A 136,668-nucleotide genomic window follows, 5' to 3' on the forward strand; every position below is an offset into this window, starting at 1 on the left:
AATGCAGTCGCACACGGTATCGAACGCATCACGGCGCTCCATAGCTTGGCCGTTGGCAGCGGGAAGATTCTAGTAGTGAAAGTTTTCTTGATACTTCAACTTCCTCATCAACGGGGTTGGCTGTGGCTCAATGTTTCCGTTTGACACACCCGACCGACCCGACCTCACCGAGGGCACGACAAAACGCGTTACTTCGCTTCAAAGTTCCCCAAGCCGGTTCAATATGATTCACGGAGCTCATGCATTATTTATATCTGCATCAGTCAGGTGCAGCACAGAAAAAAGGTCCTCAATGAGAAACGGAGTGAAAGCGTGGGGAGGAAACGTCCTTGACTTTCACGGTGATTCTTGTGTTGTTAACGTATCGTTTGGAGCTTTGCTTTCAAATGACGCATTACAATAATATGTTGTGGATGAGATTTACAGTCAGCTTGTTCGAAACAATTTATTTCTATTCATTTTATTGTATTGATGTTTCTGGTTTTGTATGAAATGTATGCTAACAATTTGATAGCAATACCCGAAATCATCAAATTACACCTATCAGAATTAAATCAACGTTAAAAGTCGCGCATTTGTTCAATGTTTGAGTGCTAATTGGGGTAATCGTCTTGGGGTTTCTTTACATCATTTATCAGTCGATCTGTTAGTTTTCGATTTGTTTGAAGGGGAAAATACAAATCGATATTAAGTCCTAACTAGTAATTTCCAAAACAAGCTGTGGAAAAACCTGTGTAAATGACTTTCGTCATTGGTGGCAACTATAACAACTATTGTAGTATAAAGTATTATAATTTAATGCAACAAAAATGTGAGAATCTGACAGTATTTGACACAGCGTGATCGACGTATGTAATAGTATATTTAAGGATTTTTTTATATTATACTTTCTTTTGAAAATGTTGCCTTATGTTTGAGGGAATTTTTCTAGTACAAATTTTCAGTTTTTCTCTTTAAAATAAACTCCCTTAAACTTTTGTTATTTTTTTGATTTGTAATCTCCAACGTAACTGCTTTTTATAGTACTCCTATGCTGCTAAAACAGTTATTGCTACGGCTTTTGTTATTTATTTATTTGGTGTACCCATTACATTTTCTTCTTTATCGGCACATCAAACCTCAAGAGGCCATTTCTGGTTTTCTGTGATTTGTTTTACCCAAAGCTAGATATTCAATGCTCCGGATGCTCCGGATGGAATGTTGGAACCTCCATCTTGAACTGGATGAGCAAGTATTTATTCATTTCCTATGAGGTTTATTTAGTCGATGATTATTGCTATTATCCTTGACCATCGCACACAACTAATGTTTCTGATTTATATAACTGAACATAACTTGTGGAGTGAAATTCTTTTCGTTGCTTATAACGAATACTTACAACTTGCTTGTTTTATCTGCCACAAAACAAAAAAATTAGAAGAAATTTCAGTTTCTTTACTAAATTATACTACCGCAACATCATTTGATCAAAGGTTAATGAAATGAGCGTTGTTCTCGCAACTAACTGGTACGGTTAATATTTCTAGCCTAACGTCTTGAGTGCTTCTCGTGGTACACCTGATGTGCTTACGCTCTCCGATCACGTGCGACCGGCCGGCGCCGTTTAATCAGGATAATAAATTTCCCACCACACTGGAAGGAAAATGTTTTCTGACCACTGGCTTGCTTGTGAGTTACGTTCTCGGGTAGCGCCACCTAACACCTGTTCACCGTCACGCACCGGGCAGCACCAACTCGTAGTTAACACTTACAAACTGATACCGCTTTCCGTCGGGGCGCATTCGGGGATGACGCATTGGTGGGCCGGGTTTCAGAACCAAACTCAATTACAATTCAATTATCATCTTACTGCCCACACTGGTTGGCGAAACTGTGTGTGTGTGTATACAAATTCTGGTCCGGTAGCGGGAATGTCACAACTTGTACCAGCAGCACTCCTTTACTCTACCCAACCTACTAGGATCTGGATTTCAGCGGAATGTATGATGTGTAGGCCAAGAAACGCCTGGCAGTGGAAGGCGAATGACATGGTTTTGAGCTAGCGTGGAAAGTTAAGGTGAACAAAAATAGAAGCAAGAGTGCATGTACTGAAGCAATGGGAAATATACAGGAAGCAACTTGGCAGGAGCAAGTTTTGCCGGTGTGAAAAAGTTTTCCTCCAACGCCACCGACACACGCACTTGGGTCGGTGTTCTTCATTGGAGTGCCCTTGGCTAAAACGGAGTTTTGCAGGAACTGGTAACGCTGCGTCTGACAGCAGAGCGAACGTGCGAGACACCAGCATTCTTACTTGCGCGCTGTGATACCGCACGTCCACGATCCACGGTTCTGCTGCTGAAAGGATTGGCTGCTGTTGGTGTTTCTTGTGTAAAATTGGGCACAGTGGGCAAAGAAGGAAAAATTAGTTCCCATGTTCGATGAACGGCATAGATTTTGCATGAATTTGTAGCTTTTTGAAGCGAACGTAGGACCTGCACATGATTGCCGAAAATGGAAAACCATTCACATATGTTTAGCGAGTTTTAAAATAAGTTTTTGGACCTGAATGTTTTGAATGGAAATGGCAGAAGCATCGAAAGAATTGGAATGATTTGTAGCTGAATACTGCTGAAGGGCATCGAGATACAAACGTGAGGATAGTGACATATTTACCAGCGTGATTTTCCATCGAATAGCTTGTAGTGGTAATGAAGGTATAGATGGTCCTATATTGGATGTCGAGTTCTGGAAAAATATCTGTTGAGTTACTAGCCAACTGTCTATTATCAATATAGCAACCAAGCAATTTATTTAGATTATTCTCGAAATTGTAAGAAAATGGAAGCATGCATTATCGGATGTAATGAATATAGCCAACGTAATTCCAAGATTCCAATAATAGTTTTGTTCCTTGCTGATTTTCCTCGGTCCGTACAAACTGATTGAATTTACAATCGAACGATAAAGCCCCGCAATACCGATGCTCTGTTTAATTGAATTAAGAAGAAAGACAATACCTTGCCCAAGGATGCTACACTAATGCGTTGCAAGAATTGCATGAATAGCAAGAATGTACTGGCACTATTTCATCCCCGCTTACGTTTCCGTTGGTTCCATTAAAGAAATGTAACTTTATTTTAACATTTTCATTCCCTTAATGTGCTGGCCGTAATGTAGGAATTATTAATAGTACCAGCACACGCCACGAACATGCCTTATGCTTCTTGTATGTCTTAAGTACGCTACACACAAGGAGCATCTTCATCACTGAACACGCCCGTTAGTACAAGCAGCTATTTGAAAATCCTTTCGACGGAAAGGATGTAAAACGCAAAGGCAGTACCATCCAGTAGTTGGGCGAAAATGATGTAGAGTTCGCGTACTTGAGTGTCGCCGAATAATGAGGGCAAGTGTGACGGTGCACTTTGTTCCCTTTTTACGTGGAGCATGCTTAGTTTTGAGAAGCAAAAAAAAAAAAAACACACCCGAAGCATCATTAGTTGGGATGTTACCTATGCCAGCACGTGTCAGTCAGTGAGTCACATCGTACGGGGGGTACGGTTTCATCCGCCAGCATCTGCCACGACGAAAGGCACTACTTTTAATGACACTCATGAAGCCACTTGCCATTAAGACATCGTTGTGACATGTCCCTGTCCACGGATGGTTCGCTTGGTTGGCGGGTTTGTGAAGAAAATCTGCAAAACAAAGCAGCGAATAATGTGTTTGTTCTTATTTCTGATACTTTACAACGAAGCCTGTCCGTGGATCCGCCTAAAGGTAAAGGTAAGAGCATCTTTTTCTAGATGCTCATAGCCCATCATCATCAGCATCATTTCGGGCGAGGCAACATGATGTTGTTTCTATGGTTGTGAATAGTTTCGTTCGCTACTTTGACAGTATTTGTGATCTGGAGCTTTTGGTTGAGATGGCACCAGCCACGGGTTGGTCTGCTGTCGTGAAGCAATAACCATCAGCAGACATCAGCATTTTTCGGGACGACAGAACGCTTCCCCGCCACAGCTGACACCAGGACGGATCTGTGGGTTCGGGGGGTTCTCGACAATCTCTCCGGGCCAGCGGGCCCAGAAACGAGCAACGGCACAAACATTTCGCCGGTGAGCAGAGAAATTAATTATCTGATTTTGAGACGAAGGAAATGACACTCATTAAAAATTGTAACTGCGTAAATGGTGTCGGTGGGGACAAGACGGCCTGTTCTGGGAAGCTGGGTTTTGTTACCATGGCACTTTCTAAGAACCTTTTGCGTAACCGTGTGGCTGGCGCTGATAGCCATCCTCTTCCCGGTGTTTGGGCGCATGGAGTGGAGCGCGGCTTAGCTGCCCTGTTGTCATGCTCAACCTGGAATTGCAAATGGGACAGCAGTACGGGGGGTATGATTTTGAAGGTTTGTGCGCGTCGGAAGAATGTCCGAATGGCCGTGCGTACGAGCAGCGGTGATGAAGGTAAGCTTCCAGAACATCCACAACGTCCCCACCCAGACCGCACATGAAGCTGATTGGGATTGATGGTGCTGCGTGCGTTGCTTGGCGCTGGTTTGAAGCAGGTACACGCTTTGTGGAGGGGGGAGGAGGGGGGGGGGGGCGACCTTAATTAAACAAGAAAATTGGTCGCTTTTTACGATGCCGCAAGGGCTGTTCCTGACCATAGCAACGGATCCGGTTCGGCGCCGGAACGGATGGTTAGGCGAACCAGCAGAACGGTGCACACCGTTTGCGAACGAAGCATCAACCGGCGGTGTGATATTATGGCGCATCTCTCCCTTGTTTAGGTTTGTGTTTATGGCGGCGAAATGAGAATCAAAAATTAGTTAGCATGAGACCATGCGAACAGTGGGGGCGCTTCAACGCTTGGCAGCAGATCATTAGTAACCCGCTTGATGGAATGACTAATGTTTTTGAAACTAATGATTTTGGGACCGGCATTATCCTTTGATGATTCTGTGCGAAGTTTTGCGATGCGTATCGGATGACCCTTTTGCCCGGGTGCTCATTTTTGTGGAAGCTCATTTGGGGTGCATGGGGTGAACAGCATCCGAAATGGAGGATTATTCCCGGTACAGAGGATGGTGATTTAATTTAAAGCGAAGATAAAGTTTACCGAGAAGAATCGTTTCCACCATCAGATTTGCAATAGATAGAATCAACATCTTTGAACATCATGATGCGCAGGTGGGAATAATAATCGCAACCCTACCGGATGGATTGTATTAATTTCGCAAAATTCTATTCATCAGACGTAGGCTTTTGAGGCTATTATATTGGCCTGTTATTCGCTATAAACAAATTCAAAGAGCTTGATAGAGTGATGATTATAAACGATGAATTGCTGTGCAAATTCTACTGTAAGTTGAGTTCACAATGAGTTTACGACTTAATTTTGCTTCCAAATCACAATTGTAATGTTGTATAAGATTTATTTGCTGCTCAAAGGAGATGCCAAAATTTTATTTTTTCCTGTAGAGATTCCAGCATATTTCCGATCAATTTTCAAAAGCATTACGCGGTTCTATCAGCAATTTTCAACGCTCTTTCCAGAGCCCTTTGCCAGGCATTTTGAACAGATTTTCAGTGAATGTTAGCAGCTATTTTTGACGAATTTTTCAGTAACGGACTGAAGGGTTTCCAGTAGCACAAAAATGTCAATCAATCAGACTGCTTATACTCATAAATTTTGTCGTCTTTCCAGCAGTTGAAAAGTTGAAGAGCAGGGAATTTTGTTTTTTAAGGATATTCATTGTCACATGTCCGTTTTTATGACGTCCGCCTATTAAAATGGCAGTATTTACACATATTTCACCTACATGAGTCTGTTAAAGCTGGTAGCGGCATCGGTCTACACGTTCCTCCGTAACAAGGACAGACTATCTGGCCACTTAATAAAATAAGTATAGTGAGCCAGAAATGGCAGCCATGACCTAGTAGCTTGTTACGCCAAGAGGTAGTAAACATGACGTTATTTATCATTCAGCTTCAAATTCTCTAATAGATTTTAAAAAACAGAAGATACGATTCCGCGAAGAGCTCATCGACAGTATCTATTGTTTTACATCCCTTGTTACCTCCTTTCGGGAAGAATGGCACCGAGTATATTGAAGGCCTTTTAAGTGGATTCAGCTGTTACAAAAAAGGACCCTACTCTCGACGGAGATGGGAAAATAGTTTGCTTTTTTATTCATAAGAAATGGACCGACTGTACGGCTGACGCAAAACGTGCTGGTATGGCAATAGAGTACGGTTTGGCGAACCGCAGGTACGCCATTGACAGGTCGTGCATGGTATACAGTTTTACCAGGGACGCATGAAACTTTGGATTAGCACATACAACCGCCGTGAATATCGTCGCGATCGTCGTGAAATTTTGCATACAGTCCCTGGGATAAGTTTTCGTTTATTAAACATTAAATATGAATCATCATCGTAAAGGCAAACCCTTAACGAAAGCCGAGCTGCACTTTCGCTCCCATGCAATACGTATGCGAATGTGTATGTGTATGTGTGTGCGAATGAGGGACAGCATTCGCTCCATCCTTGGTGGTATGGTGCGATGGCTGCGAGCAGGTTAACTAGCAGCCTGGCAGAGCCTGGCAAACTTTGTGCGAGGAAGATCCACTTTACGGCTGCATTAACCGACGGAGCGCGCTGTTGAAGCTGAAGATATACTTCTTTATCGCTTTTCCTCGAGCAGAAGAGCAAAAATACACATAAACACACTTCCATACTGAAAACGGTCTGCATCTCGGTATGGAACCGACCGTAGTCGACGTTGGCGGGAGGTAGCGTTCGTGCGAAGAAAACCAACGAAGAAAGGAAGTGGAAATTAATATTTAATGCTCTACCAGTTTCCAGCGGCTGTCTATTTCCAGTGTCCCTCTGGTGAATGCATCAGCGTTAAGTGGCTTAGTTTGAAATGGGAAAGTTACGGATGGAGCAAGATGTGCTCTGTGCGGGGCAGCCGAAACCGAAACAGCCGAAAGCTTTCAAGTAATGTGTTTGCCAAGGACTGCGAATGAACAAATAGCTGGCAAGTGGCACTCGAGAATGCGAGTAAGTTAATCTGCAGAAGTGCAGATTTTAGTGAGCGATGCGAGATCATATCGCGCTGCCCGGGTTGAGTTTAACTTGCGCCATCCAGTGCTGAAGCGTGTTGACACGGGCAAGCTAATCTTACTTGCTTCGCAGGTTTGTGTTGCGAGGCAGTGATTTTGCGATGTTAGCAAGATATCATCGCTGACAGAAGAAATATTATATAATAAGTGTAGTCGTTAATGCGAGGCGTGGTTTCGTTTGTTCCGGCTGGATACAGTAGCAGCACAATGGTTGGAGGGTGGTTTTGAACAGTGGAGGCGCCTATTTATTGTGATTAAAACATTTCCTCTGATTTACAGCGGGCATGATAAATTCGAGCAATATTAAATTTACGCAAAACGTGATACATAAATGTGTGAAAATGATAGTGAATGAGTCGGAATATATTATTTTTATTATATTAACTAACAATTTAAAGATCATACGGCCCTTGGCCGTCATAATGGAACAATAAAAAAAATAAAAACTAACAATTTAATATTATTATTATTATTATTATTATTGTACAATGGTAAAAAAATACATCTAAAGTAACCCTAAACTAAACCCTAAAACGAAAAGAAGAAATTAAGAAAACTGCAGGAACAACAAGCGAGTACAACTAAACCGGTCAAACAAACAGAAAGGAAACAAATAGAAGAGGAAATGGACAAGTCACAAAACAAAGTAAATAGAGCGAAAAGAAAAGGTGAAAGAGAATAGAAAACAGAAGATAGCTAATTAGAAACAGAGGATAACATGCGAGAGCGAAATGAAATTATTGATACTACCAAGTGATTGTTGTGACATTTAAACGCTTGTGATTAAAAAACGTAACTCTCTTTTAAGGCCTTAAGAGGTACCAAACGTTCGCAATATTCAACTAGTTCGATCAATTGCAAACGACAAGATTCTAATTAAACAAACTGTTCTTGCATTTCTTTCCAGCAACAATCTTGGAAAAGCAGTAATATTTACTGGTAAGTAAAACAATCTAACTACGTCTCTTGCGGGAAATGCTTCATACAACTTTGCCTCCCGGATGTAACCGGACTTCCTGGCTGGGGAGAATTGTGTGTGGACATTATACCAGTAACCAAATGGTTTCGAGATTCGGCTTAGGATTTGTATTGTTCGAACATTCGAGAGGAAAGTTATGCCGTACTATGGTGAGCGTGCGAAGAACCTTGGCTGGTCGTAAGGTATGGGACGGACTAAAAGTTTTATTGCAGCATGTTCTGCTTCGTTGTGCATAGCTATGTGCGTCACACACTTTCACACACTGGTTTTGTGTATGTGTACTCAGATTTAGGCATTATCTCACCCATTAGTACCGAACGAGCGTTTGCCAGTATGGATTCAAGGATGCGAGATTTTAGCAGCAACGAAGATGGAATAAATTAGCAGTGAGGTTATCATCTTCCCACACCGTGCGGAATTCCGAGGCTGGCCCTGGTCACATTGCGCCCGGTGACAATCCTCCCATGTGTGCTTTGTGCGCCGTGGTTAGCCGGCTTTTATCCGGGAGCTTTAGCGTATGTGGAGGAAATCGTTGAGTGGAAAAAGGAAATACTTCATAAAATCTGACTATGATGTGGCATGTCCTTCGCATTTAGTTCGTGCCGTTGGTAGCACCCAGCAGCAGCATGCTCCCGTGCACAATTACTGATGGCTCGCTATCGGGTGGGGGGACTCGCAGCATTCATTTGTCTGGGCAAAGTGTGAACATTTTTACCCAGCAGCTGTCATGCGGTGCAAGCCTGAGAAGTGACAATCGGAACGACGGCCGAGTTGGAGTGTGCAGGGTGGTGCTGCAGGAAACGGGAACGAACGGACGCATGTGTCTAACGTCCGGATGGTGTGAGATGCCTGTGCAGGAGTTGCCCGCTCGGTACGGGGCCAACAGTTCAGTGTCATTCACAGGACTACCGCAGCTCGTGGTCGATGAGATATGTGATGTCACGTTCAAGTGCCCTCGGTTGAATCATTAGCTAGGATCTAAGAACGGGCAAGAGCTCTTGGCTTAAGAACTGCACTGGTTCCTGAGACCCGAGGTTGGAAACGTGCCTCATGCTTGCCCCAATCGTGCTGCGAAGGTATGTGGCCGATTGTTCGTAAGGGCCTACATAGCTGGGTCTCGCCAGTAAACGGAACGGGGCGAATTAGCTTCAACATTTCTGTTGAGTGTTTGAGGTAAAGTCACCTAGGCGCAGCTAGACAGACGCACGGCGAAATCACTGACTGGTCCTGAAGAGTTTGGTGGAAAGTTTGCCCGGGTATGACACTACCAGCCCCGGTGCCAGTGCTTCGTTATCACGGCCGGGGGAGTGGTTCCACAAATTCAAACACCTTAAAATCATGGCCCCACACTGATGGCGGCGAGTGGCTCGATGAAAGGATTGAAATCATTTGCAGTCAATTTAGCAGAGAATGTGAAAACTGCCAACGGTATGCTTACGGACCAACGACCGATCCCGTCCATTATCATCCGGGCCTGTCCCGAGCGGCTCGCATCAAAGGCAGGTAGCCGGTTTGGTGAAACACAATTTTCCTTGCAAACCATTCGCCGGTGTAAGGGGTTTTTCTCGAGCCGCAGCTGGGAGGAAAACTGAGACGCGTGTTGGGCGCCTCAAAACGCAGGCTTTGCGGCTTTGTTCGAAAGTGATGATCTTCTTGTTTTATTTTCATACCCTAGTTCTCGTAACACGGTACCAGCTACATACTGCTGAAAAGGAAGGTGCATATAGATAGGCTTTACAGCCCGCCCGGTCTGCTGATGTCCGTCGAGAGCCCGTCTAGTGGCAAGCAAGTGATGTGATGCTTTTTTTTTGGGTATCCTTCACACAGCTGAAAGTTGGTTCTGGTTTGGTTGGTGAAGCGAATAGTTTTTCGAAGCGTCGATTGAGCGGGGTAACTTAATTAATAAACTTTTGTAAAACCGGTCGGTGGCAAAACGGTGGTCCGTACTCCTCCTTCCGCTCGGAAGTTGTTTAGTGTGATGCAGCAGGTGATGAGAATGGGAACGGTTCTGGGCCAAATTGATCAGACTATCTGACCGGTCGGAAAGTTTACCCCTTTTTTCACGGATGGATGCGTCCAATCGTTATTTCGGAGCATGGTGTGAAAAACACATTTTCAACACCTACGATGTTTGATGTTTCGGTGATTTACTGGCAGATGTTGGGAATTGCAAATATTTCACTAAGAGTTTTGGCTTTTGAACAAATATTTTGAATATTTCGATTAGGGAAACGTATTGCAGGAAGCTACACATGTCTTGATAGAACAATTTTAATAACAAAGTTCCAACAACTTGAAACCAGCTTTTGCAGACTTTATCACATTTTACATGTGCTTTATGTCCCGATGAAGATAAAAGGGTATATCAAATTTTATTAACTCATTAATAAGACAGACTGATATTTATAACACTTTTGTGCTTCGAATAAAAGCTTCATGATTGAATTGATACTGAAACAAATAATCAATGCGTACATGACAAAGCCTGATTGATATACGGCTCATTTGGCTGTTGGCATGGAAATAAACACTTTTCACATTTTTTCCGAAAATTTCCGAATCAAATGGTACGTGTATTAAAACGTTAATTGCTTCTTTTTTATTAACGTCTATCATTTCCACTGCATAAAGATCGTATCAATTTATTGTGCCATTTTTACGACTCATTATTTTCACTTGTGAAGGCAGCACAAAAATGAATTTGTTTGTTCCGTGTAATCGTTCGCCATTCGCATTTACATCCCACCTCGCAACGGAACGTTTACAAGTGTGCATACATGTGTTTCCGGGTGCGTTATGAGAATGAGCATGTGCTTGCAAATGGCACGATAAGTGACATTGCAATTCGTCGGAATTATGACGGGGAAACAGCGTGAACGATATTGTATTCGCTGCCGCTGTATGACCGCATTCGTATTCGATTCGTTGCTGTGGCAGTGCAGTGGTACCACTCCGCATGGAATGGTTTGATAGATGCTTGAATGGATGAGATGTTTTCGTTCTTATCCATTGGGAGGCTTAAAATTTAATGATCAAAATTTGTCTGCATATACTATTGCACTGCCGCTTTGATAGAGAAGGGCCAGAAAGTCGCGCGATAGTGTATAATTAATCCCCAATGAATTTGACTGCATGTAAAAATGCATTCATGTCTCATTAAGGTGATTGTGGGCGTAGGTAACAAGCAATTTGCAGCATAAAAAGGACGTTAATTGTTCTGTAAATCCATACCCAGCGCAGGTTGCTTTAAAGTTGAGTTGTGCTGTTTACCGGTAAATAGTGCTTAGAAGACACATGAAATTGATTTATATATGCAGTCCAACCCGAACGATTACCTTTTTAGTAAGTTTTTCGCATAATAAGCAAATTCAAAAGCTGCAAACTTTTTAGCAATCAAAATCACGTTGTACAAGTATATGGGTTACTTGAACAATTTGTTTTCCTTACCGTCGAAGTCAAAATCTGTGACGATAGCCAATTGTAACCTGAACAGTACCTGAAAAACTCATTCCCTGTAGAGCCTGAGATAAATGACACTGGTATGAATATTGAATATTGGTATGAGTGATTGGCAGTTTTCCTAAGTTTTTCCTAATCATCTTGACGTTGCGGTGGCATTACGAGACAAAGACCTGTTTAACATAAATACTATTTCTAATTTTGAGTCAATTTTGCATTAACGATAAAACAAATGTCCATTTGAGCTCGGTGAAACTAATTTTGTTTCATCGATCAAGAATCAAGTATGTTGGTGATAACCTCAACATTTTGTAAGGTTAATAAACAAATTCACTTTCAACGAGCAGTCTCTCTCCGTGGGACAGTACAAATTATAAAGAAAATTGTTTTCAACAACTTGTTTACTGTTTGTAGAAATAGTAAAGCACTTAAATATTGGTCAGCTGTACTGAATTGATAATTTTTATATATCGGTTATCTATTGCTACTGAGTAGAATATAGAGCCTTTGCCCATAAAAAGAACACAAAGCTTACGGTTGTGCGGATGTAGAAAACAACACGGCAGCTGTTACGGCATGATACGTGCAGCAGTTCGTTGGGTGATCGTTGAAACGTGAACATTTAACCCGATTTCTTTAAAAGCATCTTGCTTAGTGCAATGTCGTTCATGCAACATGCATCGACAATGAATCGTTCGTATCAGATCACCGCCCCACTGTTCAAAGCGGCTCTCGGCAATCGGTTTTGGTAGACAGCGTTGCGCTCAATTCCAATCGGCCCATCCACCACGTTTCCATCGATTGGAGCAAAGCGAATGCAAAACGGTTTGGTCTATCGGTGCATTGAATGCACTTTCTTTCTCGATCCCGTTAAGGCTTCACCGATAACGTCGATAACATCGAAAGGGTTGGTCCGTCAGATTGGCCAGGGATTCGTTTTGCACTGGATGCATATGAAACGGGCGAAACAAGTACGAACGGATGGGTGTCGGTACGTCATGAAACACAGCACGTACTAGAATATCTTCTTTTGCCTCTCAATGTACATCCGGCTTCCCGGAAGCACTCGGGCCGGTGAAACGTTTACTAGCATTTGCAGCATTTGTTACGCGCTTTAGCAATGTCTGTTTTATCAGTAAACAGTTTAAAGAAAATCCCGCTCTATCCTACCAAAGCAAAGGAACCCTTAAATACGACCGATCCCATTCGCAAACACACTTCCACTGCATCGTCCTGGCCCGCTTTGTACAAATCGTGAAAACAAAAGCATCAGTACCGCAACCCCGGGGCCGTTGAAAGCGGACGGTTTTGTGTAAAAAACCCAAAGAAAGATATATGGTGCTTGTTCACAACTTTACAGCTCTCCTTTTGTGCGCTAATGTTTTCTTTCTTTGCCACATTCTGTTCCCCGGTGGAATCGGTAATGCTGCGCGTTTGCTACCACTTTTGTTTGTTTTCGTGTGGTTTTTGTGCATTTGTTTCACTACCGGAAGCCGGGCATTACAATGTATTTGCGCTGGCAATCAATTGATCCGTTCTGTGGGAAGTGGATGTGGCTTTTCCCGTTCATCGTGCTTTGGGTGGGTTCTTTTTTTAAGTGGCTTAACTGCACCCCAAGATATTGTGGAAAAAGTGAAGAAATTAGTCAGGTCTGGTTGTTAATGATACACTTATGTATAATTACCATGATCAACACAATCTTAGAGATGCGTAAGTTAGTGTTTTTGATTTTTAAAACTTATCATAATTCACACTCAATGCTAATACTGCAACCTGTTTATGTCTTCATGTACAACCATTAAAAGGCAAAGAAAAACTACATTTCTCCTGTAGATTATAACTACGGACCGTAAAGCAGAAACTTTATGACTACTGTATTACCGTAGCCGAGGGAAAGGCAAACTTTTGCATGTTAACTTTTTCCATTCTGCATTGTAGCGACAGTCGGCCAATGTGACAATGCAGGTTTGCAGTGCTGTAAACGGCAGGAAAACCAATGTTCTCCGTGTGCCAAAAAAAAATCGGTAACATTCCCATAGCGCTGTTGCAGTGTAAATAGTTTCCAAATTTGAAAATAATGTAGCTCAAAAAGAAAGAACGAAATTTTTAATCTACATGGTACAAGAGCAAGACTAAACTTTGGACGCTGGATGGCAATTTTGGGGCCGCTAACATGAGTGCAGGGCTTTTGTTTTCTTACTGTTTGCTGCCATTCCCATATGCTGAATAATTCTGTCCTGTAACGTGAAAACAAACATGGCTCCAGATGTACCAATTGAACATGTAAAAAGGGCTTATCGATTATGCATGCTACATGAAGGAAATCCATACGCCGGCATGTTACGCTCGCATGGCAATGGAAGATGCTGCGTCGGTTGTTATGAGCTGAGAAGTCGGGCCGATTCGACAAGGGTTAGATCGGTTCAAAACATCCATTAAGAACATCGGTCGAAGGGTAGAGCAATTCGATAGCAATCCCCACCCCTGGTATGTTTGATATCCACAAAAATACGTATGTTAATTTGTTGTTCCCGCACAGCGTACTACATGCACACAGGTATCACTTTATCTACCACAATCGGTGCGCAGTAGGTAGAGATTTTTCACCATTTAACCTAACAATGGTATGTCTTTTTCATGGTGAAAATTTAATTTTTCATGCAACCAAACAGGGCGTGTTTGTTTCGCAAGGAATGTCGGGTTTTAAAGTGTGTTTGTTTGTACGGTATGTTGGTAGTGTGTTTCGTGACTGTTAATTAAGCTCGGTCTGTCAGTATTTCAGGAATGTTGCGAAAAAGATCGTGTTGCCATTGGTTCAAATTTTCGTGCTCAGTCTTAACCAGCAAGAGCTTCTAATCTGAACCGTTTCCATCTAGACTGCGTGGTAGGCTGGGTGGTATAGGTAGGTGAACGTGCGTAGATTTTTGCGTTTTTAACTATGCACGACGAACCGAGAGTGTGTTTAAAGCTTTTATTTCTCTTTCAATGCGTGTGGAGTAGGGTTTTTCACTGCGTAAACCCGTTCCGGTGCGGAAAGAGCACTGTATAATCCTCTTTGTAACCGAATCGAATTAGGGGTGCATTCGTTACAACATTGCCCTGATGCTGGCAGTTGAACATAAGTGAGAGAGCCGTTTGATAGCAGTACAGGAAAAGTAAAAATGAAAATTCATTAGCGCAATGGAGGTTTTGGCACGAATGCAAGAACGTGTAATTTGCTACGTTTCGCTTGTGTAGCAGGCCAAATGATGGTGGTGGTGGTGGTGGTGGGCTTTGTGTCAAAATGAATCATACGCTATGATCGTTTTTTGTTGCTTCGAATACTTTCATAACATTTTGCTTGTTTTGTTTGGTTAGGGTAGTGATGCAGGTATTCACTATACTTTTCTATGAATTTCAGTTGTTTTCATTTGTCACAATAGCTTGCTTTCAAGCATTGAAGCACCTATTTTCAACAAGTGATGAACCATATGAAGCTCGTTCATGCTCGTTAAAGAAAAATAAATAAATGGTAGATGTTGTCCCAAGAAAAAAAAATGTAGAACTGATTGCAAAATCCATCAAATTACCGGAGGCAGTCCTGTTTGCTTCCATTACTCGCCAATCAACTGCTGTGAACTTTTATAGCACAATTTCGTTGCTGTGAAGTGTTTCCTGCAATTATTGGTTCGATAATATTACTTATCGTCTCAAAATGATCGTTACTATGTAATTTTGAATTAGCTGGAAGCATCCGACGGATGTATCAATAGGCTATTAATGAGATCTACACAATACTGTGTTATTTTATGCTAGGGAAATCATTGTTGATTGTTGATCATTCTTACAAAATGCTTTTGCAAAAACAACTTTATAACATTCTTTAGTAATTGTGCAATTCCTGGAAGCGTATCGTATCGAGGATAAATACGAGATAATGAAGGCATCCAGAGCAGTTCTGTTCGGAGAAAACTTCCTTCAAGATACATTTGATTTTGAAAATTCCCTCATGGTAGTTGCGGACATAAAGTCGCTGTTATTGTTGTATCACTTCAACAAAATACAAATCAATTTTATTAATATAGAAAAACTAATTTCTCGTGGGTTTGAGTATACTTAAAATTTGAAGTAATGTGGTCACAAGTATGCCTACTAATAACTATGATCACAGCTCGATTGTTGATTAAATCTTAAGCATGCTAGCTGTTCTAGCATATACAATGTGCCAAAGCATCCTGAAATGATTTAAAAATAGCTTTATGCATGAAAATCTTTTCAAATTGATATCACATTTTAAAAATTCTTGAGGGAAAGGATTCCTCTTTCACTTTATCAATATTTTTTCATTACTTGATTGATTTTGATTTTTTGATTGAATGTCACTTGTTTTTAATACGTTTTGAAGGAAGTAGTATTCTAGCTCAAGAATAGGTACGGCAACAAAAATGTGTCGGAGTGTATAAGTGAAACAAATGGCTATTTACTACTCACATAATTTACTTACCTTTAATGAGACCAGCTCAATTCCATGAACGTTCACCTACGTGGACATAAGGCTTGTTTTGATTTTGTTCCTTTTTTTGTCGTATCAGTTTGCTTCCATTATTCGTCTACAGATCGTTCCTATACGCTTTGTTGTTAGTCGCCTGTACCGCCGATGTAATAAAATACTTCACGAAGAGGTACCATTATTCATTGATGTGAGGTAACTGTTATACCCTTACCATACTCCCAAATATTTCATTCTGTTCTACATGCACACGGTAGCCAAAGTCCGCCATGGAAAAGAAAATTCTCCAACCCTCTCTCGTTTTCGTTCTTGCTCTCTCTCTTTCTCTCTCTTCACCGAATCACTTGACAGGATCATTTATCATGTTGACTGGGTGGCTAGCTGGAATCCTTGTACCTGTCCGAGCTGGTCGCATAAAAAAATCCGAGACAGTTTGGTTGTGTCTCGGGTTCTGACCAGTACGTCTGTCTTGTGTTCCATGCGTACCGGTATGGGAGCGGAAAGTGAAACCCTTATCAAAATATTCGTCCCTGTGCCCGTGCCCCTCATCATTTTCGTGTTGTTGGTTGGGGGTTTTAAAGTGTGCCAGTGTGTTTGGCTGCTGCTGCTGCTGCTGCTGCAAAGTACAGGATGCCCAAGAATCAGATATGCAAGACCTTCTCCTCATCTCACCGGTCCACTCGTACTCGTGCCGCATCCAGGTCGATTTTGAACGGAACCCGAACCAGAATGCCGTCGTGTAAATCCCTTAGAACAATAGTAACAAATTCACCCCTCGGCTCACACGTACAAACAATGAAATGGATCCCGTCATCCTTGAAGGAGGCATACGGGCGTACCAAATTGTTGTCCGCCTTTTCGCGGGGTACTTTTTTAACCACGATTTTCCCAGGTCTCCCGATGGCAGGGTGGTTTGCCGGCAGCACAATGCGCTCCCATCGTCATCTCCTCCGGCTGCTCCACCTCTTGGCCCCGGCAGACGCTAATCTGCTTCTTGATGGTCCAATTGCAAGAAGGCATGAGAGAAGGTGCCGCGGTACGTGGGTCGGCAGGAAAACGGTGGCCGAAAAAGGGAACGATTCCCACGTTTTCACCGTTCATTTCGATGGAAATGGCGATGCCGGTGTTTGTGTGCATGTTTTGTGCCTTGCTCACGCTGTGACAGTGCTGTCCTGCTGTCGGCTTCTTCGTCCACTGTTTTAGCGTTAGGCTCCGGTTAGTCTGTTGCTTAGAGGACCCATCTTGCCGGTTTGCTTCGGAAGAAGCAGATCAGCGTGCAAATGGAAAGATGCAAAAGCGTTCCACCCGACGTCTTTGTTGGTGACTTGAAGTCCTGCACAGCGCCCTCCAAAACCTCGATAAGCGATTGGTGCCTTGGGAAGAGGAAAAAAAGAAAATTCCACCACGAAAAATTTTCCGGCCGGCCAGCCAGTTCCTGCCAAGTGGGGGGGGGGGGGGGGGGAGGTGGTGAATTGTATTGTACGTTTGCGTTCTGCTGGTCTGCTTTGCCGCTGTGTGTGGCAATATGAAATGTTATAAACGCCACGGCCTTACCAGCAGCACAAGTGACACAGTTGCTAAGTCTACGCCGGTGGCAAAACGATGGAAACGCAATGGCGGAAATATGAAGGAGCATAATTCGTAATCCGATAATCTTCACACTGGGTGCGGGTGGATTAGTGAATATTGAATGTGACCGGAGAACCGTGGAGAAGACGCTCCGGTTTCAGCATCAGCTTCACCATTTCGCTTTCCATGGCAGTTCGGTTGGTTGAGCGTAGAAAATTGCTGCTGGCATTTCTCCACTCCCTTCGCCGAGATCGATTTCAGACCCGGGGCCGGGGTGGTTGATCTAGATGGCTTTATCATGGGATTTGCTATTCGCTTTTCCGCTGCAAAACGATGTTTGCAGAAAGAAACCGATCTCGCGCCACGGTACGTACGGTGGTATGCGATTAGAATGGAGGATTTTAAAATATCCATCGTTTTGCTCTATTGATTCTAGGTTTTCAACCGGGTCCGGGGAATACGATTGTTTGTGGCTGGAAGTTTGCTAGTTAAATAAACGTTGCCGTGTGATGCTTGGGAGTTACCGCGACGGGTAAAGTGGAAAAGTGATATTTTGAGTGAGAATAATTGAATTTCTTGTGCGCTGGTGTAACAAGAGCATGGATGGAAATCACAAAACAGCAGCAGATTAAAAGCGCACAGCTAACCACTGTCGGGAGATAAATCACGTATCTTTGGTCTAAATTATCTACTGATTACGCCAGTGATCGAAACGCTAGCCGAAAGATATTATCCACCATCACTACAATCCGGCGATGTAAGTTGAATATATTACCCGTCATTCGCAACCGGCGAACGATCGGCATAGTTAGGTTCCGGATATCGGAAACTATGCACCCAAAGCTGACCATTTGTAACACGGTGCTGGGAATGGATGGTACGATCGAGGATAAAAATCTTTCTCCCAAAACACCCGTAACTTCGATTCCTTCCCGTAATGGCGTCGGGTGGGAAGAAATTAATGTGTTATTCCTGAGCGGGCTCACTATCGGGTCTGGTTCTGGATCGACTGATGCCTGATCGGGGAGCCCGATAGTGTGATACACACGGTTGGGTTTTTGTGATGTCCAGCTTATCCCGGAACCGGACACAGGACGCACCTCACTGACCTTTAGCTGTGTAACACACGCACACAGAAACGCCCTTTCTCTGTGTTTGTGTGTGGCGAGAAATGAACAGTACATTCGGGATGGCGTTTTTTTCCCTTCTTCCTGCAACAATGGCCAACATAGGGTAAGGTAAGGTACGTACGCCTACGTTGAAATGCACAAAGCACAGCAAAATCTCATTAACAAGCAAATAGCTTCGCCAGCACTGCTTTCCGAAACTTGGCTGGCGGTGTGTGGAGTATTTGCCGCGTATCGTCTTACAACAAACGATAGTACGCCATTACCAGTGTGTGTGTGTGTGTGTGTGTGTGCCGTATCGTTTGCGCTCCATCGTTCTGTATGCGATGCCAATTTGGCACGAAATGAAGTCGGGTCACGGGATCGACGTTAGTCTTCGATACATATCAATTTTCCCGCCCCACGAGTACCGCAACATCCCCGCAACGATCGATCGGTTTCACGTGTATCAGGGATCAGGAACCGTGGCGAAAAACGTCGCTCCAGTTTGGGGTTTTGGTAAGTGTGTGAGTGTGTGTGTCTGTCTATTTCTCCGCGTACATAGGAGAAGTAGTTTGAGTGAGAAATAAGTGAGTTGAAGTGCAGTTGATGATAGTAATTTATTTCATTAATTAAGATTTCATCGACCGTTCAGTGGTGGTTCGCCCGAAACACGGATCGACACTGGGATGAGCAGACGGAGAGAGCAGAGAGAGAGAGAGGGAAAGAAAGCGAGGTAACATGCGGGGCAAGAATATTGGAATGCTGATATCCAACGATGGTGTATCATTCTAATCGGAATCGTTCCTTCAGTTGCCCTTGGTGGTCGATAAAGTACAGGAATAGAATTACGAGTACGAAAAAGATAGGGACGCCATCTTTTCCGCTCAAGGTGGCGTAGTAGTGTTGATGAAAAATGTTCACCAAAAGGCACCCGGACACCAGAATGCCGTGCTTGGTGTCGCGCAGAGCAGCAGTACCACGGCGAAGAACTTGCCTGGCGTACTATTATAAAGTTAATTGGAAAATGATACCACTTCGATCGGAATGTGCTCCGGAACGAAGCTGGTTTCAATTGACACCGATTGGATGCGGAGAAGAAACGTAAAATCATCCACTTTAAGCAGTGTTTGTGTTCCCAGCCGCCGAACTGGAGTTGGTGTATGCGGTAGGGGCCAAATGTTTCAGCCAGAAGAAGAAAGCAACCGAACAAATCCAGAAGTGCCTTTAAATTGTGCCATTGCACAAGCTGATGCTAATCCCACTCCGCTTCCACGCTACATTATTCATGAGAGCATGGAAAGTTAATTATGTTCCAGCTTTTTCACAGTACCGTGCGCACTCACCAGTTGTATCGATAAGTCAAAAAGCGTAAACATCGTCCCGGTGTTGTGCTCGTGCTCGCAAAGCACTAGTGACCGGTATGAATAATTCAGCACAGAAGCTCCATCTTGCTTCCGTTTCGTTTACTCATTTCAGCCCCCGGTTTGCTATTCGGTTTGCGCGAAAAACGTTATGCTGTGGTGATAAACAAGTTCAAACGGTTCTGGCAATGAGCGTGTAACTCATTTTAAACAGTACCATTTCAATTACAAAGGAATGTTTGTAGTGTGATTAGAAAAAGTGGGCAATTTACCTGACCCAGTTGTTATGGAATTTCGCTATTTTAGGTGAAGTACTGCAGTAAGGGTCTGGCAGGCAAATTGCAGGCAGTTAGGAATAAAATCGCCTGCTCGCATAGTGTTGATAGTTGTAAATAATTTCACATTTATTCTCATTTCGTGTTAATTACCACACGATCGTAATTGATTTTATTGGACAGATAATAATAATTTTTTTTCGAAAATCATTTCCATTTCCTGTTCGATTCAAGTGCGGTGAGTGCTTCCGCACTGCCAAAAGCACAATTCCCAATGGGGGGGTAACATTACATTGAAAGACCTCACCTATCGGTTCGATCGGAACCATATGCTGGGAAAGAACGGAAAGCAAATTCATACCCCTGCTGGGAACCATTTCCGAGTGCGAAAACAAATAGCAGCAAAAAAAAAGGAAGTCAACACATACGAGGAAAACCATTTATTCGCACATCTCACAGCTCCCGTTTGTTTTTTAGCTCACCCATCGGCGGGAAAGCTCGTAAGCAGGAACCAGCAAACATCTATCGCACGCGAAAAGAAAAACAATTCTTCTGCCCGTGTCTGTCCTCCCGGTCGGAAAGCTGATTGGTCGGAAATCGGTTTTTGCGACTCGCGCGATAACCGTCCCGTTTTTCGGTGTGTCTTGTAAAAGTTCGGGACAAAGGAAAACTTTTCCCTTCCAAATCACTTTTACCACACACAGGACACACAAAACGGCTGGTGTGAGACCGAACGCCGGTGGCAGTGGGAAAACTTACCCCTGAGCGCTAGCTTAGCGGCCGTATCGCGCTGGTACCATCGCACGGTTTGATGTTTTGGTTCGTGGCTAGTGATTGTTTCCGGGCGTACCGGGTATTGGTGGGTAGTGTGTTTGGAAAACGGTAACCCACAAACAAAAGCAATGTGTGTTTACCGGGAGTATGTTAGTGTTTTTTCAGCTTAAAATCACAAAAATGTAACCCGTTGTATGGTAAGGGATGTAAAGTTCCGGCCACGAAATGATAAAACATCATTTCTTGCGAGCAAGTTTCACTAACACTTCTGTTGTGCGGTGTTTTAAAGAATTTGAAATATTTCACTGTGAAGTTTGTGCAGTGCATTGACATTGTTGCGATTAGATTAGTGCCATTAAGTGTAATTTGATAAAGATCAGACACCTCCTCCATCGTCACGATTGGCCATCAGGTACGATTATATACGAAGTATATTTCCAATATTGCGAACTTGTAAAAGTACTCAAATCTAATTATATACAATCTAATAATAATAAAGATATTATAATTTTAATTTTAATTTATATTATACTTTCTATAGTTTGGTATCAAAAACTTTTAGAGTTAAATGCACCATGAACTTTAGATATCCTTTTTTGAACTAATTTCTTTCTTGAAAACTATTTAAATCTTTAGTGATGTGTTAGTGATGTGTTAGTGAGCTGAAGTGAAATGTCTGAGCAAGTGAGAATGTTATATTGCTTGATGGGTTGTATAACTTTATCACTGTTCATGCTTGATCTAAGCAACCAGTTATGCATGGTTCGCAGCTTCATTCCCTATTGCTACCAATACTACTATAACAACAACTACTACTATTATTACTACTACTACTAGTACTACTACTACTACTACTTCTAACAATGCTGATACGTACACATCCCGCCCCAACCAAGGCAAACATGGCCCAACGGCATCAACCGTTTCCTGTGAGAACGTTAACGAGCGGTTGCACCGTTGAATGCCAAAATAAACGTATAAATCATTCGATGGCGCGTAATATTTCCTTATTGCTGCCAGTTCATGTAATAATAAATTTTTAATAAATTTATATGCACGGATGTTTCAGCCTCGCGGTGAGGCGGTGCGCAAACCAGCGATCCTTAGGCACGTGGGTAAACTACATTCTCGATGGCTGCTTTTTCAATGCATCCTTTCGCTATTCTCCGGGTTGGTATGAATTTCCTGCCCTTGCACACGCAACTACACACACAAACACACACACTTACACAGGCTTAAACGCAAAACTTGTACCGTTGTTACCCGTACGCCCTGTGGCACACGGTGGCCCTATGGTTGATTGATGAGTGCCGGAAGCGGAGTGAAAATGATTTACTGCGACAGAATGGAATTTCAATAAAAAGCTCGACTCGATGTGCGGCCCATTCGTTTGGCGCCCATTTTCGTATTTAGTTTTGTTTGCCGTCGTGATTGCTGTCACATTCAATTTCGTTCGAGGGTTGATTTCTTTAATGGGATTTAGCTTGCCGGTTGGATGCCATTTCGTATTTTTCTATGTATACTAAGCGTGAGCAACACACACGCTCGGTTAACAGTTTTGGTGGCCGAGCGGGAAAGAAATGCTCATAAAACAGCATATGAAGTCGCGATACGGAGAAACGACGTGAGACGATTCGTTATCCGCAAACGGGAAAACGTCGACAGGAATCTGGGTTCCCTCTTTTCCCGTGTTCCGGCCGGAACAGGCAATGGCAGCAAGTTTCCATCGTCACTACTCATAAATCTCGTGAGTTGTGCCACCTCATCATATCGTTCAGCGTGGTCACGGAACCGTTTTTTTTTTCTTCCCGATCCCGTTCCGTGGATATCTTTATCCCTTGTTATTCCTTCATTCGATAGTGGAACGCGGTAAGTAGCAACCCTGGAACATAATAACCGCCACTAGCGCTCTATTGGCAAGAACCAGCATGCACGCAGTGATGGAACAGCGCTGAAGCAATATGGCGAGCAAAGCAGTAATAAAAAAACGGGAAAATGGGTACGTGGGCGAAACTCAACAAAATATGTTCCTGTCCGAGGGGGAAGTGGGAAAGAAAAACAAAAAAGAAAACTCTGTCCTGTTCGTGGTAGTCCTTTTTTCCTTGCTTACCAACGGTTTGAAGATTGATATTTTTCCGTTTACCGTTCCCTTTTTTTTCGTCCAGTTCAAGCTCTGACCAGTTATTTCACAATCCATTTCCTCCATTTGGTCAAACGCGGGCACTGAAGAGCGGACAGTACCGAGAGAGAAATCATTTTTTTTTGTGAGTGTCTTGCGAAGCAACTCCGTGGTGTGGGGTTGGTTTAGAGAAGCGGTCAAATCATGGGTCATAAATTATCGAAAAATTTAATAAAATTAAAAAAGTGAAATATGGGCCACCGTGAAAAAAGTGCGAAGGCAAGCAAACGGGACCAGCACAAACAATACACCGGATGGTTGGTTGCTGTTCCGGGAAGTATGTTACTGTTTTGCTTCGCCCAGTTAGTTAGCAGTGGCGATAAATCAATCGATTCTGTGACCTGGAGATAGTATCAAAATATCCGAGCGATAGAACGCTTTCGCCTCGTGCGGTAGTTTATGTGGAATCTTAAAGTAACAGCTCTTATAGCGTCCATTGAAATTATAAGATTTGGACGGTGGGTCTTTTTTGAAGGGTTTATAGTTATCGAGATAATTGACACGATTACAAAGGATCACAATTAGGTTATGCCCAATGTAAGGCCTGCAAGGCATGTGCTTTGTAGCAATCTTGGAAGTTGTTATCTTCCTAAACTAAAGATTAACAAGGATAATACAATGTGTCATCCTTTTGTTTTGCATGTCATCGATAGATGTGGCACAAATAATGCGATCCATTGGAATGTAATTAATTTTCCGCTGTGTTCTGGTGTTCTGGTTATTATTTTTTATTTATCATTCGAGTGCACGAACCATAATTTCCTTCAGCTAATGAGGAAATTGAATATGTTACTAATCTGTCCCACTTTCTCTTCGAAGTGCAAACGTAACTGTGTTTTCTGTGTAATGCGTTTGATATCTGTAGGCGACTGTATATTAATTTTCCGCTGAGTTCATTTTGCTTTAATCCTATAATACATAGAAATAGCATTAGATCGATAGTCCAACTAACTTATCCAGTGCAATTCGGCAGCCTTATCTAATCCGTGAAACATTTCATAAAATGTTACATGCAATATAATTCGAAAATGGAACAAAACGGTTCTTGGCCTACTTGACCAAATGATTTTAATCAATTTGGATGGCTTAAGACTACATTACGGGCCAGAAGTTAGGAACTGACTGGTCTAGATACTTTCCATACCTAATCTAAGAGAAAATTGAAAATAAAGTATTGTGAACATGGCGCACTTATTAATTTTAAGCTCAAGATTGTTCGCAACTGTCTATTATTCTGGTAGCCATCTGCTACATAGCGGAGTCATAAAATATTGGTGTGCAAGACATCTGCACATGCTTGAATTTAGGTTGAATTGAACAAATTACAATTAGCAGATGGCGCTGATTAGGTGGCTACGTTGTAGTGAAGAAAAACAAATCCATCTTTGTGGCCTAGAATTAGGGGGATCTGAAAGGGTCTTGACGAATTTTCATTTAGCATCACTTGTGATGTGGCTGTTATGCGTAAAACAAAAATGATAAAAAATCCTCTAAATGCCACTGAAAAAAAAGAACGGTAACATTTTGATCAAAATTTTTTTATGGTGAGTGAATTTATTCGTTTTATTTCTTTTTTGACGGCCACCCTTCCCGGGGGCTTATCAAACGCTGCCATCGATGATGAATTATTTCCCCGTTTCGAACCGCGCACGAAACACCGGGCGTCTCCATTTCCCGGCCGGCAAAAACCACAGAGAATCAATCGTTTGATCAATTTCACGCGCGGATCGAAATTCATTTTTAATCTCATTTGTCAATATTTACTCGTCTGTTGATGATCAGCTTCTATTTTGCTTTACGCTTGAAGTTTCGCTTGAATATACGACCTCCTCTACGGCAGCTTCCCCCCGGTACGGCAGCTTCAGTCGGATGTGGTTGGTTGTACGCTTGCATTCTATTCACGGCTTGGCAAACGAGTGGCAAGTTTTACCCACCCACCATGGCTGAAACCTTCCTATATGAACTGTTCTGTGGAGAAAAAAAACATAAAAAGAAGCAAGCATGAGACGGGCCACGAAAACAGATCCAGCGACGTGATGCATTGAAATCAATCGACTCATCTTCATCTTTTCCAGCTCGGAAGCACACGGTTTAATGCAAATAAAAAGAAATCCTATTATCATCCATTGCTCCCTTCCCGTTGATTCTGTACGGAGCATAGCGTGCAAGAGCATAAGACTCTGTTTTTTTTGGTGCTATTCCTGCCACCGCCTGCGAAACACTGAACCATCGTCTGTAGTGGAAAAAGTGGCTGCTGCTTGGTTGGCAGCGAAGACGATTGTTTGAAGCGAACGGCAAGTAAACGCAAACTAACCTTGTCCGCTTTGTTGGTTATGTTTCGTTTGGCTTACGTTGGAATCGGTTCCGTGTTTCGGTTCGAAAAATGGAGCTGGCACGTTGGCAGTGGTCGCACTGAAAACGCTTCTGTCAATATGCAAACGAGTACACGAGAAACACTGAAAGTAGGGAAAAAAGTAACAAAAAGGCAGGGAGAGCAACTGCCGGAAATATGAGCCACAGTCAGTATCTTCGTATGGCAAATCCTATCACCAGTGTACAGAGGAGTAGCAATATGATGGCATATGGCGTAACGGCCAGCAGTGCTTTTATTGACCACGTGTGCACGATGCAAAGTATGGAAACCCCAGCATTATTGAAGCGAGGTTTCAATGTGACAATATGCGTATGATATTTTAAACAGACGAGTTATTGATCATCTTCGCAGGCTTCAACCCGGTTCCAGTCGGTTCACGAGGGAAAAGCATACATCGCTAGTAACGGCATTCAATGGCATAAAGAAACTCACTCAGAGCTGCACATGCGGTGACAGTATGATATGACGGGAAAATGTCTGAGCACAGCAAATATGTACCAGATCAGGTTACGTTTTATAACGCATATCTGTATATAAATTCCGTTAGTGAAAAGCCATGCTCCATTACCATGGAAAATGTGGCATGACAATAGAACGATTTGTCACAAATGCTACCTGGCTGAAATTTTCTACACGAGCGGGACCATTAAAAGCAAATCAACATGATTTTATGAATTTTCCAGCATCATTCTTTCCAAATAATAAAATTGGTTTCCTTAGAAAGCATCGTTTCGGCTAGGTTTAAAGTTATGATGCACGTATCTCGAATTGTTCTGGTCTTCTCTTTATTGGCCGTGGTTCAAGATGCTTTGCGAAAGCGATTCAAAGCCTGTAGCTATTGCCATCGGTAGACAGAACGGGGTAGGTTGATTTCCGAAACGCCAGCGAATTCAGTGAACGGATACTCTCTTTCGACAATGACGACAATGGATTTTTGATTTTCCCTTTCAACGATCCCCGGGATTTCCCTGCGTTTGCTACGATCGAGGGTAGTCACGCATACACTTATACACCGATTGGAGCACGGGTTCGATTGGCGGGACGAAATATATGAGCTGTTTTCTATGAAAGATATAAGATTTTCCAGCAATGGTTTTTTTTTCCATTTACGACGCACCATCCTTTGATGGCCAACCCACCGCAGTGCTACCGAAAATGGAGGACCAATTTTCTTTTCGAAGCTTGAGATTTTATTTCCCTGGGCTGACAGTTTTTACACTGCCCCGGAACGGTACGGTGGCGGCTTTGCTTTTATGCCTCTTTTAAGGCATGGTGATGGGTTTCTTTTTGTTCTCTTTCCCTTTGCTACCCGCGCGGTTCCTGTTTGCTTTTCGTTCCACATTTTAAAGGACTGGCGCGAGCGCCATAACCGGTGTTCGGTATGCAACCGAGAAGCACCACTTACTCTCGGGCGAGGGTTTGATCTTTGAGAAGGTCCTCCGTCCGGGTTCCGGCGCTGCGTGATCAATTGATTTGCATACTTTACGGTGTTGATAGAGCCATTGACAGGCTGGTGCAGTTGATTTTTTTTATTGCTTCGTTTTCTACCCACTTTGTGTCCAGCATATTTTCACCACACGTTGAGTATTAAAATTTTCTACCTCATACTGTGAAGTGTTTGAAAAAAAAAAAACACACCGAATGGAACCCTAGCTACACATTTTGCTATAATCGATCGGGAGATTTTACGATTGGAAACGCGCCCTCAGCGTATGGTGGTTTGGTTTTGCTTCTGCAAGCCACAGCGTCGGGTTTGGTAGCATTAACGATATCTGCTGTCCGATATATCCTTGCCCCTGTGCAGTACATTCGATTCGTTACCGATCTTGGGTTAGCACGTGCCCACAATGAACAACCCTTTTTATGGATCGCTTTGCGACCGTTTCGTTTATGGTCGTACACTGCTGCTTTAGCTGCGTGTATGGCCGCACAGGCACCGATCGATTCGCAACGCAGCAGTACTTTGAAGCAATTTCGGTCTCGACCAAGAGCTTATCGCTGCGTTAACTTCGGCAAGAACCTTCTTATTTACCCTCATCAGTTTGGAATGTTCCTTTTTTTTTATTCTCCCAAGTACCAAAAACCATAGATATAGTAATGTCGCAATCGACAAGGATTTGGCTATAAAATTTTGGAACTTAATGTTTGCTGTAGTCCGTGGTGTCTGGTGGATTGAATTTAAGTCTCAATTGTTAGTCTCTTCAGATTGGAAAGGATCTAAATTGCTTCTAGTTGATAATTTTAAAGTTGATTTAAAGCGATTGGTTTTTAAAAAGATGAAAACATTTGATTTTATTATTATTATTTATTATTATTATTTACTAAAAAAAATTGCTCGTCTAATGTGGCTTAGCAAAACAAAAATATTTTAAAATAAACAACAACTACAAATAGTTTCCTTATATAACTATAGGGAAGGGAAGTAAGAGTGTTATAAAAAATGATTATTATTATTTTGTTTTATTTTGAACTTATATTAAGGATTAAAATATTGTATTTTTTTTCGTAGCATTTAAAATAATTTTCAGTTCTTCCAGTGCAAGTGGAATCGTTTTTCATTTCGGGTTCTTGCAAGTTGAGCTAGGTTTGCATTTTTCCCATACTTTCGATTCTGTACCAAAGATTTACGATTAACACAATGAAATTTTCACAACCGTGTTAACAAAGCTTTAGGAATGATAGATGAGAGAGCTTTGAGTAGAGTTGTTTGCTTTGATAGCTTACAGCACTTTGCCTGAGATTACCTAAACTTTTTAGAAACGGGCTTTGATAAGCGATATGATATCGTGAAACTGTTTAAACGCATGATCGGTCGGTTGATATGAAATGGTTATCCAAACTAAGCGTGACTATCCATGACCCGAAAAGGTATACTACAGGAAATAGTGGTGATAGGCCAGTAGGAATTTCACCAAATAGGATATATTTTTACGGTTGTCTATTATCATTTTATTCTTAATTAAAACACTATAGATCTATCATCGAGGATCATTTAAAATGGAAATTTAAAGCACTCTTAAATGATTATCTCGTAGTAAAACAAGTGTTACTTTTCAGTGTGATGCGTAATTTTTTTTAGAAATCAGTTTATTTGCCTTGGAAATTTTCTCGAAATACTCTGAGATTTAATCGGTTAATTTATCTAGCCATGGATGAGAGACGAATTATGGATGAAAAACATGGACATGGACATGGATACGTTGATGGATTTAGCATTAGTTGTTGCACAAAATCCTGTATATTCAGCTTATACTTACAACTTCCAATGATTCGAACAGTATTGGGTAGCTTATGTTGTTTTTTTATAGCTAACTACGATTTCAATACAAACGGCAACAAAGTTTGCCGGTAAAGCTGCATCTCATATTATGGTTCTCTAGCTCACGTGCTACAGTGTTTGCACTGTAATAAAATTAGTATAAATATTGAAAAAGTTTTTCGCTCCCACTCTCCAACCACTTCGGCACCGGCACGGCGGTACTTGAATCGGGTGTCAGGGCAACAAACTTGACGTTATCGACCCAGACGAAAACACACACGGTACCGGTACCGTATATGAGATTTGAGTGGTTCGTGTCCGGATATGTCGGATAAACGTGTGTACATCATTCGTTACAGCCGCTCAAATGTCCGTAGCAGCTCGCCCACGCCACGGCAAGGAATGGGCGAAGTAGGAAAATGGCACTCACCGAACCGTATGAACACATACTAATCCGTTCCGTTTCGTTTCGTTTTCTACACAGGAAATTCCGTCCTATACTGTCCGGTGAACCGGGGCCACACGGGGAACGATGTTACCCCGATGGAAAGTCTTCGTGTCGCTCGTTACGATTGGTCTGCTGCTCGTACCATGTAAGTAATAAATTGGTCCCTATATGTTTTTCTTCCTCCAGTTGCCATCGTTTACATACATTCCTGTGAAGTGACCGTTTGGTTTGGGTCATTTTCTGCTGTCCTGCTGCGTAACCTTCAAGACGTTGGGGCGCTCAAGTTTGGGATGGAGGACAAAACCGTTTGATCAAAGCCGGAGGGAGAGAGAAAAAAAAGCAATTGCTGCACCAATTTCACTTTCCTGACCAATCTAGTCAGGTCGACAGCATGTGTCAAGTAACGAAACCGCCACCGTGGTTAAGCTCATCGTTCGACCACGCCACGCTTGCCACGGTTGAACGTGAAAGGCAACATAGTTGTTGGCAAATAAAGTGACAGGTTTATTATTGCCATTGTTGCATATTGTGAGCCCTGGTTCCTGCCCTGCCCAGGCAAAGATACGTTGCGTATGTTTTCCAGGGCTTAACATTTCGTTGACAAGTGGTGTCGAGCTTGTTGGGACGACGAGAGACAGATCAATCTTTCCCGTGGTGGTGGCAACCGCTGCCGAAAGCGCGACGTGTCAAGTAGACGCAGGCACGCTGGGAAACACCGGAACGCAAGTGACATGGCACGGTGTCCCGGCTCGTGCGGTGCGCTTGGCAACCAGTTCTGGCGGTGGCAATGTTAGTGTTTATTTGTTATGCTTTACGGAAGTCAAACGTCGGTTAGACGACAAGGTGACAGTGGGGCCAACCATGAAATGGGAAGTTATTTCGTTGCGGTTTCATTTCATTCATACGACCACGTCCTTCGTCCGCTTTTCCGGCATCCGCAGCACATAAAGCCCACCGGACAAGGAGTCGTGACCTCGCAAGGTGCTCCGGAATGGGCAATACGGCACCAGACGTACAGTGTCGGTTGCGAGTCTTTCGAGAGACGGCCAGCGGAAAAAAGGTGCATGTCATTCCCGTGCTTGAATTATTTACTTTGGCTTCGGTACCACTTACCCACCGCAAATTCGTGATCGTTTGATTCGGTTTCTTCTTTCTTGCTTCCCCTCCGGGCGGTATGACTTGATGGCACCGATTGTGTGTGTTTGTGCGTTACCTTGTACGCTTTGCACGAGGGACAGACAGTTGTCCTGCGAGTCTGTGAAATGTCACCTCCTAAGGGTGCGCTTGTGGCAAAACGGCTGTAGCAGTGGGTGTACGATGAGTTGTGTGGTGTTGTCGTTGTTGTTTACCCCGGTTGCTCTGGAACCGTCGCCGAGCCGCCCTGCTGCGTCTGTCGAAAAGCGTTTCTTCGTTTCCGTCTTGCTGATCGTTTCGCACAAGTGGGAAGAAATTGAGGTGTACACAATGTGATTAGTTGAAGTGATTTTTCTTTGATTCGTTTTGCGGGCATGATAAAGAGTGTGTAGTATTTTTGGATTTTGACTGGAGGGTTCGATAAGGAATGCCATACCCACCGTCCGGGGTATGGAACCAGCACAATTTATTGCCATTCATGACGATCTAGAGAAATGCGTGGTATACAGCACGGAAGAACAAATCGAAGTGTGAACAACTGCTGCTTCTTAGATAATGTTTATTCTCAAATAATACTTGAAACTTGGTATGTTTGCAGGTTAAAAAAGTAAGTTACGAGAAAAACGATTTCAAACACCATTTTATTATATTCTTTCTGTTATTCAGATGTTTCATCATCAAATTTGGGCTATTTTGACTAGGTATTACCATTGCCTTTTGAATTTAGTTAAAGCTTACAGTGTCAGATCAGTGTGTAGCACATTCGATTTCAACTTGAAATGAATCCAGAAAAAGCTCTAACTTCGCCATTTGACACTCAAAAAAAGCTTGAGACTTGAACAAATATAAATTGTTGTAATTTGAGCCCTACTTTTATGCATTTGTAACACCAATTTATATCGTTACAAAAAAGTGATTTTCTTTAATTTTTTTGTAGCTTTTATTGAATCAAAAAAGGTGTAAAACTATGTACGTAGATGTTAAAAAATACAATCATATTATATTGCAACCTTTATCGCCATAGTTTCTCGGTTTGTGCTTCTCGGCTCGGCCGCAGCATGATGGTAGATAATAAAAGCTTACATAAATTTTCACCTCCAAAAGAATGATTGCGCAAAGGCCTGGGACGGTTCCATCGCTACGGCTAGAGTATTGTACCGTCGCGAATAAAACTTACGTTAAAATACAAACAAAACAAGCGAACGCACCGTTAAAATTGTCGAGTGAGCTGGCGAGTGCTGGGACAAAACGATTTTCCAGGTGTCATAAGATTTGTGTCGCAAAATCGGAAGGTCGCGCTTATTCCTTGCTGTTTCCACCCGTGAAGTCGGCATCGTTTGTCGGCTGCTTGGCAAATCCAATTTGTGGAAAAAGTTCCACCATCGGGGGCCCGGGCAGCAATCCCTTGGAGATGGTGACGGATTACTGGCACGAAGCGAAAGCCACCAGGCGATTCGCTTCTTTTTGTTCTTGGGAATGAAACGAAATCAGCTGACAGTGGAATTGAATGTGTTGTGAAGAGGTTGAGGAGGTGTAAGGTGTAGCGTACAGTGCTATTACCGGTCCTTGACACCGCCATTTCGAGCATCTTCGTGTGCATGAGCCCTCATCTACACGCTTCGAACGATGTTTGAGGGCCCGTCGTTCACCGGTGTCGATGTTTTTTCGTCGAGTGGTGTATTCGGTTTGTTCCGAACCGCACATATTCAACCCTGCCGTCTGATGGATGTCACTTACTAGTGTATGTAGCATAAATTTGATGATTCCGCTTGGGTAGGTCCGTTTCGGTTGGAACAATTTCATATTCAGTAGAAAGTTATGTTCAACTGCAGCCTGGGTTCTGTTTCAATTTTGCAAATTAAATTTACCTTCATTCTTGGAATTAATACACGGCGCAAGAATGGTTTAATTTGCGAAAAATGTATTCCGTGTGAGCGGGAATTCGAATGGGTACGATGAAAAGCCAATCTTTTCTGTCAGCGGTCACTTACAGCTTCTAGCGCAAACTGATTCGTTTACGTTTGATGGAGCATTCTGATGCATGGAATCTTCTTTGATGATACTTTGCTGAATGTTGCCGTACATGTTGATTGAAGCGGAATGAATGTTATTCTTATATCATATGATTGGCTTTGATAGCTGCATGGTAGCAGTTACTAAAGAATTATCCATCTGCTTTACACAAACGCCTTCTGCGGTTATGCAAGCACCAATCGATCTTTGACCACCGTACAGTTAATGATCCGGAATGCTATTTGTAGAATATGTAGGTGCAATAGTATTTTTACACGGAAATCATTGTGTTACATTTTTATTTGTAATCAAACAGTTCGATAGTCTATGTAAGTTTTTTGCTTGTTTCTGTTGATTTTGTGACTTTTGTTTGACCTTTTGAACTATGTGGCTTTTTAAAATACTTCAATAAATCGGATTAGAAGTTATCGCTTCTTTTCAACCATTGTGGTTATTAATGCCTACAACGAGTACAAAGAGACTCCCGAGTGACCTTCGTTTTTAATTACAATTCAGTAGACGGCATGTAGTAGCTTGTGAGTTTATCCCTAGAGGGTCTCTGTAACAGTAGTCTCTGTTACCAGGTCAAGAATTATGTGTTGACTTTTTAAAAAATATTCAAATTACGGATCAGAATTTGTCATTTCTTTTCTCCTACTTGGAGTAACGATTCAGTAGGTTATTTACTGTCTAAGAATTTTGGCGTACTAGATTTGTTTTACCATTCAGCCGAATTGTCAGTTCTGCTACGTGGGATCGGTGTGGATGGAATTTCATCACGATCTCGGACTGTCGCCCTTATCATATACATTTTCAGGTCACCAATTTCTTTCCTGAACATAAAGTAATCTAACTTCATCTGTTGCTGGATTAAGAGGTAGACCTTCCCGATACAGAATTATCATGAAATTAAAAATATAATTTGCTTAAAGTTGCACACGCGATATACATTTTAGTATGGAATTTATAGTTTAAATGGTTTGACTAAACAAAAACTTTATTTTTTGTGACACTACAATGGACATCTGTCCTGGTCTGCTATTGCATTAAATTGCGCCTGTCTATAAGAGTAGACGAAGTTTTGTTTTTGGAGAACCATGTGAACACTAGAATACTAACGATCCATTTAAGGAATCAAATATTGGGTGATTATATTTTATGTAATAATTTCATTCGATTGAACAAAACAAATGTCCTGAAATTGGAGCAGCACTACGTCTTACAAATAGTAATCTTAAACTACGTGCACAAATTATGTGCTTCATTCATTCTTAACTGTAACCGAACAATGTGCTTATTAGATATTTGTAGACACTTTATTTTTATCACGTACAACCATCATCCTATACCATGCATCGTACGCTGATGTTGTTCCTTTTTTTCCATTGTTTGTTTGCCCAAGAGATATCAAGCACCATGGTGAAGCTGCTATAGTTACAGCTACTGCCACGCAACGTCTACCATTTGGCACCGGATCCTGACAGTGTACAACGGATCCAAACAAAAACCATCGTCATGTGGAGTGACGATGAAAATGATGATGACGGTGATAACCACCGTCCATGAGTACAGTGGTCGGGATGGGTCATCAGGGATAGCTTTACTTTTTCTCTCTGTACCTCATCCTACCCGAACGTACCTTACCGTGTAGTGGCGTTTGTTTGCACACATTCTTCATACACGGGTTTACGAGCAGTTGGATGACAGCGACGAGCAACAGTATGGGGACATGTTTCTTTATAAATATGTCGAGATAATTTAGCGCTTCACTCTTAACTGACCGTTCGTACATTACGCATTTGATTGTTGAGACCGTCGCAAATAGTAATTTCCAGCAGTACATTTATGTTTTTCCGCGAAACGATATAAATTAGCATGTTCGTTTAAATTATGTATTCTTTCATTTTGGTTTTTTTAAAAATTGTTTACTGTCTAGTTTTTTATGTGTCAAATGTTATCGTGTTGCGCAATTTGAATGTATGTGTTTATAAAATTAACGCCAGTAACGGTTGAGCAAAGGTATCTCGTCTGGGATTTTAACGCACATTGCCACAGCACAGTTACTCAAATACAAAACGGGAATGTTTATTGTATTTCTGTTTCTTTTTCAACCATCAATTGCGGTTCAACCGTTATGATATGTTGCACACTGTACTCAAGAAAACCCATATGTCACAGCAATGTTTAACTGCTGGAGCCCATGGAGCAGTCACATTTTGGGTGCAGCAAAGCAAACAATAAAACTGACACAAATTGCAGAATTAAATTTAATTAAATCCCACAACTCACCCACCCCTTGCGGCAGATGCACGTCTTCCATCGGCAATACGAGCCAGCTTTATGAACAAACACTACATCATACCGACCGTGACCATCGCATTCGGTGGTTGACGGTGCTGGCACCAAAACGATTTTCCGTAGCCAGATGCACCCCAAAATAATATACTATTCGAAGGCACTGATGCATTTTCCGCACGGAAACGCCCGCTACAGCCCGAGCACTACCGCAACTGCACCTTTCCGCTTTCCGCTTCAGGCGGTGTCTACCCGCTCTAACCGCTGGTGCATGTGGGTACGAGCCTGTAACACTTTAGTTTTTAGCGCCTCGCTTTGGCCAGAAATAACGCCACCCAGGGTGGAATGTCGGTCTGAGTTTGGTAATGAAACGAAATGAAATACTTGACTCACCCCTTGCAGCCACGGTGCACAGCAAGTTGGGGCTTTTCTTTGTTAACGGTCCAGATCAGCGTGACCGCAATAGGCGAACGAAAGTGGCGAAGCATCTGATAGAAAACAGCGTTTTATCATGGCTCCATACTGGTGGCAAAAACGATTCACTACTACCCACCAGCGAAGGACGCGGTTTTCTGGATGAAGTTGCCTGCTTATGAAACAGGCTATTGAGAAGGCTAATGTAATAACATTGCATGTTAAAGACTGTGGTACATATTGTATTTTGTAAGCAACAAACGTCAAATGTTAATTAACCAAAGAATGGAGTAGAAGCACGTCTGAAGAATAGAATGGTTTTGGTTAGATTTCAAATTTGTTTTTTACATCATCACCATCATTAAAAAAGATGGCGCGGTCCGGTGAAGTATTCGTAGTATTCGTAGGTCTTCATACTACAGGACCGAAGTAAAATCCTTTCCGGACCAAAGTCCCGTAGCAAGGACTGACTAACTGGCTGCGTAGTAAAAATAAATCGATGCGGTTCTATCGAAACAAAATAAAAATCATTTAATAAAATATGTTGAAAACTTATTTCCTCGAGGTGAGAAATATGAACGGAGTGTGCTAGCCAGACGATGTTTGAACTCGATACAGTTTTTGAACTTTGAGTAGCCAGCTTCACACTTCATAATATGTGGAATGTAAGCCTGTTTTTAAATTCTAAAAATAGTCAAAATTCAGCTTGTGTAAAGTTTTCTGATGATTCTATCATATCATATCATACTACATCATATATACACGCTTGCTGTATGGACAGGGGCAGATCATCTACTACACAAACTAAGCGGCCACAATGAGCCTCGAATAGTTACTGACTCCAATCACCAGCATTCGCTACTGTATATAGTAGAACTCTATCACGACGTCTGTAAGCGAACAAGATGAACAAAACGTAAATCTGCTTCTGTTGATAGAAATATAATGCAATGTACAAAGTATGACTGGATCTGTATGTTTTAAATGAAAGATTTTAATTCACTTTGGGGTTCGCTTTATATCATTAATCACTAAAACGTTACATATTTCTTTTTAAATCTTATTTTTTCCAAACATAAGCGTTACAATTTGACGGCTAGAAACAGGCTTCACTAGTTCAACAATTATTTGTGAATTTCAATGCAAAATTGATAAAATGTTTGCAGGTTTTCTAATATTAAAATGTTCAATTTATTATAATAATTTGATTTTATGTTGGAATTTATTATTAAATAAATTGTAAATTTATATTGAATAATTTTATTTAATATTGAAACAGTTCTTCCTCCGAAGTTAAACATGGTAAATCGAAGCGTTTGAAACTGTCATTCTTGCCAGCACCTAAGGCTCCTTGATAAACGGTGTTGAATATTACTTAATTTAACTACCTATTTGAAATACCGGTCCTGCCCTATGAAAACTGATGCAATAAAAAATACTTTTCCCAGTTCAGGACGTAAGTGAGATCTTATGTCCATCAACTCAGCATCATGAATTCGTTTCTTTTCCCACACAAAACAATTGCAATAAAATTCGTAAATGCACTTTTCCCGCAAAATAACCTTCCATGACCCCTTGGTTTTTTTTTTGTTTTCAAAGCACATCCAAAATAAAAAAAAGACATCCAACTTTCTGGTGTAGAATATAGTTTCCGCTTCCGGATTGTTTGATACCCGGTTCCAAATGGGCACAACTTTACCCACGATTGGCATTCCGTTCTAGCCGGTGCGTTGAGAATACGCGCTACCCTTGTGCATACAAAAACGGAATCGGTTCGAAACGGTTGAAAGTTGGAATTTTATTTATTTCTCTTTCTTCCTTCCGGTTTCTTGCTCCTTGCTAGTCGTGGATTGGTTAGGAATCGGCCTTACTTCCGCCCGTTGGTGGTGTGTGCATGTGAAAGCTGCAGTGAAGTTTTCGTCCAAGTTGCCGGCCACTGCCATTGCAAATCCCGAGCAGGCGAGAGCAAACAGCAGGCAAATATTCAGATTCTAATTTCCTGCCTTTCCAGCGCAGACACGAAGCATGGTCGCATCTTCGCGATGGAGGAAGACGGATCAATTCTTTGAACTTTGCTTTGCTGTTCATGTACGAGAAAGTTTGCTAGTGAAAGGTATTGATGGTAGCTAGAATGGGTGTGTTGTGTTCTGGATTTTTCGCTTCTTGCGTTCGCTTCTTCTGGCTATGGTGATCTGTGTCGGTAATTTCGACGAGAATATCTTAAGCCAAAGTTGTACGGATAGCATATTTTCTAAAAATTAAATCTTTTAGCCTTTATCTTCCTCTTAGTTTTTTGTGCATAAAATTTGAAATGACTAAAATTGAGCGATGTTTTAGTTGAAGCTTTGCGTAACATATGGGATCTATTTCGGTGAGACAGATACTTCTCATCCTATCAAAATTACGTGTTGTTAACCGGTTATTTACAATTCATAGCTCGCCTAATGTAAGAATCGTTGAAAATCTTCATCAATATTCATTCGATCAGCATCGAATGAATCAAACATTCTTCCCAGCACTGCCTCGGTCGTTCCATGTGGGTGTGCGTGTGTGTTGCCTGTGGACGAATTCAGAAGCAATATCTCATTTCCAGCTATTTCGTTTCGATATATGAATCGATCGGGCCTATTGAACCACGTGATTCCGGTCTCATTAATTCAGTGTATCTCCTTGGCATCTTTCAAAAAATGGGAAAAAACGGAAAAGAACAGCAATGATAAAACGACATGAAAAAGGTTGTCAGACACACATCAATCCCCAATCAGGCGGGTTTTTTCACGCTTCTTTATGCCTGTTGAAGACTTGTTGTTTCTTTTTTATCGGGAAGTTCGTACCAATCGGAGAAATTTGTACAATAGCCCGAAGCAGAAAGTAAAACACATCATTAGCACGATCAAAAGGCAAACAGTGTGTAACGTGCGTCGTCCAAGCGTTGGGTGTATGGATTCTGCGCAGCTTTATTTTGTGCCTTACCGGGGTGCTACCACGTTCTGCTAATGGCTTTGCCCGGACTGTTAAATGGCTCTCACACGCAGTGTCGGAGAGAGCAAACAGTACCCGGGGCTTAGCTGAAACATCGCACGTTTCCACTTGGGGCGGTGTTCGGAATCCTCCAAAACAATAGTTGATCGTGAAGGGGAAAACTCGTCGACACAAGACGTATGAGAAGGTGAAAAACGCACATCATTCAAGTGAATTGGAAAATGTTTTCTCAGTGTTCCAATCAGCGAACGACGCATTGTTGTCACGGGAGGGACTGTGCGTTTTGGGTTGATCTTTGTTGCTGGCTGTTCACGATTCTTTTGCCACCCTCCGGTACCGTACAGGGTGATGGTATATGGGTGGAAGGATGATAAATCCCTCTAAATGGTACAAAAAGAATTGAACCGTGTTAAAGCTTGGTGGAGAATTTTGGCGATTGTTCTTTAGCCATGGTCTGACAGCTGAACGTTTGATTGACTTTCGTGTAGTGGTCCTTGTTTGGTAATAGCATAAGAAGCTGTAGACTATATTTAGTCGATAGAAATGTGAAAGCTCTGACTTTCACTGATGCATTCAACGTCATTGTGATGTTGTTTCAGGGATAAAACGTATTGTTTAACCTGTCCTTACGATGCAATCTGCTGTTCTCTCCATCTTGTAACTGGCAGAATGGGTTTGCACTGTGTGTGCTATCCGTCCGGCGCCAATACTACCAGTCAGAAGTTCAGATTAATCAGCTAAAAGCAGCTCAAGGTGTAACGTTAGTCGATTGAACTTTTCACCTTCCTATCGCTGTCGCGCGGTATCGGTACGGAACGCTGGCACCGCTGGTTCGCATTCAATTATCACCCAAGCCGTAAATTGGTGCGACGTTTTGTTTTTACGACGACTGCGAATGCCACCGGGCGACACAGCGTGGTGCGACACAGCGGAAAGAGCAATAAATTCTGAGCATCCTTTCGGCGCTGTACGGGGACCCGGAACCAGCACCTGTTTTGCTGCTGTTTACCTCTTCACGCACCAGTAGAAACAGCGAGCATACTCCACTTTAGTTTCTGTTCCACATTCCAGCGTTCCAGCGGGATGTGGAAGTGAACCGCCCGAAATGAACCGACAGAATGATTGGTTTTTCAGATCGATGAGCATCCAGCACATGACGGGGTGGGGTTGTGCGAAGTTATGGTCATGATTTCGTGGAGTTTATCCACGAAAAATAATAACACTTCTCCCAAGACGATCGTTGACGTTCGATTTGCGCATCGCTGGAAAAAGGGAGTTAGCCGGGAACGGTGTCATGCTGTTCGTTCGGCTCCCAATTCGTCAGCAGTGAAGGAATCGGAAGGTTCGAAGCCGTGCGCTAATGTCAAATAATGTCACCAGCATGCCCGGCAATCTGTCGCCGATCGCACATGGAACTTTTGGCAGTAAACTTTAGCCATTAAATCGAGCCGGAACCATCGTACTTTTGGAGGGTAACCCGTGAGCGCATCGTCCGTGTGAGTGTTTGGTGGGGGTCGCCTTTTATCTGGCTCACCCATTTCGTTAGTGTCGTAAATTTGTTAACACACAACGAATGGCACAGGTGTCTGAGAGCTTTCATAAACGGATGTTTCCTTTATTAGGGATATTACTGCTAGGGTAATAGTTATTATGGTATCGTCTGCGTTGATCTTGTACGGTGAGCAGCAATATTCGATGCATGTACAAGATGTGATTAAAAAAAACATGGTAATACATATCTTTTTTTGGTTGGGATATTTAGACAGAAGAATGACATTTTTAATTTGTTTATTCTTTGGGTCAAATGTGAATAAAAAAATGTATGTTAGATATTCGGTTTGAATAACCAGGCGTCTCCATTAACGACACACAACGCTTTGTTTAGTTTTGATTTGTTAGACGATGCTGTAATCAGAAATATTGTAATGATTAAAACAGGATAGATAGTCCAAGGAAAATGTTTAATTTACAGGTTAGATAATTTTACATATATTTTTTCTCAGCTAATTAGGAAATTATTATTTTTTTTGCAAACAGGTCGATGACCGAAATAAAAAAAAAACGATTGTTGGCTATGTGGGATGTGGGTGGTATTATGTCTGTAAATCAAAACGATACCAATTTAACAATTTAAACTCTCGTCTTACCACTTGAACAGTATTTGAAACCAATTGGTTTCTAGGTTTTCGCAGAAATTCGTAGCAAAAACTTCCATACCAGTGCTTTGAGTGAAGCGCGTTTGAATTGTGAACATACACGTTTTAGCATTTGTGAGTGATCAATTCTAATTCTAATTAATGTAGTAGAATTTTATTATTTGTTAGTTTATTGGTTTAACGCTTCAAGACGATCGCCTAAATGTGTGACCTGTGATCTTCAAGAAAATGAAATAACTGTTTCTATCATAATTTTTTAAACTGACTGATAATATTTTTCCTAACATCACCAGATCAGTCGATCGGCAAGGTCTTCAATTCTTCAATTCAAGGTCTCAATTCATATTATACCTCGGTGATGATGATGATATCATAATGTTGATCTCATATTTAAATTATTGTGAAGTAATATAACTTTATGATTATTATGTGTGATTATCATCGAAATATGAAAAAGTCCATCGTTTTGTTTGTGTACGAATCTGGGAACCAATTTATGCAAGTTACAGTAGCCATTTTTTTGGAAAAAATGACATAAAGATTAATGATGATTCTTTTTTAGAAATGAAATAACGTTACCAGACCTTAAACTATAGTTTGTTTCTTTCTACGACCGAACACAACCGAAATGTATGATTGTTCACATCAAACAATACAAAAAAAATTTGAACATTCACCTTTCCATCAGATAAGGTCAATTTTCTGGCGCACATCTCAAAACAAGCGGAAAAGGTAACACGAGAAGTTGCCAAAGTTTTTCTCATTAAAACTCTGCCCAGACACGGGCAGTGCCGGGTCGGTAGTAAGGTGGAAAACTTTTCCACGCCTGTTGGTTTCCAAATGCGGTCGAATAGGTGGTTTATTTGACTCCGGGAGGGTAGGCTTAGGACGTTTAGAGTTAAAATACGAGCGAGGCGCAGCACGAGCAAGAAGCGGAAAAACTCCTGCCTCGTTGGCTTTGAACTCGAATATTTGCTTTCGGTGTATCTTGTGTTGTTGTGCTTTTGTGTGTTTGTTGTTGTTGTTGTTGTTCCTTCTAACCGGCCGCACACTGTTTCCGGCTGATTGGCTCACCTTACTTTTCAATGTAAGTTTTGAGTTGGTTGAAGTTTGTGCTGTTTCATCGAACTGCTGAAACGGAACGAAGGATCGAAGGAAACGGCGAACAGCACCGGTACGGGAGAGGGAAAAATATGTATACATCATCAAAGCTCTTTAAATGGAAAGTTTTGGCGTTCAATTTACCGTTTAGCGTGTGCTTTTATTTGTTACATACAAAAACGTTTCATACGCGCGCCACCAAGAAGCGACACGATGAAGGCGGAAGTACAGGTGGAAGGTGTTGCGTCTGAAAAGCGGGCAAGAAGTTGCTGAACAAGCCGTATTTTTCGGGTCAAAGGTAATACGTTTCCGCGTGCTTACGGTCGTAGCAGCGCGAGGAACCGACCAGTCACCAGGAAGTGAAAAATTCCTTCACATAAATTGTACGGTATGCGAAATATCGCCGTCTTTACCCTACCTTCTTTTGCACGCTTCGCAATTTTCTAGCAGCAGAGCGTGTGTGTTTGTAATGGGGTTCGCTCAAGACGTTGGTGGCAGCAGCAGCAGAACCTGGTCTCTTGGCGGTGTAGTACCATAAGCTGTCGTAGAGGTGAAGTGCTGTTACACGAACATTTTTCTTCCATTTTCAACCACGGATGGATGGAATAGCGGACGGGAATCATTTACATGGGATCAAAGTTATGCAAAAAATATTACGCTTGCTTGCAAATTACCTTCCGCGCGCAACGCGTGACCTTTTCCATTTCGGACCGTCATCGCTATGCTGTAGCACTTAGGAGCATGCAAACACACACACACACGCACATACACATACTCTCGCTCCCCATATATACACGCATCCACACATGTCTGCATATTTGCGTACCTTGGCGGGTTCGAGTATGATGGCTAATTGTTTGCCTCAACGCACATTGGAGGATGTCACTCACTCGAGAAAACTCCTGCCAGAGTCGCTTCAGTATTTTCTGCTAATCCGTAAAATTCGCTTCTTGGGAGGAAGTTCAAGCAAGAAAAATGACATTTCTTAGGTTGATGAACATCTCGAAAGTTGAATAATACATCAAACAGCTGCACTATTTTAGTGCGTAACTTTTGTAACGGTACATGTTTTTTACTTTTTGAAAGTTTTCAAACCGTGAAGCATAGTAAATATATATTATATTATATATATGGGTAGTTAAAAAAATCTGAAAATGTAGAAATGTGGGATGCGTTGAACTTATTATATTTGTCTAGGATTGTAGTTTGTATACGTTCAATAGTATAAACGTATTCTAAGAAAGTTAAACAAACATACTGTGAACCCGCGATACTATGTGAGAGTTACATTCATTATTGAATTTTGATTGAATGTTTGAAAAATTGATTGAGCGAGATTAAGAACAAATCTTTAAAAGAAAGGTTTTACCATTAAAAAATTCAATGAAACAACGAAAATGTCTGCAATAAATTAAAAATTCCATTTTATGCAATCTTTTAGGTCTGTTATATAGAAATAAAAACATAAATAAATAAATCAGACTAGTACTTTTGCTGTTGTGCACTCTAAGTACCACCTGTAGTTACGGAATGTTAGAATAAACAACATAGTGGAGTGATAAAAGAAAGGAGAAACACATAATTTACTACATTTCAACCAGCACTTCTGCGAGCGCAAGTGCAAACAAGTGGAATAAAATCACAAGACACAATGTGCTAAAACACACGTTCCGGGCATTTGAAGAACTTGCCACGGAAGTGGTATAAAAATTACACGGATACACACACACACACACATACAAGCAGGAGATAATAAAAAAGGATTTCACACACCACACGCGCCACCATGTCCCTGTGCACCGCACTCGTGCACATCGAAGGCGATGGAGACGCCTGGTAGTTTTCGTGCCCAATTTTCTGTGCATTTGTACGGGCGTGCGTGTGTGTGTGTGTGTGTGTGTGGGAGAATTTTTTGTTGCTACTTTTCGCTCAACGCGGTATCGGTGGGAAAAATGCGCGTCATTGCTCTTATTTCACTCTCGTACATGTCGGTAACGAGTGTGGCCGGTAAAGTGTTCCTGTCTCTTACGTATCGTGACCGTTGCCGGTGGTGAATGTGGCGTCCCCTGTGCCGCTCCGGCCAACCATTCATTCGGAATACACTTAGATAGTTTTGGTACGTTTAGCGAAATATGATGTCTTTCCCTGGGTATGATGCCCGTAGAACACTATTCTGGTGCTATAGTGCTCAAAGCAACTGCTGCCAAGCGGAGTTTAATTCTTAAGCAAAAAAAAGGGTGGCAAAACAATGGAAAATAAAGAAAGCCGCCATAGACCCGTGCCGAGGTGCAGATGTTTGTGATGGGAGAATTGTGTGTGTATGTATGTGTGTCTTGTACTATTTCGCCTGTTCGTCCGTACGTACCAGAGGCTAAAGCACCGAAATACACTCATAATATTGTCGGCGGGTGGATATTTGCGAGCCCGTATCCGAGGTGTGCAGAAATGCGGGACTAAAAAGTAGGATAGAAGACCGGTGGCGAAACGTTGGCATGACACAGGATGGAATGAAATTAATAATTTTGTTCGTACATTATTCACTCGTTTTTCACGAAGAACAAAACGATTATCTGCGATGCCAGTGCAGTGCAGTGTGATTTATTATCTACATTTCTGAATGTTGGAATGCTTCGGGCACGACATCTCAAGCATACAACCAATTAATAGGCCTTCAATTTGACGTTGAGCTTGGCTTTGTTGCTGAATTATGAGAATTGTGAAGAATGTTTTAGTATATTTTTTAGAACACCTGCGCTTACGGACAAATATTGTAGCCATGAAATGCTCAATGCTGCGGAATGAAGTGCACAGAAAAGTTTGGTTATGTTTTCATTATTTGTGTGTCTTTGGATTTCATAATGTACATTAAGTAATTAACTGCAGTTCCTACTTTAACTTTTTGGCCAATAGTTCTTGAGAATAAGAGGTAAGCGTATGAATAGGAATAATGTTGTAAAACATGGTTTTTGTGTTTTTCTTTGGTGAAGTTTCTCATCCATTCCATTATTGTTCCACATAATATAACTATAGAGCAGCCAAAATTTCTCTAAACGTCTGATCCTCTCTGCTATGCGTGCCATTTTGTGTATTTTAATATTGATCTGTTTTCATCACAATGCTGTGTTATCACTGTAAATTTAAATATACATCGGCTGTAAATACATATATACATACAGGCAAGATGTAGGAGATGGCTGGGTACATAAAGCAATTCTCTACCTTGCGAAAAAGGATGTATTATTATAAAAAATCATGCAAAAATTATGTTTAAATGAGTGTTTCAAATCAGTTCTCACAAGTTTTTTTTTCCAAATTTTATTATTTTCCTGTACAACTCCTCTTATTAGAACTAAATACTCTTACTATATCTATCCTAAAACTGTATCTAACGTATAATTTTGATTTTTAATTAGTGTATGAATTTTTATAATTATTTATTATTTTTAATAATAAATTATAATTTAAAGATTTAATTTAATTAAAAAATTAGTAAATGACAGGCATAAAATACATGTAAAATACATTTTGTGGTATAGCATAGCCAAATACACCAAGAGCAGCATATCCATGATGGCAATCCTAGCTATACAACACATTGCAATAGATCCGGCCTAAAGCATCGCAGGGGTCATTGCAGGAAAACGGTTGTGACATGTTACAAATGAGCTCTGCTTTGATTTAGTACAACCGTGGCTTACCACTTTCATGGCCCCGTTACTGTCGAGCCATCAACAGGGCAACACGTTTGTGGCCGTAAGATACTCCGCGCACAGGCTTTACGTCCACCATACGGTTTCAGGGTTTTGGATTGATTCATGAGCGTTAAGCAGTGGCAAAATCGACCTACCTCGCCGAGAGTCGAATTTCGGGTCCAATTTATCCCATACCTGGTAGCAGCAACTCCAGCGCATACTCCGATGCGATCGAAAGGAGAAAAATCATTGGCCACCGGGTGAGTGCGAAACGCTGAACCGAAACCATTAGCCCTCCAGGCACTGCCAATGAGTGGAAGATTTATGATTCTTCGCTGCCGCCTGTGGAACTGTCTCGCTGGTTTGTGAATTGATTTCGGCAATGAGTCTTCCAAGCGCGTCTGGCATGAATGTGTTGTTTTCTCAGGGTTTTTTTTTTGCAGGGGCCTTCTGCTTCCAAGCTGTATCGTACGTTAACGCGGGCTATGCAGAAGAATCAAATTAATGCGTAGTGTGAAGGGCGAAGGGGGAAAAAAAGAATGATCGAAACATAAGGATGTAATGTGTGTCTTTCGGGTGAGATAAGATTTTCCTTTATCGTACGATGCTCATCATCCCGTGGAGCCGCCTTGTGTGCCACTACGGTTTATTCATTCATGCGGCACGTGTTAGATCTGCTGGCACAGATTTTTCACGCAGTCATGTGTACTGCTTGCTGTTGATGTGCGTTTTTTTTTCTTCCTCGGGGCACATTGCCATTTCATTAAACTCCACACCATAAGGCAGCTGCCGTTTATGGCCTATAACGACTCCAAAGTTACACCCAATTTTTATCACATTACCACTCGGCTGTTCTGCCCAAAACGGTGGGCCATGCTACCACCGGTTCTAATATCGTTATGTCGCTCGAGAGTTGTGCACGTGTCACATACAAATTGAACATTGTTTTTACCCTTGTTTGATCCCCGGTGCACAACCCCGGGCATGTGTTTTTTGTTGTTGCTGGAGTCGTCGTGTGTGTATTTATGCATTTATTTGTTTGTTTGTTTGTTTTGAGAACCGCAGGGAAGTATGTAGCATTCGGCAATTCTAAAACGCTTCCAGGGTAACACCTTCTCGCATATGCTTTGAGTGTTACGTACGGAACGGAGGTCGTGTAAATCAAATTCCAATTGCCATGGCCCGTAGTAGTAGGCAGCAAATGAAGGTGGAAACTGGGGGGAAACGAACAAAAAAGAAAAATGCTCGAAATCTTCGTTTTCTACTCGACTCACGATCCGTTTTGCTCATGTCGGGAAACGAGCACCGGTTCGAACGGAAGCCAAAACTGCAATAACCATCTGTCATAATTTGGCTGAAATTAATTCCTTTCCCATGGATCCCACCACCCGGTAGACAACCAAACGGGTAGCCCTATCGTGCGCGAGATGCCCATGCCCATTCATATGTTTTTGGCCTCACTTTCGACATTATCGTCATCAACATTATCATCATCATCATCATCATCGCCATCAACGTCATCATCAGGAGGTGCGTGAACAAGCCGGCACACAGTTGGGGCGATGATTTTGCTGGGCCAATCGTTTTGCTGTTTTTTTTTTGTTGCTCCACTTTGCTGCATCACATACACTTTTTCTTCTGCAGCCAATTTCAACACCGGAGCCATATAAGGTAATAATAATACGATAATAATAATTGGCACCGAACTAACCTTGCCGCCCCAGCGTTATCGTAATGTGGCCTCCTATCGAACACACAATCAGTGCCGAAGCCATTGCAAAAAGGTGTACGTTTTCGGTACCCCGGTCCAGACATTTGCTCCCTGTTTTTGTGTGCGATATCCCATAGTTGCCAAAGAATGGAGCCAACTCTTGGGTTTTTGTGTGTGAGAAGGAACGAAACACCGAGCTCCAGGGAGCACAACTGGTTCTGGGAGGTTTCCTTCTGCCATCCGAAATGAGGGTGAGATTCCAGCGTGTGACTTTGCTTTTGTGTTTCGGGTACGGAATCTATATGGAAATAGCTGGCAAACATGCTGGGCGGAAGGATCGCAAAGGTCGCAAACATTCTAGTGATTTCAAACCACATTTATTTTTATTTTATTTCCGCCTCCCCCATCCCACCCCACGACACAAACACTACTTTCGCGCAGTGTTTAGAGAGGTGGGTTAACCTTTTTTCTGCGTGTTTATGTTGTTTCGTTGTTTGTCCGAATGGGAAGCCATGTTGGATGTTGCGATGTATGGTGTACGTTTCATTCTGTGAGAAGCACGGACACGAAATCTTGGGAGGTATAAATATGTTACATGCTTGCAATGCGTCCCCTTTTTTCAGTGGTTTTCGATGCAAACAGCTTGAAGGTATGGCAAACGTTTACATTGCCTGTTCGATAAAAGCAAACAGCCAATCAATAGTAGTGTACTGCTGGCGGCAAGGCAATAAATAAAACACACTATCTCAGATGCATCCTGATGCCGATACGTGTGTGAGTGAGGATGAGGATGTATCGCGATATCTTTCAAGTTGTCAGTTGTAATTGTCTTGCTGCTGAATGAGTAGCTTAAATGTTTGTAATTTAAAATTGTTTTCAAGATTTTTTTCCAAAGAATGTTAATAATTCTAAACTGTAATTTTAATTAGTTGTTACATGTTGAGAAACGTTGTGTAGTTCTTATATTCAATACATGAAATTATGTGGTGTTTGCCTTCGTTTAGTGCATGCACATGAAACCTGGTTTGACGTGAAAGATGTAAATCCTGCTTTAATTCCTTGAGATTAATAATTATCCTTGAGTGTCCTTGAACGGACTGTCATTTCATTCTTTGCAAACTATTCTCAATCCATTCGTTAAATGGTGTCCATTATCGTACTTATTGTCAGATCAACTGAGGAGATATAGAAAAAAACGGGCAAAAGCTATTGAAATAGGCCGTAAGCTATTTCAATTCTCCAAAGTCAGAAGGCTGATAGTAACAAAAAAGTGTGTAAATCTGATGTTAAATCATCCCTTTCCCTGTGTGTTTTTGCCGGGAGTTTAGACCAAATCCGATGATTGTTTGCTGTGCTCAGTCTTTGGCGAGCGGCTGTTAGGTTTTGAAATCGAAAAAAGGGTCATCTTGTTAAAATGTGGAATTATACGATTTACTATCTCCCTATTTAAAGCAATTAAATATAATAGCTCTTGTTTTTGTTATGACTGAAAAAATAATGCTTTATGCTTTACCATAAAAACACAGCTCCATGAAACCTAATCGGATTTTGGGTTTGACGATTTCTCGTGTGATATATACTGTGTGGCTGACATTGGTATGCAATCTGCTCAAGAAACTACACTGAATATAAATAGCTTATCTGCGTAAAAGAATATGTTCATTTCCATACTCAGAATTACTTCTGCGTATGTATTTTTAAAATCTCGCAAAGGCTACACTCATGCACTCATTGAAAATAAACTCAACGAAAAACCGATAAAACCAACCATACATGAATAGAGCAAATGTATGTTATTGGATTTCTACAGATGGTGCATGATGTACGTCTTAAAATGAATTGCATGGAATTGCAAAAGCAAATTTGACTGAAGCTTGTTTATCTAACAACCATTCCTGTGACATGCTTACATTCCACTTCAAAGCTACTTTCAGGTCGATGTGACATTTCTCAGACACGAAGATTAGGAAGGAAGTTATATTGCAGTATGGACGCAGTGTGGCCGGATAGCAGGTCATAGCTGGAAGGGCATGTTATCAATCGTGACAGTATAAGCATAACATCACTTTTCGGCAAACGTAACACAAACAACCCTGCTCACGGTGCTCGGTTGCTTCACCTTTTGACCATACCAGCACGAGATACGAACCATGACGGGACACTGTTTCTGGGCAGAGATTCGAGCAGTGCAAAATTATGGCCTTCTGGTACTAACGACCACGGACGAGGGAGCTTCGGTCGAATTGGCAACATTCTAATGAACGAACGCCCACTTGCTACATGACCTTCGTTACCTTTGGCTGTGTCCAATCGCTACCCCAACCTAGTCCCAGGACGCAATGCTTCCGATGATGGCTCCGAAGATGGCTAACGCCGGGTTAGATGAAAAACTTGCAAGAGCTTGCGAAAACTTTCTGCTTACATGGTGGCTATCATTTTGGTACGGAAATGTTGTGATCTTTTTCTGCTGGCCCCATTTGTCTCCTGCCGCCAGTTTGCATGTAGCCGTTCTGTTTATGAGCCTGGCAGCGGTGTGCAACGGTGTGTCTCCTGTAACATTCTGGGGTTTGGTCTGTACATTGGATACAGACGTTTTCTTTCCCGGATTGGTGTCACGGTATCTGCAATGAACATGGAACACCATCTTAACGCTGCAACCGAGCTTTATCAGACAAGTCCTAGCGCAGCACACACCAAACTCCATACGGCGAAGAGCATCTGGACGAAAATTGCCGTAATAAAAACATTTGCCACGGTGGTGTACTCGCGGATAAGATGGAAGGAAAGCGAATTTTCCTCTTTCCTTGAACTTTCACATTTCACCACTCCGAACCAGACGTGTGTTTTTTTGGTTTTTTGGTGGCGTTGTCGCATTACGGCCGTCTGTCGCTCGGTGCGACACCGAAAAGCGGCCACTTGTGTAACAGAGTTCTGCATAAAAGTTTTAGTTTTTCAATTTGTTTTTCCATTATATGTCGATAAAAAAGCATAAAATGAAGTACCGCGCTTTACGAACCGTTGCGGTTATGCTTACATCAGCGTTAAGATGAAGAAATGGAAGTAAAATTGTTTTCCTCCATATGAGGCAGAGCCTAATGATGAAAAATCATTTTCCGAGGTGTGTCCTAAAGGAGAATGGTGCAACATGAAATGGAAGTTTGAATCGCACGTTTTGGAGGGTAACTTGGAGTGGTTTGTTATGAAATTTGTATATATTTTAGTAATGTTGTTTAAACAAAAAAAATCTGTCGGAGGTTCTTACAGGAAGTGTACTTATTTTACATATGGAATTACAAAAATCTTCATAATATACTAAAGTAGATTACATTCTCTGGAAAAAAGTGTAATTTTTTTAACTATTATTTGTGCTCTATTGAAGACTCTCTTCTAGAACGATGAATTATAACTTTACCTTTTTGTCTTCACGTCTTCTTGCTACTAAACGGTTAAGCGATGCATCATCTACATGTATGGATTGCAAGCACAAAAGAAAGTTCGCTCCTTCACGACGCTATAAATCGTTTAAAAACAAAATGGCATATAAAACACGTGTTAATTCCTCCCAGCTGATCACTGACTCTTCCCTATCATTGTTTCCCACTTCCAGGTCACTGCAACCTGCCACCAGTGTTCACCCAGGACATGAACAATCTCGCCCTGTCCGAGCAAACACCGGTCGGGACGGTCGTGTACAAGCTCGAAGGCTACGACCCCGAGGGCGGTAACGTTTCGTTCGGTTTGATCGGATCGGATAACTTCATCGCCGATCCCATCTCGGGCGATGTGCAGGTGATCAAGGAGCTCGATCGTGAGGTAAGTCGGCGGAGACGTGCCAGGCCATAAATAGTGCACCAGCGCACGAGCAGTGCGGCGACGTGCCGACTTCGTTACTTGCGTGGAAGGCGATTGCTTGCAAGGATGCAAGCGATGTAGATACCGGTGGCAAAAATGACAACGACGCCGGTTAGCTAATGGCGAAGGACATAAATCTTGTGCCAACTTCCTACAGCTCGCAGCTAAAGCAGCCGGTTCACTTTCTGCTAGAAATTTCTCTTAAACCGGGCGACGGGCCGGGAACGTTTGCGGTGCGAATGATGCAAACATATGTCAAGCCAAGGGCTCGTTTCCTGCTGCGGCTCGGTCTCGTGGTGTGATAACAATATGAGTGGCTGGTTTTGCCTGGTACTATGCGAGACTGCAGGCATTCTAGTTGCCTTTGCGTTTGTCGTTTGTCAGCTGTGATAAGAGCCGAGTTTGCTCGGTTTCGTCGTGGCTTGTTTGCGAATGATGTATTGAAGGAAAGCTGATGCATTACGTACAAATAGTAATCAACACATTGTGAAGATTAATGTAGCATTATGAGTACATTGTTTATAAGCATTGTTTAACGTTAAAGGATTCTACTTGTTACTAGTGACCATTAACGATTTTAGTATATTCAATATAATGGTTATAATATTAGATTGCATTTTATTTATTTACATAAATTAAATATCTCTGTTGATAGTTTAGTGTTAGCTTTCCATTATGGCAAAAAAAACGCAAAATCGTTATGTCAAGGCCGCAAAGCAGGTCGACCTTGGACATAGGTGAGCTAGGTTGAGGTGAGATCACCCAATATGTTTGTGTGGTTTGTTTATTTATCCAAATTGTTCTCTTACAACTCCGGCAGGGTGAGTTGAAGCTCCACTTTACTCGAAGGACCAATGTATTCTCTTCGCCTGTCACTATCTGCTCTCAACGTCATCGGGACGCGGTAGTGATGGGCGCGCATTAGGGATGAGAACACTATAAGGATGGGAGTGCGGGAACGCACTTACTCCGTTTCAATTGGAACGGAACAATGTTTCTTAGCTAAAATATTATTAGTAAGACTGTTAAGCATGTTATGAAATCATTCACAAAGTACTGTTTAAAATTTACATCTATAATATTATAACAACAGAATTAGTATCGGGAGGAAGATTTTGCTAACAAACTAAATTTTCTACAAGCAGTCAGCGCTCACTGGTTTTCCTATGTCGATGCGGCATTTCATTTGCCAAAACATCAACTACCGTTCACAGGAGACTGTCTGTGAGATAACAATGATAATGGTAATTATATTGTAGAAACCGACGCACCGCACGCTAGAATGCGTCCTGTTAGTCGCAAACACACACACACACACACACACACACACACACACACACACACACACACACACACACACACACACACACACACACACACACACACACACACACACACACACACACACACAATCCAAAAAGGGTTTCATAAGCGAACTTCGGGATATTGTGCTGCCACAGACCATGGCTCCTATCTAACCGGGGCCATTTTGTTTGCGCGTATGCGTGTGTGGGTGTATGTGTGTACATGCGTCTTTACTTCCCCATTGGGAGCCTAACGTTCTTCCGGTGTTGTTGCTTATATGGTATGCTACACGTAGATAGGCTTACACACATATCCGGCACTGATGCGTTCGAAGCGCTCCTTTTAGCTTCAATGGTGCGACCAACCGTAAGAGGTTGACCTGACAAAGAGCAACAGCCAGAAGGCTAAGAATGGAAGCCGTAAGAAAAGTCACTTCGAGAAAATCTCCAACAAATGCGAGAGCAAATTCCGTTGGCCGCCCGGTGGGGTGGGAAACAAACGGTAGCCGACCGAACCGAGCCGGCTGGTAATGGTAGGATTGGAACAAATGTCCATACACGGGACCCGGGGAGAGAAAAGCAGGTGGAAAAGCGTAATTTACGATTCAATTGTGCCCTGTTGAGTGGAACGAATCCTTCCGAAGCTTTTCTCTCTTTAGCGCGCTATTTTGTGTCCAGTACGCTTCGTACCGTTCAGGCCACAGTCACACAAACAGTGAAAAGAACTAATTCCAAGCCCAAGTATGCCTACCACAACGGTTGACACACTTGGGGGAACAAGCAGCAAAACTGGAACAAGAAGAAGTTACAAGTGCGGAACGTTTTGGCGTTTGCCATCGGTCGTTGGATATTTTATGAATTCAAAATGGTTCATTAATTACGCCCCGGGCTAATAGCGAAGCACAATGCGAATCCTTCTGCCGACTTCAAACAAAGCGGTAAGATTCTGGTTCATGGCCACGGCAAAGGCAGGCAGGCAGGCAGGCAGGCAGGCGATAAGAGCTATCAGATTGTCAATAAACTGTAATCCTTATGGAAGCCACACGTCAAGACCGCGCGCTCCAATGCCAGGCAGGACTCGTGCGTGGTTAGCGCACCCAGCCGTAGCCTAAGCACCATCTTTCGCTTGGTTTTTATTCTTTTCTACTGCTAAATACGTGACGCTTACTCTCCCCGATAGCTTGACTGTGATAGAGCGATCAAATCGGATTTAGGCGTGTGTAAGTTGTTGTTGTGTGTGTGTGTGTTTTTTTTTTGTTCGAAGATCGTAAACCATTTTATGTACGGCTTGACGCGCTAGTGCACAGGGAATAATTGTGGTCTCGTTCTTGCGTTGGTGGGTCAATTTGGTTTTTTGTAGGACCCAACTATGAAAATAATTGATGTGGATAATTTATGCAAAGATTTGTAAAAAAAATTGGGTTTGTAAACTAATTCCAGCATATCCGAAAGTGATTAAAATGACAGTTGACGTACCGGTGTGACATGTGCTTACTCGCACGTGCCCTTTGTGTGTACAAACAATTCCGAGACTGTTTGACCTGTGGGCCCTGTTGAATGAGCGCTGCTCTAATTCTGGGAACATCCAATGTCTAAATACATCTAGTAGCCATTTGCGTCGTACGTCTTGTTTGCTGGTGGTCTCGGGCGGTACGTTACTGCGCAAGGCCAACCATAACATTGGCTGTTTCCATGTAAACGTCACTCTAAATGTTCCACAAAGTGCAGTGAGTCCCGGACACTATCTTTCCCCAGCAATTAAGTGGTAGGCGGCGGGAGATGGTACGAGTGCTACGAATCAGCAGACTACCATTGGCATCTTCATTAAAACGGACCTCGTTTGTTCGTTTGTTTAGTTATGCGACTTGGCAACCAGAGCAGTGCTATGATAATGGCATGGGCAACATTTTAGAAATATGCATAATGCGTTCGGGTGCCCTACTGCTGCCAAAGGAAGCACAAACAATAATGCATGAAATATTCATAATAAATTGCAGCGCTTACAGCAGGCTGAAGAACGTGGGCTCGTTAAGGTTAGGCGAATGGCGGTTACCTTTGTCGGTGAAGGATACTCAAGGAATGGAGCAATTAGACGATGCACAAAGCACGATGCAGGTGCATAAACATGGGTTTCGAAAGATTGCTTACATAGTCGGAACGAGATAATGGGTCTGTGAGAAATAATCTCGCGTCGAGTCTGTGTGCAGGATGGCTGTCAGACATGTGCATGTTATGAGCGCCCATGTAATGATTAATTGCACAACGAAGAATTAAAGTGCATTCAGTAACGTTGCTGGTTACTGCCTGCACATTATTCCGATCGATTTAGTTGTACCAAGTGATGCGAGGTATTTTTTTTTCCAGTAAGTTAGTATCGACGCTGATGCCGGGTCGCTTGAAAATTAGCATAAAACGCACCATACATTTTACAACGCAACGTAACGCACATACATCACGGCAGGTGTTAAGCTGTACACATCACGTTACCAAACATTCTACTCACGGCGTATCAAGAAAATTCAATTGTCAGATGAAGCCGGAACGTTTGATTGAACCGGAAGGATACCGCTGGTAACAGGCACCAACTTGCTGCAGTCCATTCCGTCCGCAGTGTATGTGCCGATACCTTCCAGCATAAGATGATTTAAATTCACCAAATGCTTACCTTCCATCGTGCAAGTGTTCGTCCGTTTCGGCTGCGGTTCTGCTGAAACGCTCATCCAAACGAACCGTAACCGCTGGAAATCCGGCCCTGCCGAAACCGGCACAAGAGAAAATGAGAAACGGAAGTGCATTTACCAGTTTCGTTTGACGCTTGATCTATATGCTAATTTTCGGCCCCTTTTTCTCTCCGGCGCTCTGGCTACGTCGGGTGATGTAAGCAAAACCGCCCCTGCTCGTAAAAAGGGTATAGAGCGAGCAAATAGTACGTCGGTACGCCACCCTGGTGTCGATGTGTCTTTTCGCAGCGAAGCCTGGTACATAACGGGTGCAAATTAGGAAACCATTGAAGTGGGTTGATCTCGTGCCTGGTGGAAACTCGTGAGAGAGAGAGAGAGTGGGTTAAACGCTTGGATAGCTTTACGAAAAAGAATTGAGGCTTCCGTAGCCGACCGCACCGATCTGGATGTGAAAGTGTTTTCTTGACCACAGTTCTGGGAGTAGTTTTTATGTGTGCTTCAAAGAGGAGCAGTGCCCGGGAATTGGTATTTGGATTGGAATTTACGGTGCATATGGTTTAAAAATCTCAATGTTGAATTAAGCATTTGAGCAACGATTGTATACAGATTGAAAGTAAATTTCAACTTGAAATACTCATATGAATGTCATAAATTTCTACTTTGAAATTAAGCTAAATGTATCTTCATCTTAGCATTGGCATCTTAATCCTTTGAATCACTTGAAACATGAAGCAACTCTCAAATTATTAAGATCTATCTCCGAAGAGCATTTATCATCTTAAGTTGATAAGACGATAAGACACTTGTAAAGCTTTTGTTAGTCTCGAATGGATTGGTTTTTCTTCTTACAGTAAAGTTGTTCCGATAGAACTTTATATGCACTTGAAATGAACCCCATTTTCAACTTTTAAATACTCAGACTGATTTAACTGCATCATTCGTTATAATACATCATAATTGTGTGAAGGATGCCAACAAATGACTATACTATAAACAAATTATAGAACTTTAGACAAAATACACCTAACATTTATTCTATGATGGTAATATTGTCTGAGTACACAAGTCTTGTTCGAGAAAATAAAAACCCAACATATCTTAAGACATCCTCAGACGAGCCGATCCAACGAGCGTGCTGTCTAATTGCTTTACCACGAATAACAACCAGGATAACCATTTTACGAGGAGAAACCATTTCCGGCCGGAGTTAATCCTTCAATCCTGTACACGAGTTCGCACCATTCGATTGGCCGAAGCAAAACAAAAACAAAAAAACCGATACATCTCAAAGCAAAAGTTCCCCACCAGTCACTGGTAACCTCAGACTATTAGCCAGGGACACGGATCATCCCTAAATAATTGCACTCATACTTCCACGATCCATTGCAACATCCCTGTTGGTGTTCGTGCTGCTCTGTCCGATTCCCTAATGGAGTGAACCATTGTGTGATCGCACTAAGAACAATTTTCCTCCCTGTTGGGTTGCATTTTTTCTGCTCGAAGCGGCCTGCTCTTAGCGATGACGCTTTAGGCAACATATTACGCAACCTGCCGGAAACAATGGCAACAATGAAAGCTTGAAACTGTTGAAATAACCTGATGGAAAAGCAAATGTTTCGTTTATTGAACGGTTTACGTTGTGCCGGAGGCTGTTCGGTAGGAACATCCCGGGTGTTCAGATTGCTCGCAGCCCTCGAACCCTCTAGGCGATAATCTTCGTGAAGTGCACGTTTTACGGCGGCGAATACGGATGGTGTGTATCGGGCCAAGCAACTGCACAAACAGAGAAACAAAAATCTCGCCCACCGTTCGAAATCGACTCTTGCGGGAGCTTGCGGGAAACAAAAGCAATAGGAAAGGGACAAGATTCGAAATGCAGGCAGGGATGGTAGGATGGAAAAGGGATGGCAAACAGGGTGGAGACGCAGGATAAAACCCATTGGGAAGGTTTGCCACAACAGAGCAGAAGCGAATTCCTGTCCACCGGGAGCGGAATTCCATCTCGGGGAATATTCCCAAATGCGACGGAGCATCGTCGTTCGGTGAAAGATGCTGAGGTTAAACCGGTGGTCTTTTACATCGGGCATCGGCGAAGGGGAATAGAATTCTGTTCTGGTTCCGCTTTGCTTTGCTGGGATTCCAGTAATCGGCATAGAATGTGCAGTGGTTCCTGTTGAACGTGCACGTGCCACACCGGGAATGTACGCTTGGCCGGGGTCGGGAATGTAACAAATTTAAACACCGAGCCACGCAAGCTATGCATCATCAATCATGACATGAGCACGGAAATGATACGGCGTTGTACATGAAGATTTTGTAGTGGTTTGATAATTTAAGGAATATATTTTGCCCTTTCGTAGGACGTGGTTCGTACGAAAAAGGACAGAATTACCTTAAACTAAGCTGAGAGTAGGAATGTAAACTCGATCGAAACAATCTTTGCTAGAAGGACAGATGATTTCGTTTCTAGCACAATAATTCTGTAGCAACTAATCCTTGCGCTTCTGGATTAGGGCTAATGTAAATGACCTCCGGTTATTTCCATTTTCGGAAAGAAAACAATGCGATCATGCATGCATGCCGGAGTGTAAGCGTGTAGCTGAAACAGAAACAAAATGAAGGTACACATAAAGTCAAGCGTTGATCCGGTGAATGTGGTGTTTCCGGAAGCCGGATGCTCCAGAGCTGGATGAGCATGAGATTTACGTGGTAATGCTACTTCCGGCCGGTTCGAAATGCTATTTCGATCTTTTCGGAAGGTACCTAGGATTGTATATTGCCCCTGTAGCGCAAGAAACCATTGTTACCAGAGCCCCATGTTGTACCGTTTGAGTAGATGGTTGAGATTGGTTGAGCTGAAGAGCAGAAATAAAAAGCACTTACCCTTACGGCACACTCTGCCGCTAGCGCTGTATTTTAGCCACACTCGTCCATAATCTTAGTGGCAGACTGGCCTAAACCGAAACCAAAAACCAAAAAAAAAAGGAAAACATAAAAACTACTTCTGCAGATCAAAACAGCAAAAGCTGCCCAGGAACCGCACGGTACAGGCACAGCGAAAACAGTTCAATGGCATGGACGAGAATTCGATTTGGGTGGGTTCTTGTAAAAAAAAAAGAAAAGAAAAAGGATCAATAAATTGGAAAATAAAATTAATATCGACAACTCACCAGTAGCGCAAAAAGGTTGCCGAAACATGCGAATAGCATTTTCGCTTACCCGTTCCCACGACGCAGACAAATGTTGTCTGGTGGCTCTGCCTGCGAGTGGGTGTGTGTGTGTGTGTGTTTTGCAGCCGTTTGCCGATCGGTTCCATTTTTCCCTCCCTGAACCGGTGGTATCCGGTGGCACCGAAAAATATCTTCACATGTACGCTTCTTTTTATTTCCTCTTTTTTTCCGTACCATCTAACGAGAAGGGCAAAACAAAAAAGAATCACTCAGAACAGTCTCTGTGTGTGCGTGTGTGTCTTCGCGGATCTGCCCTTGTCGATGTCCTTGTCCGATGGTTTAGACAAGACTTCGTTCCGTTTGGCCAATTTAGTACGGCGAGACGTTGAACTCCGGTTCGGCAGCGTGTGATGTAAGTTTATAAAATTGATTAAATGGCTGAATGGATGCTTTCGCGCGCTGTTGAGTGAATTGATCGGATGTGCGCTTGTATGTGGCACGTCCATCGATGGAATCCAGTGTCGCCGGTACCTCTTTTTTCCCCTTCATCATAAGCTTGCGCCCGTCTAGGCAAGTATGAAAATAATCGAGTGATTCGGCACACAGGTAATTAAGTTATGGCCAGCATGGGAGAGGAACGGAACTCTCTTTCCTATCCGGGCGTCACCAGTCCGATACGATGTTCGATAAAAAAAACGAAATGTGTAAAAATGTCCAATTTTGTTGTTGCCCGTTTGGCCGAAATTCGAAATGTCGAATGATGGGATAATTTTCGCTCGTGGCAAACAATAAATGAGAGAAAATAGAATGTTCGAGCCTTGTGGCACTGCACAGCGGGAAGTTACAAACAATTGTAAGGATGAAATAATCTTTTGTGGCTATACATCATCAATAACTATGATAACTCCTAAATTGTGGTAATAGTCTTTGAAATGAATTGTATAAATTCGTAGAAAGAGTGCATGAAAAAGTCTGTCTGTGTTCAAAACTCTTGAAACAATATTATTGTTTCTGTGCTCTCGTTTGTCTATTTTGTAAAACACAAACACAAAAAATTAAAGCTACCGCACTGCTACCGCAGTACATTTTACCATGTTTAATCTTCTTTGGGAGAAACTTGTTTAAATAAATCTCCTGTCAAACTCATTTAGGTGCAGTATTTGTAACACTTCATCTTATAAAATCAAATCCATTAAAAATTTAAAATATTAACAGAAAGTTGTAAAGTTAGAAAAAAACAACTTTTAACTTAGTTCGAGACTTTTACTGACAGTTACTGACTGACAGTTACTTGATTAAAATGATTGTTCTTGTTTTAAAGTTAAGTAAAGTAATTTTCATATATTGTTACATACTGCTGCTACTAATCAATCATTAAAAATGATTTATTACTAAACCAGTTGACGTTTTGCTAAAATCTCCAACTTTTTTGAATTTTTGTCACAAATTCTAACTTTGATTGCTTCGTTCTCAGATCCCAATCAGACCCGATCAGATAGAATCTTTTAAAATCGTTTTTTTGTCTAGACTTTTGGATACTTGTTTTGGACTTTTAAAATGGCAAATGCCCAACGTGCGCTGAATACAAGCAGCAGCCCGTTCTTTTTTCGGGGCAGCACGACATCTTGCAACGCTAATGTTTGCTCCGAGGTCAATGGGACTGACAGCGAAACGGACGTAGAGTGAAAATTCAATATTGGATAGATAAATTTATTTAACTTCATAGCGATGCTGACGCTTCGTTCGATCGTGTTGGTATGTTATTTGCCAGTCGTACGTACCCGACTGCTTGTCACGCCGTAGACACCTTTCGTTGGTATTAGCACGATTGTGCTATCCTTTACTAGAATCAAAGTTAGAGAAGCAAAAAAAAAAGGGAAACATTTTATCAAACACATCAGATCAATGGAGAAAGAATGTTATGAATGGTGGAGTTTTTTTTTTGTTAGTTTGGCTGTTGCTGCTACCCATTTCGGACGTTCCAGTGCACCAGAGTTTTTCTAGCTCTATTTGATGATGATGATGATGGAGATGCTACTGTTGCTGCTGCTGCTGATTCTGCTCATGCTTTGCCATTCATGCACTCGAGCATGGGCGATGAAGCATTGCGCGTCATCCATGTTATGTTAGGATAGCAAACCGTACTGGCCTGCGCCATGGCGAGTATGGCGAGTGCAAACGAATGTGTCGTGAACGTAAATACGCACAAAAACTTAATAAGGGCAAGCCAAAAATGCAGATTGCAATATACGATCCGAATTTGCAGCGTTCAGTACTGTAGCGTTGTGGAAAAAAGCAAAATTCCATTTCTTCTCTCGCTTCTTTACGTTGTTGCACACACACAAAAATTCAATTGCACTTTGCAAATGCATTCGCCCGAAGCACTATCATGACGGGCAGTGCGTTTGCATCTATTCCATTTCATAGATGAAATTTCCTTCCTTTTTCCTGTGTTTTTGTTTTTTATTCGCTCGTTTTTTTTTAGGTATGCCCGTCCACTGCGCACGGTATGATTATTTTGTCTGTCCCCGTTTTTTTTTGTTATTGCCTGTTGTATGGATACCGAGTCATGCCGCGAGTCAGCGATCGAATTTAGCACTATCCGTATCGGTACGTTGGCTTTTGATCACGGCCTATCCACAAACTTGGGCGCGAGCTCAAGCGGTCTCCTTGCTGGTGGCACAATAATGATACACGTTCTATTTGCTATGCAGAGCACCTGAGCTGATTGGAGTTGGGCGATATAAATATTGCTAAAGGCAAAAATCAAACACAATTGCACGGTGGACAGATTATGAGTAAAAGCGTTCGTGACCAGGAGGTTCCTACCTGGCCATCAGTTTTCACCGATCACGCATTGAACGCATTTTGAGGGAGGTTGTTTTTTGTTTCAAATTTCGCTCTCAAAAATATACATCCTGCATAAACAAAATTATTCATTCTGTTTGCATCTTTTGGGGGATTTATTTTTTGCTTGGCGTTGTTTGTTTCAGAAAAAAATCAAACATTTGTGTACTATGCCGTTTTTCCCCGAATGTTGATTTTCTTTTACCACATTCGCTTTCCGAAGCGGTCGATGGAGTCACGTGGCAGGGGATGCTTTTGTACCTATTTGATTACCATACAATTCTGCTTGGCCTACGTCGATTTAATGCACGGTCAAAACGGGGGCCAGCCTCACTTTACCGGTGGCCATCAGCCGGGGTGCAGAATAGGCGCGGAAAACGGAACACAGCAAACCACCCGACATTGAAATTCGTCGGTACGAAACGAACATAAATAAATACTCGATTCGACAAACACATCACATCAAACGGAAGTAAAAACAATATCCGTTTCAGCAGCGGTACACAAGACCGCCAAACAAAGCAGTGTCGGCAAGTCGTCCGATGTTTCGATCGTGGCTCAAATTTTCACCGACAGTCAACATGAGTGCAAGTGAAGCATTGAACATTATCGAGCGCAGTATTGACTGTTTTGTGAGTTCAAGGATAGGGGATTCAAAAAGGTTTCGGGACGATACATTCCATTACTGTACCATTGTCTCACAGTTCTTAGTGCGACATCTGCGAATAGTGTTCCTGTTCTGGATGTTACTATAAGCTACATTTCTGTTTTTCGTGCATTGTATTTATTTATCTTCCCTTTTCGTCCTTTCTTTTTTGCTTACTTTAGGCGCAGGATACGCTATCCTTCTCGGTTTCGATTCGAGATCGAGTTAGCACCACCGGCATTGAGTCAGAGAATGATAACATCGTCAACGTTCCGATCACTATCATTGTGCTGGACGAGAATGATAACCCACCGGAGTTTCAGAACGTAAGTTTTCCTATTGATTTCATAATTTGCTTTTCACGAAACGTTGCAAACTTTTTAAGATTCTATTTCATAGTTGATATAAATGTGGGTAATTAAACAGAATAATGCTACAGACACAAAGTGGGTATATTCTTTGTTTTAGATTCAAGTATATGTGTTATGTATTTGTATAATAAATACAATGAAGGAACAGTCATTTTATAGATTTTTTTAAAGGAAGGAATATATCAAATTGATTTCAACAAATGGTTGAAATATTATTTGCATTCCTGAAATAGCACTATTGCACTATTGGTATTGTTATAAATTAATTGAACAATAATTAAAATCATTGAGCTTATTTAATACTGTACTTGTATCAAATTTATATGCGGTTAACATTTAGCTCACAAACACGTTAACACATGTGATTTTTTATAAATTACTTTAGTGTTATTATACACCCGGCATTTTATCCTCTTGTCAATATAAAATCCCGTTAATCAAATTAAAGTGTTGTTTAAGAGGTTCTTCTTCTTTATCGGTACAACAGCCTCAAGAGGTCTAGACCTACCACTTCTGGCTTTCTGTGACTTTAATTACCCGTAGCTCCTGTCCTGTGTATGGGGGGATTGGAATTTGGGGGGAAGGATTTTTTCCCGGACCGTTCGTGTTAAAACCCCCAGTTAAGAAGTCCTCGTTCAGGAGGTTATTTTTTGTTACTTCCTGGTATTTGATGAATAGTTTATATTTTTAAAGATAATAAATGTTTGCCATTTAGCTAAACATTTATATTTTAGACATCTGGTTTGTCGCTAGAGTCATGCTAGTAAATTGGGGAAAGAGTATGTGTTTAAAATTTTAAGTCATTCGGTGTATAGATTTTCGTTAAAATTTGTTTCATCGATTTCCACATCGATTGTTAGAGGAAAAAGCGTTTTAATATTCGAAAATAAATAAATTGCATGAGAATGGGTTTACTTCTCAAGCAGTGATTTCGCAATCCGTCAGTACGTTGATGGTAAAATTTGGAATATTTGATCGTATATCCTGAAGCTCAAGCTTTGTTGAATACAAAGTAGAAAATTTGTAGTTTGATTAACTTTCAATCGTCTTTTTAACAATCAGCATAATTTAACGTTTATATGTATAGTACTCGATTTGTTATTTTTGCATTTGTTGACAGTTGACAAGTAATAAAAAGTTCTCAATTTGTCAACTTGCCATCGAGTGTTAGTTTTAAAGAAATTAGTCACTACATGCCGCTGTTAGTTGCAGTAGAGTCAAAGTAATCATCAAACCATAGCAGATGGAAGGTTAGATATGTCATGCTCTTTTTCACCGGACCGCTTAGCGAATCTTCGTTAAAAGAGTAAATTTTCTCATTACTCGCGGTATGTTGCCATGGGGACTTATATTCTCACTGTTATTCCTTTTACACTGTTTACTCTGTTAGCCATCTATCACTTTCCACTTTTTGCCCCCCCCCCCCCCCCCCCCTCCATTTTCATCACGGTAACTTTCGCGCTAGCTTTGGTTGGTGGGTGTGATAAAAACAGCTTTCCCGGTAACTCGTTAGTTCGTGAAGCTAACCGCAAGATACGGTTTGCGGACAGCGACGCGGTGAAGATGCACTCCCGGGAGTAAAAAGCTCACGCCGGAGCAAGGAATCTGGTCCGTTGACGAAAACCGGACCGACACCAACTGTGACGGTGAACTCATTGAAGTGAAATTAGTTTCGTGTTGTGTAATAATAAATAGGAAAAGTTTCCCATTTTAAACAATTTCAATAAACTCTCCCGATCTGGTGGACGTACGCGCTGTTTTTTTTTGCTTTCGCTGCTGCTACTGCTTTCGTGCTTCGTAACTATTTTGTTCCTGTGTGCCCAAACTCCAAAGTGTGGTGATATTTTCTGTAGCTTCCACACAACGACCGAACGACCGAGCGAACGCCGAGCGGCAAGAGACAGTAAATAGAGTAACACTTTGCCCTGGTACGGGGGAAGGAGTGTTATATGCTCGGGATGATTAATCTCCTTTTTCGACCTCAGTTCTCGTACTGCGGACGGTCCAGTGGTACGTTTGCTGTGCCGGGTACGGCAGGAAGAATCTGAAACCGAACGAAAAGTGTCGGAGAAGACTGCAAACCCGTTTCGGTATTTCGAACTAATTTAAACTTTGGAATGCAAACATTTTACACTCCACCGGGGGATGGTCGGTACGTTCGATTGGACCTTCCAGTTCGTTTGCTATCTAGTCATCGTTGCTAGTGTCCAGTTGTTGCGGCATTTGGGGCGGCATTTGGGTTGGTTTACTTTACCCCTTTTCCCCCGGAATGCCAGCCCGGGGGATGGGTAATGAGGGTCAGCAATTAAGCTGGACGAGGACGAGGGCGAATTGAATTGTAATTTTAATGGAAAAGATTGTAATCCCCACTGGACGGTCGTTTTTCATGTTTTGTTTTTTTTTTCGTGTTTAACATCTCCCGTCGGCGCGTAGGTACCGTACGAGACGGAAGTGCTGGAAAATGCTCAACCCGGTACCACCATATTCGACGGCATTCTCGTAACGGACCGGGACACGGTCGGGGAAAACCTGGACGTATCCTGCATACCGCAGCCACAGAATCCGGACGCATGCGAAAAGTTTGCCATCGAGGTGACGGAGAGTCAGCAGGATCGGTTGACGGCGGCGGTGGTACTGAAGGAACCGCTCGACTACAACGATCGGATGATCTACCAGGTGCTGCTGGATGCTAGCGATGGGCTGTACAATGCTTCCGCCGGGCTGGAGATTCATGTGCGCGACGTCCAGAATGCACCGCCCGTGTTCCAGGGTTCGCTGGCCGCGGTCATCAACGAGGACAGTCCAATCGGTACGCTGGTGATGGTGATTCAAGCGCGCGACGGTGATCGTGGTCAGCCGCGCAAGATAGTGTATGAGCTGGTGACGAATCCGATGGATTACTTCCTGCTGGACAAACACACCGGTGAGCTGCGCACGGCGAAACCGCTCGACAAGGAAGCACTGCCGGATGATACCGGACTAATCATACTCACGGTTAAAGCTCGCGAGGTGGTGGATGGCGTACCTGGGAACGACAATCTGACGGTCGCCACCACCCAAGCATCAATAACGATACGCGACGTGAATGATTCACCGCCGATGTTCAACAAAACGGAGTACTTTGTGTCGCTGTCGGAAAACACCGCACCGGGTACGCCGCTGCCGCTGGAGATCAGTGTGCGCGACCCGGACGTGGGCGAGAATGCGGAATTTTCGCTTCGCCTCAACGACGTCTCGAACGTGTTCGACGTCGAACCGAAGCTGGTCACGGGCTCGTCGCAGATAAGCATCCGCGTCGCCAATGGCACACTCGACTACGAGAATCCGAACCAGCGCAAGTTCATCGTGCTGCTGATAGCGGAAGAGACCAGAACGCACCCGAAGCTATCGTCGACGGCCACGCTCACCGTGTCAATAACGGATGCGAACGATAATAGGCCCATCTTCGAGCAGGATTCCTACTCCACGACCGTATCCGAGACGGCCCATCCGGGGCATCTGATAGCGACGATCACGGCGCGGGATCTAGATTCGGGTCTGTACGGCGATCAGGGCATACGGTACTCGCTGTCCGGCACGGGTTCGGAGCTGTTTGCCGTGGACGCCATTACCGGTGCCATCTCGGTGGCCGATTGTCCGGTGCCGGTGGCCGGTTCGCAACCGGCGGATGGATTGGTGGTGCGGCGACGCCGCCGCCAAATACCGACCCTTTCCGATCTGCAGCGCGACTATCCGGACCGGAACCAGCTGAACGCGTCGGCCCGGGGCGTCGAGTACATGACGTACCGCATTGTCAACAGTGGCGAATCAAACGAGTTTCACGACGTCAACGTAATCGCACCGCCGACAATATCGACACTGTACGATAGCTTCGAATCGACGACGGTGGACGCGTCGGACGGCCCGGACCCGCCGACCACGGCCCACATCGAGCCGCTGCACACGAACGATATACAACACCCGCGGCAACCGGTTGGCCCGGGTAAGGCGCCCTGTTTGGACTACGAAACCCAATCGGTGTACTACCTTTCCTACCGGGCGACCGACGACGAAGGCCGTGGGCAAACATCCGTCGTATCGGTACGCATCAGTTTGCTCGATGCAAACGATTCGCCGCCGGTGTGCGAAAGCCCACTCTACCGGGCATCGGTCGACGAAGGTGCGGCCGTGTTCGAGCCACCGCTCATCATTAGGGCACGGGATCCGGATGTCGTTTCCGAAATCAACTACCGGTAAGTACTGGTGCGACCCCTCTCTTTGATTGGGGTTTGCGGAACGCGGAGTACATACGAGTCAATCTATTTATTCGAACCGGCATTCCCTGTTTGCCTTATCGCTTCATTCCGCAGCATCATCGGTAACGAGGCCGTCACGCGGCATTTCGAAATCGATAAACGCACCGGCCAGCTGACGATATCGAAATCGGTTGCGCTCGATGTGAACCATCTGAAGTCGGAAAATGTGTTCTTTGGCGTCGAGGTGAGTCCATTTCCTGCTAATGTTAACCTTCTCCAGGGTGCTGTTACGGTGACCTCACCACACCCGTGTGGCTACACGGACAGTGAGCGCCCTCAGTCCCTACCGGGTCATTACTATATCTAATTAGAAATTCCTCTTGATTAACATTTTCTGCACGGTCGTTTGAGCATGACCGACCGAGTTGCCACTAGTGATGCTGCCATCGAAACGCAAAGCGGGAGACAAAAACATCGATAATACCTTACCGTGTTTCGGATCGTTTTGAACTATTTCTAACCTTGCGCTTCTGTTTCAGGCTACCGACGGGCTGTACACGACGCTCTGCAATGTGAACATCACCATCCGAGATGTTAATAACCACGCACCGCAGTTTGCTCGGGAAAACTATCTCACCTCGATCGAGGAAAACTTTCCAATCGGTAAGTTGTTTCGCTCGTTGTCCCTCGTCTTACTGGGGATGCTTCCAACGGTGACCAAACGAGGGCGGTGTCTAATGGTGTCCATAATAATGCTTGCCGTATGATGGGAAAACAAAGCGAAAGGGGACACGAAGTGGTCTCTTTGGTCAAAGTATTTAAGTTCACTGTCTGCTGTGTGTCATTCGGAGCAGAAAGTTTTCCCACCAGTGCTTACTCGATCGGGCGAAGTTGAATCTTGTCCCAACTGTGAACGGTACTTGGGAGTACGAGTCTGACGAGTCGACTCCGTTGTGGAAACAATGCTGAAATAAGGCGAGCTTACCTATCAAAATATTGATTATTAATGTTTCACCATACGGTTGAATGAAATTGGCGGTTACATTCGAAAACCACTGCCGTATGAATTTGTAAACAACTTGAGTTTATCAACATTTTCGTCTCGTTCCCCGTTGTCACGGTATTATTGGACTTTACTCATCAAAGCACTCGTCGAAAGCTATTAATCCAATCGAGCGTTATTGGGTGCCATGTGGTTCGTGCTGCTCGGATCCGCATGGGTATCGATCGAGATTTATCTGTGTACCGCCGCTCGAATCAATTTTGTCCTTCGTCTTCGTTTCGGCGGTGCGGTTAATGCTAAAAGTAGCATCAAGTTTACTTAACATCAACGTTCCGTAGTTATTGTGTCTGATCGACGGATGCGGTATTGTGTTTTCTGTTGCCTGTGACAGTCGTCCAATGAGTGTTGAATATTGAAGATGGTTGTAGCAGTGTCATAATATTTCGATTTAATTACACAATACAGTTTTAGCTTTAATTCAATTGAACATTGGGAATTGGCGGTACGCTACACAAGGTTTAGAACATTTTCGAGCAAGAATGGTACAGTTCTAGCCAATTCTCACTTCTTTCGTGAGATCCTACATATGTTAACATAATATTTGCTGTTGTTTACAAACACATTTATCCATTTTACTCTTCCCTCGTCGTTAGTCCTGTTAAGTCTAGGTAATCCAAATAATTGATTTTATTCTTCCATTTCTTTTCTGTTTCTCATTCAATTTTCCAGGAACCATAGTTGAGCGCTTACAAGCCATCGATTTGGATACCGGCATAAATGCGGAGATCAGGTAAATTTTAAATTTCGTTTACACCACGCTTCCCGAACTGTATCCCGAAAGGGGTGGTTTTGTTTCCCCAGCAATACTGGAATCGATCCGAACGAGAAAAGACCTATAACCAATATTCGATCGATTGTATCGGTCGGCCCGACCGGTCCTGGGCCTGTCGTTGTGCACTGGTTCGAGGGCTATAAAAATAAATTTTTAGAATAACTTGATTATTTTATCCTGCTTTACCCGTGTTTTCAAACCCGGTTCCCCTTCCGAATGCCGCTTCTTCGACTGCCGCCAGCAGAAATGAAGAAACGGATTGAGAGTCGTCGGGTTCATGTGCCGAAGGAAATCTCGTTGGAAGCCGGATGGAACAAGCCAGGAGAAAATCGTTCGATCATGAACGGAAGCGATCCAATCACTGTGCGGGGATGTGCGGGTGATGACCGGGGTACGGGGGCATGAAAAAGGTTATGCTGTAAAGGCGAATATATGACCTAAACCTTTCCTTGTTTTACCTTTATTTATTCATACTGCCACTCCATACCGAGGCAGCCAAGCTACTGACGTTGCTCGATACTACTTCATCGATACTTTTCAATTTCTCCTCTTGCGTCGCACAGCTTCCGTACCGAGAACCGTAGCATGCCGCTCCGGTTGGGTTGCAAAACGACATCAATGTCCATTTTATTCGCTTCCGTTTCCGCCACTCCGGTAGCTTCAGGAAGGCAAGCTTTGGATCAGGAATGCATGAACACCATACCACCCCGACCACGGCACCGGAGTCTGGGTCGGGTGAACGACAGCCATGATGATGGTTATGATGATGAAGATGATGGTGTTTATTGCAAATGGGAAAGTTCATGGTATTGATTACACCGAGAGAGAGACCGGAAATACACAAAGCGAATGGTTAAAACATCGGTTAAATACTCATTCCGGTCGTTCATCGGTTTAATGTTACTGGCCAACAATATTTTTTCTCCATACAAGTTATGGTCTTTCTTTTTTTTTAATAAGGATTGCCTCAAGGATTGCCTTAATCTCGTCTTAATTAGCTGTGGTAAGTGAACGGTACTTGAATCACTCGAAAAAGCGTATTAAACAGTGGAGGTTAAGGTCCTGTTTTGACCTTTAAAACGAAGAAAAAAAACGTTCAAACACCATTATTAAATAAACGTATCAAAATAAATTAGCAAAACTTCAATATTATATAGCTTCAGGTTTAAAACACAAACAGCAGGATTTAACAGCTAGCTACACCTGTTACCTAGTACAAGTCAACATCCTGAAACGATTTTAGCGCCGGATAATTAACAGTCCAATAATTGCAGACCATGTTATATTAGACTTAGTTTTCAGATAAAAACTACTGATTTCATGGAAAATAGAGTTTGATAAGACACGTTCCAACAATTTTACTTACTTACTTTTCCGGCGCTATACACCGGCCAATTCCCGTTCTTAGTCTACCTCATGAGAAAGCGAACGCCATGACTCCATCTTAATTTCGACCTATCACGCCTCCTCTGTCCAGGACCCAACGGTGCACTATCGCTATTTTGCGCTATGTTCGGAACGAACTTTCCTTCTCTAGGTCCCCGTGTTGGACGAACGGTCCCTTACAACGGTCCTTCTCTTCAGTTTGCGCAATCACTGTCAAAAACAGCGCTCCGTGCGGAGACATCGCATAATTACTTGACTTTATACTACTACTGGTGGCCGCTTAGCTTGTTGGGTGCTTGATCCACCCATGATACTAAGTATGATTAATAAAATGAACTAATAAAGACTTTATTACTTTGGAAAGTTCACGAAAAAATGTTTTAAAACGTAATTGAAAAAAAGCAGAATTAAAATTAATTTCTCAATATCAAATAAATCATGTCGTGTAGCAAAAGTTTCATAATTACAAACACGCTTTGTACGCTTGGGTCCGGGTAATATGTGTACCGGGTCGCAAATCATGCAACCATTTGGTAATTATTTCACAACATACAATATTACCCGTGTTTCGTACAGACATTGCAACATGTTTGGACTATTTGCTAACCGGATGCAATCCGGATACCGGTACAAGCGACAACACGGTTTTCGGTGTACACCGGTTAGGGGGAAAGTGGCCAGGAAAAGGGGCAGCAGAAGCGGCCCAGGTATCGGTAAACCGATGCTCGAGCATCGATTCCGCTGTTGCAGTTGCTGTAAAATCAATACCCAGCGGAAAGCATGTTTAAAAATTCGCATCTGCATACACCGACCCCGGGTATGTTGTGCAGTGGAAAATTGCCCCAAAAAAAAAAAAACAAAGTACAGAACGGAAGGGATGAGGGTGAGCGGAAAACAATAAAAAATGTACCATCACCCGAACGATGAACAAACAAGCAAACAAATTGTACGATCGAGCGCAACGTGAGCTATGAAATGAAATGGAAGCGAAAAATGAAGCGCAGATACTACAGGTGCACCGAGGCTTCACGTAATTGAGTGGGTCGAATCAAACCTGCACAGAGAGAGAGCGAGAGAGAGAGAGAGAGAGAGAGAGAGAGAGAGTGAGAGAGAGAGAGAGAGAGAGAGAGAGGAAAAAGAGAGGTACTAGAGCCTACTACATCGACGTTCAGACAGCGCACAGCGCACACCGTTGTCCGGTTGCTACAGTAAGTCCGCTCACCCAGCGGCGAGTTTGTTCGCATAAATTACGTTAAATTTTAATCAAATTCTTGTTTAGATTTACGAGAAATGGAACAAATTGGAACGGCCCACGAAAGGATTTTCGTGCGAGCGCGGCATCGTTCGGAAAAATACCGATCATAAAGAGGGATAAATCCCTTTTCCAAGGGTAAACCGATGATGAACCGGCGGCCTTGCACGGATTGCAAGGGCACCAGAATTAGCGGGTTAAATAAGATTAAAGCAAGAAAAAAAAAACAAGATGGGAATAATGTTGCGCAAAACTGGGCAGGAAGAATGAAGCTTTGCAAACGTCCATCATTACCGACCTGCTTTTCATCGCTGACCGTCGACCTGAATTGTATGTGCGCGTTTTGATTACCTCGAAAAGCTTGAAAGCTTCCACCTGCCGATGCTAGCGATGGTTGGGGCTTTAGATAATATCATTTAATGCGAGAACTCTTGCGAGCTGGGCGTTGCGTAGTGCTGAAGCGTTCCTGGGAAACTTTGATGAACGATGAACGCCGTGTCCGTCAGTGGGTAGTTAAAAAGAAAATGTAAAACTTTTTATAGGTTTTCCGCGTAAAGGGTTACATTACGAGCAGAATGCTTTTAGCTGTAAAGCTGGTTTTGTTGCTGCGTTGGGAACAGTTCAGGAGCAGATTCCGTAGTAATGAATTTTTGAGTCTAAATCCGTGCCCGTGCTGTGGTGTGAAACATAAAGCATTGGAATATTTTTCGATTTGCAGTCGATTGGGACGATGGAGCAAAAAAAAAAACGACATCCTGCATTCCTACCCTTCTACCTGCTAGAATAATATGCTTTCCGTGCTGCAACCTCAGATCATTAATTAGATCAGTTTTCTTGGCTTGATTTTGTTTCTTTTAGTCTTGCCCTGCTGCTTCTTTTGCTGCTTTGTGTGCCACCGTTCCCGTGGGGCAAGATGGCACATCTTGTTGAATTTTAATTAGGCTAGCAGCACCCCCCCTCGAAATCCTCATTAAATATGCAAACGGTTTCGGCACAAGTCGATTTGAAATTCGCTACTCACTTTCAATTTGCCGACGGTTCCGTTTTGTTCTCTAATTGCATTCGTTAATGTAATAAAGGTGAGATCGGTAAATTTGTAGACGCGCCGAAGATTCCGCCCTGGGCAATAGTGGGGTTGGAAAAAAGACACCCCCTCCCCTTAACGAGGTCTACACTCGGGCTTTGGTGGTTTGTTGTTCTATGCCAGCTTTACGCGTTTATTTGCTTTGATTGGGGTGGTTAATTTGAGTGACCCTTTTTTGCGTGGATTGTCCCATTGCAGATATCGCATCCAGCAGGGTAGCTTCGATGACTTTACCATCGACAATACGACCGGTGTGGTGAGCATCGCACGCAAGCTAGACTACGATCGGCGCAACACGTACCAGATGGAGATCGTTGCCTCGGACTCGGGCACACCGAGCCTATCCGGCACGACAATGCTGACGGTGAGCATCATCAACAGCAACGATAAGGCACCGTACTTTACGCCCACAACGCAACGGGCCGAGGTGAGCGAGGACGCACCGATTGGGACGCTGGTCCACACGCTCGTGGCCGTTGATCCGGATGTGGCCTCGAGCGAATCGCTGGACTATGCCGCTACGGAACCGATTACGGCGGTGGACAAGAACGGGAAGGAGGTCGGCGAGATGGAAGACTTCAAGGATATGTTTATGATCGATCGTTCGGGCAAGGTGTACGTTAATCGGCGTTTGCTCCGGGATAGCTTTGCGGTAAGTAGCGCTTTGCTGTGCAATAAGCTTCAATTACTAATTTTTCAAACTTGTTCGTGGCATGCTACTGTTGTCCGAAAAAAAAACACACACACATCCAGGTCATCCGTATCACCGTACTCGTCACGGATACGACGGCTCCATCGATTCAACAGGGCGAAGGATTACTCATTATCACAATTACGGACGTGAACGAAGAGCCACCGGTAAGTGCAATCTCATGAGTGCAGCAAAAATATATACACGCAAAGCTTCACGCTGTTTGTGTGGAAAAATCTTGATCATTTCCATTAACACGGGACAAAACATTAGCTAGTAGTGCTCCGGATCATGTGGTATAGCGTGCGACTCGACGCTCGACGCGAAAGAGAATTGCAAATGAATTGCGCCACAAACGCAACGGAGGTTGGCAGTAAAATATCGAGTTGAGTGAAATTCCCCCGGTGACGCAAAATATGATCGATTGATTTGCAAATTGCATAGCGATATCGTCCGTGTGGATGTTTTTCTCGCGCTAGTGCTTTTAAGGAACTCGGTTAGAACCTGGCATTCGGTGTTCCGACGCGGGTATAAATAGTCTCGCTGCCTACAACGCTTAATGCATGGTTGCTACTTTCCGAAGAAATAAAGTTCGTTAGCGTGTTGTGCAATGGGATGCATATAATTTTCACACTCGATTGGCATTAGTGCTATCCGGTTCCGCGAGTACGGAGCGTCACATAAAAGTTAGTAGAGCGCTCAGGAAATGGTGAACGGTTTGTTGGGGGTAGCTGGAACGGCATTGCAGGAAAATGGATCACTCTCGCGTCGATGTATAATGGGTAGAGTTGTGATTTTTTTTTCTCTCCATTCCCTAACTATCGATTCCAATCGTTATCGGTTGCTCAATATGCTGTTCCACGTGTACGCAATATGCAGCTCGTACGGTTTCACAAATCTTCCGGATATGTACGAGGTACTGAGAATTTGTATTGCTATAAACACGTTTGCTTTTCATGCCGTTTGTAGAATTCTAAAAGATGATAAGAAAGATGGTACGAACAATCAACAAACTCTCATCCATGAATAGTATTTGTTATAAAAAAAAAGTTTGATTATATAACGCTTTTGATTTCATAAATATTTTATGATTTTATCTCTTTGGAAAAATCCCTTATAAAACCTTGTGATGTTTGTTTAATAATAATGTTTTATCCTGCCTTAAACATAGCAAGCTGATACATGCAAACTTTTCATCTTTTACATTTGGAATCATAGTATTGGAATAGTTATAAAAATGTTGGGCATACTTTTACGATTGATAAGAATATGGCCGTTGGTTTCGATAATACGACCGTAGAAGGAGAAGTTCTCGATCGAACACAATATTGCCAGGGAAGTAAGCTACGTATAACAAGATTATTATTTTCGTGCTCCTTTTGTTAACCATATTTGAGGCTTTTTTATGTTAAACTCTGAACCAAAAAGCCAAGAATTTGTTTCCTCAACAAAGCATTCTAAAAACAAAACTTTCTTACAAAGTTAACAACATTCTGGTTAAGGTTATCAAATAATGGTTAAGAAGTTAGCAAATAAATGTAGAATCGGGATCCATTTATTTGTATTAATGCCCATTAGTTAAACCAATCAACGGAGGTATCGAAATGAAGGTGTAAAGTTGGGTTTGGCTGAGCTAGCTAGTTCAGCGAATTTTATTAGTGTATTAATAGAGCTTCAATTGCCATAGCTTGAGACTCAGTTTTTCGTACAAAGGATGCGAGATTAGTCCTTGGCGTGTGAGAACCGGCGCCACTACCACTAAACTACATCGGCCGAACAATTATCTTCAGTCACTAAACAAAATAAAAAAAAACGATTTAACCATTTTCATGCATCACGTGACGGTGCAGCTGGGATGTGCATCAGCTCTTTGCGTCCCATCCTAAACCCACGCCCAACGCAGCACGCGTAAGTTTGCGCGTATTGTTTTAATGTGGGAAAGCTCGGTTTTATCCCTGTTTACATTGCTCACCGCTCCTTCATGAAAAGCACTGGGGGAAAAAAACGAACCAGTGTGCAATCCAGTGCCAGTTTATATATTAAAAGTAAAAGAACAGCGTAGAACACGAGAGCACGGCCAGGCACCATATAATGAAGCAATTTATTCCGGACGCAGTGGTTTACGCCGTCTTGTTGCCACTCGCCATCGGATGGGAGAACATTCCGTTTCTCACCATTTCTCATTTCGCTAGCAGCGTGTTGGGGAGGGAACGATGTCCCCCCCCGGCATGGACATTCCACCGGGAAGAAAAATTGCATCGCTTTTCGCTTTCTTTCATCGCGCCATTTTTTGTTTTGCGTTGATTTTGTTGTTTCGGTTTTTTTCCCGACCGATCCACCACTCTGTTTTCTGCTGTGAGTGTATGTGTGCGGGCGCGCAACGTGGTGGCAATGATGAACTCTTCGCAGCAGCGGATTTTTCGCCATCCCGAGGAATTATGGGAAAATATTCCAATGCTATGCCCTGGTTGGGTTCTCACTTTCTCGAACCTGATAGTACACGCTTATGCGATGCATTTGGTAACAAAAAAAGAGCGAACAGGAAAGCATCGCATCGCATCGAGGAACACTTCTACATGGCAAAGGGGTAGTAGTGGGCAGGGACATTTACGTTGCACGGTTTTAAAAACATCCGCCCTGTGCTCGTTCTTGCGTGCTCTATTAAGACTGTATCAAGACAAATCGCGTCTCCACGATCTTTCCCTTCACCCCCTGGGGATGGGTGGGCTGTCATCTTCACCGAGTGGAAATGAAAAAGCTACCGGCAAGGAAGATACTATGCAGGGCAAAGCTCTCTATTCGCTCGTACAAGACCCTCCCGAGCCACCCATCTAGTGAACCCATTAAAGTGGAACGTGATAGCGCACAAGGTTCTCCATTTACGGAAAGGATTTGTCCGCCGTATGACTACGACCGCGCAAAGATGATGATACCCGCACAAGAAGTCAGATTGTCTGCGTGGGGTTTTTGTTGTTGTCGTTGTTGTTTTCTTCCACTGTCGACTTTTCGACACGCTGAACCAACACTGGCACCTTTCGAGGTCGCGAGGTCGGACCGTGGATGCATCCAGGGTCGGTTTTATTTTCGCTACTTCAGATGAGCTAAATTAAACCAATGACATCGAGAAGCGGCAACCTTCTTCCGAGTGACTCTTGTGAATATCCGTAACCGAGGTTACTTCACACCACTTCCGTTAATTACTGTTTCGGTCAGAGAGGTTAAGTAATGGTGGTAGACAGTGAGAACGAGTTGGTCGGAGAGGTCGTCCGTATATTCACGTTAAACCAAAGAAAACCCCTTTATAAGAAGACATGGTGCGATGGCGGTACTGACGCATGAAAATTGTGCTGGAAAGTGCTTCATAGCACAGGTGAAAAGTCTTACTATAGCGTGGGATAGACGGGAATGGCTTGCCGCATTCACACGGCAAGCTTCGCACTAATCCTCCGTTTGTTATGTGACGCCGGAAGTGGCGATGGTGGCGTTAATATGTTGAAGTGTGTCTCCGGCCCGGTTCGAAACATATGTGCAGTGATGCAATCTACGCCGAGACTGGTGCAAAACGATATCGCATTGCACAACTCTACCTGCACATTCTGATCTGAAAGTAGTTCTGAGCCACCGCTGATCTCTCGGCGTGATAAGGCACACTACGAATATCGTCTGCAGTCAGCACGTTCACGGGGACGTCATGAGCTGGTTTTCTTCGTGCCGGTGGAAAAGTTCCCTTAAAGCAAATAGTTCTATCCGAAGCCACCAGGGGAATGGTACTTATCATTTGTTCCCTTTTGTTGTAACGATAGAAGACGTGACGTTGAATTCGTTTCACAGTAGAATTAAATGTGTAAGGGGCATGCAGGATTTACTTTAAATCCTTGTAGGCACACTAGCTGTACCAATATCTACTACCGATGGGATAAATTTCCAAGCAATCGGGGGAAAAAAATGACCTCCTCTTGCCAGCACTTATCTTTCCTCTTTATGGATGGGACGAAGAACAATCATTCCCGGTACACCAGAACGTACTAGATGAAGACTCTTTCATCGACGTTCTGTAATTAATTCAAACAAAACTCTCTCGAGATTTGCCAAACCCCGAGTCCCTTCCTCTGTGGGCACAACTGTATGCCAGCACTCATGCATGGTGGCCCCGACCTGGTACCAGAAATGGCGTAGCATATACCTTGGGAGTAAAAATATATCCAAAATCTCAAACGACCTGCACCCCCCGTACGATGGGGGAAAGGGTTGAGTAATGCGCCCGGTTTGTGGTGGCCAAATGTTTGAGGGCTAAGGTCGCTTCAATGCTATCTGCTGATACCGGAAGCATGGGTTCTCTATGGGGGAATTGCTTCCACAGTGCTTTTGCAGTGATGGGATGACGGTTGTACGGGGATGGTGCCAAAACCCGGACCCACCCTGACCAAGAACAATAGCAGTAAGATGAGGGCATTTTAATGATAATACGATTATGGGCTTTACCCACCCGGTGAGGTTGGTTGGGGTTTTTGAAATCGTACATGAAGCAAAACCCCGTACCAGGAATTAAGGGTTTGCCAGGAATGTTCCGGGATATTAGAATGGTGGCCGTTCTAGGGTAACATTTTCAATCGATGCCATGTTTGTACACGAGCTCATCCGAATGTCTTGCTTGGTGTCCGTCAGAATCATTCAATGGTGAATAATTAATGTTCTCGTTCGCAACTTCTCCCTTTCATAGCAGGCTGTGGGATCGTTCGACAGCCACTAGGTTTGCTTTGCCGTTGGTATCGGCAGTGGCTGCAAAATAATGGAATTTTCTTAAGAACCCATCTTTATCCTCGTTCATCGCTACACCAGACCCACATCACTGTCGTGTAAGCCGGCATCGGTACCGTGTGTGTAACGATGTGCGAAAGGCATCGTACAAGGTGAGGTCCTCAGTTTCGCCGTTGTTCAAGTTGCTCGATTCACATCGTGTCACTTTTAATTGCTATCTCGCAGTGTGGTTTTCCGTTCAATTCGCCCATGCTTTCTTCACAAGCGTAATCAAATTCTACCACTCCCCACGGGGTATGAGCTCGCACACACCCGTCACAGACATCACATTAATAATTATGAAATCATCTCTGCAGCTCTGCAGCTCTGTAGCTAATCCGTTTAAAATTAGCAGTGATAAAAGCCAAACATACAAGAACCCCCACGTAAAGCTGAGTCTCGTAGCTTTTGTAGTGCGCGTGTATCGTTGCCTTTCATAAGCCAGTCGTTTTAAAGTCAGACTAAAGCCAGCCGCACGCCACCCAACTTTATACATTTCACGCCGATCCTTCACAACCGGTACACTTTCCCACGAGAAACACGAGAACTCAATCGATTGGCGTTTGGGAGAGGGGGTATGGAGGTTGGAATCTAATTTGTTGTCACTGCTGCAAAACTACTTCACTGCGTGTCAAGCGTGCCGGATGATGCAAAACCACCCCACCCGGTTTCGTATCGTTCCTTGGCGCACCACTGGGACCACACCATGTCCCAAATCCGATCAAATCCTACTTGGAAATCCCGGTACAACAGGAGCCCGGGCTGTCAATTTGAGTGTTGGGCTCGGTTACGCTGAAACCGTTGCCGTCCGCGAGACACGTCCAGCAGGACCGGGTTGGGCACCGGAAGCCTTGTGCAGCAGCGCTACTGGTGGCATTTTTGGGCAATAAGTGAGTTAATATATTTCACCGGGGCGTGCGTGCCTGCTCCATCCGACTGTAGGGTGTATCATTTGCATAAATGATAAGGCAATTATCAGTGTTTAACAGCGTTTTGGCTGTAGTATGGTACCGTTTGTAGTATGGAACGTTGCCTGAACGACGGATAAGGAAGGACCCGGGCATTAGTTCGAGCTTAAATTTAGGTTCGCCGAGGCACGGTTTCGATGAAACCGAACGACAGCAAGGTTCCAGTGTCTGCATAGGCATTTGATCAGATTCATAATAGTGATAAAGTCTGATACTTTGCAAGCGCTTTCCAAAACTGTATCTCTTGGACACAATTATCTACTGAAAACGACTGGGCGCCTCCATGACACTTCCGAAGAATTTTTACTCTGCACATGTGATTAAATTATTTATTTGACTGTGTTTTTCCTATTAAATAAAATAAAGTAAATTTCATAAATTTTCATTCAATGTATTCTTTACCTATTTTTACGATTGTGTTAATGTAGATTTTGTTTTTTTGCTTTCCGTATTTATGTGAATATGTCTATGTGTCTATGTTGAATTTAAGTACGCCACAACAAATTTTATATTCAAGAAAAACAGCTCGGACATATTGCTTAAAAGATGCAAATTTGATTGCTAATAAATCTTATACTTGAAATCCGTACAAATCATACAATCTATCATCGAACCAAAAAAACATATCTCGTTATTTCAATAAAAATTCTTCCATTCAGTTTTTATTGTTCCAGACAGTTCACACAATCGGAAGGAATGGGGAGAGGAAAAAAGTAAATATATTCGTATTCAATCCGCTCTGGAGCAAAAACCCATTCCGACAAATCGTTTCGATGATTTACTTCCGTTGCAAATGCAAATCACAATGCTGTCAATTCCGTCCGGAAAAAACAAAAACTGTCGTTACCCGGCGATGAGTCGTGTTTTCTCAGCACTGTTGCTATTTCTTTCCCATCCGGGCACAATAGATCTTCAGCTTCCCTTTTGCATGCAACAACGTATTCAGGATTTGTCTTTGTCAATGTTGCAGCAGACAAATGGACAAGCAGACGTGTGTGTGTGTGTGTGTGTCTGTGTTGTACTGCTCGTTCGCAGTGTTTGTTGCCACTAGGAGGTGGGCCGGGTGGTTGGGAATGAAATGGAAAACTTAACGGAAGGCAAAAAACACAAGCACTCATCCTTTCGATTGCATCCAGCAGCAGCAGCAGCGATCGGATGTTCTCAGCGTGTCAATGGAACATTCCTCCGGGAGCATCAGCAGTAACGGCACCGCTGCTGAATTGTGAAACCCTCCGGGGGCTAACCAAGTATTGGTTGGGAGCTGTTTCTGGTAACATGTCGTTCGGTGCACACGAACCATCACAACTGACGGGTTGACGAAAACATTGAAGAGTTCCATGTTTTTGACGCGTCCAAAGAATGGCTTGATGGTGTACCTCGTTCAGGACGTCCGGTGTGGACCACTTCTTTGTATATACCATGTGCCATTACGGAATTGGGATGTGTCGGAGCAGGGTCACTTATCGGAAATTGCAGTGCCAGCGATGGTGCGAGGGGTCATGTTTCGGGTGTTCGGTGTGCAATATGTATTGTGGTGGTTGATTGGTATATTATTTGTTTACTGTAAAAGATGTGATTGCAAAGTCACACAACAATGCCACAATTTGTAGCAGGAATATTTGATGTCCTGAAAGTTCTCTGTGGTGTATGACTTTAAATCATCTTTTGCTTTGTTTAATTGTTTTCTTTGAAGATATAAGACCTGACCGTTCTAACGATAATAAAAAAAAATGTTTTCTTTGATAAAAATCAGGAAAACATTTTAATAGAAATAAAAACCCGAAACAGAACCCTTACTTATGATTGTAAATAGGCAGCCCGAAGTCGTGCGTGGTTGAAGAAAAGAAACAATCTTGAACTAGAACACTATCGCAATCCATCTCAAGACCACTCCCCGACATTCAATCCAATGCTGCATACACTTGGCTGTGGTTTACAATGCAACCAGTCACTGAATGGTACGGTGGGGAAGTTCCTTGATTTATGCTGCGAGTCTGTGCCGTCGTTTATTTGTGATATCTTTCCGCACCAAACGCTCGACCGCTCTTCGACCAAAGGAAGGACTTTTTCTACCACACCCCCGGTGCCGGTGTCTGCGGTGCCTGCCAGGGTGCCACGTCTTGGACGACATTCTCGTTGCGCCCGTGCTGTGGTACCGGCATATTTCTTGCCATTCCGTCACAGTCTGCTTGATGGCTTTTCCAGGCCATTATTCACAGTTTATTGCTGTCAGCAGAGGCACAATGATGACAGCGATCGTGTGCTGGTGAATGCTGTGTGAAGTTCCCCGTATCGATAGCACCTACCGAAAGGGCCACCCGTGCCGGATGAGCACACATTCCGGTGCGGGCAGTCCGCTCCCGCAACTGCATCAGGTATTTCTACCCCGCCGCCGGACGAAGTCGAAATCCGAGAGCCGGTAAATGAGGCGTGCATGTGTGCATGCATAAATTTGTGTGGAAATTTATTATATTACTTAAGGTGACGTGGCTACGTTTCAACCATTTGTCAATCCATCTTCGGTGCATTCCGTTACTGTTCTCATCATCTTCGCACATGGCCGTCTAACCTCGTACCTTGCCTTTCGATCGTTTCGTTTCATGATCGCCGACCGCCATCGGTAGCTCTTTGCACCACCATGGACACCGGAGAATCCGCACTACCAGTACCAAGTGGTAGAGGAGCAGCCAATCGGCACCATCCTGACAACGGTGCAAGCAACAGATGCCGACTCAACGATTGCCGAGTACCGGATGACGGAAAACAGCTTTTTCGAGATTCACAACACCACAGGTAAGAGCCGGCCTGATGCCCGGGATGCCTTTAACTAGGTGTCGTTGTGCAAAAACCAACACCACACGCAACGAGACAAAGCGACAGTGATGGGATGCGTTCGTACAGAGTTCGAACGACCCGGGGACGCCAGAACCGGGCAGGGGTGTTATATTGATTCTTGACAAAGCTTACCGGGTCTTTGAAAATACATCTGGATGGCATGGCCAACCGCAGCAGGCACTATCAGTGTGGGACAGGAACCATTAACAGGCCGGTGATAAGATAAGGAAATCATTCTGCGTGACTTAACGCTCGGTCGGCTGTGCGTTAGTGCTGCAGTTTGCCTGTTGACCATTTATCGATTATTTATTGAATACTGCCAGGATGCGTTTACACTCCGGTGGCACAGGGCACGGACACCTTGCATCCTTGCAGTGCTGTGTAAGCTTCCGTCTTATCACCGCAACCAGCCCGGTAAAGGTGCATCGTAAATTTAACTTCCATAATTGTCATTTGAACGTGCATCTGTTTCCTGCCGCGAGTGTAATGAGGAAGACCACACGTTTCCCGCTTCCGTGCCCGTGGAATAGACCTTCACACAAGACTAACTGAAACAATAAATTAGTAATGTGTATAATGTCACCAAACGGCTTCCCGACCGAGCGTCAATGGAAAGCTGGGGTTAGTTAATCGGTTTAATTAGTTCCGATTGTCCATTGAACGCTTCACGCTGTTAGGTGCGGAACTGACTGGTGCATTGAGACATATTACCTACGAAGCATTGATTGTTATGGCAACAATGCTGGGGAGCTAATTTTGTTTGTTTTTAAATTTATTAGTTAACCGCGGCAACGCAGCATAAGTGGCCCAGAATTAGCAACTAAATACATCTGGGAATTAGCTGTGGATACGCGTACCCTGTTTGTCTTAGAAATCTGATTTTGGCGCAGGACGCCAAAATTCCATTTCCATTTTCTAAAGCTTAAATCATTTAAAAGTGAGCTAGAAGATTGAATTCTTAAAACTAAAATATATGTAAGCTTGAACTATAAAGTGCTTAGTGCACTCTCACATCCATTATTCTTTAAAAATTGTGAGAATCTTTGCGGTTTAGGATAATTTTATCATTTCTTTAGCAAATTTATTATTATTTAGGGATTTTTTTTACTCTAGATCAACTTATCTGTTCATTATTAATACTAAGACCGTAAGGGGTTTGCATTGTAAAGTATATAAATACTTTCATTTCCAATGTTAACAACCAAAACATTTGTTAACTTTTACCAATTCGTGCTAACGTGAGCATATCTTCATAGAAATCTACATAAGTGTAGTTAGAAAATGTTAAAGCTTTTCATTAAAATTAAAATTGAATTGATTTTTAATAAATCGAACTGCTTTATTCTATTTGGTTGCACCTTATCGATACAATATCGCGATGCAAACTTATGTTCATACGCAAACGGACGTTATTGCGTAAAAATGAAACTCAACTCCATTGCATGGCGAACTGACATGGATTTATAGTAGAAATTATTGAGTAATTGAGCACAGCGTATTATTGATGTAGTAACTTTTAAAATAATCCCATCAATGGTATCATGATGTGATTCTAAAAATATTTCTAAAAATAGATATTCAGTTTCCAGGCTTCATCATTTTCATTCCAAGAGGGTTCGTTTCGTACATTTTCGCCAGAGTTCATGTTTATGAAAACTTTGTCGAAATCGTTTGAAGAGGCTAAAAAAACACTGTATATTTTAAGTATAATGCATTCAAAAAAAGGGTGCATTCAAGTAACACTCAAAGCCAGCAATGATATTTTGCGAAATATGACAAAATTTAAATGATTAGATGATAATGCATTTCACAAATGCGTGATTAGTGTTCGAGATCATACAAAAATGGAGTTTGAATAATGCAAAAATTTGAATTAACACTTTATTACAGATAGGAAGATTAGTCACATACTTTGAAAGGCATAGTTAAAAATAAATAGAGAACAAAATGTTTTCGATACGAAATGAAACAATTAGAATTACCTAATCGATCAATAGGGAGCAAAAACAAAACCCAAAACAATCGCATTCGACTGAATCGTACATTAGCTTCCAAACAGAAAGGACAAACAGTTTTGCACGGAACAACTTAATCCGTTGTTGCATTATCGACAAACACACAAACAAAGCCCTCGATGCTGACGAACTATAATTCCACCGCAGCATTTGTCAAACAGTTCGTTGTTGTGCAGATTAATTTTCAACAGCAGCACAGTCTGGTGCCGTTTAGGCGCACAGCTCTAGTTCAAAAGGACGATCAAACATTGGCATTCAGCATCGCAATTGTTTCGCTTCATCACTTCTTCGCTGTTCCTCGCCCATTCCCGGCTGGTTCGTACACAAATGGAGCCAAATCGTCACCTAATCTGATGCGGCATCAACGAATTAACACAGCACGACCGGGTGTACGGTGCAACAGCTCCAACCCTGGCCGGGGCACAACGGGTGCCAATGCACCGCTAAAATTGTAATTATTTTATCATTTTAACCCCATCATAACGGGTGCAGCATCGAACTGGTTTCAACACACGCAATACAGAAGTCATGCCCGGTATCAACCCAATTGGCCAAGGACGGGCCTCGCTGTGCAGGGCCCATTCGGGCCCCAACATTTCGCTGAGCATCACACAATAGCGCGCGGCAGTGGTGCAGTACGAACTGATAATTTATTATATTTCATTTCCTACCGTGGGCCGCTCACGGACCGAGGCCGAGGTGCGAGAGTTATGAAGCGTTAATGACCAAATGCAGCCATCCTGCACGGACGGGCGCACAATATTGTGTGTTCCGAAATGCAATGTGCGAGTGCATTCGTTTGGGGAGGGGTTGATGCACAATTTGACATTCTAATTATGTGGCGTGAAAAATTAACGCACCACTAAACTAACGCACGCCCGTTTTGGGCAAAAACATTTCGACTTATCGTTTGCAGGACTGGTGCGGAGCAAGGCGCGGATTGACTACGAGGTAGCGCCGGTGATAAAGTTCAACGTGTCCGTCGTCGATACGGGCGTGCCGCAGCTTACCTCAACGGCCCAGTTCACGGTGGACGTAGTGAACACGAACGACAACGATCCAGAGTTCGAACAGGCCGAGTATATGCTGCAAGTGCGAGAAAACAGCCCGGTCGGGACGTTGGTCGGTGTGGTGCGGGCCCACGATGCCGATGCCGGTCTGTACGGTCAGCTGACGTACACGATCGTGGGCGATCACAGTGCGAACTTTGGGATCGATCCGGACACTGGCGCCATCACGGTCCACAACGCATCCGCACTCGATCGGGAAGCGGAGCAGGAGGTCAGCCTGACGGCGATTGCAACGGATCGTGCACCGGAAGGAATGCGACGGTCCACTACGGCCCCGGTCCAGATACGCATACTGGACGAGAACGATAATGGGCCAACTTTTTCGCAGCAGATCTACCATGCAACGGTGGCGGAAAATGCGGCACTCCATCCACCGGCAGCCATACTGCAGGTGCGTTCAGAATGGCACTCACTTTCACTTGATCTCACCGTGTCCACCTATCCGCCCATCACGTTTTAACGTTTGTGTCCATCCGGGGGGGTTTTTTTTCTATTTGGTTTTTCAGGTAATGGCGACGGATCCGGACGAGGGAGCAGCAGGAGACGTTAAGTACGCCATACTGTCGGATAATGTCGGGGGAATTTTCCGGCTGGACGCTAACTCGGGCATCCTTTATCCCGGGGCTAGTTTAATTGGAAAAAGCGGTAAGCGTACGGTGTGGGAGGAGCAAATTAGAATACTTACCCACTGTCGCCCGAAATGGACCGGGTCCGACGGAGTGACGATCGATGACGATGACATCCTTCTTCGATGGATGTGGCCATGTTATATATCAATTTATTAGCCTACACCGTAATGAATGTTCCGTTTCGCCCGTGGGCCCCCCTCGCGCGCTCGTGATACTTTCTTTCACCCGGTGATACTTATGCGTCTGTGTTCCATTGCAGGTCAGTACCGCATCGATATAGAGGCGCGCGATGGATTAGGTTCGGGACCGCACAACGATGCAGCCACAATAGTGATCGAAATCCAGAGCATCAATCAGCATCGTCCCGTGTTCATCATGCCGGCACTCTACAATGCGACGGTCGAAATTCCGGAGGTAACAATGCTTATCCCGTTCGGTGTACCAACCGCGCGCTACGCCATATCATGCCGTGCGTGGTGGTTTTTTTTTTGTATGTTCTGTACACGGCCGGCGCGGACGTTATCCGCATCGTGCCGTGTTTAATTGAGTTTTTCATTAAAATTCTATTGAAAGTTTCACTCAAACACCGTACACCGGGCGTGTGAAGCCGCACCCGGCTTCAGGTGGTAATATCGTAACGGGTGTGTTGCGTCACATGCATGGCGCTGGTGTCGATATCGCGCGTGGTTTCAAATTAAAACGTTCAATTCGTACAGAGTGCGTCCTTGTCGGTGCGGGGGCGCTGCTCAACGCGTGCAACGTTTCCACCGTTTGCAACAGAAAAAGAAGTGCTGCAGGGCAGATGTGGGCGGGTGTTCAAATAGGGCCAGCTTATTGAATGTTGCAAACGGTGGAATGAACATCCGGCGATATCCCTTCGCCGATCGTGAGTTATTTATTTCCAATACGGAATAATTTCATTTCTGATGAGCAGATGAATTCATTAAGCATTCAATGTTGACGTTGAAATGACATTGTTTGAATGATGTTGCTGAGTTCGTAATCAAGCCGTTCAGGCGTTATTTGCAGTTCAATGCCTTTAAAATAATAATTGTTATTTAATTAAAGTGCTAGAAGTATGGCAAGTTACAGGGTATCCCACAATTTTTTGACACTTTCCCAAGGTTTTTTGATTGCGTCCTAAGTATTTTCCGAGATTTTTTGACTGCGTCTCATCAATTTTTGACTGCGTCCTGAGATTTTTTGACTGCGTCCCATAATTTTTCGACTGCGTCCCACATATTTTTGAATTCGTCTCGAGGTTTTTTGACGGCTATCAATACACAACCGAACCACCCCAATCAAAAAACCTCGAAACGAATTCAAAAATATATGGGAAACCGTAAATAAACCTCGAGACGAATTTAAAAATTGATGGGACGCAGTCAAAAACTTGTGGGATGGATTCAAAAATATATGAGACGCAGTCAAAAAATCTCGGGATGGATTCAAAAATTGGTGGGAAACTGTCAAAGAATTGTGGGGTACCCTGTATCAACGTTGAGGAATGATTAGTTTAATTATCAATTTATAGAAGTAATGCTCATCTCACCATCATGGAATACCAGCAGAGTAATCACCGGTCTTTGTCTCTATTCTAGAATCTAGCCACTCCCGATTATTTGGTGATGACTGTCAAAGCGACCGACAATGATTCCGGATCGAACGGTAAAGTGCTATACTATCTCCAGGTACGTCGCTCTATCCTATATGCTCGGAATGATTATCCTTTTTCGAACGAAATTTGCAATCGTTGTCCTTTTTTTTTGAGCAGGTGAACAGTGTAAATGTGCAGGAAACGGGAGAGTTTAGCATAAACGAAATGTCCGGTGAGTTACGCATCCGCCGTCAGTTGGACCGGAAGCGCCAGTCACGGTACGAGCTGATACTGGTTGCCCGCGACCAGGGCACGCCCGCCTGGTTCGAAACGTTGCGCTTCCTCACGGTGCTGCTGGTGGACGTGAACGAAAACTATCCCGAATTTCCGGACGCCTCGAATCCGTACAAATTCTACATCACCGAGAATGGGGCGCGTGATGTGCGGATCGGCAAAATACAGGCGTTCCTAGATAGTCCCAATCCGGCCATCTTCTACTACATGCTGCTCGGCAACGAGGATGGTGCGTTCTACGTGGATAAGACGAGCGGTGACCTGTACACGAACCGGTCCATCGATCGGGAGGAAAACGACATGTACGTGCTGTACGTGCTCGCCAGCAAGCAGCCCGATTTGTACGTGAGCGAACATGAGCGGGCGCTGCTGTCGATGGAACAGCTGGAGCGGAACGCCACCGTGGCAAAGGTGTGGGTCCACGTGCTGGACATCAACGATAACCCGCCGGTGTTTAAGCGGGACGTGTACTATGCCGGCATCAGCTCGAAGGCTTCGATCAACGAGCTGGTCACGATCGTTAATGCGACCGATCGGGATTTGGGTGTGAACGCTACGCTGGACCTGTTCATACGCGGGTCGTATCTGTACAAGTACGGTGCTAGCAAGACGACGGGCAGCATCGTACCGAGCCCGTTCGCTATCTCGAAGGAGGGCCGTGTGGTGACCGCCAACTACATGGCGGAGTACAACCAGGACCGGTTCGTGCTGGAGATTGCGGCGAAGGAGGTCGAATCGCCGGAACGCGAAGCGGCGGCACGCGTGCACGTGTGGATCTTCAATCCGGAGCAGCTGGTGCGCATGATACTGTCCCGTCCGCCGTCCGAGGTGCACCAGGATCGGGACGAGATCGTGTCGGAGCTGGGCAACGCAACGCAGCGGCTCATCATTGTGGATGAAATTCGCTACCATGTGGACAGCCTCGGGCGCATCCGCATGGACTGGTGCGATATGTACTTCCACGCGGTTGACATGACGACGCAGATGATCGTGCCGGTCGAGGAAATTCTGCGCGAAATCGATGCCAAATACGATTTTCTTCAGGTAGGCTAGAGTGAAGCAAATTTACCTTCGAGACCTTTATGTTTGACACGTTTTGTTTGACGTTTCTCAGGATTATAACGCTGGATTCTCGATACTGAACGTGGTACCGGCTTACGCCACAACTGCGCAGGACGAGTTTGACCTAGCTTTGGCAGCGTTGATTGCGCTTTTGGTTGTGTTGTTCGTGGGAGCTGTTAGTTTCATCGTACTTTGCTGCTGTCTGAAACATTGGTAAGCAAAATTACTGAACACTGCAATGGGCAAGTGGTGTAAATGATCTATTGAATGTCCTCTCAGGTCTATCTCGATACCCAGCGAAACGAGACGTAAGGATGCGCTTATCAAAAAGCAAATTATAGAAGATTTAAATACGACCGAAAATCCCCTGTGGATTGAACAGTAAGTACAGGCTGCGATGCATTTTTGACCCAACCAACATTACCCTCCTCCTGACATTACTTTGTAACTCGTTTCGCAGAAAGCTAAAGCTCTACGAAGAGCAGGAGCTCACGATGCAGGTATTTTCCGAGCCGGAAATGTCCCAGCAGCAGTCGATGAACAACTCGAACAGCGCCAACAGCACCCAAGACCCATCCTCGCAGCTGTCGCTGACGCTCGGGCTTGACCATCACCATCAGCTGCATCATCAGCAGACGCCACCGCATCTGTCCCAGCATCGGAGAGATTCGTACGATCTGTCACAGGCGGGTGATAACACGTACGCCACCATACAGCCGCGCAACTATGGCACCAACAATCTGAGTACGGTGCTGGGCAGTTCCATGGTACCGCCCGGCGGTTTAAGCTCGTCCGGTGTTACGAGCACCAGCGCGACAAGCTCGAGTGAAGTCGCCGACTACGCTACGTTGCGCAACAGTCGGGCTCCTTCGGTAAGCAAAGCGGCCGTTGTTGGTTAGTGGTTCACCACCGTGCCTGACTGAACCGTATCGTTTCCTTTCCAGCAGCTGTTCGAATTCCGGGGTTCCACGTTTCAGGTGCAACAACCTGGCGGTACGGATCAACCCGATTACGTGACGGAGCTTATGTAGGTTGCATCGGCGGGATCGAGCTTGCTCCATCGTAGTGTAGTAGAATAACTAATAAGTAGGGTTTTTGTAGTGTTCTTTTACTCTGACCTTCTATACATTCCAAGAAGTCATAGGAGTGGTAGGGAATTCGCACAGAGGAGAACTGGAGTAGTCGTAAGCTTGGTGGATCGTAAAAGAACCCGTCAGCGACCTGGACGGTGACGGTAGCATAGGAGATCCAAGGGTCTAAAACGCACGAGTTCAAATCCCCTGAACGTACACCGAAAAGGATGGCCAGGAGGATGAAGACAGAAACAAGACTTAAGCAAACCTTGATGACGCACAAGCTCATGGCTGAGCGAATTACGAGATTACATGATAGAGACAATAAATAGATTTTATTGAGCTGGGTCGATTTGGCAGGGAACGCCTTCGGGACAGATTGAAAAACCCAGAACAACAAAAAAAAACCGGTTCGACGGCATACGGACGCTTGCACCTTTCCTTGGAAATCCTTTTTTGCGTTCCCTTCCAACATTCGTTCACCCCTCTTTGCCGATCGTATGAGGGGCATTATGGATGCTTCTATCAATTAATTTATTTTTAATCATTATCACACCATTACCTCTATCCAGAATTAATCATTCTTTTGATGGACCATTTACGAGCGTCCCCGGGCGTGTGCAAGCGAGGTGCATTTATTCCGTATTATATTCCATTACGTCGTTTGTTTTTTTTTTTGCGTCCCATTTGCCTTCGATGCACCACCATTGTACAACATCATTGTTAAGCATGGCACGGTGGAACGGTGCAACATGTCACCCGTTAGCCGCTCGATTGGTGGTCAATTCATTAGTGTGCGCAATTTTACGCTTCATGCTCATTATTCTTTTAAACCATCCCTTGCATGCAAACCGATAACCGAGAGCTCTGCGGTGGCAAAATTAATGTGAAGGAAAAATAGCAGCACAATAGCAGCACGAAACAAAGCAACGGCCGAAATAACAAAAAAAAAAATGCTTCACATCATACGAGCTTCCGACACACAATTGATTGTTGATCCTATAAGCCGCATAACGTGCCGCTTAATCATTTCCGTTCCCGGTCGGATTTTCCACCCGAAACATCGCGCTCACCCACGCTCCCCACTATCATGCGTAATAATTCGTTAACTTTAACCTCATTTTCATTCATTATAATTTACGCGTGTACAATGTTTGTGGGCATTTTTTTGTTTTGCTTTTTTACCGGCTTCTGCTCTTTAAACATTGCTTTTAATGCATTCAATTAAACTAATGAAAGGATCCAAATTGAAAAATGTAGCTCACTGCACGGAAGCCCTCCCCCCGCTTGACGTTCAAATGTCGCTGGGATAACTCGAACTGCAGCAGTCAGAACATTTTTCCTATGTTATGTCGTGTTTGATTCGGATTAATATGAAGCCTATTGTGTGGTGCTCTGTTTGTATTGCAATTTATCAATAGCTGAGCATAAACCGAAGCATGTGTTGGTCAATGTGCGATTGGCCGCATCGAAATTACCGCCCTAGGGTAGATGTAACAAGTGTAACATGTTTTCGACATCAAATTCCATCCGGCAGAGTGTCGTGTAGGTACCGTGCCAAAAGTTAAATGTACATCCTCTTAAGAACGGTTCCATTCCCTTCACATACCCATCCCTGTCCATTGCCGACGCGATCCGTTGCCGAGTTACGGCCAGAACAAAAGAGAAAATAAAACTGTACATAATTAAAGTAATGAATGAATATGTTTAAAAACTGATTGAAATCAATTAAACGGTTCACGTAGCACAGTGGGCAATCATGTGCCAACCCAAGCGTGGATGGCATGGAGAGTATTTTATTTTAAAACACGGTTTTCGCCACGAAATGGAATAAAGCTCACACACGGAGTAGTTACGTCACCATGTACAATGTGAAGAGCAATGTACAAACAATGGAAGTAAAAAAAGAAAATACACTACCCAAGAGCGTGTGTAATTTGATCAACATTAAATAACTTTGATGATATGTGTTAAAACAATACGTTTGATGAAAGGAAATCACTCAGTTCAATAGTATGTGTTAACGATGGCGGGATAGAGAGTGTGCTCAATAAGCGTGTACTTGGTGAAATTGTTTTTATTTGCACTCTACTGGAGTGCAGCTGCTTACGTGGTTAAATTATGAATATTATTTACATTTTTGTATTTATGTTACGCCTAGCATTTGCATTGAACCGTGAACCATGGTTTCTGTACAGTGTGAGTGTATGTGTGTATGCTCGAGGGCTCTTCCAGAGTTATGAGTAAGAGAGTTTAGCGAAACGGAAAGCACGTTATAAAATAAGTAAATAAACAGAGTGTAAACATTGTATTAATAATGATGAACCCATACAGAGACAATGGCAGACAGTTGTAAGAGTTGTAACACAATCTTAGGGAAAATAAAAGTTTTTAAACAAAGCAATACTCGCTGTTTTGGTAGTGTCTATTTCAATGTGCAATTTTATGGTCATTAAGTTTCATAACTTTTGGATACAATATTATCATTTTTATTTAACATTATAATTTCGTTGTCTTTTGTAATGGTTTCTATAGTTAAAAACATGATAATTATAACGCGAATTTCTATATTACTGCCGTTTTTTGGAACCGCCTGTTTCACCATTCAAAAAAAAACCGTAAACGCCTTTGGTTATGCAATGTGTTGAACATGCAATAAACATGGTTTTAGGGCGAGCGTTCTGAAACTTACTTTCACTTCTCACTGATCATTTTGGAGGGGCTTGAACAACGAAAACTCAAATGTGATCAATACAAAACATGCAGCAACATGTCTCGTTTTAGCAGGCAAGGACAGTTCCGGCACTGCTGATACGGTTAGCTTTAAATTACACCTTTACCATCGGGTATCAGTGCATCGGTAACGGCCTCACCCGTACAAGTTATTGATAAACGCCGGAAGGAGAAGATGGAAGATGATGGAGAAACTGAAAGAAAATAGGCCAGGAAAGATGCGGACCTTGTAATGATGATCAGGACACACAACCCCTACACGTATCCGGGATAAAGCAAACGTCCGAGAGGCTCCCCGTTGGCGTTGTTGGGTTTCGCGCATAATCAAGCATTCATAATTGAATTTACTGGCAAAGCAACGGCAGCGACCGAACGGCGCATTAGCTGCAGCCTACTCTGGTCCCTGGTCGTTCGATCGCCGTCCGCCGTAGCACCTTCCATGCCAAGGCCAAGAACTGGAGCAGCGAGCTGTGAACGAAAGGGAAACGAATAGCATCGGTAATGATTTATTTGTGCAGCGTGGGCCCTTCCGTGGTTCTTTCCGTCGAGCGGTATTTTTCTGTTGCCCATGCTGATCGGTTCGGTGGCTTTTCCTGATTACACTTTATTTCATAACATAAAACTTTACTCGAACTGCAGCAATCTGCCAACTTCGCGTGGTTGCCGTGAAATGCCGGAATTTCTTCGAAGGTTGATCGAGATTGTGGACGATCCGGCCGTTGTTAGTTGAAAAGGGAGAGCGAGAGAGTGCAATTAATTTACCCATATGTAGTCAACGCTGTCGCACGCAGATGCTGGAGACTTTCGTACTAACCTTAAGGGCAATCATTATGCTACCGAAGTTGCAAACAGCTTGCAAACATTATCGAGTTAAACATATTTCTGATCAAATATGTGCCACCGAATCCGCACGGTTATTTAAAGCAATCAAAATACACTTCCACACACATTCTAACAACGAAATGAAATATTTTAGCATTAATTCAAACATTCCGCACGGTGCTGGTAACCTTGAAAGCATGAACACTAATCGTACATCTTTTGATTGCGTTCCGTGACCTTCTTTGTGTGTATCATCCGGGTGAAACCACCCCGTAAGGGTTGACCTTTTTGGTGGGTGTCGATATTTTTGTACGCCTTATTTTACGTAACACATTTGTCGCAATTTTCACCCCAAAAACTTTGGTTTCGGTTTCGAGCATGTTGTGGCGTAGCTCATGCTCCGGGAGTTTCTTTTCTTTTTCTGGTCGCTCGCTGGCTGCTCATGTGTGCGCCATTCCATTATTGGTTTATTTGTACTGCGTGGTTCTGTCTGATTTTGTTTTGTTATTGTTTTTTATTCACAAACGCTTCGCCACTCGTGATCGGCTTTAATTTTGCGTGCGAGTGTTTTTTTTTCGGTATTCGGTGTATTTCTCTTATTTTTAAAGCCCTTTCGAAACAGCTGCAAACGTGTGAACAGTAGCTGTGGCTGTTAAACGGAGTTCCGAGTGTCGGATGCAGATAGGGTCACTAACCTTTAGGCATATTTGCCCTGTTAACTGGCGTTTTGAGCAGTAATTTGTTTTAAGTTTATTTTTACAGAGCATTATTTATTTTTGTAAAATTAATTAAAACATTCAAGGATATTTAGATCTAATCATGCATTATGCACTTATGTTTTCGCTCGAATTTAGTAGCAAAATTTAAATTAACCAAATAATTACTGTTCGGATTGCAATATCGAATTTTCATTAACAAAAAAAAATTTACAAAGGTTAGCCTGAGAAAAATCATGCAAAAATATTTAAATTTTAATTACAAAAACTTAAAACAAAAATTCTCTCAATTGATTGAACGATCCCTTAAAAAGGCTGAGGCTTGCAAAACAAACATTTTAACAGTATCCGTAAATCATCAAACCTGTGCTGCTAAACGAATTCAGCTCAAAGAGAATCGACGCAACATAATGAAACCAACATAACAACTATCGAAACCGACGACAACCTAGCGGTTTGGTTAGACATAAACATATTTGCTCTTTATTTTTATCCAAGCACAGAAACGTACACTCGAACACACTTGGCGTTTACAGAAAACCTTCTTCATGACCGCAGCTCCGCCATGCTTGCGCACCATCTGTACTACCTCACTCAGCACGCACGAGTACTCCGAGCCAGCAAAGGGCAGCTTCGATATGAAATACCTCTGTTTTCGCCCAAAGGCCACCCGAGCAACAAACAATAATCAAAGCGTTGTTAAGGAGATGGTCGAGCGAAAAACCGGCAGCAAGCGGTAAGCGAAACGGTTTTGCATGTGATAAGATTTATTTACCTTTGATTTGGTTTGGAATGAAATGTTATTTTTAAAACGCTCACCATGCGGCCACCGTTTCGTCGATCGTCGATCGCGTCCCTTTCTAAACCGTGGTGCGGACGGGCATTAGCTATGGGTCGATCAATTGAATATCCCCAGCGAACGGTGTATGAAACGAAGCACGCGGCTACCCGTAGCAGCTTCCCGAGCGTCTGGGTCGGAATACAGATCAAAAGAACGATCGCGATCGGGAGACCTTTTGGGGCGCAGCAATGGGGCGAAGCCGGGGATGAAGTTCATTTGACAGGCGAAATATCATCGACGATTGAACGAATGCTGAATGCCGATGCAATTGTCATGAGAGTTTGCCACCGTAGCACGGAGGTGACATTCTTGGGTTCCACCTTTCACCTGCCTTAGCACTCCAGCAGCCCCGAGAGGCCGAGACTGTGTGTGCTCTTGGGGTGGATTTCAGAGATTCCGGGTGGTTGGGGAAATATGCAAAAAATAAAGTAAATTATGTTGCAAACGGATGACATTCGCGCATAAATTCAAAACGGCCTGCCTTCGGTTTGATTTGCCTTTTTTTTACCTCCAACTCGTATACAAACGTGTTGAAAGTGAAAACGGGAGACAGCTGGTGGACTATTTTATTGCGATTGTGGTCGGTCGGTAACGAAGCGGTCCCACCTCGGGGATAATATGTTGTTTTATTTTTTATTTGCACATCGACGCTCGTTTGCATCTCAACTTTGGCCAAATTGGCAGAAGCAGAAGCAGATGAAGTGAAAGAGAGAAAAACGGAGCAAAAGGGTTTCTACTTGGGGATAGGTAAAAGTCATATGTTTATATCGCGTTTTGAGCCACCCAACTTCCGGGATCATCATAACACGGTAGGATTTTGTACTGGAGTTTTGCTTGAGATATTTCCAAATGAAGGTCTATTTTGCGGCATAGTTCGATAATATTTACTAAATAAACGTCCAAAAATTTTACTCCATACAGTACTCGAAATTAATCAATTACTCTAAAATTAGACACTTTTCAATAAGCATTACTATTAACCCTAGCTCAAACGACTGGTTACCTGTTGTTTAATTCCACTCCGTCTCCGAAGTTCCTTTGAAGTTCCACCAAAAATACCAAAACTTTTATAATTTATTTATTCGCTCTCTTGACCACTACCACTCGGTAAATAGTTCACTAATGTTATGAAAAGTAGTGATTTTATGTTAAACAACAGTTAATTTGTAGCTTTTGAGCGTTGAGATTATTTTACCATACTTGTTTGGCTTTCTTTGAATATGAGAAAAAATAATTAGCGTAAAAACCATTAAGTTGATATAAAAGTCAAATTCATAAAAGTAACTCTTGTGATAGTGCATTTTTACTTACTAAGCTTATTTATACTTACTAATTGTGAACTAAACGTAAATTCTGCTTTACATTTTTCTATTCCTAAAACAAGCATTCGATGACTTATTGCAACATTAAGACAATGTACTGTATAGAAAATAGAATAACCCGCTATGCAGTGGTTCTCGTTCGAAACATCTTACGTAAGAATATCTTTTAACAAAACAATACCGACCATATTTTCCAACATCTTAACAATTCCGTTCACACAATCTTCCCACCATGCAGCCAATTAAAACTACCTTAAATTATCTCATTTTACGACTGTCAAAGAGCACCATTCTGTCAAGGTCAGGATCATGCGCAGATCGGAATGGAATGGAACGGTTTAACGATGTGGTTCGCTATTTGCTTCGTAAAAAGATAGTCGTAAATTATGCGAAACGTACGCTGCTTTAAAATTCGCATTTAAACGTTGAAAAATCCAAAATCACTTTTCGATCGGTTTGTGGTGTGTTTGAATCACTGCGAGAGGGAAAGAAGATTCAGTTTTTTTCTAGCGTGCGTGGCAACACTACCGCGGCTACCTGTGCAGTGTGTAAACAAATAGAACCAAACCAATTTAGATTGGATCCCCGTGTGCTGCATTCAATTAGGTTGCGGTCGCGTTGATAGCTTACCGTAAACACACGGTCCCACACGCATCACACCGTTTCATCGCTGGTGAGCGGTGCAAAATTAGAAGCCGTTTATCAACGCGTTTTGCTTGCTTCCGCTGTTTTGTGTGTGGGTAAGCGTGGCGCCACGGCCAAGCCGCTAAGAATAACACACCAAAAGCGGAAAAGACACTCGCGGCCACGCCGGCACGCACTCAGCCGGCCGGCATCGGACACACGTTGTGTGTGTGTGGTAGAAGCGTCCTCCAACAGCATCGTGACGCGCTGTACGCGCTATCATCTGCTTCACTGGTCGTCGTGACAGCAAGCTTGGCCTTGGGTGGAAACGCACAGCAGCATTTGGAACATTGACCATCGTCTGGCTGCTCGGATTAGTTCGGTGTCAAGCGTTCTAGCAGCCAGTGGTAGCCCGAGCAGGTTCTCCGTCTGTAGTCAGCATCAGGTCTAGAGAAGCGGAACAAAATGGCGAATCCTAATCAAGAGATCAAATATACCAAAGTAAGTAGCGGCAGCCGGCAAGTGAATGCGGGTATTTATAGTGTTTCTTCAAGTTAATGTGTCGGGCAAGAGCCGTGTGCGTAACTAACGAAAGCGAAAGTGTTGAACGTGAAGTGAGTTGATATATTCCATCGAAGAAGAATCGTGAAGAACGCGTGAAAAATAGAAGCCACTAAATCTATCTAATTACTGAGGGTAATCGGAGTGGGTATAAACCGTTGCTCAAACAGAAAAACCAATCCCACACTAAAAGCAGATGGTTTGTGGTACCCATATAAACATTTGCTCGGTATTTAACCAGACGCTTCCGTCCGCCCGTGGAATAGCGATTTACAATATCACCCAGTAACCCAAATCTGGCAGAAGCTTAACTTTCCTACTCCGTTCCCGCTTCTGACAGCGCGTCATCTCTCTTTAATTGGAGGGCAAGCTTTAATACAGAATCGTCTGGCTTTAATACGGCTAGCAATCCCGTTCTTGCCCGCCGGGTTGTTCATGTTGATCATAATCTTCTAATTGCCTTAGCTCGACGTTTCTCAACGTATCGGGCGTTAATCCACGCGTTTGATTTCCGATCTTCGAAGAATGATCTGCAGACACGTTCCTTTGCTTTCTTTGAAAGCAAGCAGATCCATTTCAACATAGCGTCCTCTGCAAGCGGACATTCCCTTGCGACTCCTTAAGTTTTGGCTGCGGCACGTCTAGCGTTTCGCGATTTCACTCCACGGAACGATCACACGATCCGCTACCCGCTAGTTGTGACGTAAATGAGCAGCTTTCCATTTCGTACTACCGCTGCTTCGCGGGATCGAGAGCTATGGTCGATTTGTTGATCGCGCGCAAGATCTGTCATCGCGTGATGGGCGATTAGATAGCGAAATCTGTCACCAAGCCCTCGGTGGAATGGCTTTGATCGATTGTGAATTTGTGTTGCTGGTTTTTCGGTTGACCTATCAGCTGCCACACGCGCAACAGTTGCGCATGATTTTTTGCTGCTAAGGGTAGATTACCGGGCAGGCGCAGATAATTAAACACGGGTGATAATTTCCACTCTCCACTAGGTGTGTCCAATATCGGCAAGATATGATTCACAATTAAATGGCTCTTATCAGCTAGCGACTTAATTGGGCTTTAAGCGCAAAGAGCTGCAATGCTTGACAACAGAGTGGGGCTGAACGGTACAACGCATCCTTCATGACTCGGGCGACCTTTCTTACGCGATCACGGCTCGCGATACTCGAGCTTGCCCAACCGTCTGTAAATGTCTTCATTTCCCAGCCAGCTTTTTTGGGAGGGTGAACTTTGGAGGTGCAACCGATTTGTCTCCCGAACGCGGGAGTTGTTTCCACCGTGGCGAATCATTTGTTTCCGCCGCAAAATCTGCACCCAAAACAATGGCGAGTGGCTAGGGACGGTTGAATGTGGCAGACCCGGCCACGATCGAGTGTCGTATTTTTTTCTGTGTTGGTGCCCGCCATGGTTGGCTGGCTGGCTGGCTGGCTGCCGGTTCGGCTGGATGTCGGTTCATTTGTAATGTTACAGCGTTCGTGCGCCCTTTTTCGAATCGAATAATTACTCCATTGCTGGGCGTAAGCCTTCAACAGGCTCGCGCAGCCCACCGCGTTCAGTTGGGCGACGCTGTTGCACCCACGGACGCAGGCCACGGCTTACGTAAGCTACGGGGTTCCGTGGGTTCTTATGCCATCTTTTGTCTTTTGTCCTGTGGCGAAACTTTTGCCCGGGCACCGGGAACAAATGGTTATGACGGTGCATTCGCTCAGCGCGTTGTGGCAAAGGGCAACGGAGCCATCATAAAAACATTGTTCTGAGCTACGCTCGGCAACAGCCGATGGCTCGTAACGAATGCCACGGTTGTGAGTTTGGTGAAAATGATCTACTTTTGGTAGCGCAATGAAGAAAAATGAATTTGTTCACATAATCAAAGTTCTATTGCTTCTGGAATTCAACGATTTTTTTTTCAATTAAATGTACTTTGGGTGTAGGATACTCCGTCTTTTAATTGTACTTATTTTCTATCAAACATATAAATTGTTACGCTGCTCATTCCCATTCTGGTAACTTATGCAATCAAATGTGTGGAGTTTTACCAATCCTTTTGCTGAAACGTAGCAATCACAGTAACGACGCAAAAATTCGGTTGGTGTTAAACGCCAATCCAGCCAGCGCGAAATTGATTGCGTACGGTCAATAAATCATGTTCTTGCTTTCGATCGACAACGTGTGGCTTGTAATGATCGATCCGCACCACCATGGTGGTAGAGCGAAAGGCGAACCAGCCAATCATCCGCTTGACAGGATCGGCCTACTAGGATCGGCGTATCGTAGCATACAAGCAGCGAAAGAAACAAAGCCCGAAACATTGAACACCGGAGGTTGTAAATGCAATGGAACCAACTAAATGCGCATACACTGGTGAAGGGTATACAGCAAGCCCCCAAATCGGGATGTATAACCAATTTTAAAATTTAATGTCCATTCCTTCTGACTTGATCAACGCGCTGAAGAGCATCGTTTGAACCGAAACTCGTGTGAGGAGCGATTTTGGGCGATGGCTCTCGTGTTGCAGCTGCATCTACGTGTATGTGGTGCTGCGTGCGTGCGTATTGATCTGATTCGAAATCATTCGTTTGATTCGCAGAGATACATATTCGCGAGCCTACAGCGAGACAGCGGGAAATGGACAAGATTTGCGTGTTTTTCGAGCGTCCCGGCCGCAAAGTCACGCATCGCAAATCAGCACAGTGCGCACATGGTCATAAGTTGTGCTTTGGCATGCAGCGCTATCGCGTTAAATCGTATCGCATTACTTAAGTCGTTTATCTTCTCTGCTTTCTTTACCTCGGTTCCTCGCCAGCACCATTCACGGCACCCATGCCCCAACGACCGTCTTCAATCTCGTTCAATCGGGCGGGTAGAGAGCATTTTTTCTCTTGCTTTATCGCTGCTGCTAAATGACGATCCGGGACGGTGTGATTTGTCTTCCGTTTCGTCCTGCCGGTCGATCCTTGTACGGTTCCCGGTGCCAAAATAGGGATGCGCTCGGTACGGCGCTCGCTGACCATGCGCTTACAAACAAGCGCAACGGCAGCCTTCAGTAACGGATTCGGGCTTTAAAGTGATTGCTTCTGTGCATCCTCACAAAACGCGTGCTCAACCGGCCGGATGCCGGCAGAACCGCACGCAAAACGTGTAAGAGGAAGCGTTGATGCCAAAAATTAATTATTATTATCTCGTGACCGTTGGCCATCCCGGGGCCGCATTGTCCCGAATGGGTGGACGGTTTATAAGCCGGGACATAAATTTCCATCGGTGGTACGATTCAGGGTTGTTTTCCGAAGGGGTTTGCCAGCAGAAGAAGAAGTTGGCTACCTCGGTTCAAGTTGAGAAGCGTGGAAAATTAAGAAATTATGTCTTAACACTAATTTCTTCAACCGGTATAAACACGCTACATTAGCGTGTTTCGCTGATGGCCTGCTAACCCGGTGGCCTGAGCTGTTTGATGTGCATATATTGCTGCGAAAAAAAAATAAATCGCACTGTTTTCGCATTTTTTTGTACATTTAGGTTTATTTGAGTAAAGAAAATTAAAAGAAATTGTTGATTTGAGATTTTTTTTAAATAACATTTTTCTTTAGCAGATTTTAAATCTGTAAAAGAAACAAAGCATTAGCAAACTACAAATGAAATAGAATAATATAAACGTAATAGAATTCGAACCTCTAATGATGATTCGTTTTTTAAGCGATTTAAATAAGTTTTTGAGCGACCTTTTTTGAAATTGTGTTGTTTAATGAAATTTTCATTTGGCTATTCCTTTTTTACATCCTACAGCGATGATTATATACTGTTTCGAAAATTTCCTTCTTCATCTGCATGTTATCCAATAATCATCCCGCTGGAATCATCATAATCTTAAATCCATATTTTAAAAATATGTTCATGTTGTGTAGCTCCCTATTTTCTATCACTTTGTCATCTGCTGCGTTGAGTTTTGGCAGGGTTGTTGTCCAATAGAATCATTACATTAATGTTCGCTAATTGCAAGAGGGTGAAGGTAGTTGAGTGATAACTGCACTTCTATTATCTATATCTTTATTCTTTTCTTTCATCAATTTGAATTGAATCAATTGAATCAATTGAGTTTTCAAGTTCATCAAGCTTTGTGTGCTAGTTTGGTGTACGTAAAATGATCAATCATTATGTTGTTAAAATTCAAAGGATTACTAGGACTCTGTTTCGATTTACTGTGCAATATTGGTCATATCTATGGTTTTCAGTAATCCTTCAAGCATCTGATGTGATGAAGCTGATCGGCTCAAAACTGTTTTTTGTATGCTGAAGACGTTATTATTTGTCTTAAGAAACTTAATGATAAATTAAGAGTTTTAGGTTATTATTTGTTCTTCATCTAACTTGTTAAATTTATACTCAGTTTTTTTACAAACTTGTTCAATACATATCAGGTGTTAATATCAGGTCTCAACCCCACCCGGAATGGTGTACGTAATGTTATTTACCAGATTAAAAATAGCAGTTCAATCGGTAGAGCATTCAAGCTTGATATTAGTATAGATATTAACGTTCATTACCGATTATTAGCACAAAGCTTAAATTATAGGGTTTCGTAAACCGTCACCGGAAGTAATGTAAACCGGCAGTTATTCAGTTCCTCTTTGGTTAAGTATTGCTCCGCTGTATTATACAATCCCAAGTAGGTTAATAGTGATTTTAAAATTAAAAAGTAAATTAAATGTTACTTTAAAGTAAATTAAATCAAAAATTAATTAAAGCAAAAACTACCCCCATGGAAAGAACGACCCCATTAACGGCCAAGCCGTTATTAAAGTAAAGGAAACTACCATGAACTCAACGGTTTGCAATGAAGCCTGTCAAACTCGTAGTAAATTTATATAATTTGAAATTAATGCACATATTTGGCATAAAATCGTCAATGGGATTTGTTGAACTTTCCTCCAATCAAGCGACAATTCAACGCAAATCCACAATGGTAGTGGTTGCTTCTTTATAAGTACTTTATAAGCATAAGCCTTTAAACTGTATTTCACCATAGAAATAACAATTGACCCGAACAAATAAGTATCCTCATCGCAAAGTGACCATAGTTTAACGGGGCTTCTGAGCTCACTTCCCTGACCCATTTCGCATCGGCTCATTTCTCATGCTTCAAATAGCACGAATAAGAGTGTGGCAACCGTTACATCACCCTCACGGTAGTCTCCCTAAGCCCTTTGGCGCTTGCAACGGTCCCTGCTTGGGGATTCGATTGGCCGGAAAGGTCGCCCCGGCAATGGGACATTCCAAAAAATTTCCCTTTTTTGGAGGATGCGGTTAGCACAACGAGCAACCGTTTCTGATTACTCCCCGCTGTAACCGAAGCGGCTGCTGCGGCCGAGGAAAAATTGCATACTGTGCCAAAGCAATTAACTATAACATGCATTGTGGCGTCCAATGGGTTCGGCTGTCGCTGCATCTGTGCTGCCGCTCCGGGCGCAACATATCGCCCGGTAAGCCGATTGCCCATTGACCCTTAAAATAAACCACCGTGCGCACCGTTACCGGTACGGTCCCACCGGCGGGCCTGCTCGTGAAACTGTCGCCAGCGGCCAGCGCGGGGAAGGGATGTGAAATCCCAAAAACCAACAAAATGTAGCACAGGCAGCAACAAAAAAAAAAAAGGGCACTGTAAAGCGCAAACCAAACGACCCGGCCAAATTATTGTTCTCCCGCGTTGCGGGAGGATAGCGACAATGTTGTCCCGGGGTTTTCTGCTTGGCGTGCACGGATGCTTATGAGGCCCCACACTGGAACGTCGCATGCAAAACAGGCCTTACCTAACGAACCATTTGCACACAGGGCCACCCCAGACGGCGGGGCCAGACGGCTTCCCTACCGGCCGTGCCACGCGATAGTGCGATGTGCGATGCACGCGGGATCACGGCGGAGGACGAGAAGCAAAAAGGCGAGATAAAAACAAATACACATAAACTGTCGCCAGCCGTCCGTCCGGCCCGTGTCGGACACTGCACGGCGCGTACGGTTGCGATACATTGCGGTTTTCCGCTTCATAAATCTCCCGACTTAATAACTTAATTTCATAATTTTTATTATAATCGTCGCTTGCCCCGGCGACGACGGCCGGCAGCGTCGTCGCCCTTTTTTTCGATGGAAGAAATTGGGGACAGGCGGAGAATCGATCGAGAAAGCCCTAAGGAAGGGAAAGGGCACTCAGGAGGGGGGGGGGGGGGGGGGGGGGGGCGTGAGGAGAGAGGAACGGGTCACACCTCCTTCGACGCACGGCACGGTACGGTTGTTGTAAATGTGAGTTTCGCCGGATTTAGCATTCGCCCGACAGCCGCACCAGGGATGTCGCTACGGAGATAGAACGGTTTTGCCTCGTCGCGATATAAATCATGCTGATCATAATGAACGTTGTTCATTTCTGCTGAATGTATTCCGTTCGCTTTTTTTGTTTGCTTGTTGCAGGAGGTTTTGCACGCAAAATCTTTGCTGGAATTTATATTTATCACACATTTCCACCCTTGCAGCTCTTCATCAACAACGAGTTTGTGGATGCGAAGGGTGGCAAAACGTTCGCGACGCTCAATCCGGCCACCGAGAAACCGATCGCATCCGTCGCCGAGGGTGACAAGGACGATGTGGAGGTGGCCGTACGGGCGGCCAAGGCCGCATTTGCCCGCTCGTCCGCCTGGCGCCAGATGGACGCTTCGGGCCGTGGCCGGCTGCTGAACCGGCTGGCCGATCTGATGGTGCGCGACATCGATACGCTCGCGAACCTGGAATCGCTTGACAATGGCAAAACGTACGGTGACTCGGTGTTCGATATCAACTGCGCGATCGACACGTTCCGGTACTATGCGGGCTGGGCGGATAAGATCCACGGCAGTACGGTACCGTCGGATGGACCGGTCCTAACGTACATCCGCAAGGAACCGGTCGGTGTGGTTGGGCAAATCATTCCCTGGAACTATCCGATCCTGATGCTGACCTGGAAGTGGGCACCCGCCCTGGCGGCGGGCTGCACGCTGGTGCTGAAACCGGCGGAACAGACACCGCTCAGCGCGCTGCATATGGCCGCACTGTCGAAGGAGGCCGGATTTCCGGACGGAGTGATTAACGTGGTGAACGGGTTTGGACCGACGGTCGGTGCCGCGATCGTGGCCCACCCGGACATCCGCAAGGTGGCGTTTACCGGATCGGTTGAGACGGGCCGGATCATCCTGAACGGGGCGTCCACCTCGAACCTGAAGAAGGTTTCGCTCGAGCTCGGTGGCAAGAGTCCGCTCGTGATCTTCAACGATGCTGATCGTAAGTAGCATTTTAAGCTAGTTTCATGTCGCAGATATTAAATGCAGTTGGGGTGTGTTGGGTAATCTCCTTCTTAAAGTTGACGAAGCGGTAGAGATTGCACACAATGCGATCTTCGCCAACCACGGTCAGAACTGCTGTGCCGGTAGCCGTACGTTTGTGCAGGAAGGCATCTACGATGCGTTCGTCGCGAAGGCTGCCGAAATGGCACGCCAGCGCAAGGTGGGCGATGCGTTCCAGGACGGTGTCCAGCAGGGTCCGCAGGTCGACGCGGAACAGTTCACGAAGGTGTTGGGCTACATCGCATCCGGCCAGGCGGAGGGTGCCAAGCTGCAGGCCGGTGGTAAGCGTTCCGGTGCGGTCGGGTACTTCGTCGAACCGACCGTCTTCTCGGACGTGACCGATGGGATGAAAATTGCGCGCGAGGAAATCTTCGGCCCGGTGCAGAGCATCCTGAAGTTCGGCACGCTGGATGAGGTGATCGAGCGGGCGAACAGCACCGAGTACGGGCTGGCGGCAGGCGTCGTCACGAAGGACATCAACACCGCCATCACCTTCACGAACGCGGTCGAGGCTGGTTCTGTGTGGTAAGAGGAACCGTTCGCGTTTGGGGCGGGCCGGAAATGCTAAACCACACTGACACTCACTGGCCCTCGTGTTTTGCTATCGTTACAGGGTTAACTGCTACGACTATGTGGTGCCGACGACACCGTTCGGTGGCTACAAACAGTCCGGAAGCGGACGCGAACTCGGCTACAGCGGTATTGAGCTGTATCTGGAAACCAAATCCGTCACGATCAAGCTACCGTCCAAGGTGTGAACGGAATGTACGGTGCGTGATCATCTTTCGGGGAGGAGCGTCAAAAAAAACCCCTAATAAACCTACCCAGTCCAAGTCGTTTTGAAATTTCCATCTCCACAGTGTGCTCGTGCTCATGGCCAATTAAATGTCTGGAACTCGCAACACGCATGCGATTGAATTGCTGGAAAGAAATCGAAACTTCACAACACCGAAAGTGAAAAGGATCACGAAATCTCGCAACATTCGCCTGATGGCAGATCAGTTTGGTGCGATGATCTTCGAGCAAAATAACATCCTCCAGCAAATCTACTCGCTAGGTGAACCATCCCCGAAAGCGTGATCGTGACAGCCCTTCTTGCCTGACACTACCGATTGCAGCTCGGGAGTTTCGCTATCAATTACAGTTCCATTTCGAAAACACATTATAAAAAACTGCCGATAACTGACCGCCGCTTGGGAGACGATCGAAGAGAAAGTAATTAATAAGAAAGTCCTCCTTTTTGCACTACATTTTCAAGGTCCAAGGTTCGATGAGTGGATGATTTTTTTCCCCATTCCTTTGTTGTTCGGTGTAGTTCGTTTGTCTTTTCCCTCTCATTCGTCCGATACCGTACCGGCATGTTGTTGGCAAAGTTGAATTTGCGTTTCAAAAATCGATTATTCTTTTCGATTTCGATCGAGTACGAATCATCGAATCACACGACAAAACGGTTAACAGCCGTTTCGGTGGGAAGGGAAACTAAAAATAACTGTGATCGTCTTCCTGCGTTGCGTCGATCCTGACTGCTTCGCACTCCGCTGTGTCGCTAAGCAAACAGACGATATTAATTGAAGGGAATTGGAAAAATGACTGAGAAACACGATTCGATTTCGCAAACAACCGTTACCCCGTGGATCGGTGTTAGTGGTGCCGGTGGTGTCGCGGGAAAAAAAGGAAGTTAAATTGCTCCCAGGACGGAATTACGGTTTAAGGAAGAGATGCCGAAGGCCCTGCTGGGTTGCCTTCATTAATGCGACACCCCGGCTGGATGGCTGCGGTAAAGGGACAGACCGATTGATGATCGTGCCGGAAAATCCGTTAAGTGCAACGTCTTCTGGAGCCCTGCTGGAAGAACGCTCTGATAATGCGACCGATCGAAGCGGAAGTGATATATTCCGTACCTAGCGCGAGCATTCCATTTTCCAACGCTCGTCACACGAATGCGAATGGTTTGCCGATTGCCAGTATCGCACCGTGTCGAATGATGGGGTCTCCTGCCGTGATTTAGCACGCAAATCGAACCGAGATCGTGATTCGCATGTCCCAGCACCTGGGCAGCTATCAATATCATCTTCTCGGCCCGACTTTGTGCGAATAAGTGGCAAGGAGATTCCGCTTTTCCGTTCCCTCAATCTTCGGTCCCACTCGAAACAGCGTTAATCGGCCTTACCATGGCAGGATACTTCACTCCGTCATCGATTCATGGACCAGTTTTTACTTCACCGAACACTTTTGCTTTATTTACCGGCAAGAAACAACGCCTCAGCTACAGGGTTCGATGGACCCGCGAATAAGCCCACTCGACAAACAACGCAACGCACCAGACGCTGCGTGACCTTTCGCTCGCTCACGCGCATGCTTGATGTTGAGTGTCAGGGTATAAAAAGTGTCCCAGTCTGCACACGGCAAATGTGCGAGTCATCTGCAGTCAGTCGGACACCGTTTAGTAATGCTTTCGTTTTCCTGCTTTATCTTCATCATTTTCACACGTCAGAAGTGACGTTTCCGCGTGTCATACTGTCCTGTTTCGTTTGGTTCGTTCAGAAACTGCTCCGGCTGGCGTAGAACGTTGGGAATGATAGCGAGAAAACTTCTGACAGTGTGTAAGATCCTTTGCGTATTGGAGACGATGTTTACACCGAGTGGCACTTGCGTGTATACGATCGGGCACGGCAGGTGATCCAATGGACCTGGCACTCAATCGTCAAAGTAAACAGGCAACGGTAATAACCTGCAGCGCGCACATGCCGGACAAACACAACGCCGGACGCCGGTCTGGCAAAGTGTCTTACGGATGTGCAAGATCGTCTTAATTGAATACAGCGCGAAACGGACATCCAGCGCGGGTTGGTATCGGAATGGATGTAATGCAAACACCTGGACCGGTTTTCCATGCTGCCATGGTCCGCGACTGCGGAAGAGCAATAGCGATCCGTTTCCCCCCGCTGAGGTTGATGCGTGCCGGATCGACTGATCGCGCATCGAATTGGGCTCTCGGAAATGCAATGGAAACATTTGCATGCTAATTGAGTAACGCCAAATCTAATGATAGCGATTATTGGATGGAAGTTGTTGCTGGAATTTGCCGGGGACTTTATTTTTTGCCACTCGTCCGAGCCGGGAGCGATCGGAACGAAAGCGACATTAATGATGCTGGGATGCCGCTGCGAACTGGCCGTCAGTGATATGATCCTATTAGCTCTTTATTGGAATCCTGTTTGTAGGGCAGGATTGCTGTTGCGGCGTACAGTTTCGCCTGGCCTTCCGTTGACCAGTCTGAATTTTTTGTTACGCAATCACGGTCAGGGGCCTGGGTGGACTACAATTCAATCGCTCTCAAAGATATCATTACACGTTCGATATGGTGCTAGCTTCGCTTAATTTGTTTTTGTTTATGTAATTTAGGTCACATAAGTGATGGATTTTTTAAGCTAATATTTAAACTTAAATTAAGAGCAAACTTTCAGTTTGAAACCTAATATTTGACCAATAAAATTTTAATTTTTAATTTAACCGAAGTTTTAAATTCTCTGGAATTTAGGATATCTAATCCTGTGAAGTGCCGAAAGGTTTCAAAATTTCTAAACATAAGCTTAAATTACAATAAATTATATTATAATAAATAATTTTAATAAACACTCTATTATATTATATTAGAAATTTTATTATTATATTATTATTATACTTATTATAATTTTTTTAATGAATAATATTAAATCTTAAAAAGATTCATAAATTTACCTATGACATAATTTGTGCAATAATTTTGGCAGCATTTCCAAACCGACTTCTTTAAAAATTGATAGAATTCATGTCAAATGCATAATTTTTAATAAAGGTATTTTTGACATACCTTTGCTCGAGGCAAATCGCAACATGAAACCGCATCCAGCGATTGGCGTTCGTTGACATTGAAATGATCAGCCAGCCCTTCGACGTAATTCCGCTTTCCAGCGTGATGTCGAAGGGTAATAAACTTTGAGCGATTTGCCACAAGCCAATTGCATCATCTGTTTCGATCCAAACTGCTTGGGAATTTACACGTGCGAAGAAAATGAGCCAAAAAAAAACACACTCACTCACACACAACAAACGATGGAATCAACTTAACCGGTAACCATTTAAAGGTGTCCAGTGGGCTCGGTAGGGTGCCGTTGAAATTCCAACCAAACGGTGCTCCATCAAACCCGCGGGCGATGAGCCCGACACCAGCCAGTCTTCAGATGAGCACACGTACACACACACAGTCAAACTCATTTCGGTCGGTGCACATTTCGCACCGAGTGCTTTCGATGAATGTGATCTGCTCCGATTGCATAATTGTCCGGCGTCATAACTTCCGTTTCCTCACGCTCATTGCCGCTCGCCGGCTGCGCGCTCTTCCGCAATGGGACTGGGCGAAATAAAAACCTTTCGAAAACTAGTTCGCTAATCGGACAAGTGCGGTGAGTGCTGGGGAACGCCGATCGATCTGCTCGGCACTGGCAGCGAGGATGAGGAGTCCAGAGTGTGATGCGAAGCAATGCAAAACAACTGGCCTCCACTTTCAAATCTCGCTGGTGAAGCTTCCGACCGGGGCTACATCGATCACCGGAGCGCGCACACACCACAACCATCATCGCGAGCATCGTGAATATGGGCACGCTCATAAATCATGCATGCGCGGCTTGGAAGATTTCGTCCCACGTTTGGCAAATCTCGCGGGCAGCCATAACAAATCAGCATAGCTTCTAATTTGTGATTGCTCGTGTGTCTGTGTGCTGTTCCTTGGCGAGTTATTGTAGGCGAGCACGAATCGAATCATCGATTTCTGCTGCAACACAAGAGGGACGGCAAAAGGTACACCTGGACAGGTCGCGCAAGGGACTTCGGTTCGGTGGAGTGCCTGTGGCTGAAAAAAACAAGCATAACACCTCACTGGGAGTCCATCAAAGCATCGGGTGAAATGGTGATCGTAAAAAAATGTACCCTCCCGAAACGGAGGTTCGATCCAAACTGGCGGGCAAGTGTGTCCGGTGTCCAGTTTGACAGTGGACCCAGGCTAATAATAAAAAAACAACCGCAGCAAATGAAACAGTGCACTGATGTGGTAAGATCGTGCGATCGTGCCCACGGTCGCGCATGCTGACGAATGCAAAACAACAACGTAAAACATAAAACTAAACGTAATCCGTGCAGGAGGACCCACGCCGGAACAATGTGCGCCGTACATTGGTCGATCGCGAATTCGATCGCGATCGTACAGTTGGCGAGGAAAAAGACATCACCCCGAAATGCCACCATTCGATTGGCACCATGGTTCGACGTGCTAGCGCGTGGAATGATTATGTGACGCGGTAGGTGAGTCGAATCTGAAATGGTGCAATTATGGTGTGCCGTTTGTGACAGCATCATCGCTAGCAAAGCAATGACACCCCGCGCGGAAGGGAGGGATGAGAGGGAGAGATCACACCCTAAGTTCGTTGGCATGGTCGCGAAAGTGATTGTGAAGCGTAATGTTGCCGCTTTGTTTGCGTTTTCGGCACTTCGACCAGATTTGACCAGATGGGCAAGTGACGCTGATGTTGATGATGATGACGATGATGAGGAGTCGTAATGATTTGGAAGCAGGGAAGCTTCCGAGCGGGCAGGATAAACGATTACGCGATGCATTCGAGCCAAGAAGTTTGTTTTGACGAATGATCGTGGGAAAATCTACGCTCGACCACATCTTATTCTCGTGTTTCACGATGTCCTTTCATGCAACAATCTTTAAAGCTTCTTTAAATGATCAACAAAAGATGATCAATAACAAAAACAAAGCAGAGATTGTTTGACTTTTTATTAGTCCGCCGTTAAGCACGTTGCATTTCAATTACTTCTCAGGTATTTTCATGTATTTCCCAATGCATGCTGTAAAAAAATGCTAAAACAAATATTTTTATATAAAATGCTTTGTTTTGACACATATTTTACATCTGTCAATGTTTCAGATCTTATTTTATTATTTATTTCGGCAGTATGACGACTTTTGCCATAGATTATATGACACCGTTGTGTTGAGTTATGTACAATCTTACATGGCATTTCCTCCTTGCAATACGCCTTATCCCGGGCATAATCGGTTAATGTTACAGTTCTGTTAATTCTACTAGCATTATTAACATTCATTTAATATTTACTTGTCAAGAAATTAAAAAAATATTTCAGAAAAAAAAAACTTTCTCGAAAAAAAAATACGGAGTCTGAAAAAAAAATACGGAGCAAGACTCTGACCTTGGCTGGACTGAACGAGACTGAACTAGATAGGTGTACCTTTATAAAAATCTATTCTCACGGATGTTCTTTTAATATGCTTACTGTCTATAGAACTTCAAACATACCTGTTATTAAATTATTCATGTTATGTGATGGTATATTTTTGGTCTCTGTGGGTACATTTATGTGATGAGCTGGTCATGCCCTGGGTTGGTGCCCGATAGTAAGCGGGTTAAACAAGTCCTGTAGCAAATGTAAGTAAGTAAATGAACAGGTTATCATCGCCCTTGGTAAACAACAGGTAGAATTGACTTTAGCGAAAGAAACTGCACTGAAATTCTTCTTGAGATTTTTCTAAACATTTTGCAATTGTTTAATGTTCACTCCAAGCTACCGAAGAAGATTTAAAGCAACAAAAAGTTTGCATAATCGTATACCAAGAAATTGTTCTTTTATTCATAAAGAAGAACGGCTATGCACTGCAAGCGTAAATTACTTTCAACAAATTTAACGACATTAGTCTTTTCTCGGACAATTTGAGTATCATGCGTGTTAATAACATCTTCCTCGTATTCCATTTTTGTTGCAACTGAGCATAATAATCCAGCCGAATGTATAATGTTATTTCGAATTCCAGGTATTAAGATATGGTGCATAAGAAATAACGTGAAACAATTCACCATTCTGGGCACCATGGTTTCAGTTTGCCTTCACTTTCGGGCATCTGCATACACTAATGACCTAAAAACAACGCCATCAGCTTCAACCGTAACATGGTACAAGTTCTGCAAACTCCCCACGGAGGGATGATTACCGCGGAAAAAACTGTGGCCTGCGCACACTCTTCTCACGGTATGTATCGTTTGCTCGCTGTGGAAATGCTTCATTTGATCCTTCACACTCCGCCGGTACCTGTTGCCGTTGGGGGTTTTCTTTAAACCAAGAACACCTCCCCATTTCGCATAACTCCACCACCTATTTGGTAGGAAACCTGCAAGAAAGACACCTACCTGGTGAAGAAAAATAACGCATTTACCAAAACATAACGCTTGCAAGCGGGAAACATTAGGGGTTCAACGCGAGCAACGCGAGCAAACGAACGTGTACGAACGAGGCGTGCGGTGGTTTAGAACAGACAACAGAATACACACAGATCGTGCCGTTTTGTTGACGCGCTGTTCCGATACTCCATTCTGCCTTCGACGCTGCACTGGTGAGTAATCGGCTCTAAACCACCCGTTTATGGGTAGAATAAACTAAAATAAAACGATACATCTGCGCTGAAAATGTTTTTCCCCGTCTGTAGCCCTTTTTGCCCCGGTCGTGTCGAGGGAGCAGCAAATTACAAGGTATCGACCGTAGTAGAGGACCGTCTGGATGTACCATTATGAACCGGACGGCCGGGTCCGGATGCCGTGTTGCGATTCAATGTCAGCAATTTGTTAGAAAAATATCCGCCAAAGGTCGATTCTGCGAACGCCGTTATCTGCGGCGGTACAAGCTCCCCAACTCCTTGGCCAACCCGTCCGTCTATTGTTTCTATTTATTGTACCTATTTGTGTGCTAATAGCCACCAGCTGCAACATATGCTCGTATGTTCCGATGTTCCGTTGCGGGGAAAAGAACTTCAGAACGCCGGAGAATTGCTCACCGACGGTAAGAGGGCACGTTGGCACGAAAGTGCCACCACGTCTGACGCAGTATTGCGATAGCAAGACTCACCACGAATGCTGTCTGCCGACCGGCATGGAAAAGAATAAAAAAAAAAACAAGCGCTCAGTACAAAGCGCAGACATTACCACCGATGCACCTTGTACATCAAGTCGCTGCTTGGGCAAGAATCAGGTGGATCAAGTTTCCAGGCACCAGGCCTTTCTCACCCCCTCCCAAGCGTCGGGCACAAGGATGCTTGACATCGTTCCCTCTGTGGTGGTCATGGACAATTACACGTGCATACGCACGGACGAGTAGCGATCACATTGCAACTTCGATATTCCACCGGTCTCCGCGATCGACGTTCGACTGCGGATGACGTCCGACTCCCGTGTGCGGCGTACGAAGGAAGATGAGGTGCGGTGCGGATATTTATTTTATTTGGCTCTTCCTTACATGCTGCACACCCCGGTGCTATGTGCCCTATCTCGCCGCGAACTACCGATCGCAACTTATCGTTCATCCGTTCGTTGTAGTTGTTGCAGCTCGCCCGCCATAGTGCGGCTGTGGTTTGCCGCCATCGAACCGGAGAAGCAGTTTTATTGGCAGGTAATTACGGTTCGATATCGATTACCTAATGCTACCTTCCCATCCGACGCTGGTAGGGTGAGGCAACGGCAAATGCTCCTGTGTCCTTTTTCTATTCTATTTGTCAATGAGTCAGCTTGTCGAGCTGAAGTTATGGTAATGTGCTGAGCAGATGTATGTTGGGAGAAATTATAGTCATTTTATAGGTGATACGTTCGATTCTCACATACCCCTTCTTTATAGTTATGGTAGCATATTTATTTCATCATATGGCATCAGACGGAACGTTTAAAGAAAGAAATTCGAAAATCACATCATGCAGATATACGGGTGAAAAATATACAATTTGTTTTACTTAGGTAATTTTGCCTGAAACAGGTACATTATGGAGAAACGTCATCAAAATACGCTAATATATATGTAAATTGACTGATTACCTATAAATATATGTGCTCTACACAACATTTGAAATCCAGTAGGAAAGTTGGAGCCATTTCGGCCATGCTTTTCACGTTGAAGAATATTTGGAATTCATCCCAATTTGAGGAACTTGTAACAGGTCGGTTTATAATTGTTTGGCCTAGCACATGTATCGCGCTAGAAGATTTATATTTATATCATCCCAAAATGCAAAAGACAGCCGGACGGACTAACATTGTCGATTTACGCTACAGAGTTCAAGAGTGCACGTGTTTTTAAGGCATTTTTACTGCATTATGGTCAGCAATTTTATCTTATATGACTTTAAAAAGATTTTAACTAATTTTACAATTACGTTTTATTAACATTCAGACGATTTTTCAACATTTTGCAAGTTTTAGCCCACCTTCGGGGGCATTGCTATTGTTGATGTTGGTACCTTGGGCAGCATATTGGGTGTCACACCGTCATCAAGAAGAAGAAGAAGAAGCACACGTAAACAACACGAGTGAAACCGCTGCAGAAACGAACGAGTTTTATCTGCATTTATATGAAATGCAGTTGTTTACATGTTGAAAATAACAGTGAGGAGTCTTCTGCATCTTCTGCCATTGCGAATAAAGCCTTATTCGCTTCTTTATCACCGTCATGTTCGTGCAACCGGTACCACCGTCATGATCATGCTGCCGGCAGAACCAAAGGAATGAAAGAAATGAATGTGCTTTTTTACCATGATACAGGTCCATCTTGTACTAGAAGAGGGTCCTTAACCTTTAGATGATCCTTTTACATCGCACAACAGCTCCAGTGCCATCTCGCAGTGGTTAAAATAGGTTACAATTTTCATCACCGCATCCGACCTATGAATGTGCATGTGATATTCTTCGTCGTGAAAGTTAAATTATTATCGCACGTTTGGTTGCAAGCAGAGCTCTTGTTACATTATATTTGCCCCTCTAATATATTGACAATAGTTTACGTTACAATCCCAGGAAAACAAGACGAGACAAACTCATGATGGTTTGATGACGGTAATGATGATGCTGTTCCACTGGAATCAGTGTCCGAAAATGCATGTAAAATAGAGACTATTTATACCTTCATTAAATTCAGGAAATACTTATCGCTGAGGCCGAGGCTTCAACGAAAGCAAAATACATACCGACCTTTAACTGCACCATCAATTTGATGCATCTAGCGCAAATTCATGACGAAGACATACACAGCAGTGCATATTTCGCTTGACTCCATCATGGGTGCTTTTATAGCCCTATATTAGCCCCCAATTCAACACAGACGTAAAAGACAAATACATAACATACTGAAGATTGAGACACACGCAATAAGAGTTCGATTCTAAATATAGACGGTAAAATGATTGAGGGATGCATAGAAGAAAAACAGAACCAAGAGAGAGGGAAGGGTGAGAGGGGAAGGGGGGATGAAGCTGAAAATTTTGTTTTTGGCAGCGTTGCCAATTTTTTGGCTGCGGCAAATGTCAAAATCGGTCTAAACCCTCGTTAAAAAGACGTCTTTCGGCGGTCTAACGGCGGGCGGTAAGACCGCCAAAAGACGTCTTTTCAGTGACATTTGCGATCTGGGATATTTCGTTTGTACCAACCTTCAAACGAGTTCTGTCAAAATTTGACAGCACTCGGACAATTACTTAGTAGGCTAGAGCATTTTGTGTGACGCAGCTTTTGTACTTTGAGTAATCATGGAAAAGAAATAATTTCTCGTGATGATAAAATATTGGTTTCTGAAGGGGAAAAATACAGTTAATGAAGAATTTTTGGACTCTGCTCTACCAGAATCAACCATCAAACATTGGTATGCTAAATTTAAACATGGAGAAATGAGCACTGAGGACGGTGAACACAGTGGACGCCCAAAAAGGTGGTTACTGAGGAAAACATAAAAAAATCGACAAAATTAAAAGCAACCATAATGTGAAGTTGATCGAGATAGCATTTGACCAAATACTACAACGATTTGATGATTTGGAGCAGTATTTGGAGCTATTTAAGCGAAATAAATCAAAGTTTTTGAGTCAATATGTTACCATGGATGAGTGTTGGCTTCTCCACTTCACTCCAAAGTCCAATAGCCATTCATCCGAGTGGACTGGACGTGATAAACCTGCTCCAATGCGCGGGAAATTGCAACAATCAGCTGGCAAGGTTATGGCGTCAATTTTTTGGGATTTGCAAGGAATAATCTTCATCGATTATCTTGAGAAAGAAAATACCATTAACAGCGACTACCAGCGAGAAAGGAAATACCATTAACAGCGACAAGTTATTGGAGCATTTGAAAGACGAAATGCTAAAAAACGGCCACGAACTATTTCCTTTTCTCAGATCTCAAAAGAATGCACGCTGGGACGAAATTTTCCTCGAATGAAGAGGTGATCGCCGAAACTTAGGCCTCTTTTGAGGCAAACGACAAATGCTACTACAAAAATAGTATCCAAAAATTGGCTGTAATCGGTGTAACACCCTTGAAGGGATGTATTTTATTTATTTTTTTTATTTAAATTCCATTATGACGGCAATGCCGTATTTTCATTGAAGGGATGTATGTTGAATTAAAAAAAAATTGGCATTGGCGATGCTCTCATTGTATCAGTTAAGAGTGTTTTGATTTGATTCGATTTCAATTTTTTAAAATTCCTGAATAAAAGGAAAAATTTCAAATTTATCGCGGAATGAAATCTTGAAATGGCACTTGATCTTGAATTTCGTTTCAATTACAAAATGGGTTGAATCAAAAGTTCCACTGAAAACCACATGAACACCTTGTACTGGTTTTATCTAATTAATGAGCTGTTCCGTAAAGCCATTTTAAAATGGCCGTATTCAACACATCTGATGTTTATTCACATCTTAAAACGAAAATACTAACGTTAATTATGCCAACCCATGATTGTGAGAGACCCCAATTTCACAGCTCCTAAATAAAGCGAATAAACAGGTTACGTGTCTAATCCGGTCGGGAGCGCATCCAGAGCGCTGTATGCTGTACCAGCACCGCGCTGTAATAATCGCACATAACTCATTGCCAATCGATAATTGCTTTTCGCACTTCGAAAAAACGGCCCACGGCATTATTGGTACGAAAGGTGGCGCTGGGGTTTTCCTCCTGCCCATACACACATATATTTTTGGTAATAACATGTACACCCGATGCGAGCACCATCGAGAAGCAAAGATTAGAGTGTGGCCGGGACACTACCCCGGCCGGGAGCATAATTGTACATTTGCTGCCACATTATGCTGTGCGCGCACGTAGTGAAGTGCGCCGTTTTTGCTTGAATTAATCGTCGCTGATCTTTTTCACTCGCCCGAAGGCGCAAATCGTCGGTTGTCTCCATCAGCCGCCGGGTTATGGTAGGTGTGGGGTAGGTAGGCTTTTTAACGAAGAAGGCCTGAAAGACCGGAGATCGTTCGTAGTGTTCTACCGTGGTCGAATTGAAGCTGCAACGAGTGGATGCAACGAGTGCACCGAAGTGTAGCGATCTCACTTTCACACCTCCATTGCCCGGGCGTTAGCTCGTGGCCGGAGATCCGTTTCGCCGACGGAGATGGAAAGATTTTATCCGCCAGCAAGCGACGAAATCGGCTTCAGCTAGCCGAACAGTCGCTAGGACGCTAGTCAGTCGTTGTTTTCGCCGCGATCAGTTCACGTCTCGGTCTTCGGAGCTGCTGCTGCTTGGCTTTCGCTTGGCACGCGTTTTCGTGTTGTCACACGCGCTAGGAGAGTTGTCGTCGATTTGTTGTGTGGTTTCCGCTTCCTTTCACGTGTGCGTTCATGTGGTCGCATTGATCGCTCGATCCAATCGGCGTGGTAAGGTCGCAGCCGGCATCCGAGCCGGCACCGGTGTGTTGTGGTGCAGCCAAGTGATCGTTCACTGTCGTGTCCTGGGGACGGTGCAGTATTAGAGCTGGCAGCCGGTCAGACTGCTTCGGACCCGGTTCCCTTTCGACGGGAGAGGTTAGAGAGCACTGCCGGTTGACAAGGTTCGTCTTCTGCCTGCAGTCCGCACACGCGTGCAGTCCGTTCGCTGAACTCGGTGCGACTTTCATCGTCTGGACAGTCAAGTTCGGGGTCCCCAGTCACGATCACACGCCTTGAACACGCAGACTCTGTACTTTTTTTTGCGCACAATCCATCTGCATGCCCCCAACTCCCGGCCGGTAAGGGATGCAGTCGTGAATATGAAAGTTTAAATCGAAATCCGGGCGTTCGGTTTAGCGATCCAACGGAAACAAAGAGCCATTCTCAAGCCGAGGGTAACCCAGTTCAAGTGCGGGCAGTATCGTAACCGTGTAGGTGTTGAAGTCCGATCCCGAAAAGGAACGAACAATATCGATGGAGCAGCATCAACGAAGCAGCACGCTGCAACCGGGTCCCAACTACACGTGTTAGAAACTCGAACACACTTTAAACCACTGGCCGTCCAGGTGTTTAAAACGATCTGACCGGTGAGCGATGCGAATACTGCGAGGCGAAAGTGTTCCGATGACTGGCTAAAAAGCCGACCAACCAACAGCCGACGTCGATCACCCGACTTTCCGAGTGGTAAGTGCATGAATGCATTGTGGCGGTGTAGGCGATGGGGCTACGGTTGGGAGTAACACAAGAAACAATTTCATTCATCTGTAAAGACAACCGGACGCGGCTGCAAAACAAGCCAGCGTCGGGTCGCATACCGGGCAGGTGCAGTGGTTTCCGATGGGACGGTAGCGTGACCTTTGCAGCGTTTAGCTCTAAGGCCAGATCGGAACGATTCCAGGCCAGGTTTCACCAGTTGGAAGTCAAGCGCTGAGCGCGTTTAAATGATTAAGATCTCAGATAATGCGCACGTGCAAGACAGGACACATACGGCCGAAGAGAAAATGGTCGGAATGGTTTTTGGTGCTGTAAAATGATCGACAGTCTATCCGCCGACGTCGTGACGCTTGTAGGGAGCATGTACGGGTCAAACGTTTTGGCTTTGTGCAAGCGAAAGCAACCAAATGCCAATCGTAGAATAGGAACTGTTTAAATAAATTGCTTTACGGCTTATATTGTAACGAGTAGGAATAGTGCTTTATTTTAGAATTAGGCTTAGGTGGATTTATAAAAACGTTCGATGCTTCATTTTTGCTGTGTTTTAATTAAGACTTAACAATTAACAATTAATATTTAATAACTTAACAAAAATTTATTTTGAACGGCCGGGTTGTTTGTTGGAGATCGACTCGAAACGAATAAAACTGGTTAACTGAAGACATAACCAGTGCCAGAACATAATCTAATACGTAAACAAGAATGTTGAATGCATGGATTGGTGTAGGTGCATGGATTGAAATATTTGTTTTCGATGTTTGGAATAAAAATAATTAACTTATACATTTAATATACAGTGAAATTATCATAAATACCTTTCGTATCATTTGTTTGCAACATGATTACTCATAGAATCTCCAAAGAGCATAATTTTGAAATCTCCGTTTAAGATTTAAAGTCAATATCAACTTCTTGTAGTAGTAACACTTGTAACACTTGGGTATGTTGAGAAGAATTGTAAATTACTATAATCTAATCCAAAATGTTATTTTGTATTTTATGAGCTTTAGAGAAAATGTTAACGAGGTGGATAAGAATAATTATAATGAATGATCTACAAAGTCATATACATCAATAAATGTGATAATTAATTAACATTTAGTATTTTATTAAATTTAATGCATAAAATTTAATTTTTTTTTAACAACATAACATTTTTTGAATTTTATAGACGTAAGCCATGGGTTAATCTTGGAAAGCTTGAAGTGCACGTTAAATTATACATATATAATATTTTTGTATTCATAATGTCTGCACATTCATTTTGACCAGTCTCTTTAATTTTGCGTTTTATGCTAACAAAACAACATTACCTCATGGTAATAACATATCTATCATAGTTATGGTCTGCGAACATAATATTATTCTTAATTTATAGTCTAAGTTATGGTTGCAAAAACTCTTTTTTATTCTTAACTGTTAAAGATATATTCGTTTAAAATTATAGTTCCACTTTAAATTAATCCACCTTTAAGGAAATTTGAAGTTTTCCGAAAACTGTTTGGTATGTAATTGTTGTTCAATAAGCAACACACAAGTAATGAACTGCGACATCCATCACAATATGGTAGCCCAGCAACAGTTAGTTGGTGAAAAATGATTTAATTTCACCGACTCGGTAACCCAAACAAACGGCGTAAGTGAAAGGCCTTAGAACGACCACCATCATCAATCCGACCCACTCGGTGAAGCAATTCATTGACGCCCTCACAATTGCTTTTCCTTAATTTCTCTCTTTCGCGTCTGTTTTGCGCTGCACCCTGGCCCATCACCGGCCAGGCGTCCAGGCACCCGTTGTGCGTTTGTGCATTGGTGTAATGTCGATGTAACGACACTGGTTGCGCACTGTTATGACATTTTATTGCCCGCCGGTTACAGTAGTGACTGCGTCTCATCTGGTCATGGAGGCAGGAGCTGATGAGGCTGCTGCTGACATTAAAGTGTACACTTCGCACAGTATGCCCACACTTTCACCCTACGTGAAACGAGATCAAAGATCATGTGACAAAAAAAGCACCGCAAACAACAACAAAAAAAAACCTTCCACATGTACGCCGATCGCGGGTGTAATTGTACTTTACATTTCATCATATACGTAGGAACCATTCGACAAGTAGGTGGTCCCGCTGGCTTTTTTCACGACACATGTAATGGAAAGGAACAATTACTTACACATTCACAGCGTTCGCTTTCAATAGTCGGGATGCTTCGAATCCGAACCTATCCGTTTGGGTGGCGATTTGCTCAGCATAACACCACAAGTTTGGTGGCTCTATTCGATCGGCGTGCAGAGTAAGCCATCTGCCCCGATGAAGGCAGTGGCCTGTTCGCCGAAGGTAAATGGCAACTTCTCACATCGCGCCGGTACGCATGGCGTGGGAAATGCAAATTTCTAACGGCCTCTATTGGATGAAACGACAAAGCGCAGCGATTTTATTGCGATTCCTTCGGGACTGACAGCGGACGGGGGTTATAATCGATGGGGCCTTCACATGCACAATTCATCTGCTAGCGGTTAATGTGAGTACCGAACGCGTCCGGTAAATATGGCTTTTGTGCCAGTTGGGAGTGTAATGATCGGCGAGGGATTTAATTTTTTAATCTCTGATGGAAAACTTCCCCTCTCGCCGATCGATCGGGGACTTGAAACGTGTTCATTATTTATAGCGCATTGTTTGTGAAAATTGCTTTCTTCCGGATAAGGATAAGGTAGTTCAGTTCCTGTTTAGTAGTAGTAGTAGATTTTCATTTTTTAAATATAAATTTTGTATTGTTTTAGAGAGGAACTGTAGCCATCTTTTAAAGGAAATTTTAAAATTATTTTATAAGGACAATATTCTGTGGAGTATCTGTCGAAATTTATCGAAAAACATCGCACAAAAAGTGCATCAAGATAAAACGCTTAAAATCCCATCAACGATCCTGTTTGTTTTCCTCCTCCATTCACTGATTTCACCATTGAGATGGCTTCTGGACGTACCTAGCACTAATCTTTCAATCAGATTTGAGATAATCCATCTTAATCGATCTCCAGCTGCATCAAACGGTTTGGAAATACTTGCAGAAGATGGTTTTTCGAGACATTGAGAAAAAACCTCCTACAGACTGTGCCTCCGATAGACAAACAGCTGCCGGGATGGCCGGTTTACAGTAGATAGAGCTGCAGACTTTCAATTTAGCTAAACGAACCAAAACAAAGGTGAAAAAAAAATACCAACCCGGCCTAGGGCCAACGGGAAACCTAGGGTTCCGTAGGGTGAAAGATGACTCATCAGATAACTCGATCAATTTCGCTTTCGCACAAGCAAAACGGTACGGTTGCTGTCACGGTACGACCAACTTACCGGAAGAAGCATCACAATCGTCTCGCAAATTGCTCTCCCGAGCGCGCTGTTTGGAGAGGGAACGAGACGTGCAACCATCAGTCTAATGCCCAACGGAACATTGGTTTATCGTGCGCAATGCTGGAAAATGGGCGTCATTTGACTCGAACTGCCCGTGGCATGGCAAGGTTATGCCGGGAGGTATCGCAATATCTGATTCCGGCTGGTAAGGGAACAAAAAATAAGGAAAATAAAAATACAGCCAATTCCTTTCTTCACCGAACTTCTTAAGTCGGGCAAGAGGCGCCTAAAGATGCACAGCACTTTTTCCATTATATAAATCCACCATGAGTAACCTTTTCACCCAAAAAAGAAAAAAAATCAAATCATCCTCATTAAGTTCAATACTTCACCAAACTGAATCGCTTAATATTAATACGAAATTAATTTATTCTTGATCAATGATCCCGAACATCATAAGCTTCTTCGGAGGCATTCCCTTTTTACACAAATGCAACTTCTTTTCTTTGCTGATGGCTCGAAAAATAAATCGGGTTTAAAGAGAGAGAGCAAGAAGAAAAAAAACCTGCCTCAAAACCGGCGATCATCCAGCGATCCGAATAATCCGAAAGCCGCACGCTCACCCGGGGTAGACAAACGCAAATTAGAAACGACGTAATGGACGCCGGAGATCGGTAACGGATACGTTTAGCTTCCGCCGCATCCACCGATTCCATTCGCTTTCCACCGGACCACCGGTACGGCTCGGCCGGTCACGGAGCATCCATTAGGGTTCCGGACACCGTGCACGAAGCCGACGGTGGAAAGGGTGCGCACGGGCGCCTTAGGGTGCCGTTGCGCATCCACATCCGCGTAAAGCTCGAACGTGCCAAATGGAATCAGTGGCTTTGGCAGTTGATTCGTTTGAAGTTCAAAATGCAGTACCGGTGCAGTGTCGATAATAATTGCCCCCCGGGCAGTGTGCTTGCGCGTATATTTTTGTGCTTTATTTCGAATTATTTTCATCCCTTGAGGAATGGGAGCAGAGCAGAGCATCATGAATGGTGTGACGAATTGAGCTTAGTCAGTGGTGGCTATTAAATATTATTTGGTCAAAATCATCCTCTTGCACCATCGAACAGCTCTATCCGAAGGGTGTCAATGTGATGGTTCTCTTCTAGGCTAAAACAGAAGATAAATACACCATTCGAACAGTGTTGTAGATGAGGTTTTTTTAATGAAAAAAAAAGTTATCTTGAATTGAATTTTTTAAAGATAAAAAAATGGTATAAAAATGGTTCCGTACCGCGTCTTATTGAGCAACGAACGCAACCGCACCATGTCGAACACCGAATAGCTCCGTAATACCTCTCGTCAGCTTTACGCACAGCTAAGCCGACACTAATCTGTGGCTTCTGAAGCGCGATTACCGCAACGGTACACGACTGTTGGTGGCGTACTAATGCGGATTGATGGCATTTACCATCACTGGCCGAAAAGAAGCACAAGAGGAAGGAGTGGGCGAAAGGAAAAACAAAAAAAAAACGAACGGGATCGCGGGATCTCACCAAAGCACGAAGAAATTAACTCATCCCCCGAATCGACAAAAGGTAACAAACATAATCTTCGATGTAATTCATGCCCACCACCATTACACATTCACCGTGACACGTTAAGGTCGCTCGGTGTCGCTGAATATAATGCGCTCCACCTCCGGGCGAAAGGCGAATTCTTTGCGGGCCCCTTTCTGGGGATGAGAACGGCACAACCGAAAAACCTCCGCGCTTCTCGAAGAAAAGGGACGGATAAAAGTGTGCCGCAAGAACGCAAGAACTAAATCGGACCGGTGTTGGAACGGATGGTTTGTAAATCGTGCTACATAAATCAACGACGCCAGTGGAGCACTCCCTTCGAAATCCCGTCAGACCTTAGACGAAACGTTAGAACCGTTCCGATTTTTCCGAGTTCTTGCCAATCCACGCCACACCGCTGGGAAGTGGACAACATTCCACCGCTCTGTTTCCCTATCGCCGATTTTCAGGTTGTAATCGGATGGGTGGGATTTTCATGGGAGGTTTGTTGGAAACTATTGCCAGAGTGCTTGAGAAAATTGGATTCGATAGCACGGTGCGGAACATATGCTTTCGTGTCTTTTAGATTTGTATTCCCCGCCGCGTGATTTGACTCACCAGGGCCCCACCACTCGACAGGCCCGATAGTTGAGCAGCGTCCGTGGCGTTTCGAATGACTCTAACCCCAAAACGTCAAACGATTGGAACGTTCTCGTTCGCCGAGCGTTCTAAAAGGACGGATCGGGAGGCAAATGTTCTTGTACTTTATATTGTGTCGACTGCGCATACGTCCGAACCCGGTAAGCTGATCGTGCCTTTGCGTTCATCAGCGCATGAAGCGAGCGCAAAAAATGGTGGAAAGGTGAAACAATCCAACTGCAACAAAACAGGCAGCAGCTCCATTAGTGTTTTACCGGTCCTGCCGCTGAACTATGCACAACGGTCGTGACATTCCGCGAACCTGCGGGAATATTTGCTCCCCTTTTCCCGTTTGCCGGCCCGGACCCGGCCATTCGTCTAAGCCCGGTTTGGTGTGGCCCGAAAGCTTCGCATAGTGTGTTGATGCAGTTGGAAAGTTGTAGGCGCAACAGCAATCCCGAGCGACAATCGCTCTGCTCGCTGCCACAGACCAGGGCAACGATCGCTGCGAAGGTTTTCCCTGCTGCTGTCTCGTGTCGTGATGTATTCGCTTTTAACCCCCTTGCTGCCGGAATCCTTCCGCTTGCTGGTGTACGGCTCTGGACGAGTGCAAACATCCTTGGTGATCCGTGATCCGAAATCAAAAATGGGACTACCCAAGTACCAAGTGGGTTTTGGGTTAAACGCTTTGTCAAACTCGCATGTTAAACAACAACGTGATTAATGTTTCGATATCCTGCCGTGATTTTGGTTGGAGCTTCCAACCAAGCCTAGAATGTGGGCAATTGGAAATGCAAGGCATGGGGTGGCGATGAGACAAGGAAAGGGAATTGAAAAAAATAATACAGTTATGATATATCATCCCACCAGGACACCAGCCCATCCAAGCGAGGGGACAGAGTTGCTTACAAACGTGTGACCCTTGCCATCATCAATCATTCGGTGTGAAAGAAGTTGACCCTCGTTCGTTAAGGACATTGAACTGGTTGCGGAGAAAGCGTTGCAATAATTTTGCGTTTGTTACCGTTGCATCGCAATCCTGTTGGAGGTGTTTTGTTGTTGTTGGGTAACGCTTTAAATTGTTTATTTAGCGATGCAATTGAAGTAAATGTGCTCATCTCGAATGCATCATCTAAATTAAAATGATTTTCTTTCATTGTTATTTGCTTTGATTGTATTTTTTTAAATTTATTATTGATGCAGTAACCTTATGTCATTTGTTATTTTCCTTTAAAATCATTTTATTTTATTTTTATTTTCTCTTTATTTTATTATTCTATTTAATGTCATTTTTCTTTTATTTAGACTTCATTTTAATCATTTTTTTTATAAATGTTTAAAGTTATTATTGAGGCAGTAACATTATGTTATTTGTTATTGTACTTTACAATCATTTTGTTCTGTTTTATGTTCTCTTTATTCTGTTAATTCTATTTTATGCCATATCTTTTATTAATTAAATTATAGTTTATTTATTTTTTTATTCGATACGTCTGAGCTTGTCATAATGCACTTTTATTCACGCAAAATAAATTGTATCCTTACATACTATGTTGGTGCCCACGAGGGATGGCTTGAAGCGTTCAATTTCTATGAACGTACCTTCCGCGCCTCGATCAACATGAATAGCCACCTAATATAGAAATTCCATGCGCAATTCGAATTAAAGGAAATGGTACCATTCAGCACCCAGTGCACAATCACTTTTCCTCCACTAATCGAATGTCATTCATCCATGAAAATAAATGTAAATGAAGCGATGTTGGGGAATGTGAGATCTCCCGTAGGCAACGCTCGGTGTAACCCGTACTGGCCATACGCACGTGTCCGTTAGCTGGCGGTGGTCTAGGTGCGAGCCAATAGCACACTCCGCACAGGGCGTCGCGCCAGAATCGCTTTGATCTTCTCGGCAGCTCGGGTGAATGGATTCTATTCATCACCTGCGTGACGGCACAGATTTGACCTGTCATGCGGAGGCTCAAGTGCTGGTCCCTCCAACAGCATCCAGCGAGCTTGTGTGGTGAACTTTCGAACTCCATCAACCGCAAGCGTGCGCACCACACACTATCCCGTACAAGCAGCAAAGCGGGGCTTGGCTACACCAAGATGCACTCTCGCTGCGCCACTGCGGCGAATGCGGCGAAGTTCTTTCTGCTGCGCGACTCTCGGCCCTCTTTGCCGGACGGATCAAGATAGACGATTCGCTTCGGCGGGCCGAGGGCGCTTTCGCTGAATGCGATGCATCAACGCCGTCATATCTCTTCCACAGCGTAAACGGACAAGAATGGGCGAAACATCGAACAGCAAGAACTTGGGCTGGTTGGTTTGCGATACTCGATGATGATGATGCTTTATCGCCATGCTAATGCTGTTCGAGTACGCGCCATCGTACAACGATGTAGATAAGCACGGCTTCACGGTTTGCTGTCGGTGCACGCAACCGTGTTGCGTCGTTGCCCGTCGCTCAAGGCGGGAGTGCATCACAACCGAGTCGGTAAGGGGCAGTTAGCGCGCATCGTCAAAATGTGCGAACGACAAGAAATTAGACAGGTCGCCGCGTGGTGGTTGTGCTGATGCGCGAACATCGTCCGATCGGTGTGTGGCAGACGTGCGAACAAGTTGCTGAATTAGCACGGTGGGTGTCATATTTGCACAGCATAGGCCACACATTTTTGTTTCTAGCGTTTGTTATTTTCCTATGCATTGTATTGTTTGTTTGGTTTATTTTTAGATGAAAGAGCAATGTTCTTCGTTAATAGAAAGTGTATACCTAACCAAACTTATTTCTTTTTTATGATTTTTTATGTTCTCTAATTCTTGGAGAGCTAGATGAAGCTGTTGCATTTTCCTAGAATCCTCTTCATAACAGGTCGGCTGATAATTGTTTGGTCTAACAGATAAATCGCGCCAGAAGATTTATATCCATATCATTTTTAGTTTGTACCAACCTTGAAACGAGTTCTAGCAAAATTTGACAGCACTCGGGCCATAACCTAATGAGCTAGAGCATTTTATGTGACGCAGCTTTTTTGGGGCAAGAAGCAAATACTACTACAATCGAAAAATTCGTTTCTTATTCGTATCGTATCGAAAAATTAAAAGACCGCTATAATCAGTGTATCACTCTTGAAGGGATGTATGTTCAATAAAAAAATTGCAAAAAAAGGGTTTTACTGTCTTAGGCCAAACAATTATCAGCCAATCTGATCAGCCAATTAGACTCCGCGGATCGTTCAGCAAGTAAGATTAGGCGAAGAATTCCATTTTGCACATTCGGGATGTATCCCTTAAACAATAAAATATGGACTTTATACAATTCTGTATTTAAAACTATTAAATCAGAGAAAGCTTTTTTATCAGCGATGTTCTCCAAGATTTTAATACGAAATACATTTCGTGCCTATTTTATCCATTTCCATCGTAAATCCCACTGTTCGTAAATGACCAAGCAGCATCAGAAGTATCCACCACTAGCTTTAGTAGTGGAGCCTGCCGCAACCATCACGCTTTGACCGGTGACTGGTGTCGATGGCGCATGTACCGTGTGTCACGCTTGGTGTCGAACCGACTGCGCCAACCAAACAGTCGCCAGCCCGGACCGGTGGGGACTAATGTTTCACTTTAAACAAGACAAGAAGACAGAAGGTGTTAAAATGTGAATTAGATAATCACGCCACGGCAAGACGGCAGCGGGACGGCACGGAATTAATCAAACGCTCCCCGGCGTCCACCTCGGCAAACCTCCCGACACTCCCATCGTGGCAACAACTTTGCCACACTCGCACAAAGCGACGCATCCGTCGCACAAGGAGGATGGTCTGCCGCTGAGCGTCGTACGCTGGGCCCCGTACGCCACTTTACATGCCACTCGAAACGCTGTGACTGCTGCGTCGCTCGGTACAGACGAGCGCAACAGTTCAACGGTGAAAGGCTTCACCCGTTTCGGGTCGGAACCGCGTCAGTTAGTCATGGCACGGTGAAGGAAAGCACATTAAAAAAAAAACGCGCAACGCAATACCACAGCACCGTGCGATCAACAAACGATCCCTGTGTGTGTGTATGTGTGTGTGGCTTAGGTTCAGATTACGCAAATTATCGCCGGTGGGAAGTGTGCAAAACGGGAAAGAAAGCTCAATCGATTTTTTTATTGCTCTTATCGCTCACGATGGTGCGTTTGCGCAACAGCTCTTTTGGGCGAAGGTACTAATTTTATCCACCGTACCTTGGCCTGTGCTAACTGACTTATTTTTTCAAACAATGGTGCCCCAAACACGCAACTGGGACGACTACATCGATGGCGTTGCAAACTGGAGAAAAACTGTTGATAATTCCAGCGTTTTGTTTCCAACTACCAATGTCGTATCCATTTTTGGAACCTTTTCAAGATGAACTGAAATGTTTCAAGTTAGATCGTCCAACTCGTCCAACTTTAAAACTGTCTCGCGCTAACATTTCGGGAACTTTCAATTTTATCTGAAATGTCTTACAAATTTTCCAAGAAAGTGCGCATGATTCCAGATTTACTTCGACATATTGCAGTGCCCAAAAATACTTGCAAAAAAAAACAGACAGTGCCCCCATTCCTTCAAGTATGGCCGAAAACCCTGTGTTCTGAAATATCGTGAACATTGTACAGAATAAAAAAAAATGAAACGATCATCGTACCCCGTGGGCACAGCCCTTTCCATTTATAATGCTATAGTGCTAATATACCATCCAAAAAAAAGGATAGTTACACGAACGAAAGAGAAAGGTAGATGAGACCGTGCTTACGGTTCAAAATTCGTGTCTCACCCTTAGGCGATCAAAGTTTACAAATGCTGGATGCAAGCAGTCCCCAGCACACCGTATCGTACCAATTTTGCATAATAATTTAAAACACCAACCTGATGATGATGCTAACGAACGCAGGTCCCAAAACCGTGGCTATCGCCAGCCCGCTGCAGACAGAATCCCGTTTCGCTACGGGCCTCACCTGTCATTATAAGTAACACGTACCCGACCGAGCAAGCGAGCTGCAGGACGGAAGATTAAATTGTCCCGGAAGCGACCATTTGCCGTTCTTCACCAGGCCCATCATGCTAAGAACCGAACATGAAATGAATTGCATGCGATGGCGCCCCTCTTTGACAGGCATGAGAATAAACATCGCGTCGAGCGACCAGTGGAAACTACTTACACACTACTAGAAATGATAAACAAAATACCAACAAATACTAAACCATTGCGGGTAGAATGGCACGGTACGGTGAGGTGCTGGCCGTGATCCTTGTCATTTGCTGCCGGTGTGATTATAGGGACGCTTGTTAGCACACCACTTACAATCAGGGCTCGGGAATGATTATCAAAACTGATGTAATTTGTCAGCCGGGGCCAAGCGAGAGGCCCAGCCATAAATCCTGCCTCGGCTGTTGAGGCGTTAAAACACGGTACGGAGGTGACAGCATGCCAACCGCAGAAATCAATTTCGGTGAAACGACAAGAACTGGGACGGCGATTAAGGGAAGGCAACAAAACGAACAAAAACCTGATTCGACCACAGCGAACGAGCGATAAAATAAAACAAGAAAGGCAATAACAAAAAATGCATATTACGATCATTAAAATTTTTCCCATTTTAAAGCGATGGAATACCGATGCGGCAGTGGAAGTAGATAAAAATTTCACCCAAATATGTGCACATTCCATTGTTGCAGCATTTTTGAAGCATGAATTGGTTGGGTTTGGGCACAATGTTGGGATGGAACCGGGCAAAAAGCAGTGAGAATGAAAACTAAAAGCGTAAAGGATAATCAAAAAGGTGACATCACGCAGGGATGTAGCGTACACCGGGGCATACAGCAGTGCAACATTAACGCGATAATTTTACACATGAATATTGCATTAAATTTTAATAAATTAAATTAACCCGCTACCGGTGTTTTGGTTGGCCGTTTGCTTATTTATCATTTCATCACCACAATGGCGTCGCGGGCTACCGCCCGTACTGACCGTGCGGTGAGCGTGTCACAGGGGTTTGACCCACGCTTCCATAGCCACCGTAGATCGGTTTTGAGGGAAAATGTAAAACCGAACTGCATCTAACAAGCGAGACTACTTTGTTCATCTTCTGCAACCAAGCCGACGGTCGGTTATGTGGAACCGCCTCGCACGATGGTCCAGAGGCGAACGTTTGGTGGAAATAATTCCTTAGTTCTGGGTTTGAAAATGTAGTACAGATAGTCCCCGGGAAAAAATGTTGCATGCGGTTGGTACAGAGTTTGTAAGTTTTACTACACGTTCTACTTACTGGCTTGTAATGTATTTAACTCTTTGGATAATATTTACTATTTCGGTGTATATCTTACTCCGTGTGCTTTGAAAACTCACATTAAATTTATGGAGAATAGGATAATAATAATAAATAATAAAATAAGCTTCAACATTTGGACTCGTTGCATCCATAAACATAAAAGATTAACAAAATCATGCCAAAAGGTGAACATAACTTTCGGTGTTCGGTGTTTAAGCCAAAACAAATTATTTTAAAATTCATAAATAACCATACAAATGCAAACATCCTATCCAACCTATTATCATGATGAAGGAGTGGAGTGCTTCCATATGGAACATATAATTTTAATGCATAAAACAGCTAACATCTTCATACGTATTTATCTCAAATTGTCTATGGGTTCATGCCAAGTTGGACGACAGTGCGTCGCCTTTTGTCAGGGCAGATTGGATTTCTGTCGCCCGTGTGTGTGGGGGACATTACACAGCGTTTCGTGCGCTTGTTTGTTTTCGTTTACAAAAATCGTTTCTATTCCACCGAAAGGTGTTTGGCGTGTGGCATGAAAGAAAAGCTCTCGTAAAAGAGATCGCATTAGCACGTTAGATAGCGGTGAGCTTTTTAGTGAGCGCCAAAATCCTAACGCCCCTTTCTAATCCCGATCTCAACCGGAGGAGGCATACGGCATTTGTGTGTGTGTGTGTGTGTGTGTGTGTGTACGTGTGTCTTAAGCCGCCCAGCATGGGAGCAAGTGAGTGTGCTGGTGCTCGGTAGGAAATCAAGAAATAAAATGGATTAAAATTAATTAATGCCATTAAAAGAATCACGCCGGCATGGCGCTTAGTGCTTTGAAGCTTCCCGAACCTGGGGGCTGGTACATGCGCCTGGTACACCACCCCCGTGCAGGAGGGTTGAAAGCCATACCAGGTGGCGAGGCGAACGCGATATGGGCACACTGCATTTGCATATGCAGCACCGCACGGGAAACGTTGTTTCGTGCAGCAACAATAAAGCTAATAATAAAATCGTTGCATTTCAGCAGCACAACCATCCCCAGGGTGGTGCCGGGGGGTCGGGAACAGGAACCGATGCCTGGGTTTTGTTTTCTGTTTCAGGTTTCGTTTGTCGAATGTTCCAAGCCTCCAGCACGAACCAAAAACGAAAGGGATGAGAAATAAAAAAGCCAAAAAAGGGCTCTCGTGACACGCTTTGCTTCCCAAAATCTGGTTTGTTGGGCCGAAGAGCAAGCTGACAAGCAGCATGGGGCCGTGATTAGAATGTAGGTTTGGAGGCTGCCTTTTTTTATTGTGCACCGTTCCAGACACTTAATTGGATGGCAAGAACATCTGCCGACCTACTGCCGGTGCTGGTGAATGTGGCAGCTGGTGTACGTTCTTGTGAACGGGAAGCCATTCTTGTTTAAGCCGATTGGGACGCATTGATGATTCATCAACCGAGTGTCTAACCTTGGGGTACGGTTTCACTGGGATGGTCCAAACGTCCCTGAAGCCATTTCGAGTAAGATGGATGGACAGAGTTGCAAGATCTTGGAGGTTTTTATTGCCGTCTAAAATAAAGGAAAGAAGGACAGCGAAAGTAATTTTAATTAATCATTTAACAAGGAGGGTTACTCAGAAAAAATGGCAAATACTTATACGAAGAGTCATTAATTATTGAGCAAAACAATTTATTTATTTGAAATTATTAGCAAGCATTTAAAATTATTACATCAAAATCAAACAATATATCACTATAACTAGAGACAAACTACGAATTTTGTTTAAGGGCGATGTAAAAGTTCCTTAAAATCCCAAATCAATTTCACAACGACTAACGCAGTTACAGCGTAAAAGTGAACTCATCGTCATGCCCCTTTTTTCTTTGCCCCCTAAGTCAAGGTCGACATTTATAACATTTTTAAATTGAAGGTTAGAATGTTTGACGAAACGCCAGTGGAAAACGCAACTAGAAGCAATTTTTTAAAGCTCATGGAAAAATGTCCTTTAGGAAAAACAATTACTGTGATTTTGGTTATTTAATTCACACTCTGTAAAGATTATTGCTGGTTAATTAATGCTTATCGAATAATTGGGGTATATAATATATAACCCATTTAATACATATGGAGAGTACAACGCATTATCGATTAACTTTGTTCTCACGCCTACGTCAACATAAGCCCAACTTCAAACGATTTAATTAGCTTGCAAAATGGACTTTAATAACACATTATATCGAAAAAATGACAAATCGTAAGCAAACAACAAATGTTTCTAAAACAAAGGCTATTTGGTGAAAACACAAATGAAAAATGTATAATCAAGCAGTTTTGCGTACAACACGCACATTCCAATCGCAATCGCTCAGCTGACAAAACGTTATCCTTTACACCCACTGCAGCTGATCGATTTGTGTCATTTATGCTGACAACATAAAAACCGCGTCTCGTGGACGGTGCAAACAGCAGAAAAGTGTAACATGTTCTTTACACAAACAAACACCAGATAATGACTGGTAAAATGAAATGGGGCTAGAAGCTATGCGCCATCGCAAGGGAAAGATTTGAAAGGACAGGGTGAACACACAAAACTTTGGCCAGCCACCGGTTGACATTTGTGGTCGATTATGCCCGTTCAAGTTGCATTCAGGGGATGAAAGGGGTGTTGGGTATGTGTGTGTGTGTGTTTGTTCACAGGCAAGAAAAAAGTGCAAGCGGAGACTATCCACTAACGGTCGATAGACTGCGCGAGTGTAGATTTGTCTGCTCGTCTGTTGACATATTAGCGCGAAGAGAAGCGTATCCTATTACATCGCCCCCAGAGCACTCGGCAACGTTGTTTTACGCCCCGGTTTGGTGCCGTTTGGCTTTTGCACTCGCATACACGAAATGGTTCGTCATTTCCGCGATGCTTGTGCGTTTTTCTCCGCCACCGAACCCGTTTCTGTTGAGCGACACCGACTCCACAGCCGAACTTTGCAGCGTCTACAAGAAGAGGATGGGACTGGTTCAGTAAACACGAGTGTGTGTGCGTGTGTGTAACCGGACCGGTAATTAAACACAAAATTATGACAAGCGCAAATATAAGCGTAAATGATCTCTTATGGTAGATGATGCTGTAAGTGGGAGAAACGAAATGAAATGACATCCCTTATGTTGAACTTGCATTGCATCGTGTTTATTGGATCGTACACATTGGAGTGAAACATATTTTATTTGTTGAATTATAAGAAAGAGACAACCTAACCAATTTATGACTGATACTAATAAAAAAATGATCTTACATTGTGTACCTTTAAATAATATTAATGAAGCCAACGTTTAAATACTGGGATTTTGAGATCAACTTCAACTGGTATTATTGAAAAAAGTTGTGATTAATTTTCAAGTTTAGCTGTCATAATTGAAACTAAATATGGAATCTTTACACAACTTGAACCTCGGTAATCTTATTCTTCAACTGTAATGATACAAAACTTGGTTTATTTGGCTTGGATTTCTTTGTTTGCTTGATTTGAGAAAACGTCAATTTCTCACTGTCTCAACCTCACACATTCTCAGCAAATGATAAATGTATCATTAAAATTTCACCCTTTTATACGCGTTAAACGAAAACAACACTCCACATACAAAGTGTTCTTTGTGCAGCTGGTCACGTAATGTGATAATAATTACCATCCGGTCCATTTGTCAACTTGCGGTTGCAGCGAGAGAGAGAGACTGTCAACTTGCATCGATCGCTGAGGGCTGATGAGCGAATGGTTTAAGTGAGCGGACACTTTTAAACCGTTGATGCGGCTTCCTGTTTCGAATTAATCAAATTTTGACCAACGTAAATCATTACAAAGCTCTCGAGAGGTGGAACCAAAGCGGTACGAATTATAATTAGCGCACCGAAGGCAGTACTGGCCAATCGTCTTTGTGGGTCTCATCAGCGTTCAGGGTGACCCTCGGTACGCATCATCAGCGGTCATCATAAGAAACCGTCAACACACCTACCCGTTCTGGACACCCTTTTGTCTTTATGGGTGTGTGTGTGAGTGGATTTTCTCTCACTCGCAACCCTATCACGCTAGAGAACCTATCGCATGGGACTACCTTTTAATCAAATTAAATTATCGACTTTCATGAGGGCAATTAATAACTGCACAGAGCTGCACTTAGCTTCACCGGTAAACGCGCCCTCCGACGCCAAGAGTCGCAAGACTCGCAATTGCTCGGAAACTAACCACACGATGCATTCGACGACCCTTCGGTTCCCTACTGGGTCCCTTCGGTCGACATGTAAAATTGCCGGGAAACGCCATCGCCATCAAGAGAGTTGATGACTAGGAACGGCAATCAGGTCGGGTCTTTAAATCAATTCTCCCCTGCAATCAAGTAGCGATATACACCCACCCAGCCGATGACAGTGAAGCTGGGCAGTGAAGAAAGCTGTGGAACGCGTTCAAAAAAGCAAACGAGAAAAAAAAGTGCAGCACTCGTTGGCCCTTACACACAGCCCAACCCAAGTACCGCGACAACGGTGTGTTTAGTAGGAGCCAGACAGACTATCACATCGCCTATTGGCTGTCAACGTTCAAACGGTCCCACTAAACGGTCACCGTCTAACACGGCCGCGGTGGTCAACATGTGTAAACAGTTTGTTAGTTTTATTAATCACCTAACTGCTGCTGATGGTGGTGGAAAAAAACAAAGGATCTAAGGATGAAGCAGCGTGTGAAGGGTGGAGGAAATAATTGAATCGCGAGATACTGCACGTGGACCTCCCGCGTACTCGGGTTTGTGAAATATTGCCGTCAAATTCTTGGCGATGCAAGGAAAAGATTTCCATTTTGTCCTACAACCGTTTGCTACCAAACAGCGTTCTACTACAGCTTTGATTGGGTCAGCCTTCGATCATTCGCCACAGGTGGCAACGATACTTGCCTTTGTCTGACTCATCCAGGTGTACGATCGTAACCAAGATCGATGAGTTCTGCTATGTTGGGAGCAAATTATAATTGTCAATTAATAAGTAATATTTCGTATATATCTTCGTTTTAATATTTTATTCCGTTTCAAACAAACAAACAATATTTATACAGACGGTTGAAAATAAGAAATATTTATAGGCGATTAATCTAGCCTGGTCCAAAATTTACGCTCACGCTGGATCTATTATATCACAAATTACTCGGCATTTAGTGAATCAATTAACGCGTACATAATGGCAGTCATCAATTTGCAATCAATTCCATTCGAATCTACGGACCATTGCCAACCTCTTCCCGTTGGGTTACAGATCACTTCGATACGTTCACCATAAAACCATGGCACAACGACAAGAAGTAGGAAGTTTCTAAGTCGCTCCTGTTAGTAAAATAATGCACTCCAGATAAGTGATTGCAGCTGGCAAAAGCAATTTTGCTAGTGATAGTTTCCAATGCTCGCGTCATACCTATGCGCGTTATATCATGCTGGGACGTGCGTTTCGTGAACGAGCAAGATCCGAGACAGCCCGTAATTGAATTGCATTTGTATGATCCACTTTGAGGGACGGTCGAAAGCAGTTTAGTAATGGAATGGGTAGATAAAGCATTTGCACTCTTTTTTATTTGTCTGTTTCTGCTTTGACTTTTTGTCATTACACTAGACAACAATCGTCAATGGAATTACGGATTTACGTTGACTGGGCAAGGAGTCTTACCTAGGAAAGAATAAATTAAGTTGATTGCAGTTATCACAATTAAGGTGAGTGATGAAGCTGTTCTAGGTAGTAGAATGTCTGAATGTCTTTTATTAAATCCTCGTTGTTATCCATGTTGATCATACTGAGTTCCGGCAATTCCACACAATTTTCCTTTTACATACTTATATTAATTTTGGTTCGTTGAGGATTTTGAACCTCATGATAGTGGGATTGACATTCGAGACAGATTCTCTCAAGTATTACTTCATTTTGTTTGTTTATTGTTCAATAATGTTATGATGTTTTGTATTTTACAAGGAGTTTCCTTCCACTTTTTTTATTTAATTTGTTGTTTTGTTTTGGTTCGTTAGAACCGCCTGGCAGTATCGACATTTAATTTGGTTTTAATTGTGTAGAAAATACTTATTCCCCCACTACAATCAATGCTCTCCATTTCATATTAATTTTGGAATACCTTTTCCTCAGAATATCTTAAATCCTTATCATTCCGTTCAGTATTTCAAACAAAAACAAGCAAGTGTACCTCTAAACGGAACGCTGAGCACATTGTTGCACTTCTTGGAAACATCTAATTGACGTTCCAAAAACCCGTGTCCAGACCGGTACGATGCATACTGCGCGGCTCCAACGAACCAGCAAAGCGCGTGACTACACGCGCATGGAATGCACCTCTGCACATGGCGATGGCAGTTAAGCACCCCGCACAGCACGCGGAATTGCACCGGGCGCCCATGACGCTAATGGCGCCAGCCGGGCAAGGCTAAAAATTGTAATCATATCAATGATTAATCTTACTTTTCGCACCGTTAATGCTTACACACCGGACCCCATGGACCAGCTTTCCCGACCCGCGGGCTTCAATTTCCGTGAGGAATTCCGGGACCTGCGCAATCACTTTCGCACCACAGCGTACGCCCGTACGCCATGGGCACGGTGGTGGAGCGAACGAGGAGAAATGTTGGCACCCAGCACCAATCGTACTGCCAGCGGGTGTGCCCTAGCGGACGGGATTCCTTTTTGCCAATATTTATCGCCACAATTTGATACCCGAATGTGCGCGCGCGAGTCCCGAATGGGGGGGGAGCGCATCTTTTGCACGGGCGGGCGTGCGCATAAAAATTACCACCCAAAAAAAAAAAACCCACCGCACCGTGAGTTTCGAAAATAAAACCGACATAATTTTGAAATATTTGCAAAATTGATTGCAAGAATTTTCGGATTCGATACGCGACACCGCGAGCACACCTCAATTCCCCGTTATGGGGCACCCCGGTGAATGGGTGCGTTCGAGGTTTGCCCCGTGTTGCCAAGACCTCCGGGATGACACGTTGATGCCTCAATTCACACACCCTTGGGGCGCTTGGCGGTGGCCAAGGGGTGACTTTTTTTGCCGGTTTATTTACGGTTCTTTACTGGATCGTACCCGGTGGGTGGTGCGCGTGTGTCCGCCGGACCCCACAGTGCGGTGTGCGGCTACCGCGTAAATCGTTCACGAATAAAATGCTCACGAATCTCCGCACCGATCGGTTCGGGGTGCCTCCCCTCCCCCTCACCGATACTGGAAGTCCGGCGACCAGACCAGGTCGGGTTGGATTATTTTTTTTTTTCCATTTCGTGCTTTGTTCGTTCACTTCCATAAATCCTTTATTTTTGCAAGATTAACCTTTTGCGTACCACATTTCTTTGGCGTAGGTATTAGCGTTTTCACTAACGGGAGTTTCGTATTATGTTGTATACGCTTTTTAGCTCAAGCTATCATTTGCTGCCGGTTGTTGTTAAAATTGTTCCCCCCTTTTTGGTTGCTGTTGTTTGCTCTTATCCTGCCCAAATGCCGCTCTAATCGTGTGAACTACTTTCACCGCACACTGCCGGGATACGATACCGGGGCGCGTTAATAATATCCCGCGTGCCGCGCGCAAAGGATTAGGATGGTTTTGGGTGCTTTAATGTTTCTCCATTTCACGGAACGATGGCGATGGGACCGGTTCGTTCGCCGGTCCACCGGTGGTCTCCCAGTGTTGTGACCCAGTGTGCCAAGTGTGAACAATAATTTCGTTATTTATGAGCAGGTAAAACAGGGAAAAAATTATTCACCCATCCT

General features: G+C 43.6%; 2 protein-coding genes across 2 annotated transcripts; both read left to right on the forward strand.

Annotated features, from left to right (window-relative positions):
• Nucleotides 1-29,467: 29,467 nt before the first annotated feature.
• On the forward strand, nt 29,468-89,198 carry LOC128310286 (cadherin-87A). The gene is made up of 19 exons (XM_053046890.1): nt 29,468-29,528; nt 50,489-50,694; nt 61,564-61,707; nt 64,186-65,984; nt 66,102-66,231; nt 66,527-66,650; nt 67,720-67,780; nt 71,743-72,196; nt 72,298-72,402; nt 80,625-80,793; nt 83,767-84,311; nt 84,427-84,565; nt 84,809-84,963; nt 86,151-86,240; nt 86,324-87,484; nt 87,555-87,715; nt 87,782-87,883; nt 87,963-88,374; nt 88,447-89,198. Exons 1-19 carry the CDS (start codon nt 29,468-29,470, stop codon nt 88,531-88,533), a joined length of 6,105 nt encoding a protein of 2,034 aa, XP_052902850.1. The 3' UTR covers nt 88,534-89,198.
• A 6,674-nt stretch (nt 89,199-95,872) lies between these two features.
• On the forward strand, nt 95,873-104,436 carry LOC128306240 (aldehyde dehydrogenase X, mitochondrial-like). Its single transcript, XM_053043736.1, has 4 exons — nt 95,873-96,134; nt 102,722-103,502; nt 103,582-104,089; nt 104,178-104,436. Exons 1-4 carry the CDS (start codon nt 96,099-96,101, stop codon nt 104,320-104,322), a joined length of 1,470 nt encoding a protein of 489 aa, XP_052899696.1. The 5' UTR covers nt 95,873-96,098; the 3' UTR covers nt 104,323-104,436.
• Nucleotides 104,437-136,668: the final 32,232 nt, after the last annotated feature.

This window comes from Anopheles moucheti, chromosome 2 (genome assembly GCF_943734755.1).
Source record: "Anopheles moucheti chromosome 2, idAnoMoucSN_F20_07, whole genome shotgun sequence".
NCBI lineage: Eukaryota > Metazoa > Arthropoda > Insecta > Diptera > Culicidae > Anopheles > Anopheles moucheti.

Coding starts and splice junctions, on each gene's coding strand:
- LOC128310286 (XM_053046890.1), top strand. CDS start 29,468: ATGTTACCCCGATGGAAAGTCTTCGTGTCGCTCGTTACGATTGGTCTG. Junction 66,651..67,719: donor CGAGGAAAACTTTCCAATCG/GTAAGTTGTTTC, acceptor TCAATTTTCCAG/GAACCATAGTTGAGCGCTTA. Junction 72,403..80,624: donor ACGTGAACGAAGAGCCACCG/GTAAGTGCAATC, acceptor CGCCATCGGTAG/CTCTTTGCACCACCATGGAC.
- LOC128306240 (XM_053043736.1), top strand. CDS start 96,099: ATGGCGAATCCTAATCAAGAGATCAAATATACCAAA. Junction 96,135..102,721: donor AAGAGATCAAATATACCAAA/GTAAGTAGCGGC, acceptor CCACCCTTGCAG/CTCTTCATCAACAACGAGTT. Junction 104,090..104,177: donor GTCGAGGCTGGTTCTGTGTG/GTAAGAGGAACC, acceptor CTATCGTTACAG/GGTTAACTGCTACGACTATG.